At 48.1% G+C, this 144,179-nt stretch overlaps 3 protein-coding genes across 3 annotated transcripts in view; 1 reads left to right on the forward strand and 2 right to left on the reverse strand.

Annotated features, from left to right (window-relative positions):
- Positions 1-685, reverse strand: part of HS1BP3 (HCLS1 binding protein 3) — a 13,826-nt gene extending 13,141 nt beyond the window's left edge. The window contains exons 1-2 of the mRNA XM_090280722.1: positions 642-685; positions 171-336 (exon numbers count right to left, since the gene is read on the reverse strand). Coding sequence (XP_090136848.1) covers positions 171-336; positions 642-685 — 210 coding nt within the window. The remainder of the gene's footprint in view (positions 1-170; positions 337-641) is intronic.
- A 13,277-nt stretch (positions 686-13,962) lies between these two features.
- GDF7 (growth differentiation factor 7) lies at positions 13,963-18,360 on the forward strand. Its single transcript, XM_090280174.1, has 2 exons — positions 13,963-14,353; positions 17,052-18,360. The coding sequence occupies exons 1-2, from the start codon at positions 13,963-13,965 to the stop codon at positions 18,011-18,013; spliced, it is 1,353 nt and encodes a 450-aa protein (XP_090136300.1). The 3' UTR covers positions 18,014-18,360.
- A 12,224-nt stretch (positions 18,361-30,584) lies between these two features.
- LDAH (lipid droplet associated hydrolase) lies at positions 30,585-108,561 on the reverse strand. The gene is made up of 7 exons (XM_090280948.1): positions 108,482-108,561; positions 101,112-101,267; positions 94,906-95,049; positions 86,862-87,031; positions 58,461-58,695; positions 46,382-46,464; positions 30,585-33,496 (listed from the first exon to the last, which is right to left on the reverse strand). Exons 2-7 carry the CDS (start codon positions 101,263-101,265, stop codon positions 33,296-33,298), a joined length of 987 nt encoding a protein of 328 aa, XP_090137074.1. The 5' UTR covers positions 101,266-101,267; positions 108,482-108,561; the 3' UTR covers positions 30,585-33,295.
- Positions 108,562-144,179: the final 35,618 nt, after the last annotated feature.

Below are 144,179 nucleotides of genomic sequence, written 5' to 3' on the forward strand. Positions count from 1 at the left end.
ATGGGATTCACTCAGTCCCATCCCAGCATGCTCTGGCCCTAAGTGAGTGTTGGCTACAGAAGTGCCTGCTCCCTGATGCTACTTGTAACCTGGTGACAGGTGTGTCTGCCCACCTGGACCCCCAGACTCTGGGCACCCTTGGGAGCATCCTGGCAAAGTCCCCAGCTCACCAAGAACTGGACAACATCCTCGGGCCTGTGCTTGGCCGACTTGAACGCAGCCAGCCGGGTGACCACCAGGATCTGGTACTCCACGTGACCTGACATCATCTTGCCCCGCACCTCCTGGTGCTGGGGCACGGTCAGGTCGAGGCCTGTGTGGACGTTCTGAACTCGCCTGCCAAAGGGAAAGAAGGCAAAGGAAGCTCAGGATCACGTCACCAGGGTTCTCAGCGACACGCAGGTATGACCTCGGGGGGGCTCGGCAGGCCTGGGTGCGAGGCTGCTCCCCTGGCCGTCCTCAGGGGTCACAGCTCCAGGGCCCCAGCTCTGTCCCATGCCGGGCCCTCATAAAGTGTGGCTTCCCAGGCTTGAGCCCTGTCTTTGGGTCCTTCAGGGACAAAGCGCTGTTCCCAGTAGGGAAACAGGGGAGAGCAGAGGAAGCGGGGCTCATGGAAAGTCACGGACGCCTAAGCATCTCACACAAGCTCGGCGCTCAGGCTCCGGCAGAGCGGGGGTAATGGCATCCCTGAGGGAAGTGCCCGGGTCTGTGCGCACGTGCAGGAGTGACACCTGGCCAGGAATCTGGAGGGAGCCACATCTCCTCAGCTGCCCAGAGAAACCTGCCCAGTGTGGGGAGACGGAGCGGGCACTGGGTACTGGGCCCTCACTAGTCCTGGGCCCCCGAGAGGCGCCTGGAAGGTCACTTGTCAGCAAAACACTGCAGCTCCTGGAAAACTTGTAAATGCTACGCAAACATACTGACTCGGCTGCAGGGCAAAGAACTTCTGAAGTTAGAAAAAAGCTAAATGGGTCCTCATCCTGTGTAAGGGTAACGAAGACCCAAGCACACAACAATACGTCACACAAGCACCTATGACAGGATGTGCGGGAACGTCACCATCATGGTGGAGACCTACTGTGTGCTGGGCCAGACTTTCAGAACCCAGGACAGGGGAAGCCCTGAGGGGGAGCGGGGTTAAAACTGCCAGGCCCCTTCCTCTCTGGAACTATATCCGAATCCAGCAAGGGACACTGTGCCCCGCAGCACTTCTTCCACACAGACTCCTCCCATGTCTGCATTAGGCATGTGACAGTCACCGGCGTGATGCTGTTTGTCACCAACTGGGGAGGACAACTGCCATATGCCTACGTCTGAAGTGTGTTTACGCATTCACGGACCACATAAACCCCTTATGTGTGCGAATATCTCGTGGGTGGGTATAAAGCCCCCTACAATAAATACGAGTCACTTAGGAAGGACCTGGTGATCCTGCCTTCAGTCGGCTGTTCAGTAAGCGCCCATGGATGTGTGCGAGAGGGGAAAACACACCAAGCAAATCCGTCCTGTTTTCCTTTGGCCAGTAACCACACAGCGCTCCTGTCCTTACACTGAGTAGAGGCCCGGCTGCTCCCAGTGGTGCCCACGGGTGTTACTGTTAGGGGTGCGGAGAGCAAGCCAGGACTAAGGGTGAAAGGTATGATCGGGCCTGGCACTACTGCAGCCTCCCACAGCCATACACAAAGGCACGGCTACTTAGACCCATTTAAAGAACCAGGCACAAAAACGGCTGCAGGCTCCTGGCCTCAGCAGGTCAGAGACAGAGCCAGGGTTCTCCTGGACGGTCCCTATCCCCATCTCCCCAGTGGCTGGCACCTCCTATTGGTACCAGGCAGAGGGGGCCCTTGATAAAGATCTGCTGGACAAATGGAGCGGCGAGTGCAGGTGGTGATGGTGGTGGGAGGCTGGGCCTTGATCCTGCACTTACCCTGCAGGCAGCTCTCCCCCACCCCCACTGGGGTTTGCTGGCCCCTGACAGCAAGAAGCAATGGGCACCACAAACCTGGCCTTCCCCACCAGCACCCGTCTGGGAACGAGCCCTGTGCAGGGGGGGCTGTGAGGACAGCCCTTCCACAGCCCCTTCCCAAGCACCCAGCGTCGAAGTCACATTGGCTGAGAGGGGTGCTTGCTGCCAGCCCTGCTCCTGCTTGCCAAGCTCAAACCCTGTTCCTGCCGGAAAGGAAACTGAGGCTCAACAAGAGGAGACTTATGTGGCACCAGGGAAATCTCTTCTGCCGGTGGAGCCGTGACCGGCAGCCTCACTGCATTACTCAGAAGAGACCCAGCAGGGTTTACTTTTAAAGAATCCTGCTTTTCTAGACCTGGAGTCACAGGGAAGTTCGGTGACAGCTGGAAAAACAACAGTTGCGCTGGATAACACATTCATTTATGTAATAAAACTGGAACCTTTGCCCAAGATCTTGTGTAGGGGCAAAAAAGGGTAGAGTCTATGAAAATACTTGAAGTGAGTCACTTTACAGATGTTGAAAGGAGGGGAAGCACAGTAAAAAGGTGTCTAGACCAGCCTTTTCAGGTCCCCCTCGCACTGGGTCCTCCAGGCCTGGACTAGGGTGGGCGCACCCTGCATCCTCCGCTTTCAGGGTCCCTCCAAGTCCTTTGCTATAACTTGCGCTTCTCCTGAGCCACCTCCTTGAGCAGCTGCCCGCTCTTCTAACCCCTTCACTGGGAATGTCCGCTCACTCTTCCTGCGGGATGTGGCCTCATTCACCCCCTCCCAGAAGCCTGGGTACGCTCCTGCGCTGCGTTCCCATGAGAACCTGGACTTACTACCTTCCAGGCAACTGTAGGTTCGAGTTCATCTCTTTCTTTCCCCTTGCAAGGCGGGGCTTTGCCTTATTCAGCCCTGTCCCCAGTACTGAGCACCTGGCCTGCCACAGGGTGAGCACTGAAGGGATGCAGGGCAGATTTTTGTGCCAAAAAGAAATGAATGCACGGCGGCAGGGGACGAGCCCAGGAGAGCCCTCTTCCACTGGGTCTTGGGTGAGCTCGTTACCCTCTAGGGCCTTCAGTTTTTCCATCTGTAGAACCGGGACTCTCGATGCCGCCCACCTCTCCAGCAGGGAGGTGGAGGGGCCAAGCCCAGATAAACGGCCAGAGCGCCGTAGAGACCGCGGATGGCGGCGGATTCCCCCAGGGGCCGCCGCCTTCGCCTGCTGCTGAGCCCGGGCGCCTGGAGCCGCGGCTCACGCGCACCGAGACTCCACGGTGTGCAAGACGTGGCATCGGGGCGCCGGGGTCTGGCTCACCTGGACGTGACGAGCACTGGTGGGCACTGCATGACCTCAGCGGCTTGGGGCGGGGCGCGCTGTCACGGGACCCACAGGCGCCGGCGTCGCCGAGTCCCCGCCCCGCGCGCACAGCTTGGCTCTGGCACTAGCCCGCCCTCTGGTGTCCATTGCGCTGGCCCCGAGGCGGACGTTCATTTCGACGCCTTGCTAATACTCCCTCTAGGTGCCCTTGTGCTGGGACCCAGTGTCCAGAGACAACAGAGTGGCCATAGGTGCGCAAGGAAAGGGATCCTGTCGGTTACCCAAAGTCTTGATTTGCATCTGTTCTGGCGTTACTCTTAATGTTACGGGAACAGAAAGAGTTCCTACACCCAGCGCTAGCAGAACCAAACACTAAACACGGAGAATGTCAGGGAAGAAAGATTGGCTATTTTATTATGAATGGCACCACCCAGGAGAATGGGAAACTAATACTCAAAAGCCCAGCTCCCTATGGTGTGTAGTTTAGAGATTATATAGGGCAAAATCACGAGACACCATGGGTTAGGGGCTTCAAGGTGGTACTAAGGGCTAAGTGCTCAGGGGTGAAGTGAGGGTAATAAATCACTTCTTTAGGGATTGAGGACAGTTTTGAGTCAGTCTCAGCGTCCCTCCTGGTTTAATGGAAAAGCAGCTGGTGGCAGGGGGCGGAGGCGGGGGTTGGGGGTTGGTGGTGGCCTTTCCACCTTAGGGCTCCAGAGCTGAAACATAAATATAAGGATGTTATCTTTAGCTTACCAGAGGTTCAGGCCTGTGACCGTTAGGTCTGGCTGCTGTCTTCAGCTGCCTTGTGGGTTGCTGATTATTCAGATATAATCACACACACACACACACACACACACACACACACACACACACACACACACAGAGAGGGGGGGGGAGCTACGATTTCTAGAGCTAGGGTTTAAAGCTAAATTTAATCACTCATAAGGATGCTTGATTTGCCGGTTCCACTCTTAGGATGCCCAGAGTCTCCTTGTTCAAAGGATAAATTATTTGGTCTCCCTGGCTTGGAGAGAATATTGGGGAAACATTGCAACCAGTTCTCATGGCCCTAGGGACGCCCTGAGAGATGTTAAGAGGGTGAAATGAGGTAACATATAACTCAGCAACAATATAAACCAGACCCCTTTGTGGGGGGTCAGTTACAGAAACAATAGTCTGACCCAGAGACCTCCCGGTGGCTTTCCTGAAAGAGGCTAACAGGTACATTCCTAAGAAAAGCTCTGAAAACTGTATCTTTCCCCTCCTCTGCTTAAAAAGCAATTTTATTTTTTAAAATATATTTTATTGATTATGTCATTACAGTATCACAATTTTCCTCCCCTTTGCTCCTCTCTGCCCAGTACCCCCCTTCCCTCCAGCAATCCCACCCCCCTTAGTTCCTGTTCATGAGTTGTGCATATAAGTTCTTAGGCTTCACCCTTTCCTATATTATACATGACTCCCCCCTGTCTGTTTTGTACCAACCAATTATGCTTCTTAGTCCCTGCACCATTTCCCCATTTCCCCCCCTTCCCCCTCCCAGCTGATAACCCTCCAAATGATCCCCACACCTATGATTCTGTTCCTATTCTGGTTTGCTTAGTTGGATTTTGTTCTTATTTTTTAGATTCAGTTGGTGATAGTTGTGAGTTTGTTGTCATTTTAATGTTCATAATTTTGATCTTTTTCTTAAGCAAGTCCCTTTGACATTTCATATAATAATAGCTTGGTGATGATGAACTCCTTAAGCTTTACCTTGTCTGGGAAGCACTTTATCTGCCCTTCCATTCCAAATGATAGCTTTGCTGGATAGAGTAGTATTGGTTGTAGGTTCTTGCTTTTCATCACCTTGAATACTTGTTGCCAGTCCCTTCTTGCTGGCAAAATTTCTTTTGAGAAATCAGCTGAAAGTCTTATAGGCACCCCTTTGTAGGGAACTCTCTGCTTTTCTCTTGCTGCTTTTAAGATTCTCTCTTTATCTTTAAACTTTGGCATTTTAATAATGATGTGTCTTGGTGTGGTCCTCTTTGGGTCTAGCTTGTTTGGGACTCTCTGTGTTTCCTGTACTTGTATGTCTATTTCCTCTGCCAGATTTGGGGAATTTTCCTTCATTATTTTCTCACATAAGTTTTTAATTTCTTGCTCTTCTTCTTCTCCTTTTGGTACCCCTATGGTTTGGATGTTGGCACATTTAAAGTTGTCCAAGAGGTTCCTAAGCCTCTCTTCATTTTTTTCAATTCTTGTTTCCTCATTCTTTACTGATTGACTGTTTTTTTCTTCCTTATGTTCCAAATCATTGATTTGAACCCTGGTTTCCTTCCCTTCAGCACTGGTTTTGTGTGATTTTTCTTTTGTTTTATTTAGCATAGCTTTCATTTCTTCCTTATACGTTTGCCATACTTAAGGATATCTGTCAAATCTGGGCATCTTTATCACCAGTGTTTTGAACTCTGTGTCTGTTAGGCTGGCTATCTCCTCATTTGTTAGGTTGGCTATCTCCTCGTCGCTTAGTTCTCCTTGATCCGTTCCACCTTTTGGGCCATACTTCTCTGTCTCCTCAACTTGACAGGCTCCTGTGTTTGTTTGCCTCTCTGTCTTAGGTAGAGCTGTTGCACCCGTTACATTATAAGGGGTGGAGCCTTAGGTTTTCTTGTCAGTACAGGGCGACCTGTTTCACCACGTTGTGGTGCTCTACGTGGGGGAGGGGTTTGAGAGAGAACAGTGCTGCTTGCTTGGCACTTGCCCCTTTTCCAGAAACTTTTCCCACTTCTGTTTGGGACTGGCGCCTCTCTAGCTGTTGCTCTGGCTGTCGTTCCCAGGGTGGGTGGGTCTGTGGACATTCTAGGACTGTGGAGGTCCTTTAAACAAGCAGACTCTGCTGAGAGACTGGCAGTTTCTTCCTCCACCCCGACCCCCACAGGTTTGCACAGTCAGAAGAAATGAGGCTCTATTTTCCCTGGCGCTGGGACCGTGAGCTATGCAGTCCGGTCTGGTGCGGGGAGTGCTCCCCATGTGTTCCTCCTGACTTTTAAAAATGTGTGACTGTGCTTTCCGCTGGCCTATCACTGCCGCTGCTCCTGCCACCACCACACTGTGTCCTCTCCACCCTGGCTCTGCCCCTCCTACCTGTCTGGTTGAGTATTTCTTCTTTATATCTTTGTTTGTTGGACTTCCATGCAGCTCGATTTTCTGGAACTTCTGGTTGTCTCTAGTTTTCAGGTAGCTGTGTTCCTTCTTAGTTGTGGAGGGAGATGCAGCATGTCTGTCTAGGCCTCCATCTTGCCGGAAGTCTGATACATTTGTATTGTTGGTTAATTTGTTTCCAATGTGTTGGTAGAGAAGATGATCAATACTGAATAGAAGAATGAGTGAGTGAATAAAAGTTCTGCAGGAGAACCAAACTGCTGCCTCCTCTGCCTGCCCACCAGCCGTACTAACTGTCAGCAGGGCTAGGTTCATGGTAGCAAATGGTCCCAAGTCTTGCTGACATTGACGTGCCCCACTTCCAAGGAAGGCAGAAAGAGTGTGTCCTCAGCACTCCAGGAGTCTGGCTCAGTGCACCTCCTGGGAAGGGCCATCGGTGGAGCAGTGACCCTTGCACACTCACTTCTGTAACACACAGAACATGCTGGCCACTAAGAACACACACTGAATCAGGCACAGTGGCTGCTGTCAGCGAGCTTCTTTGCCCTGGTGCTTGCGGTGGGGTGGGGGTCGGAGAAGGCTTCCTGAAGGAGCCCAAGTCCAAGGTAAATCTGAAGAAATAAGAAGGAATAGGACAGAGTAGAAGCAACATCATGCATGAAGCGTGGAGACCAGAAGGAACCTAGAAATCAGGGAACAAGGGAAAGGGACAGGCAAGAGGCGGGGCATGGAGAGGCATGTGCGCCAGGCTGACGGCTTCCAATTGACCCTGACGCCAACTTGAGGCCGGGGCAGGATTGTAGACCTAGGAGTGGCCCGACCAGCGACGCGGTGGGCAGTGGTTTGGAACATGGGATGCTGGAGGTAAGAAGGTGGGCAGAACCTAAGAACGACCCAGACTGGAGAGAATGGGGTCATGAGCTAGGGTGAGGGTCGCCCACGTTGAGGTGAGGGCACAGGTGAGAGGGGCACATAGGATGGAATTGACCAAGACCTGGAATCAAGTGAGTGTGGGCGGGCCTTAAGACGCCGCTACTAAAACGTTTGGCCCCTGCAGCGGCTGGAGGGCGGTACCATGCTCTGGGGGCAGGACACCTGGAGGAAGGACACAGTTTTGGTGGGGTGTTGACTTCCGTTTTGGACAGGTGGTGTATGAGGAGAGTGGATCTGTGACTCTTGTTACCAGAAGGCAGGCCTGGAATAGAGATCATGATGTGCCACTCCCCCTACCCCAACCCTGCGTCCTGTCAGAGTCTGTGGGGAAGACAGACCAGGAGGGCTAAGAAAGCACTTGTGTTCTAGGGGCAGCACATGTGGGGTGGGCTGCAAAGAAGGGGACCCCCCATCGTGGTTGGAGTCACCAACACCTTGCAGGCCAACGAGCCTCCCCCGACCCCGGGGTTCCCAAGCACGCACCACAGGGAACTTGACACACTGGTGCCTGCCAAGAATGCCCGGGTTCCCCTGGAAATGACCCGTCCCCAGGAGCAGTCCCATCTCTGCCTCTGCGGGCCCCGCATGCTCCTGTGTGACTCCAGTGGATAATTGCATGCAATGCATGGAATGTGGGATCTAAATCTGATATTTTTGGCCTCCTGCCTGATTCAGGGAGCCCCTTCTGAGGCTGAAGCTGCCGTAACACAAACCACATTGCGGAGGATCTTGGGAGGAATGCCGGGCCTCAGTCTCCCCGGGGACGTCGCTGGGCCTCAGGGGCAGTGCAGCCAGTTAGAGACAGCGCAGCAGGCATGGCGGCGGATCTGAGCTCTGGCCGTGCTGGGCACAGACATTGCTCTTGCTTTGCCTCTGTCCTCTTAGGTCCTTCTAACAGTCCCCAGGCTTTCTCCTCTTCCATGACAATGACATCTTTGTGGAGCCCATGCCTGTTGTTCAGGCCACTCCTCAGTTGGGATTTGTCTAATTATTCCTCATTTGATGCAGGTTAATATTTGGCAGGGGATCTACATTGGGGGTTGCATGAGAGGGCACGTAATGTCAATGTCCCCCGTGATGAGCAAGGTGAAGTTGGATCATTTGGTCAAGGTCAATTCTGTTTTTATAGTTTTTAAAAAATGTATTTATTCAGTTTCCACTTTTTTAAAAGTAAAGATTTTATTTATTTATTTATTTATTTATTTTCAGAGAGACGGGAAGGGAAGGAGAGAGAGAGAGAAACATCAATGTGTGGTTGCCTCTCGCATGCCCCCAGCTGGGGACCTGGCCTGCAACCCAGGCATGTGCCTTGACTGGGAATCCAACCTGCGACCCTTTGGATCGCAGGCTGGAGCTCAATCTGCTGAGCCACAGCAGCCAGGGCTGTTTTTTGTTTTTTTTTTTTTACGTGAGTGTTTTAAGATTTGTATGTCGTTCCAACCATGGGCATTTATTTCTCTTGGCGGCTTTTACAATGAGAGTATTCTTAGAAAAGCATTCTTTACCCCAGACTAAATATTTACATATTTCCTCCAAATATATTTTTTACAATCAATTATTTGATTTACTGGGGATTGTGGTTTATGTCATAGGGTCATCTTCCGGTCCCTAAATACTCAGTCAAGTGTCCACTGCCATTCACTGGTCAGTGTATGGAACAACTCATCCTTCCTTCCACTAGAATTGTCACCATTATTAAACTCTACCTATTTCCAAACATTGCTACTGGCTTCTGGACTTGCTCTTCTGTTGTCTTCATCTGTCAATTCTACTTGAGTGCCACCCAAGAATTCGTGTATGTTGATACCTGATAATGAAGCTCTCCAAGGTGATTTATTACAATGTAAAAAAGTGAATCTGTTTTTAGCAAAAGCAGGAATAAGAAAGAGGGATCCCTGAGGAGGTAAGAGGGCTGCAATACAGAGCGTGGGTGGAAAGACAATGACAGACACACAGGCACAGTGACAGTTGGACCCACACCCACCTGAGAGGCTTGGCCTTTGGTATGAATGGCTGAACCTGCCTCTTCCCCTCCTGTCTTTCAGTACCACATATTTTGGGCATCTTTCTGTGCCATGCACCAAGTCTAATTTGACATTTTACTTGGGGAAAAGCAACCCACACGAGGGTGTATCATAATTTGTTTTGTCATTACCCTATAAATGTCACTTTGATAATTTCCAGTTGTCACAATTACATCAATTTTTATATCCTTGTATATTTATCTTCACTGTATGAGTATACCAATAACAAATTAAATGTCTATAAATGAAAATGCCTAGTCAAAGGAGTTCCTTCTTTAAACTCTTGATGCCATCACATTGCTCTTGGAAAACCTCTAGAACCGGGCTTCTGTCTGACCAAGATTCCATATCATTGCACATTCTAAGAATTATTAGTTTTTATTCCAAAAGAAGGTTCTAAAAAAGTCTTATGAGTCAACAAAGATCTCCAAGAAAGTGGCACGGAGACATAATTCTGAACATTCAGACTACTGATACTCATGACGCATACATCAGCTGAGACGGCATGCCTCAAAGACAATGGCCCTGCAGAGGAGACTGGATGGGCAGGTTATATTAACTAGCCATCCAACTGCTTAAACTGACACTTATCCCCCAAAACAATAAAAGCCACCACTCGTTGAGCCAGGCACCGTGGTAAGGATTTGATCTATTTCGAAGTCTCTTCTGCACCCCCTGACAGGCAGGAATTTAAAGATGGGATCTTTAAATCCCCATGGGGTTTTTGTAAGTCCCAGCAGGCTGGAATTCAGCCACATTGTGATACAACTGTACAACCAGTGACCAGCAGATGGCAGTGTCCGCCAGCCAGCTGCATCTGTCCCAGTGGAAGGGCTCTGGAGAGGTCCCCTGTGGAACTTCTGGGAAAGAACCCACCCTGCTCCCTTTCCTGTCTCCTCCCCTCCCTAATGCAAAAGCCCAGAGCCCAGTGACAGGTCGTCCCAGTGGCCTGGAGCCAGGCTGCTGCCTACTGGGTGTGGATGCCAGAGCTGTTGCCCAGGGTAACCTGGGACAGGGCAGCCCTGGGTTGAACATGGGAAATTCCTCGGAGCCCAAGGAAGCCCAGCCTGAGCATCAGACAGGAAGTCAAGCCAGAGCGCTGCTGGAATTTTCCCACACCTGTGCCCCAGGCAGCCCATGCAGGCCTTTCTAGGGGAGATGTCTGCAGCACTTTTCTGGCTGCATGGAGATCAGCACCTCCAGATGTGGTAAGGCCAGCGGGCAGCTGTCTCTGCAGATGTCATCACCATTTTCCCTCTTCTGACCTCCCAGGGACACCATCCTCAGGACAGAACCCCAGGCTAACCCTCTCTCCAGCTATGAGTCACAAAGGCCAGGGCCCACAGTAGGACCAGACAGAAGGTAGCCTCCTGGCTGGGTCCCTTGCAGTGGCCCCATGACCACATGTCCTCCACCTCTCACAGGTGAACCTCAGTGGACATTTGTGCATCTGGAGATCTAAAGCCAGGAAGAGCCGAGGGACTTGCAGACCAAGGTCAGAGGCAGGATTTGAATTCTGGTCTCTTGACTCTCAGGAGCATCAATACGTCATAGCCAGGGGGCTTCTGTTCTATCTTCCAAAATAGCATTTTTCTGCAGCGACCCAGAACCCCTGAGTCACAAAGGCCAGGGCAGAACCCCTGACGGTGGACAGGGCAGAGGCTGAGCCCTCATCATGCCTCACCTACAGGGTGTCCAGGGGAGAGTTGTGGTGAGACCTTCTGGAGATCAAGGGCACAGGACCACTGAGGGGACCCATTATCCCAGATGACTGTGATGCAAAGTAATAGAGCACTGGTCACTTCCCTTCCTTGGGTACTTGGCTTCCTCATATGGACACATGCAGGCCATCTTTAAGGGACCTCCTTGTGCTCATGTCATTAGGCATGAAGGGCTCCTGTCTGGTTGTGGCAGGAGATACTTGCCTGAGAAGCTGAGTAGGCTCCCCCTTCAGCTGGTGCCTGAAGGTCACTGTAGCTGGCAGAATTCAAGACTAACTTCCTAAGTGGCATTGATGCAATGTGCCAGACTCATGTTCCCAGGGGGCGTGTAAACTCACACCGCAAAGTTGCCTTGGAGAGATGCTGGAGCATTCATGGTTCTGGTATAAGGAATCATCACCATCAGAGCAATATATTAGAAAGCTTCCTGGGGTAGGGAGCTCCCTGTCTCTGCAAGTATGCAAGCACTACCTGGAAAGCAACTTGCTCTATAGTTCAGGTATGGCATGGAAAATTGGCCTTGATAACCCAAAAGGTTCTTTCAAATCCTGGAATTCTGTGACCTGAATCAGAGACCTTGAAGAAAGCAGACAGCTTCTGGAGGGGATGGATGAACATGAAAGTGTTCTCCATGGTAAGGATCTGGGCTGAGAATGTGGGGACCACACTTACCCACCCCAGTCAAGAAACACCTGGCTTCAGGCTGCTTTTCCTCTCCTCTCTTTTGGAGCCAAACTCACCTCCTTTCTCTGGGACAGTGGGAGTCTGGAATTCTGGACATTGGGGGTGGTCGTCAGACTGACGCAGAGCAAAGTGAGAACTGAGTTTTCTCCCAGCCTGCTCTGAACTTACTGCACCTGCCTCTGGGCCTCATCAACAGCTGGGACAACACAGAGGCCAGAGGAATTTCCCTTCAGAACGCGCTTAGCAGCCTGCAGAGCAGAGCTTCCAGGTCTCCCTCCTACCTGGCCCACAGACCAAAGGCTCCCCGCAGCCCCTAAGAGGAAGACCCACACTGAGCCTTGATGAGCCTCACCAGTGGTTGGTGACTTTGTACTGGCTGAAGCCGGTCCCAAAGACAGGAAGGACCCTGGCCATTCCAGTCCCACACCACCCTTGCTGCCCAGACCTTCCCAAGCTAATCTCCGGTCTTTCTTCTCTGCCCACCTGATCGGTCTGAAGGCCTTTCCTCTTGTTCCCACCCCCGCCCCCCATGCGTCCCTGTCCCTCAGTGGCCCTGCGGGCCACAGCAGAGAATATGGTGAGGAGTTCGGTTGGGAGGAAACAGCCAGTGCAGGGAAACTCGGGAGCCTGAGCCAGAGTTGCCCGAGAGCTTCCGGGCCGGGTGTCCTCCGTGAGTCAGAGCGCGGCGCGCACCACAGTAGCAGTCGCAACTCCCGTGGCTTTGGATCCTGTGACGTCACGTTGATGCTGATCACCCACTCAAAGTGACCGTGACTCACCGCCCCCGTCTAGATTTTGAGTTCGGTAGCAAAAGCAGTTTCAAAGAGAAAGGACACGCATGCCCTGCTTCGGGGGTCTGCTTGGCTCAGCCCCTCCGTCGGCCTAACAGCGGCTTGCCATTCTGCTGGACGTTCCCGCACTCGGGGGATATCCCTGCTGCCGGTGGAGCTGAGCCAGCACCCGCCTACGAGCACCCTTCCCTGCTCCTGCCCCTGAGACGTGGCCTCGGGAACCAGCCCCCGCCGGCTCCGGACACAGGTGCGCGGCCGCCCGAGAGGGTGCGCTCCGGGGCGCCCCCTCTACGGATCCCCCGGCCCCGCGCGATAACCGATAACTGCGGCTGGGGAAAGAAGTACAGAGCTCCCACCCGGCCCCCGGCTCTTCGCCGCCCGCCCTCCCGGCTTCTGGCTGTACCGCAATACACCAGGCTGCCCGTTTCCGTTAGCCTGACCCCTAGAAGGCCGGCAGAAGGTCATCACTGTCATCAGATGAACTCGGTGCGCCACTCCGCTCGGGAGTCTTCTCATCACCCCAGCGCACCCTTAGCAGTTCCCGTGCTCTTTTAAGATCTGGGCTTCCGCTTAAGCGAACGTTCCGCGCCCAGACCTTTGCTCTCCGAGTGTCGGTCGGTCCATGTCCATCCGTCTGGCCTGCCCTTCCAGTCGCTCCCTCTCTTCCCTACGAGTCCCCTTCCCTGCTCCAGCAGCCCGATCCTATCTTTGGGGGGCTCTGGCAGGGTGGGGAACAGCCAACCTGGATATCAAAACGTGTCTTTGTGGCAACTCTGCTCGCCCTTGTGATCTCCGTGAGCCCCTGTGGCCTCTCGCTGCGCTTTGGCCACCAGTTCACGGCACCGACGGGCGGGGCCGAGCCATTCCACCGCCCCACCTCTGGCGTCTCGGGCACTCTGGGAACAGGAGCGGGTGCTTCTCTGCAGGAGTAGGGAAGAAGCTGGTTGGGTGGCGACTACGAGAGATTCCCCGGAGTCTCTAAATCCGAGGGCGCATTTGGCTCGGGCACACCGTGGGCGGGAGGGTAGGGGAGGGAGGGGGCGCAGGGCCGTGGGGAAGAGGGGCGGGGCCTCGTTTGTGCGGGAGCCTCCGGCGGGTATCACTCGCTTGTCCAGAGTAGGCGCAGTGGTCGCCTGCGGGGTTGGGGGAAACTCCTGCCCTAGACTTCGCGTCAGGCGGGTGTAGGGGGCGCGGCGCCGCCACCAAAGTGTTCAGCAGGGGGCGCTGCTCTGGGCGTTGGGCGGGGGTGGGGTGGAGTGGGGTGGGAGAGGAGGGGGGGCCGCTGCTTGCTGCACACACTTCCCCCATTATTAAACACTATGTTCAAAAGGCGCCGGGGGACTTCCCGGAGCCACGGAGCCCGCGCCGCCCGCCCGCCCGGCCCACGGAGCCCATGGACCTGAGCGCGGCCGCCGCGCTGTGCCTGTGTCTGCTGAGCGCCTGCCGCCCCCGCGACGGGCTCGAAGCAGCCGCGGTGCTGCGGGCAGCCGGGGCAGGGCCGGCCGGGAGTCCGGGGGGCCGCGGCGGCGGCGCGAGGACGCTCGCCGCGGCGGCGGGTGCCTCTGCTGTCCCGGCCGCCGCGGCTCTCGGGGTCCGCGCTTCGCGCCGCGCCACCGGCTCTGGCTTCAGGAACGGATCGGTGGTGCCGCACCAGTTCATGATGTCGCTTTACCGAAGCCTGGCCGGGAGGGCTCCGGCTGGGGCAGCCGCCGCCTCCACCTCGGGCTCTGGCCGCCACGGCCGTGCGGACACCATCACCGGCTTCGCAGACCAGGCGACCCAAGGTACTCACGCCTCTACTGCGCCCGTCCATCCTGTACAGTCCTAGGCGGAGACCACCGCCAGAGCGGTGCCCCTGCTCCATCCATGCGGGGTGCGGCCCCTGTCTCCCTTCGCCGAGGCCCACGCACCCTAAACTAGTGTGCCTGGACTGTGGTGAGAGCTCTGGCAGCTCGCGGGGCCGGGCCATAGAGGGCTGAGTCGGTCCCTCCGTGGGGCTGCCCTGGCCCTGCCGCCGGCGGGTCCCCTCGAGGAGGCAGGCTGTGTCTGAAATCCGGAGAAGCAAGAGGAGCGGGGTCTGGCCGAGAGAGACTGCGTAGTGGTAGTGGCGGAGGCTGCTTCGCTGCAGCAATGTCGGCAGCTCCCAGTCTCCTGGGGGCTGTACAAATTGGAGGTAACTCGGGGGCACGCGAGACAGAGGCAGGCAGCAAGCTAAAGCAAGTGGCCGCAGAGAGGCTGGTAGCATCACCACCTACGAAGAGGGCCCTTCTCAGCAGGCTGCGCCAGGGTGCAGGTGTGTCGCTATGGGTGCCTGTGCCCGGCCCCTGGGCCAGCAGAGGTCAGGGACTCGGGTTGTGTGGGGAGGAGAGGAGAGCCACTGACCGTGCACGAGTGCAGGCCTCCTGCACCAAGCGCTCCCCGTCACTCCGGGCCAGACCCTCCAAAGGTAGGACGAGGGTGAGGCCCTGGTGATTGCTGTGTCATCTGGATTTTATTAATCTCTATTGATGTCATTAAAGCAGACAGATAGGGGAGATTTAAGTAATTCTGCCCTTAATTCTAAACAGCCAGAGACCCAGCATGGAAGGCAGGAGAGAAAGGAAGCCAAAGGGAGCTGGAAAGTAAGTGTTGCTGCAGATGGGCCCGGTCCGGGAGCAGAGACCAAGTCGCCCACTCCCTCCAACACCCACACAGTGTCCACTCACAGCCTGCTTTACTCTGGGTGCAGGGACATTCTGGGACCAATGGCCTTACAGTCCGGTGGGAACTTACAAGCATCCTTGTAAGGCTTGGCGTGCTCCCCAGACTGGATGGATGCTCATAGGAAGCCGGAGTCCTGGCGTACAGGCCCGGGAAGCCCCAGCCCTCAAGTTGCCGCGTGGCTGCTGGGTTGTGGGAGAGCTGGGGTGTGCAGGGTCAGGCAGGCGGAGGCACCAGACGCTCTTTCTTTGGTTGAGTTGGGCCTGCCGAAGCCTCAGCCTCAGCCAAATCCTTTCTTTGGGCACTAGCTTGGCTGGCGAGGCTGGCTGGTAAGGCCACCTCTCCTTCTTCCTTCTGGAGGGAGAGGATGCAGTAGCAGCACCTTGAAGCAGGGAGGCTGCCGGGCCAGCTCAGAGAATGTGCCCCAGCAAGCGAGCCCTGGGGAAAAGCAGTGTGGTCTGTGCCTGGCGAGGAGGCGCGTTTGCCCGTTGCCTATCCTGCCTTCCTCTCCATCCTGAGCTTCAACCTGGAGCAGGGCTGCTTCAGGTCCCCTGAGGCCACCCACAGTGCCCAGACTTGGGACATCAAGAGTCCAGGGCCTGGTGTCCCTAGTTGGTGAGCAAATCTCCACTGGTGGGGGGAGTCTGCACAGTCTCTGTGTTTGGGGCAAAACGAAACCATATGACCTTCTTCAAAGAGAGCTCCTTATCTGCTGTTTGGTGGAATTTCAACTCTTTTTATTTTCCTGGGCCCCAAAAGAAAAAAAAGCTCCTACGACCAGAAATAAAATGCGAAAGCCGGAGATAAGTTATAGCGGAGGGAAAGAATAAGCCAGCGAAGGGTCCGGCGAGTCCTGGAGGCCAGATCTAATCTGACCCAACGCCTTCACCGCAGCAAGGCAGCCATGCTGCCCCCAGTCCTTCGGAGAAGGTCCCTTGCACTCCTTTGCCGCCTTTCCCCCTCTATCGGAGGTCCGGGAAACACTTGGAGAAGCTGAATATGGAGTTCCTGATGGCGACCGTCAGCGCTCCTCGCTCTGACACTTTGGGCCGAGCCAGGCCCCTACCTGCATCTCAATTCCCTTTGGGCAAAGCGAGGAAGCTGGGCTCACTAGAGGGTCTCTGGAGCCCTGCTGAGGTGTCCGCTTCTGGACGAATCGAATCGTAGGGCCCAGCCTGCATGGGATGTTCAGGCTGGGCTGGGGGAGTGAGGGGGCATAGTTTTGGGGGACAAGAACGTTCCTTTTTTGTACATCTGGAACTCCGCGGCTCCCCTGGGGGCTCGGCAGGGCAATATTGAGCAGTCTGCGTATGGCGCGGGGCCCGGACAAATTGTCGGCCTGGACTTTGGGCCTTGGAAAGGGCACACGACTCCCGATGCGCCCATAGGCCTCCTGGTCTGCTACCAGCCGAAAGCCTGGCCTCCGACACAGTCCCAGCACATCCGTGGCTCCAGGGCAGGCAGCGGAACTGTAGGGGCCTTAAGTCCCAGATGGTTGCAGGGGTGAGCTGCTGCTCCCGCAGCTCAGCAACAAGTCTATGTGCGTGGGTTGTAGCGGTGAAGGGGCCTTTGCCTCGATGAACCAAAGCCCGGTCACCATGTCAGGGCGAAGGCTTCCTTCCATCTGGTCCGGGCTGGCAGCTGTCCGGCTGGGGCCGAGACGTGGGGCGGGCGCCGGCTCCAGCGCCCGGTTGGGACGTTTGCAGTTAGGAGGTCCCGCGGCCAGGACTGCCGACTTCGTTTTCATTTGGCTCTTTCTCTGTCTCTTCTCGCCCTCTGTAGACGAATCGGCCGCGGAGACCGGCCAGAGCTTCCTATTCGACGTGTCCAGCCTTTCCGACGCCGATGAGGTGGTAGACGCGGAGCTGCGCGTGCTGCGCCGCGAGTCTCCGGAGCCCGGACCTGGCGGCACGAGTCCTCCCCCGCTGCTGCTGTTGTCCACCTGCCCGGGTGCCGCCCGCGCGCAGAGCCTGCTGCACTCTCGGTCCGCAGAGCCTCTGAACGGGGCGCGCTGGGAGGTGTTCGACGTGGCGGACGCCGTCCGGCGCCACCGACTGGAGCCGCGCGCCGCCCGCATGTTCTGCCTGTTGTTGCGCGCAGTGGCGGGTCCGGCGCGGGGACCGCTGGCGCTGAGATGGCTGGGCTTCGGCTCTCGGGGCGGAGGCAGCGCGGCGGCGGAGGATCGCGCGCTGCTGGTAGTCTCCTCCCGAACGCAGAGGAAAGAGAGCCTGTTCCGGGAGATTCGCGCCCAGGCCCGAGCGCTCGGGGCCGCGCTGGCCGTGGAGCAGCCGCCGGACCCAGGACCTGACAGCGGGTCACCGAGCGCTGTCCTCAGCGGTCGCAGAAGGCGGCGGACCGCGCTGGCCGGGGCTCGGGCTGCACAGGGCAGCGGCGGCGGCGCGGGCCGGGGCCACGGGCGCAGGGCCCGGAGCCGCTGCAGCCGCAAGCCGCTGCACGTGGACTTTAAGGAGCTGGGCTGGGATGACTGGATCATCGCTCCGCTGGACTACCAGGCGTACCACTGCGAGGGCGTTTGTGACTTCCCTCTGCGCTCACACCTTGAGCCCACCAACCACGCCATCATTCAGACGCTGCTCAACTCCATGGCGCCCGAGGCGGCGCCGGCCTCCTGCTGCGTGCCCGCGCGCCTCAGCCCCATCAGCATCCTCTACATCGACGCTGCCAACAACGTGGTCTACAAGCAGTACGAAGACATGGTGGTGGAGGCGTGCGGCTGCAGGTAGCATGCGTGCGGGGCCAGGGAGGGGCTGCCGCGCCGCACAGAGGACCCCCTGCCGAAGGGCAGCTGCGGGCCGGGCCTGTCCCAGAGCGTGGGTGCAGGTCGGACTCTGGCCCCGTGTCCGAATGCAGGAGAGAGAGCGCACCCACCCCCTCGTTCACTCATGCACACCATTTACCGGGACAGCACCCAAAGCCCTGGAGTGTCACAGCCGCGTGTACTCTGCAAACAGACACCGTTGCATCCGCTGCCTCCTTTGGGGAGAGGATAGTGTTTGTGTTAATGTTAAAATAACAGACACGGAACCCCGTAGGAACAAGTTAGGGAATTGCGGGCTCCAGAATGGGTGAACCAAAGGGGTACTTACTTAAGTTTTATGTCACCCCGTTCTATTTCTGAGAGTGGGGCACGGTGGGGGCTGGGGACTGAGTTCTGGGTGTTGCACCCTAGGACGGGCGGACGGGTCTTTTCGGAAAGGTTGCGTCCCACGGAGGCCCTTCATTCCGGGAAGGAGCCGCTGCAAAGGCTCTTACCTATTTTCTTTGACTTTTAAAATGGACGTGTCTCCTCAGTTTTGGAAGGGAGCACTTGTCTGAAATAGCACATTGTGGCGTTTAAAATTTTTTAAAAAAATCAGTTCTTATTGGGAATGATCTAGAAAGCTGAAAAAATTTTTCCTCTGGGAGGGGGATTGACAGAGGGAAGAGGCTTTAAACTGCAAATCTGATCTGACATGAAGCTGGGGTGGGGTGCATCTGCTGGGTCGTGCCAAGCTCCTCCGCTGGGCAGCCAGGGCTGGTGGCAGTGCCTTGGGACGCTCAGGGGAGAGCTAGTGCCCTGTCTGGAGGGGGGAAGCTGTGGCTTTTCCTAGAGACCTGCCAGGAAGTTTTCCTAGGGAGCTGCCAAAGAGGCTCTTACGACTTGGAAGAGACCTGAGGGGTCCTGGTCCTGGGTGGCTGGCTCCTGCAGAGGACGCGGGCTCTCTGCTATAGGCACAGCCCCTCCCATTGCACGCACTCAGAGTGCGCCCACATGTGCTCATGCTTAGCTAGCAAGTCCGTGTCGGGTCTTACACACTGTCACTGCGCTGTTGCTGTAGTTTTTGGCAGTGCGACAGTAGCGGGAAGGGAAGCGGCACAGAAGTGCTTTTGTGAGCTTTCAGCTCCTCGAACCCCAGTGGTTCAGAGGAGGAAGGTTCACCCCTCCTGTCCTTGCCCTGTCCAAGGGGCATGGGCTGGGTGGCTGCTGTGCCCCTTTGGAAGGTTCAGGCCTTGATGTTGGGGAACAGAGGTGGAAGTCTATCCTTCAGACCCTGTACTTTGTCCCCGAAGAGTCTTGTTGATGGTAGGATTGTCCACGTAAATGTGAGCTTGAACCACAATGGCCTTCATGGTTTTATTTGGTTCATTTCTGCCCGGGAGTCCTTTGTGGCCTGTGTACATGGTTGGGCTAGGGAAGGGAATTAAGTTGGGGGCCACGTGTGTGGGGCTCAGAGGGCACCTTTGAAAGCCCCTACAGCCCTCCTGAGTGTTCCTGCTTAAGGCTGTACTGGGTGCTCTCCTTTAGGGTCCCCAAGAGGCAGTCAGTCATTCTGCCCTTCTTGTCTTGGATGCTGAGGTCCAGGATCAGTTATACACATTTTAAGTTTCCGTGATTACATTCTTAGAGAGAGAGAGATGGAGAGATGAAAGATTTAGATACAGCTAATTTATTTAAGGGCCCCACCTGAGTCTTTTTTATCCTGTAAAATTCCCCCAAAGGAAAATAAAACACATTTATAATGTGAATTTATAAGCTGTGGCTATGTGGGTAGCTATAAATAACCAGAAACTGCAACAGCCTCTTCAGGTTAAAACCAAAAACCTCCCAAAGTGGCTGCTATACTACACTTCCATCCAGTTTCATCAACGGGGCTAAGATGGTCCTGTCACATTTGTGGATTTTGCCACAGAGGGCTTACTCTTTTCTTAAACGATGATTTTAATAACGATTGCTTGGTGATTGCTCTGATACCTATCACAATGAAGAACATAAGTGGTAGTATTGGAAGTTTTAGAAAGGGAGGTAATGAAAAACTACAGCTAAATATTATTTGGAAGAAATCCTAGGATATTTAATATCTTTGGACTAAAGCAAACATTTTTAATACTTTTTTAGGGACTAGGAAAAAATCAGGGGCAGGGAAAGAAATGTTGTGATTTAGCCTGAACTTTTTATGGCAGGGGAAAGAAAAAAATCTCCATTTTCTTCATTTCCTCCTGATGACCTCCTTCTACCAAGATGTAAATGATACAGGAATGGGTGTCTTCCTGCACCTTGAGTCCAGGCTGCACCCGGGGTGGTGTGAGTCCTTGGCCATGACAATTCCTTCCATGGCCCTGATGCCTTCAGTGTGTCCTTTGCTGACCAAGCAAAAGGAACGCCCCCTGGATTTCCTCTGGAGCTGCCTGGAACCACTGGGGACATCCGTGTCCTGTTCCAACTCTGCTCAGCCCTCCGACATCTCTGAGTTCAAAAGTCGGTGAAGGGAGAGGATGTGTTTCACTTTGTAGAAATGAGAGCAGAAGGACCGCCCTGGGTGGAGGTGGATCAGTTTTGGCTGCGGAGACGCAGTTAGGATAGATTAGCTTTGACAAGGAAGGTGTGGAGAAGGGATTCCATCAGCACAGCCGGCAGTGCCCTGGGCTGTCTGTCTGTCTGTCTTCTAGGCAGCGGGGAGTGGGGCTGGATCGCCCAGCTGGGAGCTCCAGGCCCACCGATGGGACAGCTGGCTGCTGGCAAGCAGAGTAAAAAGTGTCAGGACTGCGAGTGAAGGCAGCCCCCCCCCCCCCACCAACCCGGCCCCCAAACCCCATCAGCAAAGTATTCCTCCTCAAGTAAATCAACATTTTTCATGTTGCTGGGAGAATTGCACACTGCTCTTGAGATCATTTGAACCATCCTTCCTGCTGGAGAGGAAGGCCAGGCATCCCATCTCGAGGAGCACAGGGCAGGCCAGCTGGGGGTTCGAGGGGGCTGGTGCTGCATCAGACAAACACCAAGACAATCTGGTCACTGCTGCTGGAAGTCAGACCCCGATATTAAGGGAGACCCCCCTCCCCTACTGGTAGGCAACCATATCCACTGATGCCCAAAGGCTTTCCTGGTTGAATTCTGGCTTTCCAAACAGTGGGCTGGATCCTCTGAGAGGGTGGCGGGCTTGGTCCCCTTGAGCTGTGCCCCTTCATTATGCACACGCTGCCCTTCCCTCCACTGTCCTGGCATTTTATTGCTAATGTGGCGTGGGAAAGAGGAGAGGCATGGTGTGTGTGATGGTGGAGTCATGCCCACTAAACAGAGTGCCATGGCTTCTCACAGGACAGCCTCGTGGAGGTGTCAGCGGAAGCGGGAAGCTTGCTGTCAGTGCCCGAGAGTCCTGACTGCCCTGTGGGTGTAGTTGGAGATCATTCAGGTCCTATCAATCATTTATCCTGTTCGCAGCCAAATTCACACTCAGCCAAAGATAAGTCGGGATTGTAGTCTGTCTGATTTTCTTCTTAAAGCAGGGAGGAAATGGTATTCTTTCTAAGAGCAGAGAAAGTCATACTTTCCCCGTGCTTGAATCTGGTCTCCAGAAGATGAGGTGAGGGGGACGGAGCACGAAAGTGGTTCCCTTTCAGCGGGGTGCCAGGGGGGCTGGTGGACCGAGGCTCTCTGTTGGAGGGGGGAAGGGCCTGCAGCATCTTCTCAGAAAGTGTCTGGATTGGGAAGGAAGGAGAGTCAGTGGGCAAGTGAACCAGCAGTTAGAACACGTCGGGAGTGGGTGGGAAGTAACCAGGTCCCTCTGCAGGGTGTCTGAGTGGCTCTCTGGTCCCAGCCCACTGTGGGCTTCTGTATGTCCAGGAGGGACCTGCCCCACACAGCCACCTGCCCGCCTCCAGGCTCCACGAGGTGCCTCCCAAGAGGTCGCCTCTCTCCCTGGAACTTCAGCCTGGTCCGAAGGCTCATTCACAGAGTTCAGAGGCAGAGCAACTGTGACTGCTCCTGGGAGAGGTGCCCCTCCTGATCCCAGCCCCAGAGCCACTTCGCACAGGTGCCACAGGTCCTGCCTGTGTGTGTCCATTATCCTCTCGGCCTCGGCCTCGGTTGGTGCTTCGTGGATGCTGCTTTGATTCCCACCTGGGCCAAGGCAGGGGTGGGGGAGGCCAGGACCTCGGGGGTGGGGCTCAGCTCACAGATGCCAGGACCTTTGCTGTGTCTCCACTGAGGGGCGCTGTCAACCCAGCTCGGGCTCCCCTGTGCTCCCACAGTGATGGCTAGAGCCATACTCGGGCTGGGACTGTCCTGAGACCAAGTCCTGGGAAGGCTCCCACCTGCAGCTGGTGCCTTTGTGTGGGCAGCAGAGGAAAGAATAGTCTGTGCCTTCTTGGCAGCCCAGACAGGGACCTGGGGCTGTCCCAGTCTGTCGAGGGGTGCACTGTTCCACCAGGTCCCCAGCAGGTCTCCACCCCCTGCTCAGTACAGCTCACTGGGGGATTGAACCAGGGGCAGGTATCAGAAGAGTGCTTCTGTCTTTTCTTTCTTACGGCCTGGAAATGGGGGCAGAGGTTAACACCAAGAAACACGAGAAAGGGGAAGTGAAAGGGATGCTATTTCTAATTTCTCAGAGAGCTGGGCCTTTTGTACCTGGAGCCTTCTGGCCATTTAGGCCAGACTTTCACCTGTGCCCAGAGCGTGGAACCATACAGACTCGTCACTCACAAGGAGGCTGCCGGTGAGAGAAGCCTGTTTCCAGTAGAGCCACACTTCCTGTCTGCAGAGTCACCTACGTGGATGTGGCTGCAGGGAGAGGGTTGGGAGCTGGCCTCCATCGCCTGTGGGGGTGACTGAGGGCTTGACATCTGCCACGTGGGCTCCATTCATTCAGGGTCCAGGGATGTTTCTGTTCCCAGTATTCCTACACCAGCTTCACCATAACCGCAAGGGCAGGTGCCGAGCCTGCAGCAGGCCTGGCACTTGGCCATGGAATCTTCTGGCAGGGAAAAGGTATGGGCTGGCGCTCCATGGCAGCAGTAGTGGCTACAGCTGAGCAACCTAGGACGGTGCAGTCGAAGAGCGTGAGGTCACGGAAAATGAGTTCGCGTTTCAGGTCACGCTTATGTGTGAAAGGGCACAGTCTGTGGGTGATGGCTGGATCCCTGCTGCCGCGCAGACCTCCCGGGGCAGCCCGGCCGGTCCCGTCCTGCCTTTGTGCTGCAGAAGGAAGCACTGCTTTTTCTTACATGCACCCCGTCCAGGGGCAAGAGGGTCACAGGGTCGGTGGCCGCTCCCTGAGGCAGGTGCTTCTGCGGTCAGGTGAGTGTGTCAGCAGGACGGCATAGTGTGCTGGTGTCTGAAGCCCAGTGTGCACTTCTTTCTTTTCTTTTCTCTGCCTCATGAACTTTCTTCTGCAGAAACTTTTTATTCTTTCTTTCTAATGGGATGTGAAATAAATTGTCTAGAAAAGCAAGGAAGAGCTTCTGACAGTCGAACCCCCAGCTGCTCTAGGCCTTCGAGGGGATGGCCAGCTGTTCGCACTTGCATTTCTGTTCTCAGCCATTGTTGGAGCGATAGGCAGACAGGAGTGTGACGAGGCAGTGGCGGGAGAGGCGGCCAGGCCGGGGACGGGCCAGGGGCTGTCTTCTTTGCTGAATCATCTCTCTGCTGCTCCATCTGACCAGCATTGGCAAGAACCGCACCCCACTGCTCCATCTAGCAATGGGGGAGAGGTGCCTTGACCCCACTCAGACCCCACTCAGACACTTGATGACCAGGATCTAGAACCTCTGCAGAAACTTCCAGGGCCGAGGTAAGCACACTGACCCAGGGTGCACAGACAGGCTCCCTTTCCGTGTGGAAGATTCCAGGACCATGCCCTGGTGCAGCATGTAGGCCAGCGAGCTGGGGGTTTGGGGAAACTGCACACAATTGGTACCTGTCGTCCATACGGTCTTACCTTCGAGCCTGGCTCCTCTGACCTCACACACATGGGCAGCCCCAGCCTGGACTTTTCGGTGGGGTGAGTGAGTCTGAAAAGCAGTGGCAGGATGTGTTGAAGGACTTCCCTCAGCTGCATGTTAATCTCTGAGGGACAGAAGCCTGCCAAGGGCAGAACAAGACCCAGGTGTCCGAGTTTCCTCTATGGCTCGGGATGCAACAACTTGGCTTGTAGGCAGCAGACTGCTTGAGGAAGGGGTGTGCCCATGAGCAGGGCTTATACCTTTACAACTTAAATATATTTCTGGGTCAGGACCTGTCAGAGTCAGGGCACAGTCAGCAGTTCAGCACTCTGTTTAGAAAATGAGAATCCGGTTTATGAAGAAGGCAAGCTCGGGTTCAAACGTTTTCTGGCTGGGAAATACTCACGTCTCCCAAGCTAGGAACAGAGACTCCGGAAAGGGGAATTTCTCTGGCATCCCCCACCTCGGACATATCACAGATTGAACACCAGCATCCTTAGGGTCATTTTTTTATTTTTATTTTTATACTGTGGTGCAAATAAATTTTACATTTTCTGTGACAAACAACCACACTTGTGCCACTTTAGGTCTTTTGACTGGAAGGATTTCACCCCAAATGAAAAGTTAATGCATTTTTTACAAGGATTAAGATGCTAACCGTCACTTGCCCTTCAGCAGATGACAACAGGGGATTCTGAAGCTTTTTCCTAAAAAAGTGTATAAAGATGAAGCTCTTCTCGCTGGGAAGGTCTGTTTGCGTAGGTCCTGGGTGGACAGCGGTATCTCACAGGACGGGAGTTCTATCCCCTTAGCATAAGCGCACACGCTCCAACTCCAAAATGGTGACTTTAAGGAAACGGGCAAAACCTGAAGTGATGGCAGCGAAGGTGTCCCAGCTCACTAATTCCCTTAGCTGCTAATGACAGAATTGACTCTTTGGGGGTGGTTAGATGTCCCCTTCATTTTGCAATGACATGCGCTGTTTTTCAGCTTGGCTCAGGAGCAAGGAGGGGAAAGGGAGTGGTTTTTAAACCCTCATTTAACGCGAGCCGAACTCTCCTTTGGGGGCAGTCTTCCCGAGCCCAGCCGGTTTGGAGAGAGCAGAACGCCAAGGCTTGGGGCTGGAGAAGAGGCTGTCTCCCTGCCCCCCAGCCTGGCCCTCTGGGAGGCGGGAGCTGACATTGTGAACACACACGGCTGGCGGCACCAAGGTCAGCAGGCAGGGGTCTCTTCAAGGGCAGGTACAAACCCACTGTGTATATGTATTCTCGAGTTTAAATAGGTTGTACATATTGAAATGTAAATGAACTGTAAAACAGCGATCTCTATTTTTCTTGACAATTATATAGCCGTATATATTTGTTACACATGCTTGTATACTCTTCATTAACCATTTTGATATTGTGTACAGATAAGGTGATTAAATATTTTATTGATAAAGCTGCTCCTGATTGGTCTTTGGAGAACGACTTTTGACCTGTTATTCTGTGTTAGACTGCTCACCCTTCTCAACACCGTGAACAGTCATCCACCGTGCACGGGTGTTAGGAATGACGGCACTGAAGCGGAGTACCTGGGACCCCCGGGCCCGTTAATTAGTCTTCACGCTGTCACTCCTCCTTGAAACGCTTCACGCTCTGATGCAGAGACGTCCCCCAGGATGGGGGCCTCAGGCACAGGGCTTGCTCCCTGGTCTCGTGACTTGTGTGGCACCGATAGGCCCTTGTGCACAGCCGCACACGGCATGCTGCCGCCGCTGCGTGGGAAGGTGGATGAGTCTGCTTGGGCTCCGGGGAGGAGAGGCCAAATGGCAGTGGAAAGCATATTCTCTCTGGAGAGCGAGCACCGTCACCGGCACTGAGTGAGCGGCCACCGCTGGCAGCTGGAGTGGAACTCGTTCCTGTTTTCACGAATCGCCTGTGCAGTGGGATCAGTCTCAGCGTGGAGGGCAAGCACGTCTGCCCACGGCACGGACTGCCCAGTCAGGCCTCGGAACCCCCAGCAGAGGGCCCAGCAGTGGCCACCTCCTCTGCGGGGCTGATGGTGTAGTTTAGGGAAACCAACAAGGCCCCAGACAGGCTCCACCCACAGGGCCCTTTCGCTCAGCACTCCTAGAGAGGAGCACAGAGGTCTCTGCGTGCAGGGACGTGAACTCGGATCCTTCCTGACCTCCCCCAGACTGGGTAGAGGACCCACTACTCAGCTTCCTATGCTATGCAGCCCCCAACTCCTTGTTACCAGGATTAGCTCCTGCGGGACATGGGTCGGGCCAGTGCGACCCAGCATTTGGCAGAGTGGTGGCACCGTGCTCCAGTGTTCCCGAGGGTGTTAATGCCTGCCCCTGCGGCCCCGCTACCAGTCTTTCTCTGGAGAAAAGCTCAACAAAGTCTGCTCCCTTTCTGTTCCTTAATTTCGTCACTACTAATTAAAAGCAGTCTCTCTTGAAAGTAAAGTTTAAGTTCACCTTTAAGCAGCTCATTCGGTAGGGACAATAAATGTGTAAGCTTTATGATCTTGCCGTCAAAAAGTGCAGTCTTGCCCTGCCTTGGTTATAATAATCCTCAGTCAGTTCTTCACTTTCTTATTTTTCAGTCTCTCCTTGACCTACCCCAGGAGTCTGTGGTCAGAGGATTACACACTCAGCAGAGAAGGGAGAGAGGAAAGTCAGGGGTGGCATTTAAGATTTATCCTATTTCCCAAACATGGAGACAGCACCTCTAAAAGGCCCTGCAATGCCTGATGCTATAGGAGGTGGAGGCGGAGACGAGCACCGTTGGGGGCCGGGCTGCTTGACCTGGTTATGGGTGTGTGGTGCTCCTGTGCCCCGGGAATGCTATACGCTCTTCTGCTCAGGAGGAGCCGTGATCGCTGCAACGTGTCACCGGCGTGGGGCTGCGGGCGTTTTCGGAGTCCTGATCACAGGCAGGTCGGTGCGTGGCCCTTCAGCCGTGGCCAGTAGAGAAGGAAGCCTGAGCAGGATGGATTTGCAGAGGCGGATTCCTAGCACCCCTGGGAGGGAGAGGGAAGGCCCTGCAGGTGCACCCGCACCCCGGCTGTGATGGACACGCAGTCACAGGGTCACGTTCCCCTCCCAGGGAGGAGGAATTTCCCCATAGACTTACCCAGCAAGGAAGTCTGTCCCGACGTGGGGAGGTCAGTGCGGCCCCCCGCCCCCCCCCCCCTTGCCAGAACGTCTGAGGAATGCGTAGACAATGAAGACGCTGTGCTGCCCCAGAGCAGTCTCGTGTTGTCCCCGGAACTCCGCAGGCAACAGTAGCCGCGTATTTGGCAGCCGCTAACACCCAAGCTCCAGAGGGTTTCTCATCGTAGGAGAATGGAGGGAATGGTTGCAGCCGGAGGGGACAAGAAGAATGGGCCATGCAGTGTAGTGGCCTTGCGTCCTGTCATTCCCCCAGTGACAGAAAGCGAACTGTTTGTGTCCTGGAAGCTCCCTGCACAGCTGGGCTGGGGAAACCCTGAAGGTAACACTGGCATTTCCATAGTCAGTTACGAGGGACCCAGAGCCCCCGGGATATGATTCCCTGACAGTCTGACCGACGGACGGAGGGAATCGTGGTTTTTGTGAGCTTGCCTATCAGGTGTGGCAGAAACTTTTACTAACTTAGGTAACGAAATGCATTGACCTGTGCATGCGGCAGGCCTGTCCTACAAGCCCTGAGGATACAGAAATGACTGAGACACCAGTCCCTCTCCCAGGTGACCCCTTTTAAGGGCAGGAAGGAGTGTTGATAGCAAGGAGGTGCAGGCTGGTGAAAATGTAGTTCCTGCAATAATGATAAACACTGCGGTAGAGACGGGGCCCGGGGCCGCCAGGGCTCTGAGGGAGGGGAGAGGGAGGGCTCTGGGAGGCAGGAGCAGTTGGCACTTTGGGCCAAGCCTCCAGGGGGTGGGGGAGAGGCACAGTCACCCTGAAAGCCGGAGCAGCTGACTGCAGAGGGTTCAGAGCTCAGTGCACCTTCAGAGAAGCTGACAGCAGCCAGTGCATCCTGAGCACGGGGCTGTGGCAGGGCGGCACCCGCGGTGCATCCTGTCCTCGGGCCTGGTGCGCAGGCTGGCTTTCTCCAAATGCCCTGCCTGTGCACTTCCCCCGCTCTGAACGCTGGTCTGTTATATCTTTTGTTCTTTTAAAACTACTTGTTTCCCACCCTCTACTCTGCACTTCCCTGCCAACCTGGCCCTCACGGGCCCCTCCCCTGACCCCCACCCCTTCTGCCTGCCGGGCTGCCCACTGTGGTCCCCAGGAGGCAGCATGGGGCTGAGGAAGGGAGGGGATGAAGGCTGCCCCGGAGTAGGGGCCTGCATTTGAATCCCAGCGGTCACTCAGTGGCTGTGAGATCATGAGCCAGTCACTCCCCTTTGCACCTCCACGGCCGTCTGTGAAGTGAATACAACCCTAACCTCACAGGACTGTGAGGCCTCAAGGAGGCGCCATGATGTGGGGTGAGCTGCGGGTTCTTCCTCTGTCTGGCCTCTTGCTTCCTTCCCCAGACCCAGCCAAGTTCCACCGGTCCCTCTGGCTCTAGGAGCAGCTTCCTCCCTCCTTCTCTCTCCAGGAGCTGGCTTTACAGAGCCGTGGCATCACCAGTCTTGCCCTGGATGCCTCAGGTCCGGTGGGAGAGGACAGAGCCACGTCCCACATTTGCACCCCTCTCCCCAACGCCTGGACCAGTGTGATCACTCACCTACACCTCTTCAGGACACAGGCAGGAATCCTGGTCCCCTTGAAAGTGGACAGCTTCACTGCCCTCTGCACTGCTGCAGGGCAGCTTCGGCCTAAGGCCTCAGAGATGCATTTGTTCACAGAGCTCACTTAGTTTCACAGGTAGTTCCAGCCACTGATGGCTCCTGAAACCCCACCCCCCATGGGAAGGAGGAGCCAAGTATATCCTCTCTTGCAAGAGAAGGCTGGGAACAAAGGTGGTGTCTGGTGTCATTTAAGAATGGCTTGGCTTCCTGCATCTTTTCTAAATGGACCATAAGCCCTTCCAGGTGATGTTGGAGCCCCTGGGGCTGTCTGTGTGTGTGTGTGTGTGTGTGTGAGAGAGAGAGAGAGAGAGTCCTGCATGGCCTGGGGCCAGAAAGCTGAGCCAGGTGAGCAAGTGTCCCCCTCTTGCATCCACACTCACCCCCCAATATAAACCAGAAACGCTAAGACTGCAAGGATCAAGTTTCAGGCTGGGGGACACAATGCATAAACCAAGTATCATGGGGTCCTCCACTGCACCAAAGAGAAAGTAAAAGAAAAATAGGTTTGCTATCATTTTCCTTTAGGTACCGTTTCACAGAGCATTGCCATAAGCCGGACGGGATGCTTAATATCATATGCATAACCTTACTTGCCCCCATTTATTTTTTAAGTATATTTTATTGATTATGCTATTATAGTAGTCCTGGTGGTGGTTCCCAGAGTGGGTGGGTTTTCGTACATTCTAGGACTGTGGGGGCCCTTTAACCTTTAACTGGGCTTTTCTGAGAGACCAGCAGTTTCTTCCACCACCCCAACCCTGACTGGTCTTTACAGCTAGAAGTGAGGAGCTTTATTCTCCCAACATTGGAACCCTGGGCTGTGTGGTCTGGCTTGGGGCTGGGATTGCTGGCACCTCAGGTGTCCCTCCCGGTTTTTATCCACCACTCGTGAATGTGGGACTCCCCTTCCAACGGTCACCTTGCCGCGGCCACACTGTGTCCTCTCTGCCTCGGCTCCGTCTCTGCCCCTCCTGCCTGGGTGAATGTGGCTTGTTTAAATCCTTGTGTTGTTGGACTTCCATATAGTTCAATTTTTTGGCAGTTCTGCGTGTTTTTTGTTTTGAGGTTAGTTGTGCAAGGAGGCGAAGTGTGTCTACCTACGCCTCCATCTTGACCGTAAGTCTATCATTTGCCCCCATTTAAAACAAAGAAAACCACTCCCCAAATCCCAAATCCAACAACTGAAGTACTTTCATAGATGAAGAGACAGGGGTGGGGGTGGGGGATCGTGTAGGCCTGGGGTGAGGTTCAGGGATGTTAAGTCTATGTAACATCATAAACCTATTAAATGACAGGTCTAGGATTTGAACCCTGATCTCCATTTACTGCTTAGAAGAAACTCACTTTCTGGAAAAGAAGCAATGAAAGGCAGACACAAAAGGAGAAAGCATTTTTAAAAAATCATTATATTTAAAAAATTTCAAAATCATCTCAAATTTACAAAAGAGTTGCAAGTAAAATACAAAGGATATTTTTTCCTCTGAACTATGTGAGTAAATTGACAGGCTGTTCCCTCGCCCCCCAGACGCTTCAGTGTGTCTTCTGTACAAACAAGGACGGTCTCCTCCTCTACATTGGGACCACTGAAATCAGAAAGCTAACATCTCTTCTTCTCAGCTCATCTTCAGACCCCTTTCAAGTGTTGCAAATGGTCCCAACAATGCTTTTTGTAATAAGAACCTTGAATCCAGAATCAGGTATTGCATTATATTGTCCTGTTCTTTTAATCTGGAATTAAATTTAATTTGGATACAGTGTAGGGTGAAGAAAAATCAAGCCTTTGGAGGTCCCCGACTGTCCAAGGGTTGAGTGAAGACGACGCTGAGAGGGCCCTGGCTGTCTTGGACATCAGCCGCAAGAACCGCGGGGCTGTCTGCCCTGGAGAGCCAGACCCAGGGTCCGAGCAGAGTGAGAACCGTGGGCGTGGGCCATCCTTCAGTTCAGGCTTTTCACTCACACTGGATAACCATGTATGAAGTTACATCTTTGACAAGGGCCATTTATGCGGCTATCTAGGACATACAGGCAAAAATGCTTCTGGCAAAACAGATTTCCTCCATCGCTTGTCAATCTCAGCCTTTTATTTTTAGTATTATAATAGTTAATAATAATAATAAGCATTGTTATAGCCAATCTTTATTAAGATGCTGTTGGCCAGGCATGATGCTAAATGCTTTAATTTTATCATCTTCGTTAATTCTTCCGATGGTATGAGGTACGCTTTATTATTAATCCTATTCTACAAATGAGGACAGCGAGGCATGGAGAAATTAGATGAAGTTGCCTACAAATTGCAGATTGTAAGGCCTCAAGAGTTCCCGTACCTTATCACCTCGTACATATGCACAGAGACATTTATAAAGTCTTTTGTTTAATTCCTAATGAAATAAAATGAACTTCAATCTCCTGAAATCTGATTCTTCCTTCTCTAAAAGAAACACTGAGAAAAGTGACTTTTCAGTTTCACGGAGACTCTGACCTGAGCCTCACTCAGGAGGACTGTTTGGATTATATCCCTCCTCCCCCAGCACATGGAGACCCGGCCAGGCAAGCTCGTAAGTGCTGGAAAAGCATTTATTTCAAAACTTTACTTGGTGCTTAGATGATAAACAGGAAATGAGATCCAGTAATATTTTACTTTATCATTTTACAAGCTCTGAAAAACAAAATGAGATACAGTTTCATACACGTGGACTCTTGAAACATGGAGTAATGTAAAATAACACCAAAAGAAAGCTGGGGATGCTAGTCTTTATTTCAGTAGGTAGGATTCACCCGGTACTTGCTCCAGTGCTCAAGTTAGTACTACTGAGCACCTTTCGAACGCAAGGCACGTCTGAGCCAGGAGTCCTAGCTGCTGACATCAGATCTGTAGAAGGCCTTCCCACGCAGGTGCCAACAGGGAATTTGTGTGTGACCCTATGTACTGGCTCCGCTCTGGAGCCAAGAATATTCCTTGCCTGGGGCTTGGGTCTGCACGTCTGAAAAGTCATTTGCTCTGATGCAGGAGCCCTGCCTGCTAGTAACTGGTTCAACCCTCACCACAGGGCTGGCATTATATCGGGGCTGAATGTTTCATCGGGGGGCTTTAGGTTTTAAGAGGAAGGCCAACCTCCCATTGTCCTTGAGCCCGAGGGATTCCTCTAGGAGAAAACCAATGTTTCTGATCTATGGTCACTCATCACTGCACTCAGGGCGATTTGTTGGCTCCCAAGGTCCCAGGATTGAGTCACTGTGGGGAAGGCGGCAATATTGTTAGTCCACTCTAGGCCAGAGAACAAGCATCTTCGCTACTGGATCTCAAGGTGCGTACAGAGGAGAATTTACATAACTGAATGACTTGTTCTGATTCATTATTAAAACAATTCCTTTACAACTGATATGCTAATGCAGAAATGGAACACTCATTTACAGTAGTGGTAGTCCTCTACTCAGCAATTTAAAGATTCCCTTTTGAGAATTACTTGGTAGAAGGTTGTCAGAAGAAAAGAGTCATAATATAGTTAAGACTCTATCTTCAATGGAATTCTCCGAAAAGAAAGCACAGAAGGGGCAACTGCATGTGGTAGGTACAGGCTGATCCGGGACGGTCCAGGGCCTCCCCATCCTGGCTCTGGAGAAATGGAGGCCGCAGGGAGCTCACAACCCAGCATGCTAAGGTTTAGCACGCAGCCTGCTGGCTGTCTCGTGGCGGGGAGACATAGTCAGGATCCTTCAACAACTCTTGTCTGCTTAGTTGAGCAGAGGAATGTCTTGCAAACTTGATTCTCTGCCTAATGCAAGTAGACCAGGAAGTCACACTCCTTGGGGAAGCTTCTCAGAGGGGGGCACAGGCTTTGCCTCTCCTGAGGTTGTCTGTGCTTGGTTGGGCATCTGCCAGTGGTGGCCGGACAAAAGGTCTGTCTGCAGGCAGTCCTGGGACCCAGCCTGATCCTGATGATCTCAGCCAAGACCTCTGCAAAGATAGTTCGGGCTGATCTTTGGCTTCTGTCTTTAAGGGAGACTCTGGTCCACTGCCAAGACCCACTGCTCATTACTTCGGGCTGCTGGAATGTGAGTGTAACCTTCTCATGATCTTCACACACCTGACCATGTACTTAACGTTCGCTGATCTCTTTTAAAACATTTTCTAGTAGCAATTTCATAATCTCCTCTAGGAGAGCCTTTTCTATAATGTAACTCAATTAAAATCAACTAAATTTAGACTTTCTTTTGTCTGCAAGGACTCTGCCTTGCAGACAAAATAAACTGCATGATGCCCTGGGCATCTCTTGCAAACATCAGAGACCTGTGTGGATCACTACGTTCCCGAGTCTTGGGAAACATGTGGTTAAACCTGTGGAATGTTTTATTAACTGTGTTTACTTCAGCCTGTACCACGGGAAGCTGGGAGCTGGTGGTTTTTAATCCAAGAGGTTCTTACTTTTTTTCACTTCTGCATCAAACATTGAAATTAAGCATTTACCTACAGAGCCCACTACTTCCTGCTAAGAGTCAGTACACCTACTGCCTCTCTGTCCCAGATGTCAGTCCTTGTTTCCTTATGCGGTTTCTATTTTGGACAGGTCATCCTTTAGCCAGTCAGCTACCATGTCAGCCATTTCCTGGTAAGAATCGAGGATGAAAGCATGAGGCAAGTTTTTTTCACAGAGCCGAATATCGCCTTCTGGAAAATCCTTCTTTATGTCTTCATAGTATTCTTTTGGACACCAACGATCTGTAGTTCCATAGTAAAATGTAAGCTAAAAGACAAGACAAAAACACTTTATTAGACAACACTTTCGCTTCCAATTCAGCTATGACACCAGCACCCTGCTTTGAAAACAGCTCCTGCGCCAGGCCCTGCGTGCCGATCCCCAGGCTCCCTCCAGAGGGGGGCTCTTCCAAGGCAGCAAGCCCTCACGGTTTGTGGGAGTGAACTCAGAGGCCTCTGATGGAAAGAAGCCCAGGGAGGGAGGGCCTCATGTGACAGGCCACCCACGATTCACCAGAAGGACTCGCCAGCAAAGCTGTGTGTGCTGGGGCTGGGAAGGACTCTGGGGAGATGACAAATGAGAACAGAAAGAGTTACTGAGACAAAATCACTGCTGAGTGACTACTGACCGTTCATTACATACTTAATAGTTTTCACCCAGCCAGATGGTAGGCGTACGGTACATGGTTGTTGAATGCACGCAAAGATGAATCAGGTAGACTCAGGCTTCTCGATGAAATGTGAGCAGAACCTTGAGAGTGTCTATGACATTTCTACAAATAGGCTCACGCGGCAGGAGAGTATATTGATTCTGTGGGGATGTGTTATAATCAATCATACTTCAGGTGACAGCAAGCAGGCTGGAGACAGAACCTTCAGTGAGGCATTACTAAGTCTGATCTATACCTGCCCATCATACACACACACACACACGAATATATGTATATGTATACATGTATATATGTATGTGTTCTTAATACATACATGTATATATGGGTACATATTTATGCACACATACATTTATAATTAAGTACCTATATATGTGTCTAGCTTAGGCTGCTCCCTACTCAAAACTAGATTTTAGTTCTTTTGTATTTCTAAAACAAAGAGGCAACAAAAATGAGATCTTATTCAGAGTGGTACACAGCGGTAATTTCTATAAATAAAAAAAGAACTAAGTTTTAAGGACCCTATGACAGCTGTTATCCCTGAAAAGAAGAGCTACGCCTGGCTCCAGCCCTTAAGTGGCCAGTTACACTCTGGTAGTTTCCATAATACACCAAATTCGCTCACTCACTCAAATCCTTCTCCATTAATCTGTTCAGCAAATACTTAATGAGCATGTACTCTGTGTGAGGAACCTGGAAAATAGATAACAAGACACAGTTTCTGGTGGGGGAAGCCTGGAGGCACCATGTACACAAGACAACCCAGAGCCCAGACGAGGGACAGCTGGAAGCAACCAGCGGGCAGGAAAAGGTTCCCCAGAAAGCTGATGCCCACGTTGAGTCTTCAGGTTGGGGGAGCACACTGTGGCGAGCAGGCCAAGCAACGTAAAAAGTCTGAAGGAGAAAGATGTGCTTGGGAACTGGAAGTGACTCCGTAAGGCCGGAGTGTGGCATGGTGGGAGGTAAGACTGGCAAGGCGGACAGACATCGCATCGTGAAACTCTGTGCCACACCAAGGAGGTCATGCGTTACTCTGAAGTCCACAGGAGCTAGCGAGTGACGTCACACGACGACGTGACGTGATCAGGCCTGTCAGGAGGAAACTTCCTTTGGCTACACTGGTTAAGTGACTGGAGGGGATCAAGTGGTGGGGGAGGGGTATGTGGGGCACACGCGTGATTGCCCGCCGGATGATTGTGCTCTATCGATCATTAAAGTCATTACCTGAATATGAACAGGTAAAACTGCCCTTAGAAAAACACTTTGACTTAACCAATATTTAAAGAGCTGGTTAGTTAAATAATACTTCAAAGAGGAAAATATTTAATGTAGTACTCCAGAGGGTCGATTACTAACAACTAAACATTGGGTTGCACACCTATCCTGAATCACTTCATCGAGATTTTTCTGGTTGTTACCGGGGGTTTTAGTTTTGAATGATGCAAAGTGACCTACGGCTCATAGATTTCTAATTTATTCTCCCCACTCCCTTATTTTTCCTCACCACAACCATTTCTGGGCACTCCAAAGCCCCAGAAAACAACATTGGTTTTGCCATGACTCTTAGCGCAGTGTGAAGTTCTTTTTGCTCCCTGGCGGGCCAGCAGTTGCCTGGTTCTTCCCTCCCCGTGCCAGTTTCTCTAGAGCTCTGAAATGCTCGATCTTACACCCAGCTTTGGCCAGCTGTAGAAAAACACGCTTCCCAAAATCTCTCAGCAACCACTCTGCTACAGCTTCCCCTTGGAATACTGCTGGGAGGACAAGCATCAGTGATAACATGGATTACAGGGTGGGATACCTCCTGGTTTCAAGAGGCATGTCCAAGTAGTTACGGGGCACACACTACCCCTGGCAGGTACAAGGAACCTCAACGCAAAGTGACATCAGTGTGCAAGCCTGTGTGTCACTGAGGAGTCTAGATTCCCATACGTTCATCTGATTTTACTTCTCAATCCTTCTTAACCAGTAACCATTTAGAGTTGGCTGCATTTGGTTACATATGTAAGTTCTAGTGGAGTAATGTCTTTTTTTTTTTTTTTCCAAGTTCTTCTTCAAGCTGTGTTCACTGAAGGGCTCGCTATGAAAATCTTGGCTTACAAGTAAGACACGTGGTTATTCCTAAGGCCTTTACATACACTGGTTCAAGGTATTCCTGTTCCCTATAGATTATTAGTCACAGGCCATAGATCTGAACAGAGGACTCTGCATCTGTAATCTTAAACAGGAAACTAAAAAGTATGGGGTGTGTGGAGGTAGTGGGGGGTGGGGAGGTCAGGCGAAGTGGAAGGAGAGAGGCATGGACCCCAAAGCACAGTGGTTAGGAATGTTTGCTATTGTTATGCCGATATGTAGAAATGAGTAACAACAAATAATAATGAACTGATGAAAGCCGAGAGTAATGTGCCAAACTGTGCTAAACTGTGCTGAGTCCTTATGATCATATCTGGGGAAGGTATTTTACATAAAAGGAAACTGAGGCTTAGAGAGACTCATTTGCTTACATTAAAACAATTAGTGAGTTGTAAAGCTGAGTTATAAATCCAGAGACAACATTCCTAATCAATACCTTTTACTACTATTTACAGTTAATAGTGAACTGACCGATGTCTTTAAAACACAAAACCTGAGGACTGGGAGGTCTTAAATGGGATTTGATAATGGAGCAGGGTAATCATGACAGGCGCACACTCAACCACCTTGACCTCAAGTCTCCTTCCTTCTGGCGCACCTGCCCTGGGGCGGGGGTGGGGTGGGGTGAGAGCTGCTGTGAAAACCCTGGGGCCTCACCGGAAGAATCTCAGGCTCTCAGCAGCACGCCTAAGTGCAAAGGCTTATTTTCCGTAGGTTATTTCTCCTTGGCACTTGCTTTGATACGCATGAGCATTGATAAAAAGCACACGTTATTGAGATGGAAATTATTCTGGACTCCCAAACTGTTGTCATGTTAAATCATCCATTTCTCTGTTAAACACAAAATTTAATTTCCTCAGTTCCAGGGTTTGATTTCCCAGGACTGTGCTTTCCTTTTCGTGTGTTTTCTGCAGTTCGGTGGAATTAGGGTTCCTACAGTCCCTGTGCGCACAGACGTTCTTGTCCTTTAACTCCTGAGGACGTCCCCGAGGAGACATGTCCCTGCAAACCGCCATGGCCTGCTGCCACACAGCATGTTCTATTTCCTTTTTTCTTTTCACTGTTTGCTGCTGAAACTGACAGAGTCACCGAAAACTACTCTAGACTTATCTCCTGTCCGGTACTGGTTAAGTGGTTGGAATTCAAAGGAAGACAGGCTGGCCCTGGGGAAGCCCCCAGCGTAGGGAAAAACATAAGCATGTACAAACTGGCCCTTAAACGCAGCAGGCAGAGAGAGGTATGAACAAAGCCTAGGAGCCCAAAGCAGGAAAACCTGTATTCTGACCTGAGAGTCAGCAAAGCTTTGCTTTTATACATTTTGAGTTGCTGCCTTTTATGCATTAACAACAGAGTTTATTGTAGGAACAAAAGAAATATTGGAAACCATCTTGTGACCCAAGTTTATGAATTTGATTTTGCTAATAACTAAGAAAAATCACTCAACGATATATCAACATCTTAAAATATTAACCATGAAAAAGCCATATACCAAAGTCTTTATCTGATGACACATATATATTATTAAGCCATTTGCGACAACATGGATGGCTCTTGAGGGCATTACGTAAGTGAATAAGTCAGAAAGAGAAAGACAAATACTCTGTGATCTTACTCTTATGTGGAATCTAAAGAAAAACAAACTCATAGAGACAGAGAACAGGTCTGTGGTTGCCAGAGGCAGGGAGTGGGAGTGGGGATTGGGTGAAGGGGTCCAAAGGTACAAACTTCCAGTTACAAGGTTAGTAAGTCCCGGGAATGTAATATACCGCACGGGGACTATAGTTTACAATACGGGATTGGGTATTGGAAAGTTGTTAAGAGAGTAGATCTTCCATCGGCCTGCGAGCCAAGTGTCGCTGGTTCGGTTCCCAGTCAGGGCACATGACGAGGTTGCACGTCAGGTCCCCAGTTGGGGGCGCGAGTGAGAGGCAACCACACAGTGATGTTTCTCTCCCTCTCTTTCTCCTTTCCCCTCTCTCTAAAAATAAAATAAATAAATAATTTAAAAAAAAAAGAGAGTAGATCTTCAAAGTTCTCATCACAGGAAAGAAAAAGTGTAACTATGTGCGGTGACAGAATGTTAACTAACTTTATTGTGGTCATCATTTCACACCATACACCTGTATCAAATCATTATGTTGTATGTTGTACTCCTTAAACTAATACAATATTATTTGTCAATTATGTCTCAATAAAATGAGAAAAAAAAACCATCTCTTCGCTGAATGACCTCTCTATTCAGCAGTGCAGCAGGACAGTAGGCGTCGTTATGAGTTGTAGGTCTAATGAAAGAAAGTTTTTCATTGTCTTAGATTTTATTTATTTATTTGCTGTTTCTTTTGTTAACTTGATGGATAAACTGAATTTTAGACACTCCTTAGAATATAATTCACCATGTAGCCACGTTTGGTATAAGCTAGGTCTTCTCAGAGCTTACGCAAACGGAGCTGGACTCCTGCCGGCGGTGGCTGGGTGACCTGCGCCCTGGTTCCGCGCACCCCAGGGGCTGCCGGGCTCTAGGCCGGAGGGCTTCACACGGCAGGTACACTCCGCGGGGAGGGGCGCCCTCACTTGTGAGGCTGCTCACGCTCGCCATGCAGTTCCAGGGAGCGAGCGTGGGGCCGTGGGTGCACGGGGAAGAGCCCGGGCCCTGAGCCAGGGCCTCCCTGACTGGAGTCTCATTCTCGAAACTATGAGCATTGTTACCTTCGACCAGTTACTGAGCCTCTCTGTGCCAACTTCCTCCCCCACCGAGTGGGGCTAGAAACAGCTCCCTGGTGGGTGGGAGGCGAGCAGATGGGAACACAGCGGACCAGCTCCCTGACACCTTGTAAGCTCTCTTAAAGAGTAGGTGCTATTATGATGGTGATGAGGACGCAGACCAAGGGGCCTGTAGACCCAGACTGTACTGTGGACAGGTAGGGGCCACACTGGTCTAGATTCTTCTCCACGGTGGCAGTTGTGCCTAGGTCAGAGGAAAAAACGGCCACAGGACCTTAAACTAGCTTTTGAGAAAAAATCTTTTCTTCTGATAATATATTTTCTCCTGACATATCTTTTGATAGGTCGGGCTCAAAATATGAAAGTATTAAACATTTTTAAAGCCTAAAACAAAGCGCTTTATTACGTACATGATTCATTCCCCCTCCCCCAATGCTGAGTTCCCCTGAAATGACAGCAGAGAAGGACAGCGGGGGTGGGGGAGGGGAAGAGAAGTCATCAGCCAATAAACAAAACCCCAACCTCGGGTGTGGCTCGCACAGCCCACTCCATGGGTCCTCACCAAGCTTTCCTCGGAAATGAGACCCGCAGTCCGAGCTGCAGTGCCGTTCGGGTCTCCCTGGTCGCACATCTCCCGACATGAAGGAGGGCACCAGCACTCCAGGGCTGGGGCTGCCCTTCCTGAGCCCCTGGGTTCTTGAAGCAGCTGAGATAAGGCCCCCGCTTTCCCGGGCGGTGGGAGGCTTCCTCTGTTAACATTTCATAAAGAGCCATAGCACCCTGGGTGCTAAAGCAACAGGCTTGCCAGCTAAGGTTACGCACCTAGCTCTGTCCCCTGCGTGAGAGCGGGAGAGCCAGCCAGCACCGAGGCAGGAACCCAAGAGCAAGGATGCAGATGCTCAGGGAGGAGGTACACTTTCTCTGCGTTACTCTGAGAACTCAAGGACAACGATGGCATGCCTGCTTTCTCCACTTTTTCTTTCTTTCTTTGAAAGACACCCACCTGATCAGGTTTTTTTTTTTTTTTTTTTTTTTTTTTTTTTTACGCCAAGAAGCAAAAGGTCAGCTATAAAGCAGCAAGTTACTTAGCAAGGGGTTAAATTAGTGCTCATGCATCTAGGCCTCCCTGTTCCCAGCTAGACTTCCAGTCCTGCCTTCAGTTCCGTTTTCATCCCCTCCCAGATTTCCCAGGCTCAGGGCACAAGATGTTGGGTCCTCCAGCGCACTCGTCCGTGGGGAGAGCCCAGAAAGTGCGGGACCCCAGGAAGTGCGGGACCCCAGGAAGTGCGGGACCCCAGCGACGGCCTTCTGCCTCTCTCCTCCCCCGAGTCAGACACTTAAGCCTGGGCCCTGCAACCTTAAAGGAAACCTCTCCGGTAACATAAGCAGCGCCTTCCAGTTATTTAAAAATCGTATCTTCCGGGGAACAGGGGAATAGCAGCCACAAGGCTTTAAAGCTTCCCTGCAGTCTTTCTGAACAACCATTTTTAGGAGCTTGAAGAATGGCTAAGGAAAGGGAAACAGTTTCGGAAATTCATTTTCCGATTTACTTTGTTTCCCGTCTTCCTTTTATCCCAGACTGGCTCAATGACCATTCTTGAGAAAATGAGAATTGAAATCCCCTAAGATTAAACAAAGTGGCTGAGGATGGAGGTGGAAACCCAATCCTTTGTGACCACGGAGCCCAGCTTCCCCTGCACGGCAGCAGTGGGGCAGCGGGAATCGGCACCCCAGGGGAGGCGGCGCGGGCCCACGCGGCTGGCTGCACGGGACCGTTTTCCGTGGTTGGAACAGCCATGCATCAGCAGACCTGCAGAGTGGGGCTCTCTTTTTCTGCGTGACTCCAGCGTAAAGGGCCAGGGACACCTCAGTGTAAAGCCCCTGGCTTTGTCTCTTGCTTACCTGGGAGTGGGGTGAGAAGCTTGCCCCAAGGGTCCACTTTCCTCTGGGGAGGCAGCGGAGTGTAAGGCATCGGGAGCAAGTTTATCCTCCTGGGTCTCTGGTCCTCCCTGGTATCTGTCTCAGGAGAGTGGGAGGTGGGCCAGAAGGTCTTGCTTAGCCAGGTCAGAGCAATGGCCAAGTGCGACTTGTCTGCTCTCTGCACCAGGGTCCTGGGCCCACATGCTGGTAAAGGCGAGGTGCACTGTGCTTCCCCTCACCGCTGATCCTGCCCAGGGGCTCCCTTAGGCTTCCCCCAGGAGCCGTGGCTGCGATCTGCCACGGCACTGCGGCACTGCTGGGTCTCCTGGCTACATATTCAACATCATCAAAATCCTTGTGGGGGAGGAAAAGTTAGCCAAATAATGTTTCTCAGCGACTCAGAGGCACACCTATGATTTAATTAATAATAATAATCTTTTATTGAGTGCTTAGTGCATGCCACTCTTATACAGTATTTATATGAATTAGAGCATTATATTTTTGGAGCAACTGAATGAGAATAGATACCATTATGAAACCATTTTATTGATGAAGATAGGCGGCACAGTGAGGTCAAGTAATTTAACCAAGGTCATATAAGTAAGCAAGCAGCAGGGATGGAAACTCTGAAGACTGCTCCCCAATATACAGCCCTCTTCCACCCCAACCATGCTCCACTAGAGAACACAAGTGCCTACAGGGAAGCTTTCCAGGTCAAAATAACAGAGATAAAAACAAACCTATCTATTTCCAGGATGACTATGACATTTGGAGCAGGTTTCACATTAAACAGGCAGAACTAACACAATCAGCCTCAGACTGAGGCTTGGCAGAAAGGCAGCCCTGGCGAGCGGGTCCAGGGAGCGCTTCTTATGCTCGGCTAAGCGGGACCTGTGCATGTCTGAAGGATTTGCATGCCCAGATCTGCAAACACGGCAGGCACGAGGTTTGTTCCCAAAGACAACATGCACCCCTGGGCTCAGGTGGGCTACACAGAATGGGAAGACAGGCGCGGCAGAGGCATTTCTGTTCCTGGGGACACTGCCCTGTTCCCAAACCACACTGTCACCCCGGCCTGGCCCTCCAGGGGCGGGAGCAGCGCCTCTCTGCAGCAGCCCTTCCAGCGCTGCCTACCATCGTCAGAAAGCTGCGTCTCCTGTGTTCTGCCTGAGAACAATTTCAGAGCCCCGTGCACAGACGGCGATGCTCAGATTCAGTCTGGCAGTAGCACACACCAGCTGTTTCCATCAGCCTAGGCCAAAGACGGTCACGGCAGTTTAGAATTTCCCTCCTAAGTCAGTTTTAAATGAAAACTTCAAGTTTCTAAATCAAACAGTAATTCACTTTCCTACGAATGAGACACACATCCCCTTACAGTTCAGAACGACGACAGAGCACGGAGCGCTGACCTCCTGCTTGCCTCCGACACGCCAGGTGCGTCATAAAGTGGAGCTTACCCCAGTGGCTCCCAGGAGGATTGGGACGGGGTGGCGAAAACGCGCAGTTGACTCTCGTACTCTGGTTTATTCCGTCCTGGTTCTCATTCCCGTCCCTCCCCCTCCATTTCCTTCTTACTCGTAGCTCCTCGCCTTCCTCCCAGCCTTCGAGCTGTGTTCCCCCAAACCAGTCTCCAGGCTCTTCTCCCCTGGTACTGCTTCTCACGGAGGTCACTATTACCCCTGCTCAGGGCACCAGCTCTACGCCCGTCACTGCCAACTCCAATCCAGCCCAGACCACTCTTCCGAGCATCTTACCCCCACCCCCAGCTACCTGCCAGACGTGTGTCCACCTGGATGGCCCACAGGTATCAGGGACAAAAGTGCCCAAACGGCCACTTTCCCAGCCATCTCCCACAACCCGCGTCTCCTTCCATGTTCCCTGTATTGTCACCAAATCTCACACAAAGGAACACCCATAGACTCATCTGTCACCATTCGCACATCCTGTCTGGACCAAGTGCCTCTGACTCCAAGGACCCGCAGGTCCCTGCCAGTCAATGGCTAGAAGTGGCGGTGGTGTGTATGTAATACCTACATCAATACCTACATTTTGTCACCTATAAAATTATGGAAATTTTCAAATGACAGTAAACTTGTTATAGATAACAAAAAATAACTTATGCTCATCACTACAAGTTTACAGTAGTAATTCTGACTGCCATTACATCTCAATATTTAATGTGTTAATAAAAATGTACATATAATATATATCATAAATTTGTTTTTAAGATATTTTGATAACTACGATATAATTTGCTTGTCACTGCATACATTTATTTTATGCACTTAAAAATATTAATCAGAGCAGGAGCCCACACACGAGAGAGCCAAAGAGATCGCTGGCACAATGAAGGCTTAGAATCTACCCTCTCACGACTTCCCTGCCCACCGACCTGGGAGACAGGCACCGACTGCTCACTAGGGGCCACGCACTGTGCTAGGCCCTGGGGATATTGAGACAAGAAAAACACAGCTCCTGACCTCAAGGTGGGTGAGAGGGGGAAGCTGACCAGTTAAGTACCGTGTGGTGAGTGCAATATTCTAAACTGACGTAGAAAGCCATGGGAACCAGGAGGAGGGACATCTAAGCAAAACCAGAGACTGGGGAAGGCCTCTTGGAGCTGACGATGGGGCGGAGTTTAAATGACAGGTAGGATTCAGTGAGGCGAAGAAAGAACACAACCCAATACCACAGGCTGTAAGCACACTCTTCTGGGAACAACTATGAGCTGGAAATAATTGCTCCAGGAGAGGGAAATAACCACGCAGTGCTGAGGCACTGCCAATAAACACATTTTGATATTGTATATTAAGTCTCCAGACCCAGGAAGAAGGCAGGAAGGCAGGAAGGCAGGAAGGAAGGAAGGGAGGGAGGAAGGCAGGCAGACAATCAGCCCAGGAGAGTTTTCGTAGTTAAAAAGGCCACTTTTCCTCAAGAGGATAAAGTTGTCTTCATGTGGACAATGAAAATCCAGGGGCAGAAATCCGAATTTAGAACCAAAGCCTACCGATGATGGTCTGATAGTGTTGTAGAGGGGGTGGGGGATTTAAAAGCCATCCACATGATGCAGCAGAGAGACTGTTTTTAGACTAACTTTCCTGTCGTTCCCTGACTGAATGGCACAGAGATACATTTTTCAGAATTATGTGGAACATTAAATAACTGAGGTATATATTGAGTGATTTTTGCAACAAAATGTGGGGCTCGAAGAGTCTTCACACCAGGCAGTCCTGGATAGGCATGAAGTTTCTGAAATGGGACAGAGTATCCTTGACTGGACCATCTAAAACAGGAATATGTCTCATCTTGGGACGTGGTTTTCAAGTCTGACTCGTGACCAAGGTGATTTGGAAGGTGGCAGGCAATGCCCAGTACCCTGTAGAATTACATGCCCTTGCGGGTTTCCGTATTTTCTCAGGCAGATGGGGACATGTGTTGATTCAACTTTCCCCAATATTAAATTACAGCATGTCTCCTCTCTTCTTCATCACAGAAACAAAGAAGTTCCTGTCTCTGTAACCTTGCTTCCCTTAGAAACCGGAACTGCGTTATCCTAGTGAGGAGCTCAATCTTCGCTGGTACACAGGATAACCAATTAATTGTAAGGTAGTTTTGCCCCATTAAACTAAGCACTGCCCTGCTTCCCCAAAGTGCGCCAGTACACCTAATGCTACCTCAGAAACTGAAAACAAAGTCATTCCCTGGAGCTGGAAAAGTTTGTTTCTCTGATTGTTCCTATGAGCCTGACATGCCTGCCATCTACCATTCTATCCCCATGCTTCTCCCATAAAAGCTTCAGTAAACTTAAAGTCCTGACACGCAGTCACCACGAGCAGGCCTCTCTCTGGGAGTGATGACATCTGCACATGGATCTGACTTAGGGCAGGAACGAGTTAGTGCCTTCCTCTGACCTCCTTCTGAGCACGACACGCACACAGAGTCCAGGAACGAGGAGTGTTTCACAGCAGCCGGCCGGTTCCCGCAGGTGGCAGGACGGGCCTGGACACACGAGGGGCCTAGCCAGTCGGCAAGTGTGAGTCCTGGAAGCGAGCATCTGCCAGCCCGATTATTAACTGGGAGTTGAGCTGTTTTTATGGACTTCCAGCCTTGAGCACTTGTGAACGCATTTTTGAAACAAATTCACTTCTCATTTAACTGAAAAATAAAATACTGTTTTTCTAGTATTTTCACATCCTTCAATGACTGGAAAAAGGTTGAAAGTCCTTCGGAGATCCCCATCTGCCCCACTCAGATCTTGGGTCTTCCCTCCTGAATCCCAAATTTCCATCTCTAGCCAATTGCTATCTGAGAAATATGATGACCACTATGGCCACAGACACACACAAACTGGCATTTTCAAAAGTCCTCTCTGAGTGATGCTACTACGTACAGATCAATATTCTGAAAACATTTTTTAAAGAACATATACACTTCTTGCTTTAAGGTAATCGTATTGGGAGGTAAAAGACATGGGAATTAACACTGTAGGCCAGTTTAAGTCAAGTGTCTCAAAGTTTATGAAGACAGTACATTCTACTTGCAACTGCAGGCCCCTGGGCGCTCAGCAGGGCTGACGTCACTGCTCCCAGCCGATGTCACAGGTCAGCACTAACCATGACACTCTCAATGAGTACAGCCCAAAGGGAGAAAATGGCAGATGTATAATTTAAAATTTCTACTAGCTACACTAAAAAAAGTATAAAGGAATGGATGAAATTACTACGTTTAACTTAATCCAATACGTCTTAAAAAAAAAATCTCACCTGAGGATGTTTTATTGATTGGGGGGAGGGGGAGAGAAACATCGAGGTCTTGTGTGCACCCCAAATGGGGATCAAACTTGCAAGTTAGGTATATGCCTTGACTGGGAATTGAACCTGCAACCTTTTGGTGTACAGATGACACTCAAACCAACTCTGCCACCTAGACAGGGCGAGACCCAGTATATCTTAAAATATTATCATTTCAACATATAATCAATATTCAGAAAGTATTTTACGTTTTTTGGTACTAAGTTTCTGAAATCCAATGTGTATTGAGCATTTACAGTACATTGCAATTTAGACGAGCCACAAACAACCTATTCAGGATGGACAGACAGACGAATGACGCCATGGGAGTACCAGAGCCACCTAAATGCTAGGGTGCTGCAGCACGTTCTAAACCACGGTCCCTTCACAGTTTCAGAGGTTGGTGCTTTCCCACGTGTTTGTGTAAGATCCTAGCATTTGCAGCAGAAACTGACAAATGCTAAATATCTCAGTCTTTGCCTTTCTGCACTGGCTTGTATAGGAAACTGGTTTTGGTGTCAGCTGGACATTTCTGCTCCGGAGAATAAGAAAGACAGGCTCACCGAGTCACCGGGTTGTAGCAATGTTAGTTCTTTCCCAATGTCTTACTTATATTTTAACATAACTTATTTAGTTTATGAGAATTATTGAGAATCTTCTCAGTACAGAGCTCGAGAGAGAAGTACGGATTCTAACAATAAACCCAACCAAAATCGATGAAATAAAATATATTTAATTATGCAATCAGCTTTACTTATTTTCTGTGCAACATTCAAGGAGAGCATTAATTTTAACTAGAAGTAGAACTCTCTATGAAATCTACAAACCCTTGAGGTCTTAGAGAGTCAAACCAATCCCAGCCTTTCACGTTCAGTAAACGTTTTCCCCCGCCCACTTACATCCCTGCAGCACTGAAGGGATTACCTTAGGTAAGTGCTCCTTTATGGTTTCATTGTCTCTCTTCACCACCTGCATCATTTCTTGGCCCCCAAGGTAGGCAACGTTAGCTGAATTAAAAAAAAAAAAAAGAAAAAGAAAAAAGGCAAGCACTTAGAATAGACAGGACAAACACATTGTCAAATTAATTGCGGTAAATCTGGGCAAGTGCTATCTGACGTCAGGCAAGGTGCGATGTCCTGGAAATAAGAGCAGGCCCTGCAAAGGAAGCCCCGCTCCCTCTCACCTGGCTGGCTCAGTGGCAGCGTGTCGCAGTGTGGGGGCCTGATGCCAGATGCCACAGCAGACAACATGGGCGACTGTACCTGATCAACATGCTTTTATGATTTAAGGATCAGAAGCACAACCTTTCGCAGGTAAATCATTAGACACACACATTTTCACGGATCGTTGATAAAGGTAGCATTTCGGAGGAGCAGAAAACAGGGGTATGCGGTGGGCAGAATTCCAAACAACGCAAACACTCCTTGCCCTTCTATCGGCCCCTCCCTCTGAGCGTGGGTAGAACCCATGACTGTGATAACTTACTACTCCCGGACCAAGCCGTGCTATGCAGCGAAGATGATTTGAGGGAGACTACCCTGCCAGGCCCGACCTCATCACAGAAGCCCTCCAAAGTCCGAGCTGGCAGAGGGGGAAGCCAGAGACTCCCAGCACTACAAGATGAAATGCACCACAGCCAGTTTGAAGATGAAATGCATGCAGAAAGGACCCGTGAGGGAGAGCCAGTAAGAAAATGGGAACCTCAGTCATAAAGCCCCACTAACTGGACTCTGCCAACAACCTGAATGAGCTCAGAAGTGGATTTTTCAGATGTGCCGGGGGCAGAAGGGAGGCCTCTGAGGCCCAGGCAACGGTGATTCCTGAGCTGGGCAGGAGTTATGTGGGAGTCTTGCTTTGTGCTCCTTCATGGAGGTAAACATCTGTGTTTTAAGCACTTTTCTGCAGCATCATTGTTGAATTAGAAGAAGTTTAAAAGTTCAAATAACTTGTAAGGAATCACCTTTTTAAAAGTAAAGTTTTCATCAAGGAATGTATCTTACCCCACTTTTATTCCTACTCATGTCCCTTGATAATTTCTCATCTAGGTATATTTAAAAATTAAAAAATAAAAAATTTTATTTATTTACTTTTAGAAGAGAGGGGAAGGAAGAAAGAAAGAGAAGGAGAGAAACGTGCGAGAGATACATCGCACACCCTCAACTGGGTACATGGCCTGCATCCCAGGCATGTGCCCTGACTGGGAATTGAACCAGTGACCTTTCAGGTCGCAGGCCAGCACTCAATCCACTGAGCCACACCAGCCAGGGCTCATCTAAGTATACTTTTTAAAAATAAAAGACAGCAGGATACCAGATGGCCTTTCCAGTGGCTGCCTCAGAGAAGTCATCTTTTTTCCTCCAAAATGCTCATACCAAAACACAGTGATCAAAATAAATAATACCAAACAGAAGTGTAATTTCCTACGGGGAAAACACAGTTCTCTTGGCAATGACTCTCAGGAGCATTCCTGGAAACCAGCAGAATCCAGAGTTTCAAGCACCACAGTGAAGGAAATATCTAGTAGCAGGAGTAATGGAAACAAAAACATGAAAGAAAAAAGAATGATTCAGAAGAATCGTAATTGTTTATTTTTGTTGCGTTACAGATCTAAACATCGGCACTGAAACAACGCACTGGAGTCTAACGTCCTGTTTTACTCCCTGCCACTGTCTCTGCCATCTGCACCATGTTCACATATTACTGCAGGACTTGAGCGCATAGCAGAATGGCTCGTGGTTCGAAACAGCTGAGTGGGGGTGACCCCGCTGGAGAGCGACAGGACACTCTCCTCCAGGTCAGAGGGCGTCACTGAGTTCTCCCAGTGCACAGAATCTACAAAAGAAGGCGGCCTTCTGGGTAGCTCAGCTACCTTGATGTCATTTTGTCTGAGAAAAATCTTAACTCATCTTTCAGTCCAGTTTCATTTATCCTCTGCTCCCTTACCTAGGTAGAACGAACCTCTCCTTTCTCGGTACCACGCGTGCCCTGTATCTGGGTTCATCACAGCCCTTACTGTCGCACATTAAAATTCTCCACCTTTGTCACCCCTACCGTGCGGGGAGTAGCTTCAGGGCTGGGGCTATCTTTCATGTATCATTCTCTGCAGTGCTCTTCTAAGTGCTCGGTTCGTGGCAGGTGTCAGTCAAGGTTGTTCAATGACACACATGAGGAGGGACTCAGAGGAGGTAGCTGGGCTGGTTGGTGTTTTTTTGGGGGGTGGGGTGGGGAGGAGTCTGGAGGAAAAGCCTGCTGTCTTCTTTCAAGTGATGTTAGAGCTGCTATCCCAATGGAGGCCAGAACTGGAGGCTGAAGCACGCTGACATCGGTAGGCCAAGGTGGCAGGGACCGGCTTGCCATGGGGACAAATCATTGCCGCCAGGAGGGAGAGCCCAGGAGCTCCTGTGAAGACTCAGCCACATAACCCACTGCTCAGCGCGGCAAGAGAAAACACCCAGGGAAGTAAAACCACAGTTGATGACAGAACAGGAGGTTTTGGGGGAGATGTATAAACAGCTTTCTGAAGGGGCCGGAAAGCCAAGTTTCCTGCTGTTTTGGTGGCATGTTGATTCTGGAATGGCCCATCGCTTGGCTTTGCCACTATGTTGGGGACACAGAGCTGTTGGTGCTGAAGCGAAGGGAAGGGTGGGAGGCAGGCAGGTGAACCGCGTGAAGTTTGAAGGTGGGAGATGGACCACATGTGGGTGTGCACCCTCCAGCGGGAAATGTGACTGTTATTCTGACCAACACACGACTTCTAGTCACTTTGACTTCTTTTAAATGGCTGCCGGGTTCTATATGTCCAAAGTAAATACCACGAGTATATACAGAGAAAAACCAACCTCTTTCAAAAATGCGCATTATGAGATTTGTTGGGTTAGAAAGAGTTTGGTTTATTCTCCTCCATGACAGCAGGGTGGCTGGGGAGAGTAGCCACTGGTAGTAAGCACACACATCAGGGTGAAACAGCAACAGGTTTTATCTGAAATTCTCTTTAAAATGAAAAGTGTGCTAACAATCACCCTGGGAACAGAGGTGGGCTCTGCTGGGGCTGGATGTACGCAGACATGCTCCGAAGGGGGGGCCTGCCTTCGGTACACGGCACCCCCGGGCTGAGGTTGTCTTGCAAGGCGTACGAAGGCCATACACGTCCAGGAGGGATGTGGCGGGTTTTAGTTATGGGGACGGGGGGCGGGTTGGGGGGGAGAAGATGGAGTTCACTGCCTCGGTCACTGGTTCTCTCGCATGGATGGAGCTAGCTCCTAGGGGTTGGATGGGTGCGGTATGCTATAATTAGTCCACGGGAGATGAGTCCCAGGACCATCCTGGGGTGGGGCTGTAGTGGATACGACGTACCTACCGAAAATACCACTGAAAAAACAACCCTTCTTTTCTCTGTTAGAGACACGGGAAAGTTAAAACACACGACTTCACACCCCTTACAGCTAGGGATGTGGCATGGTTCTGGCCAATAATCTATTGGCAGAAGTTCCTGTGGGAAGACTTCTCTTTCTAAGTAAGCCAAAGCCCCATCAGGAATAAGCCCTCCGCTTTCTTCCCCCTTTCCCTTCAGCTGGTTGAACGTGAGGCATGAGGCCTAGAAGGGCAGAAGTCGTCATGTGATCATGGATGACAGCATGGAAATGAAGGTCTATGTGCAAAGCACAAAAGAGTGAAAATCTAGAAAGAACCCACAAACCTGATGGCACCATTCTGATGTTATCTCTGAACTAGATACCTCTAGGTTTCCTGGTGCATGAGAAGAATATGGTCCTGTTTAGGCCACTGTCAGAGTTTTCTGTTATGTGTAGCTACACTCAGTCCTAGCTGATTAAAGCAAGTCAGGATGGGGCCTTTGAGCTTCCTGGGTGTTTTTTGGTCCCAACCCAGGGGCTGGTGCCGTCCCTAATCCCCTATCAGATTCTGGTACTTGGCTGGGGAGAAGGGTGGCATCATGCCGTATCTACACATACTAGGGCTTCCCTGAGAGGGGGCAGAGGTGCGAGCAGACCGAAAAAGAGCCTTTCCAGGGACAGCCCCTCCTCGCACATTTTCTGACTGGTCATGAGGTTGGCAAGAGGTTGCTGAACCTCCTGGAGGGGAATGAGGCAGGTGCCAGCCAGGTAGGAGTGCATGGTAGCCAGAGCCAGATTCTTGGCGTTGAGGACAGACTGTGCGTGAAACTGGATGGCCCGGAGACATGAGTATCACGTGACGTCTTCTTACAAGGGGAGCTCTTTGGTGTTCTTTATTTTATCCAGGTTGTTTTCAGCCTTTTCCTAATGGTGCCAAATGTGGCTTTTAACAACGTGAACACCAAACTTTAAAATATAATTCTTCCATTCTAAAGTTTCTGCAAAACTTAGAGGAATGTTTATTATTCACATAAGGTAATACGCATTTCTCCATAAGCCAAGAATGTGGTCATTATAACCACCCATTTAGTTTGCAAACATATAATCTTAGCTATATGATAATAAGTTCACTAAAGTGAAAAACACAACTCAAAGTGTATGATTTAAAAAAAAGAATACATTTTTTAGAGTGGTGGATAATTTAAATATATGTAAATATAAAATTTTCTTCAGGAAAATATAGTAAAACCTCAAGTCATTTAATTCTAAAACAGAGATGATATTCTAGTACCATATATAATCACCTTTTGCCCTGAATCTTAATACTAACCACAAACACACACACACACAAATCTTTTCTTTCATTGCTGAATTTCAGGCGAAACTTCCATGAATCGTTAAAGTTGCAGTTGGCTTTCACAAATGCATTTTCCTAAGCTACACACATACACGACAGAAGAGGTAACATGGGAGTCTAGTTTTGTCTTGTTCAAAAAATTATTCTGGGATTGAGTTAAAGACATACTCTGAGAAGAAATCTGTGCTTCTTTAGTGAAGCTCACTGAATAGTTCAGTTCTTTTCATATCACTATACATGTTTTCAAAAGTTATTTTCATATTGATTAAGGAAAGATTATGAAAGTTTCTTTCACAAGCCTCTGTGCAACAGAGTAATGTAACCTCCCAGGAATGCCCTTTGTCTCTGCACTGTTTTCCTAGTTAGGTAACTGAAAGGAATTAAAACATCACATCAATGTGGCCTAACTAACGGAAAGACCCTAGAATATTTTTTGAAGTTAATTATCTTGACCTGTGATACTGCTAAGCTAAAATATATTTGCTTTTAGCTTTGATCAGAAAATTCAATTTAGCTGTCTCAGTGAAAAGTCTTTCTCATGAAACAGAACATCTATTCTAAAGAAAATATGTAGGAGCATACATTCCAGAATTAAAATTTAAAAAGCCTATATATTTTCTTTAAAAAAGAACATTGAAAGCAATCCAGTTACATAAGCCGAATGGATGAACACTGTGGTGAAGTTTCTAAAGTATGCTAATTGAATGAGGGCTGCTCTTCTCTGAATGCCGGATGGGAAACGAGGTTTCGCTACGCAGCCTGGTGAAGAAGGCGAAGGCGCAGAAACTTGGCCTGGAGGAAGGGGCAACGGTGTTGGAAATACTTGAATATTTTGGTTCCTTGAATTTTCCAGACCTTACAGCAACAACAACAAAACCTGTGTATAAACTAAAGGATACAGAAACTCAGTATCTAGATAGGGCAGGATTTATTATCCACTACTTGGACTGGCAAACTTCCTCCGTTTGTTTCCGTAAGATTGCTACTGAAGCACAGACGTTACATAATGTGCAAACGTCGCAAGACCTAAGAGTCAGGCTGGCACGTTAAAGGTCATTGTCTGGATGACAGTCGAGACACAGAGAAGCAGGTCTGCAGGGGAAATGTCCAGGAGGCACGGCAAGAATGACCACTGAGAATGAACTTGGACCCGGCCTTCCTTTCTCTTGATAACCCCTCTCTGTGTGTGACCTGAAAACCATGCCACCCACTCAAGTGGCTGGTTTGAATATTGATTAACCTCACCATGCATGGGATAGAAGCTCAGGAAGAGTCTGCTAATCATCAGCAAGGGCCAGTGTCCTATAAGTATTGCTTTCTCTCAGCAGGGACCTTCTTCTGTTTACAGTAAGCGAGGCAAGAGAGATCACTTAAGGGCTGGCCAGGGCAAGCCTGGGCAGAAGTTGCTTTTTTTAAGGGTGCAGGTAGGAAGAGGCTGGCTAGGATTAAAAAAGATGCTTGGTTAAGGATCATACAAAAGTCACTACTAGGAGACTGAATCAAGAACCCGAAAAGAAAGAAGACAGGTATTCTTGCCTCCTCTCCCTTTACCCACGGTCATCCAGACTAGGTGGGTAATGGGGAAGGACACCCCCCAAACCGGAGACCACTGAAGTACTGGTTACTTGGACATCAGAAAGCTAGATCTAGAATGAAGAGAAGAAAAATCAGAGAAGGAAGGAACCTCAAAAATAGCAGGGCTATGCTCCACACATTTGTTTACAAGTTGGTTGTTTGGAGCAGAGATGAAGCAAGCTGGCTCGGTGTCTGGTTTGCTTATGGAGCCAATTATGCACATAGTTTATCTTTACTTTGGTTGTGTGGGAAAGGAATCCCAGGGTTTTCCAAGCAAACGATGTGCATGGTGGTTGCCCTGAGTCATGGAGAGGAATGTATCTTGTGTCCAAACTCTTGCTCCTGGATACCTGCACTTGGTGCTGCTGGAAGAGGCAGTAGGAGGTCAGCCACTGCTGCTGAAAGGAAGATCCCTTCCTCTCAAGTGCAGCTTATGACGACTACTTCTTTAAGAGGGTGTTTATAACTCTGATATAGAAAAAGGAGAACACCTTTAATGATTACCTGTTTTAATTAAAAACATTAAGCGCTTGATTATTTGTCATATGTAATGGATTATGTTCAGCCCTCTGTATTCACGGGTTTCGCATCTGTGGATTCAGCTAGGCTTGAATCAAAAATATTTTTAAAAAATCACAAAAAGTTCCAAAAAACGAAGCTTGAATTTGCCATGTGCTGAAAGTATGCTGAATCCACTCAAATGAAGTGAGTGTAAGCATACCCTGCTGTAGCCTATATGCAAACAGAGGTAATATGCAAGTACTACACCGTATTCTTTTTTCTTCATTAAATCTCTTGGGGTGATACTGCTTAATAAGATTATATAGGCTTCAACTGTAGATTTCTGTGATACATGAACTGTATGTTGCATTGTGTGCCCACCATTTTATACAAGGGACTACAGCATCGGAAATTGTGGTGTCCCTGTGGGGGAGGGGTCCTGGAACCATCTCTCATACTGAGAGATGACTGTACATAGGTCATTAAATACACATAGGAAAACAAATAAAACTTCCTTATATTCCTTGTCCTGATTTGGGTTTAGTAAATATTTCCAAGGAGGCACAGGACAGTACAGGTAGTTGCCTATCTAATGCCTATCAGAAACCCAGATTTTTGGGTAAAGTGTTTTATAGATGTGTATTATATCCTGTCGGTTGATAATGTTGTTGAATTCTTCTATATCCTTGTTAATTTTCTGCCTTGTTTTATCAATTGCTGAGAGAGGAATGTTTAAGCATCCAACTATATTTATAGATGCGTCCATCAGTCCTTTCAGTTCTGTCAGTTTTGGCTTCATATATTCTGTAGCAGTCTTACTTGGTGTACAGGCATTTAGGGCTGCTCTATTTTCCTGGTAGATTGACCCTTCTGTTACTATTGCGGAATGTCCCTCTGTCTCTGACAGTTTTCTTTGTTCTGAAGCCTACTATCTGACACCAGCTCCCCCCTGCTATCCCAAAGTAGAGCGTTCCTATGAAACCTTTCCTAAGCCAGATGGCATAAAGCGAAGGGCGTCTCCCACTTTTCAAAGTTCATATTATGCCCCTCGGCTTTTATGAAAGACCAACATTAGTATGGTCATTTTTTTTTAAGTGAAATTCCTCTTTGGATTTCTTTTGGTTCATGAAAACAGGTAGCAAGTAAGTATTTTTTAAAAGCAAAGTGATGTAATGCAAACTTTCAGAAAGCAGGGGATACCTCTATTACTATCGTCATTCCTGATTCCTCTGAATCAGTGTTTGCATGATATATATTTTCTCATTCTTTTACTTTCAATCTACAGATATAATTTTATTTGAATTGAGTTCTCGGAAGACAATATATAGTTATGCTTTTTAATCCATCTGCCAATCTTTGTCTTTTAATTGGTGTATTTAGACCTTGTTCATTTAATGTAACTATTGGTATGTTAGAGCTTGTATGCCATTTTATTATTTGCTTTCTGTTTTTTCTGTGTTCTTTCTTTTGTCTTTCTACCTGTTACTATGTTTTGTAATTCCATTTTTATTTACGTGTGGTGTTTTTGAGTATCTCTTTGTATACATTTTAAAGCGGTTATTCTAGGTATTACATTTTATATAGATAAAAATCTATCGGTATTGACGTCTTACCATTTCAAGCAAAACGTAGAAACCTTACTTCCCTTTTTGTTCTTTTACCCTCCCCTATTGATAATATAATTGTCTGAAATACTTCTGTGTACTTTTAGAACCATATCAGTGTTACAATTTTTGCTTCAACTGTTGAACGTAACTTAGAAATCTCAAGAAGAGAAGAAAAATGTACTTCCTCTCTTTTTTTCTTTCTATTTTTCCTCTCTTAATGTTTCAAGATTCCTTCTTGTATCATATCCTTTATGTTTAGAGAGCTTCTTACAGTGATTCTTTTATGATACATCTGATGATTACAGATTCCTTTAGTTTTCCTTTACTGGAGAATATCTTAATTTCCTCTTCTTTCCCAGAAGAGTGTTTCCACTGGATATATAACTCTGTATCGACAGTTCTTCTTTTTGCACTTGAAATATATGTGTCATTTCTTTTGGCCTTTATAGATTCTGATAAGAAACCAGCTGTCACTCAAATAAGATTTTCCTCTGTAATTAATGTATCATTTTTCTCTGGCTGCTTTCAAGACATTTTCTTGTTTTAGCTTTCAAAAGTTTAATTATGATGTGTTGTGTGGTTTTCTTTGAGTTTTTCCCTGTTTGGAATTCACCCAGCTCCTTAAATCTGTGGGTTTATGTCTTTTGCCAAATTTGGAAAATTTCTATTTATATTGTTCTATCCTCGTTTACCAATTCTTTTCCTCTGTCCCTTCCACTTTACTGTTGAGCCTATCCATTTTTATTTTAAAATTATTCATTTCTAATTTGTTATTGCATTTTTCAGTTCTAAAACTTCCATTCAGTTTTTCTTCACATCTTTTTCCTGACATTTTCTATTTTTTATTAGTTTCAAACATATTTATTAATTGCTCATGAAAGCATTTTTATACTGGCTGCTTTAAAATTTTGGTCAGATAATTCTATTATCTCTGTCATTTTGGTGTTGGCATCTATTGTCTTTCTCAATTCAAGACAAAATTTTCTGGGTTCTTGGTATGACAAGAATTTTAACTAAAACATGGACATTTTGGATATTATGTTATGATACTCCAGATCTTATTCAAACTTTCTGTTTTAGCTTTTTTTCTTTTCTGATACTTCTGCAGCCAGGAAAGTGGGAAGAGGGGACTTCCCCTCATATTTTCAGAGGGGGCGGAAATCTCAGTTCTCCGCTTCATCTGTTGACACCCAAGGGTTGTGAAAAGGCCCCCCATTATTGCTCGGCAGGGGCAGGAGTTCTGACCCTTCACTAGTCTTCCACTGCTACCATTCTGGCTGGGAGGGGTAGGAGTGCCTTCTCACATGACCCCTACTGGTATCACAGGGGTGGTGGTGGCCCCATTACTGCTAGGCCATGGTGAAAGTTCTCATACTCCACTCAGTCCCTTCCCAGACACCACCCAAGTGGGGAAAGAACTGGATGCCTCATTACCGCTCGGTGTGGGGTGTAGTCCAGGCTTCCCACGTGGCCTTCGTTGCCATGGGCCGCAGTTTTCACTATGGGGCTTGGTTACATTAGAGCAGTTATCTAAAAGTTTCTTTTAGAAAAGTTGCCATTTTTATGGTCCTTTGGCAATTGTTGGGGCTTTTTTGGGTCTGTACCTATACCCATTGGTGTTTCTGGGTTCTGGCTCCAAATATAGACTAGATGTGATAAAAAGAAAACCCAGAGAATGCGCCATTGTGTTACTCCTTGGTTCCAGGGTCCCTACTGTCTGTTTTCTTCTCTAGAGACTTCTATTGCTTGTTTTACATGTCATATACAGGGTTTTTATTCTTAGCAGGAGAAACAGAGAAAGTACATCTATCCCACGTTCTTGGAAGCAGACAGAAGCCCTTGTAAAAAACGAAGCCCTTAACTGGCGAATGCTTTTTAAAAGCCTTTCTCTAGAGTAAAAAGAAAAATATCAAAAAAGAAAAAAGAAAGTAAGAGGAAATAAGATGAGTTACTGAAGTGCAGGTAGAGTAATTTCTTACACGTTTGCCAGAATGTCAAGTGATTTCTGTTTGTTCTCAAGTAATTTCAACGGTGGATTGGCCCTGAGAGATCATAGAGTCTATCCTTGATCTGACCAAGAACCAGGAAGGGGAAAGGGCTGAACTGAGGCCGCTGAGGGAGTCTGGGGCAAAACCAAATGAGAGCTGAGGGTTTCTTACCGGCAGTTAGTGCCATTTTCACGTACTGGGTCATCTCTTTTTTAACTATTATACGAGGGAAAAATGCAGTGCTGGACCAGAAGGTCTTTAAGGGACACCTCCACCTTCAGTCTGTGGTGACTTTTATGACTGTCCTGAACCTTGCACCCCTTCTTGCTACCTCATCTTCTTCCACTGCTCTAAGCTAAGGCCGGAATAAAGACGAGGGGTTGGGTAGAATGTGGAAGGGAAGAAAAGCCCACAAATACAGAAAATGCCCTGAATTTCTATTTGTGATGACTGCTTCTTGCGACATATTTGGAGAAACACCTGTCCTACAACATGTAGCCTGTACAAGAGCAAAGGCAGGGCTGGGACTTGTTTCTGGATTCACTACGCACATGGTCTTATGGCACTCAGTGCAGGCGAGCATGATACACGTATTCAGGAGTCCTGTCTTTATGCTTAATTGGGGCCAAAAGACAATGGAGCAGCTATGGTAAAAGGACGCTTACTGCGCAGAGTAGCTGATGGCCTGAGTTTGGACACTACTCACTAGCTGTGTGACTCTGGGAAAATATCTGCTCTTCTATTATGTACAGACCTATCTTTTTTGTACCTCAGTATCTCCACCTGTGAAATGGGAACAGTAACAAAAACTAAACCTCATTAATTGTGAGAAATACAGGTAAAATCTTAGCATGGTATCCTTAGCTGCTACTATAACTGTTGTTATATCATTCAGTGAAGGCCTCATAAATAAAATACTAAATAGACAATTTTCATATATTATATTTAATCCTAGAATAATCTCTTGAAGTGTGGGATATTACTATCTTCATCTTACAGATTAAGAAAGTAGGATTATTTTATGAAAATCATTTATAAATACAGTATAAATGAATATTAACTAAAAAGATAGGTTACATGAAAAACATTTGAAAAGGAAAGTAACAAAAACATACCCTGGCACATTTAGAAAATATAATTGGCAAAGCAGTTATATTACCAGAGTTATATTACCACGACTATTGCTTATTACTTTTTAAATTTAACCCCTTCCAGAACCATTTGAGGAGGAAAATAAAAGCAGAGCCCGTTCGCTCTATGGGAATATCGGCCTAGTTTGCTCGGGCTGGTTCGGCACAGTTCTTGCACTGGCCTATCAGGGCACACCCTGGATTCCCACAAGGAATCCATGTATACCACGTACAGAAGAATCCCTCTCACTTTTCTGCAGCTAGTGTGCAGAAGTAGCAAGATAAGGTTTAAAAGTAAAGCTTGAAGAGCTTTTTCTATGTCAAACACAACTCTCCCCACTCTACTGTCATTTTATTTTTTGTTTTAAACTTTTGGAAGAAAAAAGTCCAACAAACAATTCCTTGGTTGCTATTCATCCAATATCTAAGGTTATTCTCCTAATGCTTTCTGATATAAGAATAAACCCATACATGTTTAAAGGTGCTTACTTACCGAGGCAGAATGGCTCCAACAAACTCAGGAGCGAAAACTCACTCTGAAAGTTCATCCTTTGAAGGCCCATTCTGATCAACCAGGACTTGACTATCTTCGGACATGGTTTAAGGAATAAGTAGCTGGACGCATAGAGAGCGTATCGAAGCCAGCACAGAATTGGAGTGGCGATCCTGCCATTGGGTGTCTCAGACATTCGCTCAATCGTTGGGAAGAGCAGAAAGGAACGAATTATCTGCAAGAGAAAGCATATTTTGATGAGAGTTTCTTAAGGGATAACCTATTGCTTTATTGTTTCTTTTATATAATATTGACAAGTGACTGGGTTTTGGAATATATCTAAAGATCTGTTCAGACTAAGAATCACCATCCACTGCTGTACCAGCCCACAACCAATCTGGGAAGGATATAAGGATGTCCCTTGAATTGTTGGGGTTAATTTTCAGGGTGAGAAAGAAATCACATTCCTAGGTAACTTCTTGATTGTGACAATCCTTTTGAGGGACTCATGAAAGTAGAAATTAATATACCATCTTAGTAGTTATAACAACTTGATTTCACTAATGATATCAGAAATACAGCCACATAAAAACTCTATTTCTAGTCAGCATTTCTTTTATTGATTATATTTGGAGAGAGTCCACTTCAGAAAAGCTCCTCTGTTCCTTAATCTTACCAGCCAAAGACAATCTTTAAAAGGCCAGGGACAAATGAAATCTCTACCTCGTGGGAAAATGTTTAAGGACAAAATATAATTTCAACTAAATTCCTCAGAATATCAGGAAATGTGTTTTAATAATACTCCAGAAGAAAAAAGAGCATTGCTAAACATTTAAAATTTACCATTTAGCATGTTAATATTAAAAAAAATATAAAAATAATTGTTATGGGGAATTAGAAGTCAATGACAGAGTAACAAAAATGGAATAGATTATCAATGTTAACATTGCAGAAAGGGAAATGAGAATGAACTCAATGGTTTTGTTTTCTGAAAATAAAAACTTAAATTGTTAAGTATCACATACTAAAAAGCATACAAAATGTAAATGTGACATTTAACACATAGTTTATAAAATGAATAGCTACGTGAGTCAAGAAACAAAACACTGCCAGCATGGCATCCTCCAATCCCAACTCCGTCCAGACTTCCTCACTTTGCTTTGTACCAATGCTTATTATCCCTTAATATTATAATCACTCCCTTGTTTTGCTTTACATTAGTACTTCTCATCCTGCCACAGAATGAATTGTCTCCCCCAAATCTATATGCTGAAGCCCTAACTTCCAATGTGACTGTATCTACAAGTACTTTTTAAATCATTTATGTTTTTGATTTTTTTTTTCCTTTTTGAGAGGAAAGGAGGGAGGTGGGGGCGGGGGGAGAGAGAAACATGGATTTGTTGTTCCACTTGTTTATGCATTCATTGGTTGCTTCTTGTATGTGCCCTGACTGGGGATCAAACCTGCTACCTTGGTGCATCTGGACGACGTTCTAACCAACGGAGCTACCTGGCCAGGACTCCAATGTGGCTGTATGCAGAGATAGGTAATTAAGGTTAAATGAGGTCAGAAGGGTGGGGCTGACGGGTTAAGTTATCCCTATAAACAGAGACCCCAGAGAGCTCAGTCTCTCTTCCAGAGCACACACAAAGAAGAGGTCTGGTGGTCCGGTGAACACCCAGGGGGAAGGCGGCCATCTCCAAGCCAGGAAGAAGTCGCACCAGAAACCAACCCTGCTGGCATGCTGGTCTTGGACTTCAGCCCCCAGAAAGAATAAATGTGGTTGCTTAAGCCACACAGTCTATGGCATTTTGTTATGGCAGTTCCAGCAGACCAGTACATATCCCATAATACTACAGTGAACTTCTTTCTGTTAATAAACTTTTTATAAACGTAATCATGCAGTGTGTTTTCAGTTTTTACTTCCTTGACTCACCACTTCCTATTAAGATTCCACCATGTTGATATATGTAGCAATAGGTTACCTTTGCTCTGTAGTTTTCCATTGTGAGAACATACTTCAACTTATTTATTTTGCTGAGAGATATTTGGGTTGTTTCCAGTCCAGAGATACTGTAAGGATGCTGCTCTGCACATTCTTGTACATGCTTCTGGGTGCACACGTGCATGTATTTCTGTTGGCTGTATCAGCTCAAAGTAGAGAAACGGTGCCCACATGTTCAGCCTTAGCAGATGCCCAAAAAGCTTTCCAAAGTAGTTGTGCCGATTTACCCCCCTAACAGCAGACATGAGCATCCATATTTTTACTTATCTTCACCACATTTGGCACTGGAAACTCTGTAATTATGACTAACCTGGTGTACAGTGGTATTTCACTGTGGCCTTAATTTGTTGAATACTTTTTATATGTTTATTGGACATTTTCTATATCTCCTTATTCAAGTCTCTTACACGTTTTCTGTTAGGCTTTTTTTTTTTTTAAATTTATTCACAGGAGTTTTTATTCTGCATACCAGTCCTTTATCTCGTGGCAGTCCTTGGCTTGTCTATTCAACTCTTATTAGTCTTTTTCTTTTTTTTTCATAATGGAGATAAGTTCTTAAGTTTGATGCAGTTGAGCTGAACAATTTTTCCTTTCTTCATAGTTATTTGTCTTTGTGCCTGGTTCAAGAAATTCTTCTTTCACCTCAAATCATGAAGATATTATTTTTTCATTCAAAATGTTTTAGAAATCAGATAGTGCTACCTCTTACCTATTCTATAATGTGGGTTTAAACTTCCGATTGTGCTTAACTTCAGTGCGAGCCTGTTCCTGTGATTTGAGGTATCGGTGATTTGCCATTTACCTGATGTATTTACATTCCTCCTGGCTGGATGAGCTGAATGCACTTTTCCCATCAGGACCGGAGAGTAAAGGTGGGTTTTTGTAGACTTGTCTCTTGTAATCTTCTAGTCCTTTTTCATTGTAACCTGTTTCAGGGTGTTGCTCAAATATTAAAATTGATCAGGGAGCACACCTGTAATTCTGCCTTCATGTCGCACTTATTAATGGGAAAAAGGGATTTGAGGGTAAAACTGTGGAGGACTTTTTTCTTTCTAGCCTTATCTTCTTGTTTTTCCTTGGTCATTATCTGTCAGCTAAACGCTCAGTCATTTCCTGCAGACTTTTCCTTTGCTCTCAGCAACGACAGATATTTTAGTTGTTTTGTGGTCACAATAATTCAACCTCTACTAGATCTCCTCTGTTACATAAGAATGTCCTGTCCCCTGAACACCTCTATGGCCTCCATGGGGAATAGAAGACCTTCTTCAGGAGCAGGGGGCCACAGCCTTTTCAGATGATTTTTAAAATGCTGGCTGGGCGATAAGATTGCAAAATGCTCACAATGTGCTTTCTGAATGAATGCAGGGTTTCGGCTGGAATGCAGGAGTTTCCGACATTTTGGCGTCTTCTCAAGTACAAAGCAGAGATGCTGGATGGAGAGGGTGCTCAGTGAGGCCTTTTGAAGCCTTCACGGGCACCTGTAATGAGGTCACTGTCAGCTCCCGAATGTCGGGGATGATCCAGGTTCCTCCAGTCGGAGCTGGCTGCCTGGGCTGCAGTGGGTTTATACAAAGGTCATACACAGCCGACTCCTGAGCAATGTGGGCCTTTGGGGTGCTCACCCCCATTCAGTCAAAAGTCTGTGAATAATGATGGACTCCCCTCAGACTCAGTCCATTCCTTGTTATCCACAGGGGATTGGTTCCAGAATCCCTATGGACACCGAAATTGGCAGATCCTCAAGTCCTTTCTATAAAATGGTGTAGAGCAATGTCTCAGAGATGTGGAACTATGCTCTTCAGAGTGGCAAAGATTAAGAAGTCTAACCATACCAAGTATTACGATGTGGATCAAAAGGAACTCTTAAACATGGCGTTAGTCGTTCCACGATCCTCCTCTGTGTCTGAAAGTACAACCACTTTAGTGGGTGTCTGGAGCTCACAGAGAGAGTAAATTGTTATTGTATGGTCTGATGGTAGCAGTTTAGTTCAGTGAGCTGGCATGCCACTTGGATGGCAAGCAGCGTGCTGTAAGAATCTGCGAGACAGAAATGATAAAACAATTTTCAGCATCTGGAGTGGTGCTACGATTAAGCATGGATTCTGCACCCTCAGATTCAGAACTCTTCCGTTATTTTTTGGGTAGTTGTAATGTCACGTGTCCTTTTATTCCCATAAGCGGTACTGGGCTTAACAAAACCTGAGACTTAAAACAGGGGTAGATTCATAAAAAGCAATCTTTGGTGTTGCGAGAGGTGGGGCTCCTCACTGCCCTGCAGAGGCCTCCCCGCAGAAGGGCTAGGAAGGAGCTACCTTCTTCCCTAGCCCACAGGGAGCGTTCTCCCTCAAGAACAGGTTTCTTGATGGCAGCTGCAGCGGCAGCAGAGATAACGATGAAAAAGCGGACTTCTCAGCTTCGGCCAAGCCTCAGTCGCACCTGGATCTACGTCTGTGGTAAGGAGGCCAGGTCAGTCACAGTTAAGTCCCCGCAGGCTCTTGGGCAGCCAGTATTCTTCAATAACACCGCTCAAAGCTCTGTGGTCTGGTCGTTCACAGTGAGGTTTGCAATCTACCTGAAATGAATTTTTACGTGTGGTGCGAAATGTGGGCCCAATGCAATTGCTTTTGTTTCCATATGGAAACCCCATCATCCCAGCACTATCAAGTGCAAAGGCTGCCCCTCCCCTGCTTTTCTGCAGAGACACTTGTGTTGGAAATCCCGTGTGTATGGGAACGGGTCCCTTTCAGGGCTCTCTAATCTGTTCTCCTGTCTACTTTTCTAACTCCCCGAAGAGCACAATGTCTTATTTACTAAAGATTTATAATATACTTTGATATCTAGTAGAATAAGTTAAATCCCATCTTGTTCTTCAAAAATGTCTTGAGTCTTTTTGGCTCTCTGCATTTCCATAAGCATTTTGGAATTGGCTATTCAAGTTCCTCAAATATCTTCCTGAGATTCTGATGGGGATTGTACTAAATTTATAAACTGATTCGAAGAGAGGTAATATCTTTACAATATTGGGTTTCCCAAGCCATGAACATGGCATAGTTCTCCTTTTATTATAAATCTTTAGTGTCTCTAAAAACATTTTATACCTTTTACAGGTACTAATCATGTACAACTTTTGTCAGATAATTAGGTACTTACTATTTTTAAGCTTTTGTAAGTGGAATGTTTAAAAAATACCATTTTCTAGATGGTTGTTGCTTATATGACATAAAAGATATTTGCTTGTTGATTCTGTGTCCAGTAAACTTACCAAAGTCCTTTGTTAGTTCTAATAACTTGTCTGTAGATTCTTTTGGATTTTCTAAGTACATACTTGTATCATCCACAGATAGTTGTTTCTTCCATTCGAATCCCTGTATCTTTTATTTTTTTCTTCTTTTATTGAGTTAGCCAAAGCCTTAATATAATGCTCAATAGAAATAACTCTTGCTCCTGAACTCAGAAATAATTTCAATATAATCATCATAAAGCATGATGTGTGATGAAGGTTTTCTAGAGATGCTCTGTAAGATCAAAAAATTTCCTCTATTTGTAGTTTGCTAATTGTTTTTTAAAATCATAAATGGATGCTGAATTTTATTAAATATCTTTTCTATACCTATTGAGAAGGATTATATGATTTTTTTCCTTTTATTTATTAATGTGGTAAACTACCAACTGATTTTCTAATGTGAAACTACCTTTCCATTCTTGGGATAAGCCCACCATCCTTTGTACGTTACTGTATTCGGTTTCCTAATATTTCGTACAGGGCTTTTTCATGTTGACAAGTGAGCCTGGCTGGTAACTTTCTTATATTACTTTTTTTTCCAGGTTTGGATATAAATAAAGTTTTTGCTACTTTGAGAAAACTGAGTTTGAGAGTATGTTCTCCCTGTCCATTATCTAGAGGATTTTATAAAATAATAGAATGATTTATTTTCTGAATATTTGATAGAACTCACCAGTGAAGCTTGGAGCTTTATTTGAAGAACGTTTTGACTACTGATTGATTCATTTTCTTTCATGGCTTCGTACCATTCATTCCAGCTTTCCGCTGCTCCTTGAATCTGCTTTGATGTTATATTTCTCTAGGGATTTGTCCACTTCATTTAAACTTCCCAATTTATTGGCATAAAGTTCATGTATATATCCCACTATTACACTTCGATCTCTGGTGGGCCTTTTATAACTATGAAGGAACGCTCTTCATCTCTAGTAACGCTCCTCCTTTAGTGCTTATTTTGTTCAAAATTAACATAGCTTCCAGCTTGCTTTCAGTTAGAATTTGCAAGATACAACTTTTCCTCCTTTTACTTCCTGCCTTTCTGTAACCTTATATTTAGAAGATATAGTTAGACTTTTTATATAATCTGACAATCTCTGTCTTTTAACTAAAATGACTAATACATTTACTACATTTTCATTTAAGTAACTGCTAATATTTTAGAGCTAAAACTGTGTAAATTTAAAATCTTATTCTGTGCTTGCTATTTTTTGTATCCCCTCACCTCACTTTTCTTTTTTCTTAACATCTTTTGCTTGACAGTGATATAAATAATAACACGTAATTGACAGTAAATACTAAATAAATGAGTGACTGATGTGAGAGTAAAACGTGTATGTAAATAGCCATAACTGACTGATAATTCTAAAGAATGATATGACAATTGAAGGAACACATAACAACGGATAATAAGCTAAGAACCGAGTAAAAGACGCAGAATGCCAGGAAGCCCCAAGTCCCACGGGCGGGGGGTGGGGTGGGCAGGAGGGCATGAAATAATGGCAGAACGCTGGGAGCTGTGGGTGGCGGGGGCACGGCTTTAAGGAGGGGTCGGGGAGGGGGGCCTCCGTGAACGGCTGCACCTGTGCAGCATGGCGTGAGCTGGAAGAGCCTGGGGAAAGGGCTTTTCTGGGAGAGGGAGAAGCAAGTGCAAAGGCCTGACACAAAAACCGATTTGATGTGTTTAAGTAAAGGCGAGGAACGGTGCTGCTGTTTTTCACAGTGCGGGGAAGGGCAGCAGTTCAAGCTGTGGTCGCAGCGGCAGCAGGGGAAGGAGGGCCTTAGTCCGAGCCGCTGAGAACCCCGTGCAGGGCTCTGAGAACAGGAGCGACCGTGCCTGGCCTCCACTTTAACAAGATTCCTCTGGCTGTTGTGTTATTGCTGTCCCAGAAATACTAAACCAATGAAAGCAGACAGCATAAAAAAATGAGTTATAGATGTGGAGAGCAAAATTACCAGTATTCATGGCTCATTTTTAAGAAGTTCGTGTATAAAAATAAAGGTTAAATACAAATATAAAAAGTAATGTACAGCACTTACCTAAACAAAAACTTTAAAACCCAAAGAAGAATTTCTTTATTCTTCTATTGCAAAAGAGATACAAATTCTTCCCTTAAATTAATTCATCAATTCAATTCATTCAACCTCAATTAAATTATTAAAAGATGACATCTATTTTGAAATTTAACCAATTATATTAATGATAGTCTGGAAAATGAAATGTACTAAGAACCTAGCAATTCTGAAGAAGAAGAAAAAGAGGGGAGATTAGCTCTACTAAATATTACACACATCAGAAGCTACAATACAGTATTCCCTCACTTATCGTGGGTATTACGTTCCAGACTCCCCGCGAAGTAGGAACCTTACATTTATTCCACACTCTTAAACCTATGTCACTTTAACAACATACGTATACAGTACTGCAAAACCCCGCGATGTAGCGAAAAATCCACAGTAAATAATTAAATATAATGTTTTTAAAAATCCCGTGATACAGTGAGGCCGCGATAAGTGAACCGCGATATAGAGAGGGACTGCTGTGGTTAAAATTGTATGACAGAAAAGGATCGCATAGCTCAATGGAACATCAAAAAGAGCATAGAAACTACAGACCTGAATATATACAGGAATTAAATTTATGTTAAGGTACCACTGGAAAGGAAAGAGTTGTTCAATAAACGCAGCTGAGAAAACGAGAAACAATGATTTGGAGCAGCGAGACTGGAGCTGAGCATTCGTAGCTAGGACTGGGGACCTAAGTTCCCACGCAGCCACACAGGGGGATACTCCCCACAACGGAACATCAGATTTGCATGTGCTGACAATGAAGACGTTCAAATCCTAGTTCTCCTAGACCAGCACGTGGGGTTGTGGTCAAAAGGGAGGTAGCAAGCTTCAAGTGAGACTTTCTAAGCCTTGGGGCTCTTGTGTCCTTTGGGCTTTTTTATTCTGAAAGTGCAAAGATAATCTTGCTTATTTTCAGGTTCCTCAACTATGTCCTGTAAGTGATACCTGGAAAATTAGATGCCACTGAATAATGCAATCTACACTAACTGGAATTTAACTAATCAACTCTCAATCTTATTTGTACTTCCAGGCCGCTTTTAACCATATTAGGCAATAACCAACCAACTACTACCAGGAATTTGGTTCAAAAATAATTACAGGGAATGATATGAGGTCAGTACATTTAATCCGAATCTCTTAAATCTTCTGCAGTTATAACAGCACTGCAGATGAAAAGAGAAATTATTCTGACTAGGACTCTCATGTGCTATAAATTCTTCATTAGGAAAGTAAAACTAAATTGTTGTACTCTGTTTATGAAAGCAGAAAAATATGCTAAAACACATTACAAATACTTTAAATGAGAAAGAAATAAACATTTTGTGCCCTACCCACCCCCGGCCCCCCACGGCTAATCATAGTTAACCAGAACAATCAACAACGGAAAATGATATGTTTTCCAAAAAGTCTGGTAGTTTAGTCATTGCCCAACTTAGTCTCAAACTTATTCGCTTCAAAATAAGGCTTTCCTGTGTTTACTAAAATACCCTAAAGATTTAGAGAACATAAACGGTTAATACAGTTACTGTCATACTAATAAATGTACCATACAGATTCCATACTAGTTATGTAACCCACAGTAAATAAGGAACTTCAGACTGATCAAATCAGCTGGCAGAAAGAGGAAGCAATCCATTACTTTGTATAAATGATCCATTACTGTGACCCACGTTAAACAAAACTGCACGCAAGGGGAACTCCAAATACATGAGCAACTACAGGGTTACATTTGGTTGATCTCTATCAATAACAAATTGAGAAGTAAAGTGCGCTCTGAAATCATGGGAATGTTCCGAAACAACAAGGAAGTTATAATATGTACTCTGAATGCATCATTGCTTCTCAAAAACATAAGCAGACCAAATATTGTTCATCACGACTAATGTTTAGCTAATGAGACTGGTTTTCCTCTTTTGTCTTTGGAGAACAACAGTTACTGCCTGTTGGGTGAAACTTATACTTCTCCTAGATCTCATAATAATAATTTCAGTGAAATTTATAGTCTAAATTTGATAGGATAAGTCATAGTAATAAAAATTTCTTGTATTCATATAGCAACCTATTGGCCAAAAAAAAAAAATCACCAAGGTCAAGGAAGTATACCCAATTTTATAACGCAGCTGTGCAGAGAAGGTTTCCAAATCTGTGTACATGACAAAACATTTTCTTATGTTACTGTCTCATTAAAGAAAGAACTTCTAGGCTGGCCAATTCATTCTACTCTAAGGAAACATTTTCTTATATTTCACGTTTTCATCTGAAATCGACCAGGGTCAACTTTTGATAATGAGGCACAACCATGTTTTCTTGAATCGTACACGAAAGTAATTACACACACGGGGACTTTTTATAGAGGGCACTCTTTGGGGGACTAGAGGCAGCACTTTGATGTTTATTTTTTCCTGAATTTATTATTATTAATCAGTTTTCAGAAAGGAAGTTAAGAAACAATTTAAAGAATAGCCATAAGGTAAAGGGTATGATGTTCAGGTGCGGTTTGTGTGCATTCTGTTTTATTAACTAAGCACTAAAAGAAGAGTAAAATCTAAAAAACCATCAATAAACTTCACTAGTCAGATAATTTATTACACATACATCCATTTTTCTGGGTACAGCGATGAAGCCTGTGTTATACTATGATAAATAGTACTTCAACATCTTCAAAAGAACAGGATTACTGCTATTTTCCCTATTTATTGATTAGCTCAGCCCACCTGCTGCAGTAATGGCTGGATGCTTCTCCACTGCACAAGATGAAAACAAGAGAACATAGCACCCAGTTTTTCCTTTTATATGATTGCTAACATTGTTAAGACATGTTAGAGAACATGCACTGTATACCAGACAGCTTTCAAAGATATGGCTGCTTAGTCAAAGCATAGACCTAGAAGTAATCCTAGTTTAGTTTACCTCTTCTCCAATGAGGCCACATTTTTCTCTTGTTAGGATAAGACTCTTCAGCTTATTTAATCATATGTACACAGTTCATAAATTGCAAATACAATTCTATTTTAATGGTCAAGAGGTTGCTTTGGGGGATCTTATATTCTGTCTTAACAATTTCGTCCATCAGCGGGACAGGAAAATGCCCCACAGTAGGGCTGTGCTTTGAATAATGGTAGCAGTGACAGTTTACGATCTTCTCGGAAGTATACTAACACACTTTACATATATTTCTCATTCAATACACAGAACAAGCATACCAGATAGGTTTCTTCAGGCCACAGATGAGAGAACTTAGATTTAGCTACGAAGTAACTAAGTTGAGGTATGGACTCGAGCAGAGTACACCCTCCCAAATACTTTAAATCATCTCTAGATTACTTATGCCTAATACAATGTCAGCGTCATATAAATAGCTGTTATACTGTATTGTTTAGGGATCATCTCACTGGCATATTTTTCTCCGAATATTTTTGACCTGCTGTTGGCTGAACCCATGGATGCGGAACCCACAGACGAGGGCCAAGTGTATGTACATTTGCTCTCCCTGCCTGCCTCGTGGGGGTGGGGGAGAGGCAGAACAAATGAGGTTAAATATTAACCATAGTAAACCTGGGTTAAATGTATATGGTGTCCTATGTACTATTCTTATTCTTGTAACTCTTCTGTAAGTTTGAAATTATTACCAAAAAAATGTTGAAAACTAAAGTACAGCCCACCACTGCCCTCTACGTCCCAGCCACGGCACTTCCAATCCCCGTTCTCTTGCTCCCCCTCTTTTTTCTAGGTGGTATCACCTCTGCACATAGCGACTTACGTGCAGTTTTATGTTTATTACCATCTCCCTTTAGCAGACTGAACTCTGAGCGGGCGGAGCTTCTCCTGTGCCTTTAAGTCCGCAACAGGAGCTCAGGGACAGTGCACCGGCAGTGGCAGACGGAACGAATGAGTCTGGCTGAGGGGCAGTGAGTCCCCCAGCATGCCTGCCTCATGCAGTACCCCCACGTGACTCTTCCTCTCCAACCCCAGCTCAGGCCTGGAGGTTTATTCTGTATAAAAACGGAAGGAGAGACTTTTCTGACCTGGGTGCATCGGGCACAGAGAGGGAGACAGGGGAAAGGGCCGCCGCGAAGAGGGGTGCAGTGAAAGCCCAAACACTGAATGCTGGCACTCCCGTGCAAACCGGAGCCTCTTTTTCTGCCTCTGATGATGCTGCCCTCAGGCAGGAGATCTGAAGATTTTCTTTTTTCTTTTTTAAGAGACAATGGCTCTAGAGAAAAACAGACAGGTACGGGCACTAGGGAACAATCTTCCCCCTACCCCCAGCCAAAAACAAACAAAAACAAACAAACAAACAAAAGTGGGGACACCTGTCCGCTCATCCTGCAGAGGCTGACTAGCCGAAGGGCTCGCTCCCCCACAGAGCCTCCTAGGGTTTTCAGTGCTTCTCTCTTACATATGAATAGATAAAAAGGAATGTCGGATATTCCAGGAAAGCTTCGATTATAGTCAGATCAACATACACAAAACGGAAAAGAGGGATTCGGATGAACAGAGACAACGCAGTGTACAACGAAACTCCAAATATCTGCTGTCCTCAGAGTGTGGGTGCGCCCTGAAATGACAGAAAGTCTTCCACAAAAAGGGGACAAAGAATAAGAAATTATCTCATAAATTATTTGCATGAAGGCGAAAATCCAAAGTTCAATTAGATGAATTCCAAGATAAAGTTGGGAAAATAACCCATACTGTTCATCATATACAACTAAAAAGAAAAACAAAAAACCAGAGATGAACAACAGAAACTAAAACAAATCAAGAGAATCTTTTCTGGAGGTTTGACACCAGAAGAATGATAAAACAAAGAGGAAAAATACAACAGAAGTTTTCAGTACGTTAGGATGCCAGTTTCCAGATTAAAAAGGATAAACAGTCTAAAAAATATCATGGTTAAATATAATAATGCGAGTAAAGATCCTAAAACTACTCAGAGAGAAAACAGGCCCCGCAAAGAATAAACAACTCAGGATGGCACCCTCCTCAACGGCAAAGCTTGAGGGACTTGCAGGGAGGCAACAACAGCTGGGAACCGCTGAGGGGGGCGTGGGGCTGGCGGGCTGGCTGCCTGCAGGGCAATCTTTCCGCCAAGAGCAATTAGAAAAGCAGGAAGAAGTGGTTTTTAAAAGTGCCTTTGAATGCGTCAAAGGCAGAGGTGATCTGAAGGGCCAAAATTCTAGAGAAAAATGAAGCTCAGAGCAGTGTGCTGAAATAGCGCCTCTTCATTCTTTAGCAAATTTCGAGTAGTAGCGAAAAGAGCAAGAAGCCGAACAGAGTTTCTAGAAATTTCCTTTGGCTCCAGTGTCAAAACTTGGGTGTTTGGTGCCTGTTAAAAATAGAGCATCCTAGGCTTCCAGTGAACCTACTAAAGGGCTACACTCTAGAAAGTGACGAACTGGAAACAGACCCATCCTCACAGAGGTCTCTGATGTAGCCAGTTCCTGATGGCACTGAAGTCAATGGCCCTTACTATAACCGCTGGTCAAAAGCAAGTCTTCCCTGGAGGAAAAGAGAAGCCTCGTGTTGTCTTAACAATTTTTTTCCTATATAATGATAGGTATTCAATTAAAACAAAGAGCCTTACCAAGCTATAATGGTTAATTTTCTGTGCCAGTTTGACAGGCCATGGGGTGGTCAGATATTTGGTCAAACATTACAGTGATCTCTCACTTATCACAGGTATTACGTTCTAAAACCCCCTGCGATAGGTGAAAATCTGCGAAGTAGGAACCTTACATTTATTTTAGTAATTATATATATTTTAAGGCTTTATAAACCCTTCCCACACACTTATAAACTGTTACCAATCCCTTATTAACCTTTCCCACACTTTTATAAACACTACTTATGTTCTTAAACATATTCTACACTCTTAAACCTACGTAACTTTAACAACATACGTATACGGTACCGCAAAATCCCGTGATAAAGCGAAAAATCCGCGACTACAGCAGTCCCTCTTTATATCGCGGTTCACTTATCATGGCGTCACTGTATCGCAGGATTTTAAAAAATATTATATTTGATTATTTATCGCGGATTTTTCGCTATATGGCGGGATTTTGGGGTACTGTACAGTAAATACTAAAATAAATGTAAGGTTCCTACTTCGCGGATTTTCACCTATCGCGGGGGGGGGGGGGTGTCTAGAATGTAATACTCGTGATAACTGAGGGATCCCTGTACTGTATTCTGAGTGTGTCTGTGAGGGTGTTTGAACCGGGAGACCAAGCAGAGCAGACTCCCCTTCCCAATGCAGTGGGCCTCATCCAATCAGTGAAGTCCCAAATAAAACAGAAAGGCCAGCTAAGAGAGAATTCCCTTTGCTTACTGCCTTTGATCTGGAACACTGATTTTTCTCCTGCCTTTGCACTCAAAAGAGAAATATCAGCTCTTCCCGAGTCTCGAGCCTGCCTGCTTTTGGACTAGAAGTTACACTGTTAGCTCTCCTGAGTCTCGGGTTTCCTGACTACAGATCTAGGCACTTGTCAGCCTGTATAATTCTGTTAGCCATTTCCTTACAGTTAATTTCTTTCTGTATACATACACACATCCTATTGGTTCTGTTTCACTGGAGAACCCTGAGTAATATAAAACCTTCCTGAAGGACGAAGCGACAGGACCAAAAGCAAGGAAGGAAAAAGCAGGACAAAAAAAAAAAAAAAAATGCAACTACATGAGATTCAGCTACTGGAATTTCACATATAACCTTTATTTTTATTTCAAATATGTCATCTCTGACATTTTTATATTTTAAGAAGAAAAGTAACTGTACTTTAAAAATTGGCACTTCAAAGGAGAATAAAGTCAGACATAAACTTTAAAATAACTGTGATTAATATAATCAAATTAAGAGACATGATGTAGAATTTCAGGAACTGGTCACTATAAAAATAATAAAATGGAAATTCTGTAAGCGAAAAATGGAGTAACTGAAACGGAGGCTGCGACAGATGGGTTTAAGATCAGTTCACACGTAGCTGAAGTGAGAATGAGTGAACTGGAAAATAGATCAGAAAAAAATATCTAGATTGAAACAGGGAGAGAAAAAAAGTTATTGTGTGTAAATCGTACCTCAATTTTAAAAAAGAAAACCTCAAAAATTTAACTGGGAGAATCAAATAAATATGCACTGCCTATAATAAAAGGTGGAATGTATAATAATTATGAGAAAAAGGATGACAAAGGATGGTAAAAATGGGAAGAATCAGGAAAGCGTCGGAGTCTGCCATTGAGATGGCTGATTTGAAACGACAGACAGGCAGCTGTTAGATGGTGGTAGGAAAAAGCAGAAAGAAAGTGGACAGAAGAAAGAGCGGTCGTTAGGAGGCAGCATTCGGTATGTCCAGGACAGGCACAGGGACTCTGTTAGAAGGACACAAGCTGAGGTTGTCTCCCTCAGAGGACCTTGAGAACTCCCCCTGGCACCCAGATAATTGGAATCTGCCCCTAAGTCTTCATGCAATCAGCATACACAGATTCCTGAAGTCCTCAGAGCCTTTCTGCTCTGTAACAGGGCACATGAAGCTCCTAGCATTTTCCTAAGGGTGGCAGGTTATGAAAGAGGAAAAGGCCGAATCTCTTACACTCAATTTGGCTTGCTGCAGAAGATCCCATAAATGTACTGGCGAGGAGATACATTAAAATGGTTGAGAGGGAGCTTCTGAACTTGTCGACGGACTGATACTGGGAAATGGTTGACCGCCTGGTTTCCTAGGGACAGGGTGCCAGAAATGGTGCTGGCTTCAGTCTTCATCCACTCATCAATATACCCCTCTGACACCTGATAACCTGGCTTTTCCCCAACCGGGTACAATCAGCCTGAACTGGCTTGGGATTCAAGATCTCGAAGCATCCACATCTTATTCTTAGGAAGCATCTTTCATTTGGTGCCTGCTTTTCCACTTCAGGGAATTATTTTGTGGCCTACAATGCATATTCTTCAGAGATTCTCCACCTGAGCAAGAAGGGAGCGTAAAACAGTGCCATGCATGCTGGGTAACCATATTAGGGGGCCTTTTCCTTCTTTAAAGACCACATTCATAGCTCTCATCTCTGCAAACTGATAGACCTCGAAAGAATCTTCTTCCTGGAATAAACAGTAGCCACCAAAAAAAGTTTTGTTTTGTTTCCCCACAGAATTTTGTTATTCTGTTTCTACTCTTCTGTATCTCTTCTCTGCTATGCTCTGTCCACTGAGGTTCTAGGAATTGGCTCTTCTGTGAACACCCAGTTCATTAGCATAACAAGGTCTAAATGTAGCAAGGTACAAGCTACGCTTTCAGACCTGTGCCCATCCCACGGCAACACCTCTTGCTTAGCAGGGGCCACCTACGCACACCTCAGAGCCTCTTCACGTCCTCACCATTAGGAACCTCACGGTCTGATGAGAACTGAACACTGTGCCTGTATGTCTGAAGGCCTGCTTCGGTCTAGCGGTTGGATGGAAGATGATGCTAAGCCCAACCTCTGATTTGGTTATCACATTCGAGCAACAATCATGAGGCAGGCCATCAAAAGGCACGTCTACCAACGCCACGCATTATTTAGGGAAGGGAGCAGTGTTAATTTTTAAAAAGTCACAAATTGAGTGGGACGGGAAGAGTGGGTAGGATAGGGGAAGAGGCTAGCACAGCTGTGACTGCCAAAAACGCAGCTCCGGGCTTGGTGCCACTCCTGGTCTTGAGGGTGGGTTCCTGCAGAGATACCATGAAGTTGATGTGACCCTTTAATTTCCCCTCGTATTTGTTAGCTATTGCTCTCTGACAGATGACAAATATTTCTCTCTCTTGAACCAACTTTCTGCTATGAAGTCATACAGTCAAATTGCTTTCTGAAAATAAAGAACATGCACAACCATTAAATGATTGTAATAGTGAAGAAATAGATGCCATTAAAGGAAGTTTGAAAAATAGAAAATAAATAGGCAAAAACCACCCCCAAACTCACCACCCAAACATAGCTACTGTATTCATTTTGGTAATTTTATTTTCAAACTTTTTAATGTATGTTTTCTTTTGATATCTATTCTCTGTATAGCTTAACATCCTTGTTAGTATCCTACAATTAGCTTTTATGTATTACGATGTCTTTTGAAAACATAATTTTAATACTTCATATTCCATGCTCTACATAACCTTCCCTTTAGAATAAGACATCAGGATATTTTCAATTTTATGTTACAACAAATAGTATTTTTGTATCTGAGTGTTTCTATCTTTGAGATTTTCTTAATATAGATCCCAAAGAATTAGTAGATTCAGAGGGTATGAACATTTTTTATAGGAAGTATTTTCTGACAACACATGATCACTGGACAAAGTAGAAACAATGTAGAGTCTCCACCTCCAGTACACCCTTAGCTCGAACCCCAGAGATCACCATCATTCACCTCCTGGTGTTTACCTGTTCCGACCTTCTAGGCAATACACACACAACACTGAACTTTTCAATATTGCAACAGCGGCCGCTCCTTTTGGTAACTGCTGAGGGACAGCCATGACACATTAGTAAGTGCTGCTACACTCAATAAACAGACACGAGGCACTACCATATGCTAATTAAGTCCACACTGTGTTGCACATTGTGCGACCCACACATTTTTTTGAGAGATTTTATTAGCTAGTTCTTCAGTGAATTCTCTGCTCACACTCTCTGCACCTTTATCAAGGAAGCTGTTATTATAATAAGTTACTGTTTTAGTCTAGTGGCCAAGAACATGGACTTTGGAGTCAAACACACATGGGTTCAAATTCTAGCACCGATACTTAACTAGCTGTCTAACCCTCAGTACTTATTTTTGTCCTTTCTAAATCACAGTTTCCTAATGTATAATATCGGAATAGTAATATCTCCCTCGGAGTGTTGAAAGGATTAAATAAGATCCATAAATTATAATTATAGTAATATAATAAGTAATAATCATAGTAAAATAATCAGTTAAATACCTACAAGAGAATTAGGTATCTTAAATAATTTTTTACATCTTAATAAATAGCAGTGCAAATGCAGCTTAGATTTTCATTTTTTTCTCATTATATAAAAACAAAATCAAGAGGGCGTGCTGCATTATCTCCTCTGGTCTAAGCACAGCTTTTAAATGATTTATATAAAACCACAAACTCTTACACTAGATTTTCCTATAATAAATACCCTTTCTTTAAACAATTTCACATTGTTTTAAGAAGTACTTATTGAGTTATAAAAGCAATTTGTGGTACATTCAGTACGCTAAGTTTCTCTGGATACTACACCAATCTTTAAAGGCATATTTACTTTTACTTTCTTTCTACTTCCCTGAAATTTACAAATATATTACCTTTTATAATTAGAAAAAACTTTTAAAGAAAGATCTTGCAAACCACTGTAGAAATACATTTTGGGAACAAAGAAAACCTAATATGGGCTGTATTAAGTAATATCATAGACTTGCCATTCATTTTGTTAGGTATGATAATGACATGATAGTTATATAAGAAAAGGCCTGTTTTAAAAGGCGCACAATGGTCTATTTCAGGATGAAATATTACGAGGGTGATAATTTACCTGAAAATATTTAAGAAAAAAAAATGAGGTAAAGATAACAAAATATTAGTAGCTATATTAATCTGGATAATGGGTATCTGAAGATTCACTATACAATTATTTTTACTTTTCTGTTTGAAATTTTTCATAATAAAAATTTTAAATGATCCATCTATATTAGCTTAGCTAGCTATATTTATGCTTCACCAAGATGGGTTGCAATTGCTTTAAACTGCTTAAATGCCTCTCCCAGGCTAACCCTAAGTTCCCCAACCTTACAACAAGCTGGGGCACCGGAGATTAGCTAAAGGCCCGCATACAACAGACTGCTGACTTCCATCACAAGAATAGAGTATTCCCTCACTTATCGCAGGTATTACGTTCTAGACCCCCCCGCAATAGGTGAAAATCCACGAAGCAGGAACCTTACATTTATTTTAGTATTTATATATATTTTAAGGCTTTATAAACCCTTCCCACACACTTATAAACCATTCCCAGTCCCTTATTAACCTTTCCCACTGCCTTATTAACCTTTCCCACACTTTTATAAACACTACTTATGTTCTTAAACATATTCTACACTTTTAAACCTACGTAACTTTAACAACATACGTATACGGTACCGCAAAATCCAGCGACATAGCGAAAAATCCGTGACAAATAAATAAATATAACATTTTAAAAAATCCCGCAATACAGTGAGGCCGCGATAAGTGAACCGCGATATAGAGGGACTGCTGTATTCTCCAAATGTGTTCTATGCCACAGATACAACTACTTCGGTGCCTAGGGACACAACACCACAGACCTGGGAGTGTGCCGAGTGCAGAAGGCCACTGCAGAACCTAAGATGGAGAACTTGCCCATGAAAGCTCGGGGCTTCAGGCAGCTCCCACTGGCAGACCTCTGCCACCTTGCCACTTCCATCCTGGAACTTAAGACGGCGAAGGAATGAAAATGAAATATGTGGTCCCATCCAGGTTTGACCCTGGTAACTCAAAGACATGAGAAGATACATCCTGGTAGTTCTGTTTCCCTGAACAAGCGCCATTAGCAGCACCTTTACTCAAGGGGTTGCTGTGCTGGGGTCATAGGTGGAAAGAGCCACAACACGTGGAATATGGAAAAAATCTTTTCTTTAGAGAACTTGATTGATATCCCAAGGGATGATATGAGACGGAGCTGACATGTTATGGCAAGATGGAGGACAGGTTTAATTGTCCATTGAACTCAACACATCCCGTGTTCCAAGCGTTTGGAAAGCTCAGGCTGGTGGTTCTTGAACTTGAGCATCCTCCAGAATCCCCACAGCACTTGTTAAAACACAGACTGGTATTCCCAGCCCTAAAGGTTTGGATGCAATAGATCTGAGTGGGGCCCAGTAATTCGTATTCTTAACGAGTTCCCAAGCGATGCTGATGCTGCTTCGAGAACTCCTGGCTCAGCCAGCTGCCTGGGCGCCTGGTGTCATCGACTGCAGGCTGCGCACAACCCCTCCCGGGCCGGGAAGAGGTGGTGATGGGATGTGTTCAGGCAGGGAGTGCGAGTCTCTCCTGGCCGGCGGCCACTTCACTTCATCGGCTCTACCTGTCCCTTTAAACACATCTCACGAACTCGCAATATACTGGACCTTGGAGAGGATGAGGAGAATTTTCCATATCTGACAGTATTGTGGACACAAAAATATTAAAATGGTTCAATATTTAAATCTGAAAAGTGTTCAGAAATTCTCAGATGAAATGCATTAGATAAAGTACTAAGTATTAACATGCATGAAGAATGTTCTATTATAAACCCCTGTTTTCACTTTCTTGAAGCTTTCCAAAAAAATTAGCCCTTTGTGGTGAAATTTTCCATGCTTGGTTTCAGCCCAAAGGTAATTTTTTTTTTTTTTGCAAACTTTGAGAAAAATATATTAAATCGTTTTCTGAGTTATGAAAAGATGAAAAAAGCCCACACAATTTTTCCACTTTGAAAGCAATTTCAGGATTTTAAAAAATATGCAGATAACTAAAAATGGCTGAAGTTGAAAAGTTGAAACTTTCCATGTGTCTGGTTTTCAGCAAGGTAGTCTCCTGGGTAGTTCAGAAAAGATAACGTGTGTGCACACTCATAAACATGACTATAGATTTAAGTAAGTTCATAAGAGAGTGAAGAACATTTTATTATGCTCGATATGCCGCAGAGCAGGGAATTTATTGTTTTCTGAAACTGAGTCTTTCACAAGCCAGAGTCTGTACGGAGGTGCTGACTGCCTTACCCCCCGCGATTTTCACACACGACGGGGCCACGTGCACACAGCTGTGGAACTACTATGCACTGTTCTGCAGAACACCCCACTTCCCTTCACTCGATTTCCCTGTCTGCCCCCAGCTCAGTTCTAGGATTCTGAGCACTGTCTTCTGAGTTCAATTTCTGCCCTTGGGCCTGGGCCTCCACACCAACTCCCTTCACCTTCTCTGTTCCAGATCACACACATGTTCACATTTCTCCCAATTCTTTCTGAAATCTCCTGAAAGCATTACCCTGCTTCCTGCTACCCTGTCCCCCTCACCCGCCATGTATTTGAAGGACTCAAATATTAAAGAAACAACAGTAGAAATCTTATGTGTAGATCAAACAGCTTTTGGTGGTTTGTCAAGGTAACTGCTTCAAGGCATCTATAACCGTAACTTCCTAACTACTACTCCACCTAAAAGCAGAGAATGGGGAAGTTGGATACAGAATAGAGTTCTAGTTCTGCCATTTACTAGCTAACTGACGTATGGGTTAGACACATAACTCCTTGGAACTTCAGTCTCCTTATCTGTAAAGAGGGAAAAATTAGGTTGTTAAATGACCTTGTTACATGTGAACACGTTTTGTAAACTTCAAATGAATGTTGGGTATAACTGTTAGAAAGAACCATACATCAATTTCAAAAAAGTGTTTCAGGTGTCTAGACTCAAATAAAGAACCAAGATGAGGCACAAAAACATTTTGTGAGATGCAGAGGTTAAGAAAAATTCCTAAAAAATGAACAGAAGGAAACCCGCTCCAACAAATGCTCTCACATCTCTGTCGGCATGGACTGTTTGCCTCAGCATATGTTAAATGATTTCCCACTTACAGGACAGAAACGTTCTCTTGACTGGCTTCTTCCTTATCATTTTGTCTTCTCCCCTTCACTGGCCAAGTCCTGGATAACTACGCATTGATCACCTGCAACCTCCTCCCATTATTTCACTAAAAATGTCCTCTTCCGATTACTAATATCAGAAGCCTTAAGTTCCCTTTCCCTTTCGCCTTTGCTACGCTCCTCTCTGCAACCCTTACCTCCTGCTACATAACTCAGCATCCCCCGATGTCTGGTTTAAAACCACAATGATCAGTCTTTCCGATTTTGTGGGGTCCAGAACTCAGACAGGGCTCAGCGGGACTTCTGCTCCATATGGGTCCCTCCCCTGATTGTATGTAGTAGCAGATGGGATGGGCTTGAAGGTCCAAGGTTCCACGCACATCTGGTGCGTCATGATCCACTGGACTTCTTACACGGCAGCTGGTTTCCAAGAGGGAGGAAACAGAAGCTCCCAGTACCCTTAAGGCCTGGGCTGGGAAGCACCAGAACATCATTTCCACTGTATCCCATTGGGGAAACCTAGTTACATGTCCAGCCCAAGTTCAAAGTAGAAGAAAAAGAGACTTCACCTCTTGAGAGAGGAATGGCAAAAGAATTGGTGGCCATCTTTACTGCCTATCCATAACTTTCTTGACATGTTCTTTCTCTTGTTTTAGTTTCTGTGATATATTCTAGTCTATTTGATTTATTTTTACTTTGACCCCACAGAAAGATAAACACTCTACATTGTAATCTAGGACATCAACACACACTCATAAAAAGTGAAACAGAAATTTCACAATACCTATCTTTAATAAAATTCAATACATTCAAGTATTTTCTGTCTTTATTTACTCTATTATATGTGTGTGTGTATATATCTATATTTATCTATCTATCTATCTATCTATCTATCTATCTATCTATTTTTAAATGCTGCTTTTTTATTGTTCCCTTCTCTGTAGAGGATTATACCTCACAGCTTCACTGATGGCAGACTTGGTCATGTAAGTTGCTCCATCCAATGCAGTGTGAGGAGTGACAGTCACTTCCAAATAGATGTTTTAAAATACAGCGTGTGGTTCACAATTTCTTTTCATCCTCTGCCACGAGATCAGAATATTCCAGATAGAAGTTACTTCACCAGTCTGGACTCTGGAATAAGAGTGCGTGGAGAGAACTACACGGGGGCAGCCTACCCTCAGAAGACTTGCACCAGGAGCCAGAAGCAAGTCTTGGTTGTTAAAAGCCACTGACACTGTGCAGCTGTGGGGTAGTCTTCCCTGTCCTGACTGACTCCCCTGGTTGCCACCCACTGATGTGATTTCAGGACTGACTTAACGACTGCAGCCAACAGTCTGGAAAATGATGATACCTTCTGCCTTTTCCTCTGCTTTAGCCTCCTGTCCACCAAATAAAGCCATTCCCCTAACATGCATCTACGACCTGTTTCTTTTGTCTCCTAACAACTTCCCTTGGCAAATCCCCATATACGGTCTTCATCACTTCTCATCCGGACTAGTAAACTTGCCTGTCACTGGGTCGTTTACTTGGTATTCTACACTCTCTCCTCCTTTCATTCTTCTTCTCAGTAGAGATTACCTTACCCAGTGCAGGACCATTACCATCCCAGGCCCTTCAGTGGCTCCTTGCCGTCCAGAAAACAAGAGTCCAAAGCCCGTGGTCAAATTTTCTTGTGTCTGCACTTCCAACAGCCTAGGTTCTCACCCCCCACCTCCCCCACATCCTTCAGGAACACTAGGCTGTATCCACATCAGACCACTCACTGCTCTCTTCACGTGCCCAGTGAGAAAAGCCACTCCTCCTCTGTTCATACTGTTTCCACTGCTTACAGTGCACGGCAGCCCCCTATCACCAAAACATCAAATTCTCTACTTCGACCCCGACTCACCCTTCTCCTGTTCAAATACCGGCTCCTTCATCTAGCTTTCTCTGATATTCTCAGTTAGGAGCCACCCCTCTTGAAAATACTTAAGATTACGGTACCTCTCATTTGCCTTCCATTTCTCATCACTTAACCCAGGGATAGGACTGACAACAGCAATTTTGACAAATTATTTCTTATTCTTCTCCCGCCCTCCAGATTATCTTTAGTGTGGAAGACAACTTAGTGATGCTCTCGGGACGTTCTCACAAGCACGCCTAGCCTTGTAGACATGAAGGCTCATCAGAATGGTGGACGTGCACCCCAGTCTCACTAATCTCATTGTTTGCAGAACAGCTGAACTTATATTTTTCCCTAAAGTAGATGAGATGGACTCTGGAATCAACATCTGCATGATCTAACATGCTCTTCCGACCCTTTCAGGAAAGGTTTTCAAGCTTCTCACTGGATTTGTGGTATACTTGAAGTTTCTAGAATGTTAGGCTCTGAACAATAATACATCCCTGTGCTCAGTTTTGTCTCTTATGTATTCATGTTACTCTCATGTCTTCATTTAAGACTCTGTTTGCTCCTGAGACAAAATTATAACATAGTTATATTTCCTTTACCCACAGCAAATTAGTAGCAACAGATTATAAGTAGGAAACAGAAGAGGCACCTCATAACAAGGGAGAAGACAGAAAAACTGTAAACAGACACTAGAAATATTTTTTTAAAGAAGCACCATTAGCTAACACATTTCATGACCTAGGCAAAATCCTTTTAGTTGTATTTTACTGCAGTATAATAACACTATCAAAATGATGTCCTTGAATCACTAATTCTTCCATAATTAATTTGCATTGCTGAAGAAGGTTGATCGGTGAATAATATATTTTAGACAAATTTTTATACAGCTGGATAAAACAGTCTGATGCTTCAACGAGTGAGTTAAAGTAATCTGGAAATTTCATTTAGGGAGAAGACATTTTTGCCAACCAGACAGACAAAATAAGCTCTATGTTATTGTGCATTTTCCCCGAAGGAAGGCCAAATAATATAAAAAGTTAAATTTCGAGGGATCTGATACCCCCTGGAAGGAGAGGAAGTATTATCATTAAATATTATATAAATTCTTAAGAGGAAAATAAAAGTTAAATTACTTGAAGGTCACCTCATGACTCGGGGAAGAGCCCAGTTAAGAATCAAGGGCTTTCAACTCCCAACCTTGAACTTTATGCAAACAATTTATTGGAAAAATCAGATGGTACATTTTGAATATATGAAGGATTGATGTTGAGAGAAAGAAGGTTCTAGATAGAGGGATAAGACTGCTACTTCTTTGTTCCCACGTTACCCCCTGCCCCGCCTTACCCTTAATTGCTAGAGCAATATTCATGGGGTCCCTTACTCCTTGAGCTGAAACGGAATGAGTCACATGGGTACACTCCAGAAACATCTGTAGGCTCTGCTATATCCAGAGGTTGAGAGAGCTATCGAATATCGTCTCATACCCACAGCTAATATAACTGTGCCCCACCCCGTGAGGCAGATGGAGCCAAGGCTGAATCCTGGCAAGGCACTTTTCTTGCAGTTCCCATCTATAAAATGGAAGACGGGACTCGGCTGTCTCAGTTCTAAGATCCTATGAGTCTAAAATTGCGTTTATTGTAAGTCACAACAGCTAATATTTAACAGTCGTCTAATTAACTGTTTTCTCAGTCTCTTTTTAAATTCTTTATTTTGGACTTTACGGTCAAAACTTATGAAGAATTTCTATAATTCTATGTACCAAATTTGCTTAAAGAAAAAAATACTTTAATACCAGATTTTGAAAAGAGCCAATTTTTAGTGTATTAAAATACAGGTCAGACAATATGTTCAAAATATGCAGTAAGTCTCTTACAATGATATAGGTCAGACAACATGCTCAAAATATCCAGTATGTCTCTCACAATGATTTTAAGACCAAAGTTTCCTATAATTAGCTACAAAAATATGGTAAAGAACTGAAACAATATAAGAACCAAATAAACCAGCTACTAAGCTACACATATGTCCTTAAAATCTTATGGGAGTCAAATATTCCAGTAAAAATAACAGAAGAGATGGAAACACAAGTTTCTTATTATCACACTTCATATGTTATAAAACATAACAGCTAACTTATTTTTGGCAAAATGATTAGGGATTGCAACACTCTGGCTTACACAAACTTATTTGATTGTCAAATGCATCTTAAATGGAGCGTGTCATGCTAACTTCAGGCATGCAGGCACTGTGCCGTCTTAGAGTAGCCTAGAGACACTGAAATTTCAACACTTCAGCAGGGATCATACCACCAAAATTAACCGGGCCAGGTGTTTAAAGAGGGGTAGGGGGACTTCAACAATGTAGTTAATTGAAACCAGATAAAGCTTTTGAATAGTAAAAAAATCATACAGATGTTCACCCTCCTCCCTGGGTGACCTTTATGGACAATTGATTGCACACGTTATTTTGTAAAATACACCCTTTTAAAGAAAACACAGTTTCACATGTCTCTCTGAAAACTCTGTAATCACAGTATGAGTTATGTGGCCACAAACAGACTTGGTTAAGCTCATGTTTTATCTTCCTTTTCCCTTTTCCCCACTGTTCCTACGAGGGCAAGAGCACCTGAAACTGGAGCAATAATTAGGAAGCTCTAAAGCTGAAGAAGTTACAAGAAGCTACATCAACGGTAAGCGGCATTGTACTTCTTTTCCAACCGACATTGGGAAGTCAGGCCAGAAAAGAGATGAGTTTGAAACAAATGTGTGGAATGCCACTTTTCATGGATGCTTTAGGGAAACGATACACTACAGGCAGGATGGACGCCGAGCAAACAAACACAAACCCCAAGGACAGATCTGAAGGGCACAAAGACAAATATTTTCTTCCCCGTGTTTATACAACAGTGTATTCATCAGGGTTCTCCAGAGCAGCGGAAGCAATAGGGGATGTCTGGGGGTTTTGTATATGGAGACTTAGCATAGGGATTGGCTCATGCAATTTTGGAGGGCAGGAAGTCAGTCCCACAATGTGCCATCTGCAAGCTGGGAAGTAGGAAAGCCAGTGGTATAATTCAGTCTGAGGCCAAAGGCTTCCGAACTTGGGGTGCCACTGGTGTAAGTCTTGGGAGTCTGAAAACTTGGGAATCCAGAGACCCAACATCCTAGGGCAGGAGAAGTGGGGGTCCCGGCTCAAGCAGCAAGAGAGAAAGGGTTCACCCTTCCTTGGTGTTTGTGTTCTGTTGGGGCCCTCGAAGGATTGGGTGATGCCAGACGGCAATGGTGAGGACAGATCTGTTTTTTCTCTGTCTGCTGATTCACATTTAATCTCTTCTGGAAATATCCTCACAGACAAACTCAGAAGTAATGTTTTACCAGCTATCTGGGTGTTCCTTACCCGAGTCAAGTTGATACATAAAATAAGCCATCACAAACAGTAATGCTATTATTATTTCAAATATGCAAGTACTCTTTAAAAAAAATGTTTTTAAGCTTTTAAAATACCTGGAACAACTAATATCAAAATTATATTTCACAGCAGTTTGTTACATTTTATTTGACAGGACCAAGTCACTTCCCACATGGGGAAATAAAGTGTGTGTGTGTGTGTGTGTGTGTGTGTGTGTGTATCTACATGCTTGACTGTACACCACACAAATGAAATCCTAACTGTAGGCGTGGTGGGACAGGCAGGCAGCTTTTGACATGGCCCCCAGGGATGCTCACCTTCTAATATTCATGCTGGAGTGTAATCTACTCCTCTTCAGTGGGGGCTGGACCTAGTGATTTGCTTCTAACAGGCTACTGTGAAATAAAGTAAGGGGATTATCATTTCTGTGATCAGGTTCCAGCTGTGGCTCCCATCTTGCCAGCAGACTTTTTCTGGCTCTTCTCCCTCACTTGCTCTCACGAAGCAAGTTAGAAGGCCCACATGTTAGGGAACAGACGGTGGCCTCCACCCAACTGCCAGCGATGAACCAAGACCCTCAGTGCAACAACCTCTGAGGAACTGAGTTGTGCCAATGACCCCGTGAATGAGCTTGCAAGCAGATCCTTCTCAATTCAAATGTTCAGAAGGACCTTTTGATGAAAGTCTTAGGAAAGATGCTGAAGCAGAGGACCCAGTTAGGTCATGGCCAGATCCCAGACACACAGAAACTGAGAGAGAATAAAGGTGTGTTGGTTTACGCCGCTAAGTCCTGGAGTCGTTAGTTACACAGCCGCAGATAACTGACACAGAAGTTAACCTAATGACTGCAGGAACGATTCCACTGTCGTTTCCATAGTAACAGTCACTAACATCTATAGCCAAACTTCACGTTCTAGGCACCATTTCTAATTCTTTATATAATTCCTCAAAAAGCCCTTTGAAGATCATATTATTATCCCCATGTTACAAATGAGGAAACGAAGGTACAGCGAGACCCAATTAACTTGCCAAAGTCACACTGATAAAATACGACAGCAAGTACTTGAACTTAGGTGTCGTGCCTCTAGAGCCAGGGCTCACGGCTACTGTGCAAACAGAAGCACCAAGTCGCAGGGCGTGTAAGGATGGTAACCTCCTAACACAGCGCTAGAGGAGCTAGAAGGTGCAGGAGACGAGAGGCCGTACAAAAGAAGGGAGTCACTTCCTGTCGCGCATTCAGATGACAAGTTCAATGGCACGCCTTCATGCCTCCACACACCCTGTAGTTACATAGTGAGTAGTTATCATACCCATGGCTTAGTCTGTCCCCTCCATTGGCCTTCAGACTCTTACCTCAAAGACTGTCTTATTCATTGGGATGTCTTCCAAAACACAGCACAGGGCCTGACATAGAGCAACTATTTAATATGTTTGTTGAATGAAGAAATAATTTACGTTGTGAATAGCCTATATTCATGGGTCATTTCAGTGGTATATGTCAGTGAAGTCTCCTGTGGTTCATAACCTTTCCTGGGCACTTTCTATAGGTTTTTATGTCTCCAGTGTCTCTGGCACACAGTGGCACCTAATACGTATTATTTAAAGAATGAGTGAATAAATCAACGAGTGTCTCAAAAAGCCTGCCAAGCTGTAGAACTGATGAGACAGCTGTTTGCCTATCAATGATGATGACACATTTTCTTACTTTTAAAAGGAGGCATGAACATTTATAAAATACTCTCCCAGTAAAGACAGATTCTTGTCTAGGTCTTAGCCAGTGACTGACCTTAAATATTCTTTTATAAAGGACAACAAGTTACCTATAACTTAAGAATTCCAGGTAACTCTAGATTAGAAGACATTCAGTTGGAAAATTCCCACCTCCTTCAGCACTATTTTTTGAAACATCGTGGAAACTGCATGAACACATACTTACACAGGCCCAGTCATACGGGGAAAAGGATAAAGGCCGCTGCCACGCATCCTCTCTCTGTTCTACTTATCAATTGAACAAGAGACACCAGAACAAAGGGCAGCTGAGGCGGATCTGAGCACGTGCACAGCCGGACACCTCTGGTCCGCTCCTGAGGCATACTTACTGGGAGCTCAGGGGCAAACTTCAAGATCTGAAGGGCAATATAGCAGCCTATTGAATGGCCAATGACCACCAGTTTGGTTTCCTTTGGCACATGCGTTCTCAGAAAAGCTATCTTGTGTTCTATTTGACCACGGAGTCCGTAGATGTCCTTAATTTCTTGAGCACTTGGATCTGAAACCAAAAATATGTGCATGTTTTTATTCAATAAGTAAAAGTAATAAATTCACTGGGAAAAATATTTTAAAGAGTCGTAGTCGGCAGCCGTCCGTCTCGAGAGACGATGGTGTAGCTTCTTAAGAGTCTATCTGCACCACCGAGAATGGCTGTGCAGTCCGACTCGGGAGTGACACGGTATCTGTCTCCTCCCGTGTTGAATCGACATCTTGCGATGACGCTGGAGTGTCCTCTCCAGTGAAGCTGAAGCTACAGAGCCTGGGCAGGGTGATATGGAGAACATTGATTTACACCGTGTCTCACAGGGCACAGAAGTGTCCCTCTCTCTGCCCCTTCGCCCACTCTGGATATTATTAATGGTCTTAAACAGCAAAAGGATTGTTTTAAGCACTAGCGGAGAATAGCCAGGCATCCTCAAAGCTAAGTGTGGCAGTTTCTTCTTGGCAGTTGAATCCTGGGATTTGATGAAACCCTTCTGGAGCCTGATTTTGTCTCCTCTCCCTGATCCCCCCTCTCCTTATGGAGTCCTCAGACGGCCAGGGTGGGTGAGGGAACTTGGAGAACAGACAGCGGCTCCCCCCACCCCACTACTACCCATGGTTCTCCCCATCTGATTGGAAATGCTCCTCGGTCTCCCTTTCACTATGCTCCTGATTTTTAAGGACTCAGGAGTGTGCACCCATCAGGGCAGTCTCTACCTATGGCCTTGACCTGAAGCCCCCTGCTCTTTATGCTCTAATTGGGGCGTCCTCTGCTTCTAGCGAGGACTAACCTATAAGAGCTCATGGACTAACCTATAATAGCTCGGTTTCACATTTAGCGTGCGTGGGTTTTCTTTTGTTTGGGGTTTATATTATTCCTCCAAACAACCCCCCAAAACAGTTACGATTCATCTCCCTGCTTTTCACAATGCAGCAGCTGAGGCTCAGAAAGAGAAAATGATTGGCCCACATCCCATTTTAAAGAGTAACAGTAATAATACTACTACTTCCCATTTGTGTAAGGCCTCTAACGTGCTAGCTACAGTGTAAGGCACTATATACAGTAAATTATATCAACCGATCCTCACAATAACCCTGGAAGGGAAGTATTACTACCTTTATTTTATAGAAGCTCACGGACAGTAGGAGATAGAATGACAGTCACATACCTGTTAAGTAAGAGGGGGAGAGTCAAACCCAGGTCTCTCTGTCCTCACAGCCCATAAACTTTCAAATATTTCATGAACTACTACTCTAAGCTTGTGCCAATGGTTCTCAAAATCGAACATGCATCAGAACCCTCTGGGGGGTTTCTTATAATAACCTGATTGCTGGGCCCCATCACCTGAGCCCCTGATTCAATGGGTCTGGGTTGGAGCCTGAGAATCTGCATTCTAAGTTTCCAGATGTTAATGTCGCTCGTTCTAGGACCCACATTGAGAACCACGGGTTAGGCTGAGTTATATTATTAATAAACAACTACAAAATTCATGACACTGCTTCATTATTTTAGATAACCTTTGTTTGAAGAACTCAAACAGAAAACTTAAGTAGAAACGTTGTAAGCTGTTTCTTTTAAAAAAAGAAATTTATTTATTTGTTTGTTTATTTTTAGAGAGGGGAAAGGAGAAAGAGAGGGAGAGAAACATCACTGTGTGGTTGCCTCTCACTCGTGTCCCCAACTTGGGACCTGATGTGCAACTTAGTCATGTGCCCTGACTGGGAATCGAACCAGCGACACTTGGCTCGCAGGCTGACACTCAATCCACTGAGCCACAGCAGCCAGGGCTGTAAGCTGTTTCTGTTAACCAGCATGGTCCTAACCTGAAATATCCCACCTTCCTTTCACAAATGAACTGTCTTTTACATTCTTCAAGACTAATTAAAACTTGACCTAGCTAATCTTCAAGAAAAATAAATGTGCTTCCCTTTGTGTTTAACCAGCTCCCCACTTTCACTACAGCCCTTGATCACACTTGCACGACTGTCTGTTTATTTCCTCTCTTAGGCTGTGAGCGCCTGGAAGGCAGGGTCCACCTTTTCATCTGTGTGGCCTCCGTAACTAGCACACAGCAGATACTATTGCCGAGTGAAAACACGAACCAACTGGACGAGCGCTGAGGATGCTGCCAGCTCTGATATTACATAAACGCAGAAAACTTCAAAGGTTTTCCCTGTGAACATATATACGACCCCAAGGACAGAGTGTAATATTTCAAAATATCACAAAGTAGTCAATTGCTCCCCACAATTGGAATCACTGGAATACTAAATTTCTCGCCTCCATGACTCCTGCAAGGTCCTGATGGAAACGATAATGAGCCACAATGTGATTTATTCAAAAGGTGCCCAAAACTCGTTAGGAAACACCTGCTGTTTTCATTGCCCTCAGTGCTCGGCCCTCCTTGTTCGCCTGGATAACTCCTCATCCTTCAAACTCTGGACAAGTGTCATTTCCTCTGGGAAGCCACGGTATTTAAGTAGCCTTCCCTTCAGCTTCCGCAACATCCCACGCTTACCTGACTACATTACTCTCCTGGCTCCTACTGCATGATTCAGTCTTGCTTATCCCTCTTCCCCGATGCCTGACACACAAGGCATCAGAGGCTGTTTTTCTATTGAATGAAAGAGGATTAGTTCCCTATTTCTGTGGTGCTACTCATCTCCCAGATAAGACGTACTCTGCCCTGACCCTTCTTCCTGGGTCAGTCTAGAATTCATTCTCCATTTAACAAGGAAGTTCAACATAAAACAAAACTGAGAAGAGATATAAATAGAATCTGGAAATCTGATTTTGGTAGGACCCCTGATGACTCCAAGTCTGAATGTTTATTTAATATTTTTTAAAAAGTTTGAGTAGCTTGTATTCCCTTACTCTCCGTGTACCCTCTCTGACTACTTCACCCGCAAGTGATCACATTGTTCCTGATACCCCAAACCCAACAGCTATAGTATCTGCAACCCAAGTGCCTTGTTATTTTTCACCATACACAACATTTAAAAGTGTCAGTCTTCCTTTCATCGGGATGGTATGGTATAGTACAAAGATCATGAGCATTGGAAACAAGATAAATGTGGGTCTATTTCCAAGCTGGGCGTCTTACTGGGTGACTTGGGCAAATCTTTCACCCTGGCTTCAGTCTCCCCATATATATAACAGAAATAATAATGTTAGCTTCCTAGGCATGTGGTTTGCATAACTTTAAAAGCACACAGTACAAAGTGTCTGCTATAAACTGTTTGAGAAATGAATGTTATGCGCCTATCATTTCAATTCCTGTCGTTTAAATCCTCCCTCAAATACACACTAAGAACATTAACATGGTTAGAGCAAAGAGAAGGAAAATGAGCTATATGCAATAAACATTTTAAACTTCACTGAAACCAGAAGGTTCTGAAATATTTCAGATGAAATTTAATGAACATTATAATTTGAACAATAACTCAAGGAATATTTCAGAGATAAATCTGGCTTTACCTCTAGGAACTGCTCAGATTTCCAAGACAAACATACCACTTGTTAGTGTTTGCTGAAGTAACGATGTTAATTGGGAAAGTACTTTCTATAAATAAATAATCAATAAAAGGAAGTTTAAATGTACTATCTGGACATTATTTTACTAGCAAAAACTACAGGTTAAAAGACTATCTATATACCTGACTATATATTTCAATGCCTATTATAATTTTAATATACTCTGAAAAACTTAGGAGTAGTCAACTTACTCTCCATAAAATGCAATAAAAAACGACAATCAATTGTATCAAAATTAGAATAATAATAATATGGAAATGATGTATACCATTCTTTCTGTAGGGAAGATGTATTCCAAATTGTGATCCACTCAGTACATGTGGGACTTAATCTGTGTCAAAGCTGAGAACCGCTTGAATTGGTAGATGTGAATCCAGTTCCCCACACCTTTCTCAGCATACAGTCCTGAATGTAATAGTGACAATTCCCTTTTAGACCCTGACCCAATTTCTTAGACCCATCTCCATGAAATTCACTTTACAGCTCACTTACTGATTCTGGAGTGCATTTCAAAAGCACACCTAATCTGTTCCTAAGTAGTTCATAGAGAAATCAAGTAATATCAGTACTTCACATTTACTTTTCACAGAGCTGTTCAAATTGGTGGATCCAGTTACTAAAATTTTGTCAATTTGGGATAGAAACATTATGCATCCCTTACAGCTTCAGGACATAGGGTAAATCTGATAACCATTATTTCTTCCATTTCATGTGAACTAAATTGGCTAGTCTGACGGAAAACAGTGACTAATTGGCCAATGGTACTATTGAAAGCATAGACATAAAGAGAATATACTCTCCTTGTCTTCAAGGAGTGCACAGTCTAATAAGAGATGCAGAAAAAAATAAAAACACCATTATAATACACTGAAGTATGAAAATCTTAACCATTTCCTTGAGAAAAGAACAGGGTTTTGGGGATCATAAAAAGTACTGTGCTTTTCTCCATGTTACCCAAGATAAATCCATGCAATGACTATAAATGTGTAACTTTGATACAGAGAGATCCCTGGAGGAGCAGGGAGCGGAGGAAGGAGGAGGCTGCCCGAGGCACCGGTAAGCAGTCTAGGATGGGGCTGGCTGAGAAGGTGAAGGCTTCTGGAGCGCATGGACTTGGGGGCCAGGAGATGGAAAGTAAAAGGAGGGCTGAGACTGGCTCCCCGGCTCTCTTCTTCCTCGAGGACAAGGACGCCTGAATGACAGTGCGGCCGCTGCCTGCCCTCCCTTCTTCCCCGCCTCTTCCCTGAGACTATCAATTGGCTTGATTTTAACTTCTTTCCTTGCTCTGCCCTTTGCTTTTCTGACTCTTCCCACCTGCTTTAGAGACCTCCTCGTTTATTTCTCGTGATTGTGAGTCCTGAGACTTGACTGTCTGATTGTCCCTGCCTTGGGCTCATTCCATTTTACCTCCTCCTTCTTCTGCCAGTCACAGTCCTGGCAGGAGAGAAGATCTAGTGGGTTTTCTCTCTCTTTCAGTTTTGGGTCCTGGGATGGAGGTGGGTTTGTGTTTCTTTGGATAAACATGACCCAAATTCGTCATTAGTTGAAATACTGTGTTACTTTTTCAGATACTGTTTTATCAGCTGAAATGAAAGCACTATGATTTCCAGCTTTTATGTTATACTTTTGAACAAATGACTTAAAATAGTTGATAATGAATCTGCCATCAAGGAAGCTCACTCTACAGTAAATCAAAGCCAGAGAGAGTTATACTTCTAATTCCTCAAATTTTCTTTTCACACTTTTTTTTGAATCACCCCTTCTGACATTGGTGAACATCTGTTCTCTCAATTATACTCAATTTATGACTGATAATGTGGTGCAACGAGAATATTACTTCCAACTGTTCATAATTTTAACATGTGCTAATATGAAGCAAAACATACTTCTAACATTTGATGTGTGGTTATAGCTTATGTCCTTTCTCTCAATGATGATATATTTTTCACACCATATTTTTTGCATGTCAGAAAACCTGTACTGGAGAATAAGAATCTTGGATGATGAATAACATATCTGTCCCGCCTATCCAAAGCAATCTACTGGAGCATGCATTTCCAAGCATAACCTCCAATATGTAAAACAGATGAAAGGAGAACTGTTCTGGGCGAAGGGGGAAGCTAGGGAAGCCCAGACCCCTCATGCCCTTCCCAGAGCTTTTCGGCTACTCAGGACGCAGATGGAAAGTCAATTACCCAGAAGGCAGCATTTCTGTTTCCTTGTAGACCTCTGCAGCCCTCCCCGCAATAACCTAGTAGGTTATCAATAAATCTTTGGTGATGATGAATTGCCCTTTCACCTGACCCTCTGGAAACCACAGCCTCCTCTGGCCCTGTGCTGGCCCTTTGGGCTAATGCCTCTAGATGGCACCCTTCTCATTAGGTAGCAAAGCACCCAGGCTCTAATTAGTAAGTTATTAACTCAATAGTACACAAGCAGCCTAGCAATGAGCATACTTGAGATCAAGTTATAAATAACAAGATGTCAATTTAAACCAAGAAGTAGACATTTCCCAGAAGTCCAGGCACACAACAGGCACTTTCCACTGGTTTTCCTCACCAGTGTTTACTGGTGGAGATCCAGGGCACTGGTTCTGAAAATGTGGTTCCAGGAAAACTTGTTAGAAATGCAAATTCTCAGGTCCTACCCTCACATCACCAGAATCAGCGCCTCAGGGGGCAGTGCCCAGTTATGAGTGTTTTAATAAATCACCTCCAAGGGATGCTGCCCCATGCCCAGCTCAGAGAACCCCTGATCTAGGGTTACCCTTCAAGAGTCCATTTTCAGCTTTCAGAGTTGCTACTCACATTCTGCTCAAATGTTTGCTTTATTTATGGTTGTTGAAATAGATGCTTTTAATCAAGGCGATAAATGAATATTCAGTTTCATATCACTACTGCTCTTAAAATTGTTCATTGGTAGGTAATCAATATTTACTTACTTTTCAAATATACCCTACTCTTTAAGCAAAGTATAAAAGTCTCTTAAGGAAGTTGCATTCATACAGGAACACACACACACACACACACACACACACACACAGAGAAAAGGATACCAGGGAAGAGGTACTCTGAGGTACTTATGCAAGCATTTGTGATGAGCTGCATTGTTTCATCTGCCCTCCATCTACCCTGTCCCTCTTACGAATCACAGCAGAAAAAGGGTCACAGACTAGGTTATAACCTGCGACCATGGAAGGTCTAATCTAAGAATTAGCTCGCAGAGTTCCTAACCCTGGAAACCTGGTCTCATTAGCACTCTGCCCTGGCCAACTGAGATGACCTACCGGCAGCCCTGGAGCGCTCACTGAACTAAGTATTAAAGCTGGCTTCTTGTCGGGGTTCTGCCACACTCACTAGCAGAAGAGCACACAGCCCTGTGGGGCCTGATTTTCCTTCCTAGAAAAATAAGGGTTCAAGATGGGATTTGAGGTAGCCACTTTTAGGTCTAAGTTCTATAATTCTTTTTTCTTTAAAACTTTTTTTTTCAATAGTGGAAACTTTCCAACATACAAAAAAGCACAAAGACTAGCATAACAACCCCCTGCGTACCCACTGTCCACTTACTACAATTCTTTTTTCTTTTGTTTTCTAGCTACATGGAAGTATGACTGACAAATAAAAACTGCATATATGTAGGTTGAACGTGTGATTGTTTTTAAAGGTGTACAATGTAACGACTTGATAAACATATACATTGGGAAATGATGACCACAACTAAGTTGATAAATGCATCCATCACCTCACACAGAGTAGTGTGAGTGGCTGACATTAAGCTTGTGACTAAGGAGGCACCCATTTCTGAAGACATTCTTCTTGAATAAACATACAGCCAGCTGTGTGCGCAGCTACTAGCAAATGACAAGATAAAGAACGTGGCCACCCCCGCCCATGAAGGTCCCTGCTCTACAAAGTCTTTTGAAACCGACATGTGCTCTCGCCTTCGTTTATGCCTTCAGTACCTGCAAGATCAGCAGGCCTGTCCGTCACTTAATCACTCTCTAAAAGCGAGAGTGAGAGCTTCTTTAGAGGAAGAACCATGGCTAATTCTTCTTCACCATTCCTTTTAGCACAACCCCGGAAATGCAGTGCCTGATCAATAAATACAGTTGATTACTAGTTGGTAAACAGGGAAGTCCTAGACAGTTTAATCTGCCCAAAATTTTACAGAAAATTACCTGCAGAAGAATGAAAATGACTCTAAAAATCCTAAAATTACCAAAATGTGGTGTCATGGGCTCAGTGCCGCAAGCAGAGGTTTCCGCCTGAGGAGGTAACTTTTAACCTTGGCGGGCTTTCTAGACACATGAGCGCTCACTCCATATAAAGGAAAGCAGATGTTTTATAAAGACGTACCATCCCGGGTTTTAAGAACCTTCTTGTCGTTGGGGGCCAGAACTTGCCCAGCATGACTGACAATCCAGACTGGAAAGCGTCTGTTGATTGAAGAGTATAAAGCCTTCACAAACGGCATATAAAAGGCAGAGAAACCTGGGTTACCTAAGAAAAGAAGCACAGACCTTAGATTACCAAAGCAATAAACTCATTTAAGATGATACACAGACAGGAAAAAAGATTTATTTCTCCTTAACAAATCTAGTAACATTTACACATACACCTCAATTTCAATATCCTTTATATCTTAAATCTGGGAATGATCACTTAGAAACTCTTTGCTCCTCCTTTGTTCTCCAACTATTTCAAATAAATTCTTCCTCCTTGTTCCTCAACTTAATAAATGGAGCCACCAATCATAAACCAAATACTAAAATCCTAACACCAGGAATCATTCTTGGTTTCTCCTTATTTTTCACATCTAGTTCACCAATAAGTCCTGTCAACTATGCACCCAAAATGCATTTCAACTTTGTCCGCTTCTCTCCGTTCTTACTATCACTTCCCACTGGCTTTCCTGAGCAGCCTTCGAAGGAGGTCTTCATCTTGGCCCTTTGAAATATCTTCAAGCCTCAAATCAAACTGGAGCAGTACCCTACTTAACCACCTCCCAGTGGCTTCCCACGGTCATCCAGGTGGTCTAAAGTCACTCGTAAGTCCCTTCAAGACTGGACCATGCACAGTTGCCAAGCTTCATGAAAACAAACGAGTGCAAGAATCATTCACAAAGAGAACTTTAAGGAGGCTACTAAGTGTTTTCTTCTCATTTATCACAAGTATTTATACTGTAAACAGTTGTATAGTTCGATTGTTTGGGGAAAAGATCACCAAGGATTACAAATGGAATTTTCTTGTGTATATACAGAAGGTATTTTTGACATGGGTTTGCTATAGAGAAAGAATGGGTAAATAATCTTTTTATTTAGTTGTATTATTTTTTTAATCCTCACCTGAGGATATGTTCATTGATTTGTGAGAGAGAAACATCTATGTGAGAGAGAAACATTGATCAGTTGCCTTGCATGAACGCAGACTGGGGATCGAACCCAACAACCTAGGTACATTCCCTGACCAGGGATTGAACCTGCACCCTTCTGGTACATGGGATGATGCTCCAAACAAATGAGCCACCTGGCCAGGGCTATAAATAATCTTTTTAAAAGAGTGAATCTGATATATCTTTAGGGGGAAAAGACAGTGAAATGGGGTTTTCATCTCAGGATCATCATTTGTATGTCTTCATAGATACTATTTCATTTCCATCAATATCTATTTCTTCAATCAATTTATCTGTTCTTCATCCTATTAGGTTTTCTCCTCTTTGCACTTATAGGACGTGGTTTTGCTGTACCAACTTCTTCTTCATTGTCCGTATCTTTTAGTTTCTTAGATACATAATGTAGCAAAGTGGATTAGGGCACAGATTCTGGAGCCAAAGTGCCTGGGTTGCATCCTGGCTTTGCCACTTAATGTTTTGACCTTTGTCAGGTTGCTTAACCTCCCTGGGCTTTGGTTCCCTTGTCCATAAAATGAGGATAATGATCATACTACCTCATGTGAGAACTAGGCAAATTAATGTATGTGAGGTACCTAAACACTGCTCAACATATAAGCACTGTATAACTGTTAGCTATTCATGCTTGTTATCACTGTCCAGCCATGACAGTGATATGTGGTTGCCTTATCAGCCATATTGTTATTCTGCTTCTGTTGCATTCTGACCTAATGACCCTAGTTCCAAATACTGTTTGGGGATGGCGCTGGTGTCATCTGTGTTAAATAGGGTGAAAACTTCCTCAGATGCAATAATATGCTCTTTGCTCAGCTGCATGGCCACAGTGCAGCTACAGGAGAAAGAAGGGAGCAGGGTGTCTTGGGATGGGGGATGGGGGCTGTTCAATCGATGATGGATGTGGACGACATTGTGTCGCATTTTACATTTAATCTTTAGTAAATGTGAAATATTTTTGCGTGTAAATTACAAAGTAGCAATCCAGCTTCTTTTCAAGCAATCAGCCATGTGTCCCAAGCCCATCTATTATGTAACCCATTCTTTCTGCGTTGATTTGAAATGTCCTTTGATGCAATACTGAATTCTTACATTAGCTTGCTAATTCTGATTCCAAATAATTCCACTTATTTTTTTTTTTCTGCTTTTCTCCTCTGCCAGCAACACACTGTCTTAATTACTACACTGTGTTTTTAACTGGTAGGGCAAATCCCTTCTCTTTATTTTTTTTCCTAAATAGTCTAGGCTGGTCTCATAACCTTTGGAATTATTTTCACCAGTTTCAATTTTTAAAAATCTCTTTGGAATTCAGATTGAAATCTCATCTTATTTTATATTAATTTAGAAAGACTTGGTATTTTTTTACATTATTGAGTATAACCTCAGACCGTGTTATACCTCATATTTAAATGTTTTATGTTTCTCAGAAAAGTATTATAGTTTTCTTCATATGGCTGGAAAATAATAACAGTCAACATTTTTAAGTGCTGTATCTTATTACATACCGGGCAGTATGTAAGTGTTTTACATACATTAACTCTTTGTTTTCACACGAGTTAGTACTATTATTAGTTCCATTTTATGGATGAAGAAAGATACTGAAGTATAGAGAAGTTAAGTAACTTGCCCAAGGTCATGCAGATAATATGTGCTCAATAAACATTTGATTACTGAAAGAATACCTAAAAGAAAATATTAATACTGAATTTTAAAAAGAACATAAATCACCTGGTCCAGAATCTTCTGCATACCCTGTTTTAGTTAATTTTTATAATATATAAAGCAGCTGGTATTGTCATTAGGTATAATAAATGGATCGCTGCTTGCGCAATACTGGGCACATAGTAGGTGCTGAATAAATGGTAGCTATTATTACTATAATTATTGTATTTAAAAATGTTTTATTGGATACCTTTGACATGTAATATGCTGTAAGTTTAATGCATACAACATGTTAAAAGTGGTCTAACATTAAGGGGAACCCAAAGATAACAACTACGTACTTTAGATGCAATGGTTACAATGACAGGATATATGAAACCAATGAGTACTAGATAATGGATCTGCTATAAAACATTTTTTTCTCCTTATATCTGGATAAAAAAGAAAGAAAATTTTACCCTTTGCGACAGTATGGAAGGATCTGGAGAACACTGCGCTAAGTGAAATAAGCCAGACAGAGAAAGACAAATACCATATGATTTCATTCACATGTGGTGTCTAATAAACAAACTGAACTAACAAGGGAAATGGGGACAGACTCATGGATGGAGAGCAGGCTGACAGCTAAGGGTGCGGGGGAGGTTACAGGGTAGAAGGACTGAGCAAAAAAGGAAAAAGGACTCACGGACATGAACAACAGTGTGGTGATTGCTATGGGTAGGGAGGTACAAGGGGACTATATAGTAAAGGGAAAAATATAGTAAAGATTAAATTTCTTAAAAAGTCTGAGTTCTTTCCCTTAATAACTGTAAGATCTTAAGCAAACCCTTTAAACTTTCTGATTCACTACTTTATTATCATCAAGCAAATGATAATGCCAACTACTCCATGCTGATTTATTCTAGTCAGTACTATAGCTTCTTTTGCATCTTCTTTTAGTTAGCAATTATTTATTGACCACTTCCTATGTGGACGTCACTGTGTTATGCATAAGCTAGAGAAGGGCCTCTTTGTAATTTATATTCTAGTGGTAGAATAAATGCACATAACTAAATAAGATAATTCAAGAATGTAATAACTTCCATGAATAACATCTGCTACTTAATTACAGTGCTGCTCAAAATCTATCCGCTCAGGTTTTTTTTTTGGTTGATAATTCCTTTCATCAACTGCATATCTGCTATTCTCAACACTGACCATGTTCCCCAAAGCCCCAATCCACCCTCTGCCATCCTTAATATCAGCAGATCACCTCAACTCTTAACGGAGAAAACAGAGGACAGGAGGCAGGAACTACTTCGAAGACTCCCTTCACCCTTTTGCACATCAGTAAACAACGTCACCTCCGTCATTCTAGTCTCGGGAGGAGATCCCTTCTCCAGTCCAGGTTAATGTTTCTCAATCCTATATTTGGCCACGGTCTCCAAATCTCTGCTCCATCAAATAGCACTTGTCATGTCTATAATTTCAAACTTTCCCTCACTATTGGCAGAGCCCATGTATTTTTTTTTTTCCAGTACATACTAACAGACTGCTCTCCAAAAAGACTATTACATCGTGGCAGAAGACTGGAAGTTTATCTCCAGAAGAGGTTAAACTGAGGAGAGATTTGGGATCATGGGACCCAGATTCTTAGCCCAGCGGAGAACAGAAGCACCAGACTGCGAAGACATTCGATTAAATGTTACTAAACACCACACCCAGACTCTCAACCTCCTTCCCTGTTCAGCACAGACATCGGCATACAGGCTTCCTCCACTCCTCAAACAGGATCCTGGAAGATTTCTTCCTGCGAAAATGGAACAATCCAAGAAACAGCTACAGATACTGAAAGCTGGAAACTCTCCAATGAAACGCTGAGCCCCGGCCCGATCACCCCAGGCTGAGGATTACCTGGGGTGAGCAACCATCCTGTTTTCCCCAGGACTGTTGTGGTTTTAGTACCAAAAGTCACACGCCTGGAAAACCCCTCGGACCAGGGTGGGCAGGTCACCTGGCACACCTGCTACAAGCCTCATCTGTAACCACAGAGCTCCTTTTCATTATTTTGTGTCTTGTTCTTAAAAATGAAAGGGTAGTCAAGGATTACCAAACCTCTGAAGAAGAACACTAATGTAAACAAGCAGAAAAAATTCCAACAAATGAAAGAAGCCCCCCCAAAATGAGAATGCACCCACAGAATAGGAGACTAGAGAAAGAGAACAGACCTCTTAGAATTAAAATACGTGAGTTTCTGGTTTAAAGGGTCCACTAAAACCCAATACAATGTATGAAAAACGTTTGTATCAAGGTCTTTCCATGAAAAATTTCAGAATCTTAGAACAAAGAAAAGATGTAAAAAGTTTTTGGAGGTGGGGGAGTTTCACATACAAAAGCTCAAAAATCAGAAAGATATCAAGACTTCTCAAAAGCAGCTCTGAAGCCTGGAAAACAATAAAAATGCCCTCCGAATGTTAAGGAAACATCACCAACCTAGAAGTTAAGACATTTTCTGACATGCTAGACCTTTAAAAGGTTACTTCCCACGCGCGTCTTCTCAGGAAGCTACTGGAAGATGTGCTCCACCCAAAATGAGGGAATAAATCAAGACGGAAAGTGTGGGATCCAGGACAGGGAATCCGACCCAGAGAGAAGTGGAAGACGTCCCCAGCGGCCTGTGCTGCGGCCTGGGAGCGCCACCGTCCGGTCGGGGCCAGGGAACAGAGTCCTGGGAGGGAGAGCGCCAAGGAAAACCCAAACCAGGAGAGCATGTGTTTTTCACTTCCGGAGAATAATTTTAGGATAAATTAATGATTAAAACACAGACAACTAAGCAAATGAAAGAGACAATCATTAAGCCAGAGAAAACAAAAATGTACAAGAATGTCATCATAATAGCCTACAGACTTAGCTATATAATATGATTGATACAAAATAATATAATACAGCATAATAGAATATGCTATAATACATATTTACAATTTCACTTTTAATCCTAAGGCTGATATATATATATTCAATTTACTTACAATTCAGAAAGTGCTTTGAATACCCACAATCAAGCATCTACCTCTGATATTCTATTGACAATGATCCAGCAAGTCACAAATGACCCAGCTGCCGAATCCCAGAAGAAGTAAATATTCTTAGAATCATCTTGAAATGAGACAAAAAAGTTTAGAAAACTTCAAAAAAATATTTGACAAAGTTCTAATTATTCTAAAAATAGAAAAATTTTAAAAAAGATTACAAAATTATATATGTCATACTTACAACTGATACACATGCAGACACACACACACACACACTACACACACACATATATATTAAACATAATATATAAAATGCACGGAAGAAAGAAAAGCCCAACCACCCCACTACTAAGGGTGGTTGTTATCAATAGTTTGAGTGATTTAATTTGCTTCCATAAGGCTTTTCCTATTTACCAAATTCTCTTTGAAATCAGAAATAGTTATACGTATCTAAATAATCTCCTCATGCAGACTTCTACACTTACCAGTAACAATGAAGATAAGCAGCTTAGGCCTCTCGGCACTTGGATCATTAAAGAGGTCAGTCCAGGGCCCACATTTTAGAACCTGGGTTTCAACTCCACAACATAAAATGAATTCCTCACGCACAGGAATTTCTTCTTTGGTTTCTGAGTCCATTTCTAAATAAGGGGAGACAAACAGTATCAAGAGTCACTAAAATGTAAAACCTCGAGGCAAAGACAATATTCAAGAATGAAAACGGCAAATTTCCACATAGTTAGAAGGAAGGCCACAAGGAGGAATGGGAGACAGAGACCCGCTCAGCTGTCATGGATCGTGGGATTGCAGAGCAACAGCAACAACGGAAATAAGCCACAGACTGGGAGGAAAGACGGAGACAAGTCCTCGGTGAAATCAGACTGCAGAGGGGTGGGGATCCACACAGGAGTGAAATCAGATGGTATCTGTCTTTCTCTGACTGGCTTATTTCACGTTGCATAACGTTCTCCAGGTCCATCCATGCTGTTGCAAAGGGTAAGAGGTCCTTTTATTATTATTTTTTATGGCCGCATAGTATTCCTTTGTGTAAATGCACCACAGCTTTTTTATCCGCTCATCTACTGATGGACTTGGGCTGTTTCCAAATCTTGGCTGTTGTATTAAATAAAGAGAGCTGCTATGAACACAGGGGTGCACATATTCTTTCAAGACAGTGTTGTGGGTTTCTTCACATAAATTCCCAGAAGTAGAACTGCTGGGTCAGAAGACAGGCCCATTTTAAAAAAATTAGCCAGGCCCCTTGCAGTCTGGCCAGAGGCTGATGCCCACCTCCGGGGCCCATCAGCCTTTCCCTGGCTCCCACCGAGGGCCTCCATGTCTGTGGTCTCTTCCCAAATGGCCATCCTGTCCTGGGAGCCCACCCGGAATGAGACTCTGAACATGCTGAAGTGGGGCTGGCTGGACGGCCTGTGGGGGTCCCAGTCCCACGGGCCCGCTGACTCGGGGCATTGACCTGCAGCTTGGCCGGACCTGGGGCCTGCTCCTTCTTCTTTTGGCTTTGCAATCCATTCTGCTTCTTGAAAATAATATTCTTCTAGCTCAATCCCTGAAGCTCCACTTTTGAGGAACTGGGATTTACCAGCAACAAAATAATGAAAACCAACATTCATCCAGAGCTAATGTTTTGCCAAGAACTATGCTAAACGTTTTGGACATATTTAATCCTCACTACAATTTTATGTTGTTGGTACTTCTATTATCCTCACTTTTCAGATGGAAGACCTGAGACTGAAGAGTCCACGCCACTTGTGCTAGGTGATTCTGACTCATATTGTTAGTTTTTCACATCCAATACTAACCATAAAATCTCTACTTTAACGTTCTTTTCCTCCTCTGAAACCTAAGACCTTCTGGGAAGCCCCTACCACCCTGCTTAGTACACAGGCAGGTACCTCCCAATGTGGAGGCTGTTAGGGCCCCCAGGGGCAACTCCAACGAATCGAGGCTGGAATACAGTGCATAAACGTTTATTCCCCATCCGTAAGCTGGACAGTTCTGGAAGGCCGCATCGAACGTCTAGCCTTTCAAGTGTCCCAGAGCAATCAAGCCACAGTTGCTTCAGCAATAACCTTGATCATACACCCCAAAGAAGGCAGAAAAAAGGAAGTGAGGAAAACAGCACCACCAAGAAATGATAGACCATTTATGAAACACTTATGGATCATGTTATTCTTAACGACAAAATATTGAATGACCTCCCTATACACTTGGGGAAAAGGCAGGCAGTCCACCTTCACCCCTTCTAGTCAGCATTATACTAGAAGTTCTAGGTATTGAAATGAGGCAGTCACAAGTAATAAAAATCATACAGATGAAGTAGGAAGAAATATAACTGCTTCCATCTGTAGGTAAATGTTCATGCAGAAAATTCTAAGAAATCTACAGAACATATACTATAACTAATTTAGTAAGACTGTGGGGTAAAAAGTTAATACAAACAATTTTATATTTATATAATAGCAGCAAACAATGGGAAGATTAAAAGAGAAAAGTACATTTATAATATACCAAAACCCATACATATTTAGGAATAAATTTATCAAAAGATATATAATACTTCTTCACTAAAAAGTATAGAATATTGATGAGAGAAATAAAAAAGACACGAATAAGTGGAGTGAGATACACCATGTTTATGGACTGGAAGAATCAATTATCATTAAGGGGATGATCATCTAAAAATTGATCTATAGATTCAATGCAACAGCAAGGGAAAAAAAGTCTGGAAGGACTTCTTATATGACTAAAGAAGCTGATCATATGTGGAGATGAAAATTAGCCAGAATAGTGAAAGTAATTTTTAAAAACAAAAAATTCGGCAGATCAGCACTACATGACTTCAAGATTTACCACAAACCAAAGTAACCATGACAGTATGGTACTGGTGAAATGGCAAACATACAGATCAAAGAAAGAGAAAAGACAGTGCAAAAACAGACCTACATATGTATTGGATATATACATATACACACACACACATACATATATATGCCAATTTATTTTGGACCAATGTTAAATGCAATTCAAAAGTTTTCAGCATATATTACTTGAAAAATTTCATACTATAAGAAAATAATGACCAATAACCCTTACTTCATACCATATAAAAAAATCAATCCCAATCTATCACAGGTATGAATGCAGAAGATAAAACTATAACATTTTTTTACACCTAAGTATGTGAGGGAGTATCTGTAACTTTAGATCAGGCAAAAGGTTTTTAGGTAGGACAGAGACTCACAAAAATAACAAACAAAAATGACATTGAAAAGATTTGCTCTTCAAACAAACAGAACATCTAGGACACTGAAAAGGTGAACATGTTACATCAGAAAATACATATTCATAACAAAAGGCTGTATATAGAATATATAAAGAATTCTTAGAACTAAATAAAAAAAGGCAGCCTAATTTTTTAAATGGGAGAAAGCTCTGAATAGGTACTTGAAAAGGGAGATATACAAGTTACTAATAGACAGCTGAGAAGATGCTTAACACCATGAGTCACCAGGGAAATACAAATAAAAATAACAAAAAAATACCATTATAAAATCAGTAGAATTGCTAAAGTTAAAAAACAATGCCAAGAGACACAAGTGAGGGACCCAAGACAGTGGCGGAGTGGGTGGATGTTACACTCACCTCCTCCCAGGACCAAAATGGAATTACAACTAATAAACAGAACAATCAACCTGAATAACCAATGAAGATTGACTGAACAGAAATCTCACAACCATGGATTTACAGAAGAAGCTACATCAAGACTGGTAGGAAGGACAGAGACATCAAAAGGGCTGGCCCTGCTCCTATGGGTGGTGGCTGAGATTCTGGAAAAATTATCTCAGCTCAATTCTGGTAGAGATACCAATGGTGTATTTCAGACAACTAGAAAAAATATTCCAAAAATTTATATGGAACCACAAAGATACTGAATAGCCACAGAGATCCTGCTATTCTAGTTGCCAATTTGAGTTCATTAGTGTGAAAGCAAGGGCATCGTTGTGGAGAACACAATTTTGTGTAACGGCCTGTCACAGTCACAGCAAGGTCTGACGCCAACATTGAATCACATGAATCAGGACGAAACATTCAACAGATCAGTAGCCAGGATTCAAACACAGCAGAACCAGTGGTTCACGAAACAGCAAAATCTGCATTCAGTTAATGCATTTATTTCAACAAACCATTTATGCTGCTGTGTTGCAGGAACTATGTGAAAACAGGTGCACGGAAAGAGAGGAAAGACGTTGTAGCTGTCCCTATGAGGCTTCATGCAGACAAATACTCCATGTTCAATGACAAGTGCACTGAGGGAGTATTCTGAAGGAAACACACAGGGTTCTACAGAGGGTACTGCTGCCCTTACTCTGGTCAGGAACCCCAAGAAGACTTTCCAGAGGATAGAAAACAGCATTTAGGTTAGTATCTATAGCATCATTGTGTATTACACCGGTGAGGAGAAAAAGGCATTTCAGGCAGAGCTTCTGCATATGAGGTGGCCCTGATGACAGGTCTCAGGGGAGGGGCTGGAGGGGGCACTGGAAGAGATTAGCCAAAGAGCATATGTGCATATGGGCACAGACAACAATGTGGTGAAGGCCAGTGGGGAAGGGAGGGGCTGGACGGAGGGGCGCAAGCGGGTAGGGGGTAGTGGGGGACATCTGTAGTAGTGCCAACAAATAAAAAATAAAAATAATAAAAGAAAAGAAAATCAAATGATTAAAAAAAGTTAGCCTTGTAGCAAACATCAACATGCTGATGACCTCTGCATATTGAATGTTTATTATATAAGAGAGGTGAGTCTGGGAGTTGTTTTAAATTAGAGGGTTTTTGGTTGTTTAAAATGTATATACGTTAAAATTAAGTTTAATCCTCCTTTAACAGGTCTACCTTGTTTCTAAACAACCTTCTATTGAGAACAATTTGAAAAGCCAGAGAAAATATTGAAAATAATCTGTTAAAAAAAAAAATCAGTAACCAATAGAATTGTACCAGAATATGTAATAACAAGTTGATAAAAAAAAGAAATAGCAAATGTAATTAATTCGTGGACACAGGCACCAGTGTGGTGGTTGCCAAAGGGAAGGGGGTGAGGAGGGGTTCAGGGGGGGAGGGGCCCTAATATATGGTGATAGAAGATGGTTTGACTGTAGGAGGTGGGCACACAGTGCAGTATACAGACCCAGTATCATAGACGTGTATACTTGAAACTTACATGACCTTATGAACCAATGTCACCCCAATAAACTTAATTAAATAAAATTTTAAAGAATATATAATTAATATACAATTAGAAGAAAGCAGAAAAGTAACACTGACAGGAATAAAAAACAAAGAGTAAAATAGTACATTTACACCCAACTATATTGGTATTAATTTAAACATGAATAGACTAGTTATGCTAATTATATATAAAGGTAAAGATGGTCAGATTAGGTAAAAATAAAACAACTATATGCTACTTATAAAAAAGAAATACACATTAAGAATTAGGACACACAAGGAAATAAAGTGAAAGGATATAAAATAATATACTAATCAAAGAAAGGATGGCGTAGCCATACTGAAATCAGATTTAAAAAGTAAACTTTTAAGTAAGAAGTACATGAAAAGGTAAGCAGAGGCATTGCATAATAACAAAAAGTCACTCATCAGGAGACCATGACAATTCTAAATGAGCATGCACCTAATATTTTAGCCTCCAAAGACACAAATTAAAAATTGACAAGCAAAAGGAGACATAAATAAAACTATAATCTATAGTGGATGATTTAATACTTCTTGGTATCTGACAGGATGAACAAAGAAAGAAATATCAATAAAAATAGAGAAAATTTGAAGAACAAATCAAAATCATCTTGTTTCAAAAAACAACCCTACCAACCACAGAGCCTGACTTCTCTGTGGCCATACAGAGCACCGTTTGGTCTTCCAGTCGCCTGCCTCAAAAGCTCTTTGACAGCTCTTGCTGTATTTCAGGGAAACACTCATACACAAGAAAAAAACAGCCGCCAGCCAAAGACTGAAAAGGAACATTTAGAAAGGCGCATGAACTAAGATATATAAAGTCAGGTAAGCCAGAAGAGAATGTTTCAAGAAAGTTAGGGGTTGCTAATGAAAAAATTTTAACATATAAATGTCAAAGAGCAAGAGAACTGAGGCAATAATAAGAACTCACATTTTAGAGGACTTTCTGTAATGCAGGCAGTGTGCGAAACACACTGTAAACAGTGTATCATTTAACCCTGGCAAGAACCCTATGGCATGGGTACTGTTATCTCTATTCCAACAAAACATGTGAGGAGAAACTGGATTGAAAGGCACTGCCTAGTGTCACACAATTACTAAGTTGGAATGTGGTAGGGCCAACATTTGAACCCAGGTGTCTGAATGAGCTCAAGGTCTTAGTTTTAAAAAACTTCATTTAGATGGATAAATGAGAAAGAATATGCTAGAGTTTTGAATGGTTATTTTTAATCTTTTGTGTGCATCATATCCTGTTTCTCCTCACCTCCACACATATCATTTCTAAACCCATGTTATTAAGTCAGTATAAAGTCTTCCATATTTTTCTATAATTACACATACACACAAGCACTTATATACATCTTAATAAATATGAATTGTCAGTGTTTAAGAAATAGGAGCATATTATACACACTTCTATGCATTTGTTTTGATACTCAATAATACATGAAAATCCTGCCAAGTCAAATATTATAACTCTAAGTCACTATTTTTAATGGTTGTATAATGTGGATACACCATAATTCATACGGCCATCTCCCTGTTTGTTGACAGGTACTCAGTTCCTAGCGTACTCTTAAATCCCCATGTTCTTACATATATCCATATAAATCACCTTGTTTGTTTCTAATGGCCATATTCCCAGGTGTGGAATTACTGGGATGAATTTTAGTAGGCATTGCCAGATCGCATTCCATAAACAATGTAAGAACCACAGTTTCTCTAACAATCTAGCAAGCGAGGTATCTTTCCCTACAGTCCTATCATCAATAAGTAGTAGCAGTATTTTAAATCCTTGCAGTGTTAAGGTATAAACTCTCATTCTTTAATTTGCATTTCTTGGACTACCAGTGTATTTGAACACCTTTTAATATTTGCAGGCCTTCTGGACTTTCTTTTCTGTGAATTATCTATTCACATCCTCTGTCTGGGTTCCCAGTGGGTTATTCATATATTTCTTATTGGTTTGCAAGAGAACTTTGTATATTGCTTATAATAACCATATTCTGGACTCCTATACTTTATTTACTTATTTTTATTTAATTTATTGAGGTGACACTGTTTAATAAAATTATACAGGTTTCAAGTGTACAATTCTGTAATACACCACTTGTATATTGTATTGTATGGCCAACACCCAAAGTCAAGTTTCTTTCCATCACCATGATCCCCCTTTGCCCTCTCCTACCTCCCCGACCCCTCTTCCTTCTGGTCCTCACCATACTCTTGTTTGTGTCTGAGTTTTGCTTCTGTTTTTTCTTAATCCCTTCCCTCTCTCAGCTGTCAGTCGGTTCTCTCTGAGTCTGTTCCTATTCTGTTTCTTCGTTTATTCTGTTAATTAGATTCGCATATCCGTGAAATCATCTGGTCTTTGTCTTTCCCTAGAGGAGCGATCGCCAGGCCAGTAGCCAAAGGGCGTCTTGGCCAAGGTGGCTCCGAACTCCCGGGCGGTGGCGGACTGTTATTCTGTCACTTACGCCTCTGCGGCCGTCTGCCCGCGACGGAGCGGGCTCCGCAGGGAGCCCGAGAAAGGAAGGGCTCCCGCTCCCGCACGCCCGCCCGGCCGTCATGCCCTTGGCGAACTCACCCCGAGAGCGGCCCGCAGAACCTCACCTGTTCGGCTATAGAAGGCAGCGGGCTCTACCGCGACGGTCCTGGCAAGGCGTCACCGGGTCCGGAAGTGCGGGCGCTCTGACGTCACAGCGCTGCGACGCGCGCCCCCACCCGGGGACGCGCGGCTCGCGGGGCGCTGGGAGGTCCTTAGCCCCGGGTTGGGGCGTCTGGTTCTCACGCAGCGAGATCCGTGGGAGGGTGTGGCGTTGTTGCAACTTTCTGTTCCCTTTCGTTTGAATGTCATCCCCTTCTTATTTCAGCCGTCCACGATATGCTTCCGGCTTCCCTGCCCGGGCCTCCATTTCTTCCTCTTTCTTTCTTCTTCTGCCCATTTTTCCCTTCCTCCTTTCCTGCTTGCATCTCTTCCCTCACGCACATACGCAGGAGAGTTGATTCTCAGTTGGCTGTTAGCGTTAGTGTAGCCAGCCTGCGCTACTCCACTCTTGAGTAAAAGGCCCAAGATGTGTTTTCACAGAGGTACCTCGAACTTGCCTTCCCAGACTCCATGAAGACAAGGGTCCTCCTCCTCTTGTGAACTGTTACATCTGCGGTACCTGGCACATACCAAGTGGTTGGAATACATCTGTACAAAAATGCAGTGGTGAATATGACGTAGTTTTATAGCTCGGGGGGAAATAGACAAGTAGGCAGGCAAGTCGGCAATGAGTCTCCTGCACGTGGAAAGGAAGCCTTGTTCCTGTTTTAATCAGCGCCATAGCGATATGAACCCCATCCAACCAGTTTCTGGATGTAGACTGGTCTTCACGACCTCTCCCCCTTTTCAGTTTTACTTTCTAAATATAATAGACAATGTAGTGAGTTTAGGAAAAGCTATTCACAGTCCTAAGAGCTTTTCATGAATTAACTCAGTTTTAGTCTTCACAGCGACCTATTGATGTCGAAATTAATATGTGACCATAGAGTCAGGAAATATAGACAAATCAACAAAATAAATAAGTGGTTACATTACGTGATATAGTCAAGGTGCTGTCCCTCATTACTAATGCACACAGTTCAGTGTTCAAAAATTCCAGTGAGCGTGGTTCACAAATGTAGCATTTCTTTCAATCCTCGCACATGCTTTTGTAATGCGTTGTCTCAAGTGATTTATGTCTCTGATTTCTGTACATAAGCCTGCGCCAGATAAAGTAACCAAAGAAGTTCAATGTCAGGGAGTTCAGCCTTGCTGGGAGAAGGTAGCTTATAGTCTTCCACGGCTGCAGATTAGATCCTAAAGTTCCACTGAGGCTGGAGAACCCAGTGCTAAGCTCAATCAAGTAATTGTTGTCCAGCCCTGTTTCTCACCGGCTGTTGGTCAGAGGGTGACCTATTTCTGAGGCATCTGGGGACTCATCATAAAAGCATTCAGGGGCTGACTGCATTTCATCGACCTGGCAATGTTCACAGAAAGATGCAATGTGGGTTTTCTGAGTAATTAACTTCATGATTAGGTGGCAAGAAATAATGTATGGAAAGAAAGATTCAAAATATAAGTTGAGGCTTGTGTAGAATAGGCTAATTATGGAACTCTAAGGAAATGTAAATGGCCAGAAGGAGAGTTTTGTCAAGTAACAGTAACAGGTAATATTTATCTACATTTACTATGTGCCAAGTTTTGTGCTAAATGTTTAACAGGCCGAGAAGAGGAAGAGAAGGTTGAGGACAGAGTTTAGTTCATATGATCCATGTCTTGAGTCCTAAGGAAGCAAGAAGGAGTCATTTTCCCATAAATCTATGAGAGATTTTGGGGTGCCAAGGCAGGGCTCCTTAGGAACCACTGCGACAGAGTGCAGTATGAAGGAAATCTGCCTCTTATTGATCAGAGAAGCCTCATGCAGAGTGCTGTAGATGTGAGATGATTTCAGGGCCCTTCACATGTAGCGTGTATAGGGAAGAACTTTCTGTGTAGGTGGTGTCAGAGCCTTCTACCATTTCATGGGCAACACCATTGAAGAGGAAGAGAAGAAAACCTGCTTGCATGTCTGATATGGCCCAGATAATTCTCCAGGGACTCTTGAAGACAATTCTTAGAAACTGCCATGATTGTTGGGGACCATTTAATGGAAGTAAAAGAGCAGCTGGGGCCACTTTGTGGAAGAGATGGAAGGCCCACAGTAGCAATGAGAGTGAGACAGAGAAATGGGTAAAGCTTAGAGTTTTATGATAGGAAAGAACATTTCTGGTGGATGTTATGAGAATGTTAGAAGGACCCGTGCTTATTAGTAAAATATGCTCCCATCTTCCGTACCATTCCATTACAGAAAATCCAAATTATTATTTTAGACACCCTTTGAACTAGATTATGTAAATTGAAGAGTATGTAAAAAGGAACAAGAGAAAAAAAGAACAAAGAAATAAGAAAAAAATATTTTTATTTTAAGACTTTCAAGGTCATTCACCATATATAATGTAACTGCATTTCCAAATGTTTTGTTTTAATCTATCAATATAATCCATTTGTCCCCCTCAGTGAAATCATACCATAAAAGCTTTTTTTGTGGCAGGGCAGGGTACAGATAAGAAAAATATGTGAGATGTTGTTCAACTGTCTCTATAAATTAAAAACAAAGTAGATATTGGGACTAGGTACAGATGAATATTCCTTTAGAGGACAGTATGTTCCCATTTTATTGGATTTCTCAGAAATTAACTGCTCCGTTCAACAAGGTTTTTATGAGCTATTTATACTGCTACAGGATTTTTACAAATCATTCTTTCTTATTTTTTAGTGCAGTCTTTATATTCTCCAGTGAAATAAGAATGGAATTTTTCATGAATCAAAATATCTTTCCATATCCCTCACCTACTCAACTCTTGTGGACTGAATAATAGCCTCCCATGTCTGAATCCCTGGAACCTGTGAAGATGCTACATTACATGACAAAAAGGACTTTGCAGATGTGAAGATGTGCTAAAGATCTTGAGATGGGAAGATTATCCTGGACTATTCAGTGGGCCCAATGTAATCACAAGGGTCCATATAAGAGGAAAGCAGGAGGCCAGAGTAAGAGACCATAATGTTACAATGGAAGCAGAGGGAGAGAAAAAGATACAATGGTGGAAGCAACGGTCATAGTGGAGGGGGGAGGGGGGAGGAGGGGGAGGGGAGAGGAGGGGGAGGGGGAAGGGAGGGAGAGAGAGAGAGAGAGGTGCTGTGCTGCTGGTTTGAAGTGGGAAGAAGGGGCCACAAACCAAAGAATACAGGCAGCCAGCCAGCTAATTGCTGGAAAAAGGAAGGCAATGGATTCTTCCCTAGATCTTTCAGAGGGAACACAGGCCTGCCACCATAACTTTAGCACAGTGAAGCTGATTTTGAAGTTCTGACCTTCAGGAATTGAAGAAAATGAATTTGTGTTGTTTTTAAGCCACTAAATGTTTGGTGATTTATTGTAGCTGCAATAGGAAACTAATATACCAACTAAATAAAAGCTTTGAGCATTTCTGTTTTGCAAACAAGTGAAGAATATTAGCTAGAAGTTTAACTTCATTTTATTTTTTTATGCCCTGGAACAATATAAGTAGTATTGGAACTGTCAGTAATTTATATTTTCCTAAAAATCATTCTTTTAACTTAGGTTCTCAAGTTTATTTGCTTTGAGTTGAGTAAAGTAGTTGCCTATGAACCTCTCAGTTTCCTCTGGACCTGTGGTTATTGCATTCTTTCCAACTTTGTACTTCTTGGGAGAGTCTTACTTGTCCCACTTGATCAGATGACCTAAAGGTTTCTGTTTATATATATTAAAGCTTTTTTGGAAGGAGCAGTCCTTGGATTTACATAATAGTTTTACATGTTTTTCTTTTTAAATTCATTATTGAATGTTTTTTAATTTATGATTCTTCCCTTCTTCTTTCCTTGGTATTTTTTTCTCCAACTTGAGTCTTATTTGTAAACAGAAATTTTCCAGCTATGAATTTTTCTCTTTTTCTTTGCTTGTATCTCATGTTTCTGATGTATTGGTGAGTAAAATCATTGGATAATAAGCAAACAATTTGCCCAGTTGAGAGATCTGTTGTCCTGTGGAGGAGATAGTTGAATGATCTATTGTTTGGATAAATATGTTTTCAGGAAGTTCCTCAAGTGATGAAGTGATTTCTCATAATTTTCTTCCCTTCTCACTGAGGGAAAAGAAAATTATTTTGTGCTCTGTTCATATCAAGCTTGATCATGTGGCTTGTTTTTGATAAAGAAATGTTCACAGTTGGTCCACACTGGGATTCTACTACTGTGCAGTCCTGCCATTCCTCTTTTCTCTCTGCCCTAAGAGCAGTCTGTCCCAGGTTGGGGTTATTCCTTTGTTCAGGGTCCCAGAATGGAGATGTGGAATAGAGGTGGAGCCAACCAGTGAAGTACACGTAATGGGAGCAAGAAATAAGTCTTGGTTGTAAACTGCTGAGATTTTTGAGTTGTTTGTTATTGTAGCAAAAGTTAGCAAAATTGATACTGCATGTATTGAATAAATAAATGTATATATATTCTATATATCTTTATATAATATATAATATATCATGTATACCTAAATATGATATAGTAACATCTTTTGAACAAATAATGTATAAGTACATTTTATGGGACTTGAGACGTGATTTTGCTAATTAAATTATGATGGTAATTTGTACTTGTGTGTTTGCTTTGCTTTATGACACATTTCTGGTCATAGCAAAGACTTGTCTGATGCCAGCTCTTTGGTCAAAAATATTCCTCAATTACAATTTTATTTTTGAGAAAACCCCATTGTTCTATACTCATCAGCTTTGGGACATGGTTCTAGAAATTTATGTAGGTATTTGCAGTTTTTTAATTCTGAGATTTTGTTACTCCTTAAAAACAGTGGGCATGACCTGTAATCATAGTGACATAATACATCTTTATAAATGTTTTCTCTTACAGAAGAAAAACTATGATCTACTGTAACCATCAGACATATAAACAGTATGATATGAAGATAGTTTTAAAAATTCTTTTAAATAGAGAAAAGAAAACATTCTATTATTTTTCTTTAAAGCATGATCAGGAAGTCAGGTGGTATTTAGATTCCAAAATATGCTTCTTATTTTTACATCATAGATTAAGAGCTGTGCCTTTGATTTAGCAATTATATCTTATAGAACACTACATATTGGCAGATCTAAGCAAAACATAAGGTGCCAAAAACACTTGAAAAAAGTATGTTTGGTTTAATAACCTCTGCCTTACATTATCATTATTTTATGTGGCAAAACTGGCATAAGTAAAACGTTGGTTAATTGTCTAATTTTGCTCTTACAGACCCCAATTCTCTGTATGTTAGAACAAATCTGAATTTTAGTATGCTAATCTCTGAGTAATCAAATATGCCTAGGAAAAAAAATAATCTGGGGGGAAAACTGCAACTACGGGCCATATGATTTGCATTATTAGTACTTTCCATGTAATAATTCTACACATTGTTATCATTAGCAACACTATTTCAATCATGAATATCACCAAGTTCAGAAGAAGTCATTTCTGAATTGTCTCTATTAGACCATGATCAAGAGGAAAAAAATACAAGACCAAGTTTTCCTTTAGTGTTGTATCTGACATTTTTAAATAGACTCATTTTCTGTGGTTTCATGTAACCTATTACGTTTGTCACTGGATGGAAAGGAGGCCTGTCTCTCATTAGCACTTCCGCTAGTACTTGAGAAAAATATCCTGGAAGAAAAAAAGATTCAATTTTCCTCCCCCGATTTGGAGGCATTTGATTTTCTTTTTTGAGAATTTCAGTGAATATCATCTCTAATTTTAGTTGAATACCCCTTACCATATGATGTTACGAGATATAACTAACATACTATCCGCCTAGAAATATGTTTCTCTTTGATCCTAAAAATGGCTTTTGATTAAAAAATTGGCTCTCCATTATGCTAAGAGTGAGATAGCATTTAAGCGGTGCTGGGGGAGACTGATCTACAAAAGACAGAACAAAAGAATCGATCAGAATTAAATCTGTTAACTTTTGTGTCCATCTCTTAATGTTTTCCCTCCTTTATGTGTATCTGAGCCCCAAGATTCCTGCAAAACATCCACAAATTTGGAATGTGTTTATACTGGGCTTGTGTGTGAGTGTGTGTGTGTGTGTGTGTGTGTGTGTGTGTGTGTGTGTGTGTTGTCTTTGCGAGGAAGTTTTGGAAAGTGTTTCCACCCAGTTATTTGCCTTGCTCTTCCTTCCTGTTTCTCCCATCGCCAGAGATGTCCTGTTAGAGACTCCCTACTGGGGTGAGCCATTTAGGATGAGACTGTGTCCCCCTGCACCACTCACTGATGAACATTTCCTAGTGCAAGTGCCGAAGGACCTTTCAGTTGTGAAAGACTGTGGCACTCTCTTACAACACATGTTGCCCTGTCCAGCACACAAGGTCTTCTTCATAATCAGGCCCCTTTGCCCTCATCTCCCCTCTCTAGGAGTCTAAACTATCTAGAGATTCCCTACAAGGTACATTCTGATCCCTCTGTCTTTACACATCCCATGTGTGGCCTGGGAAGTTCTTCAGCAACTGGGAAGACAAATTAATTCCTTTTGTCCCTTTTCTTTTAGATCAAATGTCCAACCTTTTCAGTGAAGCCTGTCCTGCCTGCCTCAGAGACAAATGCTGTGAGGCTGCCTTAACAGCTTGGACTATGTACCTCTGAACTTCTTTTACTTGAGAGATGGAGGTTTATTTATTGTGTTCAACCTGTCCTCTGAGTTTTTCTTACATGCACCAACTCTGATCTTGAGTGACACATCTACATTATGGCAATATAATATGTACTCTTTAATCTATAATCTATATCTTTCCCATTGTTTTATTTCCCAGTAGGAGAGCAGGGGTTACTTGTATTCTAATATAAGTATCATACTGAGTCCTGCCCGGCATGATACTTGAATTGATGGTGGGGGTGAAGTTAAGAGTATGGTCTTCCCCAGAAGGCTATTCTTGGTGTCTCCCATGTACATAAGAGGCAACCCGGGCCAGAACAACTGTAGGGGTCAATTCATTTGATAAAAGAAATAACTAAATAACTGGGCCTGTCTCACCTTCACTGAGCCTGAACTACGAGGAATCAATGGTTCCATAAGGATACTTTCAGGTAAGGAGTGTTCAAGGCTGCCTTCTTATCCCTGGATGCATTCGGGTGGGACTTAAATGGAATGGGACATTATAGATCACAAAGTGAGAATGAATATGTCATAGCTTATAAGTCAATTTATTGCTTTCTCTGTGTATTTTAAGTATTTCAGCTGCATCTAAGCATTACTCAGGAGAGTGAAGGCAAGAGCCTGCATCTATGCAGAGTCTTTCTGAAGTCAGCATGGGGGTAATACAAGAATCAACCAAGGACCATAAGAATAAGGGAAAATTCAGGAGGAAAGAATGAGTCAGGGGCCAGCCGCCCCTTGTACCAAGAGTGCCTGCTTGGTTGAGAAGGAGGGTTGAATTTTTCTACAATTATGAACATGTATGATGTAGGTTCCAGAAGGGCATCATAGAGGGCATTTAGTCCAACCCTGTCACTTTACAGACAAGGAACTGAGGCCCATAGAGGTTACGTGAACCCACTTCGTCAGTGGCAGAGCTAATGCAGTGTTCTTTCCATTCGGCAATGTCAATACCATATTATGGAACAAATCAATTTTCAGTGAAAAGAAATACATTTAGTGCATGTCATAGAAATGAAATCCACAGTTCTTTTTAAATCAAATTTTCAAGGGCATCCCGAGCTATGGCATAAATAGTAGAATGTTGGGAGAATGACAGTTTTCCTGACAACTTAACCTGCTTTTCCAAGTTTCTGTGAATGAAATTCCAATAAGTCAGTCCCTCTCGCCCACCGACTCTACTCACTGGTTTTCTCCTGAAGGAAAGTAGCTTTTATTCTCACTGAAAACGTCTTCCTTTGCTACGTTGCCTTACTTAGGCATTGATCAGGAAACACCTTTACTACAGTAAGTGTTCAATTCAGAGGCATATGGGTTTTTCATACCTGATTCTACCTGGGTAGAGATGAAAGTGTGTTTTTATCACCACCAATTGCATTGAAGGGCCCAGCAGTCTTCAGTTAGTTCTGAAATATATCTATTCTTCATAGGTGTTTGCCCCGTTCAGGGTGACAATGTGAACTTGAAACCCCGCTCATTCATTATGATTTCTGACCTATGCTGATGCTGAATATTATATTCATTTCCAAAGTAATGTTTTGTTCTTTGCTTATTTGATATATTTTGATATGAGTTCATATGTCTTTATTTTTTAAAAAATCTTTTTATTGTACTTTTTCTATTACCATTTACTCCCCTCATACCCACCACATTCCCGCTCTGTTGTCCATGTCCATGAGTTCTTCCTTTTCACTCAGTCCCTGCACCCCTACTGTCCGCACCATCCCCACCTTAGCTGTCATCCTGCTCCATCTGTGAGTCTGTCTCTCCTTTGTTTGTTAGTTCAGTTTGTTCATTCGTAATCGGCAGCCGTCCGTCTCGAGAGACGATGGCGTAGCTTCCTGAGAGTCTATCTGCACCGCCGAGAATGGCTGTGCAGTCCGACTCGGGAGTGACACGGTATCTGTCTCCTCCCGTGTTGAATCGACATCTTGCGATGACGCTGGAGTGTCCTCTCCAGTGGAGCTGAAGCTACAGAGCCTGGGAAGGGTGATATGGAGGGTCTGCTGTTGCCCATGCAGCAGACCCCCCCTCTCTTCGCAGCTGAAGGGTCCAAGGGAAAGACGGAGTCAATACAGCTTGGCTTCAGGTGCGCCGCAGGAGTTGCCGGTGTTGACTACAACATCAAACCGCCTTAGGGACTCCGGCTCCGGATTTTCTGTCGGGGTTTACTCCCTTAGCCTTTCCCCTGAAGAGGTATGCCGCAAGGCAGCGGAGGTTTTTTGGAGTCAGAGTTTTCCTTCTCTGATGTGCCCTGACTGGAAGATCGAACCAGCGACACTTAGCTCGCAGGCCGACGCTCAATCCACTGAGCCAAACCAGCCAGGAATATATATATATATATATATAATTATACACACACACACACACACACACACACACATCATTTAGCATTCTAAAACTTGAATGATCCCCCATAAAACAAGCTAGGAAAGGAAAAAAGAATTAAAGGATGAAGATTTAATTTTTGGAATAGTCTGAGTTAAGATTAATGGTAATTAGATTTATTAGATCTGGACTTGGATCAGTCCTGAACTTGATATAGACTGAGGCCTTAGATCAAAATATTTCAGGAGTAAATCCAAGGAGGAGAGAAATCATTTCAGGAATAGTGGCTCAGGAGATTCTCTACTGGATTATACCTGGTGATCATTTCATTAAATTAGAAAGGGACTTCCTCCTGCATCAGGAGCTGAAAAAACAATGTAAGTAGCCAAGGAGTGAAGCAGGAGGTATAGATCGGTTGACATTTTAGCCTACTCCGAACAATAGAATAACCATGGGCTATTTTAACTCTAGTCACCTTATGGCAGGCAGAATTCTAAGAAAGACTCCAATGAGCATGTGTTTTATAATCTTCTCTCCTGTCAGTGTGAAGATGAGATATCACTCCTTAAATAGCAAAAGGGAGATTATTTCAGCTGGTTCTACCTAACCACACGAGACCTTTAAGAGCTCATAAATGTTCTCTGGCAAAACGATCTGAGCCCCAGGTAGTATAGCTCACTCAGTCCAAGGTCCACATCATAGTTAAAATGACAAGGCTTAAAGGCAAGAAGCAAATCCTAAAAGCTATGTGCCATAGTTATGTAAAATATAACATTAGGGGACACTGGGTAAAGGGAATATGGAAATTCTCTGTATTCACTTTACATCTCTTGATAAACCTAAAATTATTCCAAGAAAAAAATTTAATCACATTAAAAGGAAAGGAAATGTTTTCTTTCCTTTGGTTCAGAAATCTTTCAAGGAGAAAGTTTCCAATGTTATCAAATCTGGAAGCTTGAGAACCCAAACTTAGGTTTCCTTTTACATTTAGATTTGTACTGTGCTTAAAATGCCTGAAGCACTTTTGTATCCATTTCTTTTGCTCAGCAGCCCCGTTGAATGTGGCAGGTGTCACGATACCCATTTACCACAGAGAAACCAGGGCTCAGAGACCCCAGGCCACTGGCCTGGCAGTGCCCGGCTGAGCTGGGACATCAGCCCAGGCATCCTGGCTCCTCACCCTCGGAACCCCACCCCAGTCACTGAATAACAACTCCAAGCCTGTCACAAACAGGTGCCACGCAGGGCTCCTCAGTCCTTGGCTGCTTATGCATGTCCTCCAGTCTTGTCAGGCGGGACTCAGAAGGGATCCCAGCTCTCCTCTCCCAGGCCTGAGCCCTGCCCTGGGGGCGTAACAGGTATGTCCCCTTCCCTTCCTAAATCTCCCGGCACCCCTCTGCAAGTGTCTGCCTCGGTGACTCCCAGCAGCCAGGGGTCCTGTGAAAGAGGCATCGGATCACATCGCTGTCCTGCTCTGCGCCTTCAGGGGCTCCCCCTCCCACTCAGGGCCACAGCCAGCATCTCCGCGGTGCACGGGGGGCCCCTGCACCTTGGGCTCAGCCTCCTCTCCAGCTCACTCTCGCCTCCCTCAACTGCGCTCCAGCCACACTGAAAACCACAGCGTCCCTGCATCGGGGCAGCTGCTCTTCGCGCAGCCTGGAGGGCTCTTCCCCAGTACCTGTGAGGCTCGCTGCCCCGCTCATTCCAGTCTCTCCCCACAGGGCGCCCCTGCAGCAAAGCCTGGTCCCGTACCCCGTGGAAGGCACAGCTGGCAGCCGTCACTCCTGCTCAAACCCCCTCCCTAGTACTTACCTCTCCTTAGTGCCTATTTATCTTTCGGATCTTGTCTATCACTGCTCACAGGAAGGACAAACTCATGGAGGACAGGGAGTTCCCTGTTTTATCCCCTGTGCTGTGGAGCACCTTGAGTGGTAGGAACTTAGCAGATAGTTCAATGTTGATTAAATAAATAAATAAAATTCTCTTTCAGAGAGGCCATTTCCGTCACCTACTCGCGGCACATAAATTAAATCTACCCCATGCTTGTCTCTCACAGCACCCTGCTGTTTCCTTCACGTGGGTGCCATGACTCCTGTTTAAATGTCAGCTTGTACTTTGTTCCCATCTTCCTCCCTGGCTAGTATAAAAGCTCCCTGAGAGCAGACACCATGTCTGTTATATTCTTGCTCCAAGTACCAAGCACAGCTCTGGACACACCAGAGGTGCTCATCTGTCACTATGCAGCAGACTTGACAGGTTTTGCACATCTTAGTTATAAAATTGGGGGGGGGGGTTGGTATGCGTGTACACACACACACACACACACACACACACACACCAGTGTAGCTGTTCCAGGGCCAGGGGGTGAGATGTGGCCCCTACAAGTGAAAACAGGCGGGAACACATTGGGGGGTGGTGTGGCAGTCTTCCCCTCACTGCTTCTGATGTCAGACCATCGTTCCCTCGGCACGTCCAGCCTCTCACAGTGAATCCAGAACCTCCGAGTCTGGGGCTCCAGGGACCAGATGTCTCCAGGGATCTTCAGCTGCCACATCCAGGAGAAAGAAAAATCCCCTACCTCCCTTTCTGAGTCTGGTTTTTAAAGACTATTTGTTTCAAAGGCTCACCACTCAAATACCAGGGTTGAGATCCAGGAGAGTGGACACGAGGGAGTCAGGGAGGGAAGAAGAGAACCCCTGCTCTCCCTGGGGTAACAGGCAGCTGCTGGGGACGGAGAGCCTGCGCCCACAGCCACATGCATGCACACTCACACACATGCAGCCATGTACAAGCATGCTGAATATGGCAAGGACACGAGACTCTGCAGTTTGGCCCCAGTGGGCTGATCTCTGGGCTGAGCACAGCCCCGTGTGGTCTTCCACTTGTGAAAGCTGACCTTCTACCACAGGCTGTTCAGGCTCCTGGTGGGAAAACTCTGTGCCTGGTACCAGGATTTGCACCCCTCAGAGACCATGAAATGAGCAGTTGGGTCCTTCCTTCACTGACTGCCTGAGAACACCCAGGGCCTCTCCTGGCCCAGGCCAAATCACAGGCAAGCGAGAGAGACAGAGACCAGAGACGAGAGACGAGAGACAGAGAGAGAGAGAGAGAGAGAGAGAGAGAGGGAAAGGAAGGAAGGAAAAGAATAAAGAAGGAGGAGAGAAAAAAGAAGGAAGGAAGGAAAGAAAGAAAGAAAGAAAGAAAGAAAGAAAGAAAGAAAGAAAGAAAGAAAGAAAGAAAAGAAAAGAAAGAAAGAAAAAAAGAAAGAAAGAAAGAAAGAAAGAAAGAAAGAAAGAAAGAAAGAAAGAAAGAAAGAAAGAAAGAAAGAAAGAAAGAAAGAAGAAAGAAAGAAAAGGAGGAAAGGAAGAAAAGCCAAGAACAGGGCAATGAAAACGAAAGCTCCGAGCCAGAGTCAGGAGGAAATAAATACCACACCATATGAGACGTGACTGCTCTCCGCTTCACATGTTACACTTGCGGCCCAGGTGAAGGACTTTGATTTCAGCTCTTGAATATGAGCTCTTCTTTCCACGGTAGCTTCTCCTCTGTAAGCAAGACTCCTCCACGAGGACCGGGTTTATTTCAACAAGGATGCTGCAGCGCTGCAGATGGAACCCAACCCTGAAAACACTCTGGCCACTCCTACAGTTCCAGCACATGTTAAACTCTCTGGGTTGGGGGGGCTCAACCCAAACCTGCCCTGCCTCCAGAAGGCCACTGCCCTATCCCCACCTTTCCACATTCAAAATGTAACCCATCTTGACTGCCTAGTGACATCTCACCTCCTGCCCCTCACTCATATCCCAAAGTTCCCCTCTGATGCAGCAAAACTCAGATCCAAGGTCCCCAACTACTCTGGGGGAGGGATGCAAATCCTAGAGGGCCCGCAAAGGCCCTGGGCTCAGTTTAGAGACTCCCACATGGTACGAACTCAGTAAATGTGGGCTCCCCTTGATGCCAGTGGGACAGGATGATGCTCCTGTGGGTAGCTCCACTCAACCACACGCCAACGCGAAAGTGACCACGCGGCCCCACTCATCAAGACACCACCGCGGACCTGACAGCGCAGACACACTCACCCACAAGGCAGCGCAGACGTGATTCACCAGACCCGCTGACCCAGACTACGGCGTGGACGTGACCACGCACCCTCTGAACTCCTCTCCAGAGCAGAAGTGACCGCGCAGGCCCACTCAAGCACACGCCAGTCCTGAAGTGACCGCGCGACACAGCTTACCCACAGGCAAGCGCGAACTTGACCGGGCAGCCCCGCTCACCCTGGCGCCAGCACGGATGTGAAAGCGGGGCCCCGCTCACCCACACGCCAGCGCGGACATGACCGTGAGGCCCCGCTCATGCGGACGCGAGCGCGGACGTGAGCGCGCGGCCAGACCCGCTCACGACGACGCCAGCGCGGATGTGGCCGCGCGGGCTTGCTAACGGTCATGCCACCGCGGACGTGATTCCCCAGACCCGCTCACACACATGCCAGCGCGGACGTGACAGCGGGTCCCCAATCACCCAAATGCCAGCACAAACGTGACCGCAACGACCCGCTCACTCTGGCGCCAGCGCTGATATGACAGCGGGGCCCTGCTCACACACAAGCCAGCGCAGACGTGACCGCACAGCCCCACTCACCCAGGCGCCAGCGCGGATGTAATTCCCCAGACCCGCTGACAGAGACGCCAGCGCGGAAGTGACTGAGCAGCCCCGATCACACACACGCCGGCGCACCGTGAACGCGCAGCCCCTGATCTCCTCTACAGAGCAGAAGTGACCGCGCAGCCCCACTCACCCACACGACAGCACAGAGGTGACCAGGCAGCCCCGCTCACACAGGCGCCAGCGCGGATAGAAGAGCGGGGACCGGCTCACTCACATGCCAGCGCGGATGTGACCGCGCAACCCCGCTTACCCACAGGCAAGCGCGAACTTGACCGGGCAGCCCCGCTCACCCAGGCGCCAGCGTGGATGTGACAGCGGGGCCCGGCTAACCCACACGCCAGCGCGGACGTGACCGCGCAACCCCGCTTACCCACAGGCAAGCGCGAACTTGACCGGTCAGCCCCGCTCACCCAGGCGCCAGCGCGGACGTGATTCCCCGGCACCGCTGCCCCACTCGCCAGCGCTGACATGACCGGGTAGCCCTGCTCACCCAGGCGCCAGCGCGGATGTGACAGCGGGGCCCCGCTACCCCACACGCCAGCGCGGACGTGACTGCGGGTCCCCGCTCACCCAAATGCCAGCACAAACGTGACCGCACCGCCCCGCTCACTCTGGTGCCAGTGCTGATATGACAGCGGGGCCCCACTCACCCACACCGCAGCGAAAACGGGACCGCGCAACCCCGCTTACCCACAAGCAAGCGCGAACTTGACCGGGCAGCCCCGCTCACCCAGGCGCCAGTGCGGATGTGACAGCGGGGCCCCACTAACCCACACGCCAGCGCGGACGTGACCGCGCAACCCCACTTACCCGCACGCCAGTGCAGATGGGACTGGGCAGCCCGGTTCACCCACAGGCAAGCGCGGATCTGACAGAGCAGCCCCGCTCACCCACACGCCAGCGCGGACATGACCGTGAGGCCCCGCTCATGCGGACGCGAGCGCGGACGTGAGCGCGCGGCCAGACCCGCTCACGACGACGCCAGCGCGGATGTGGCCGCGCGGGCTTGCTAACGGTCATGCCACCGCGGACGTGATTCCCCAGACCCGCTCACACACATGCCAGCGCGGACGTGACAGCGGGTCCCCAATCACCCAAATGCCAGCACAAACGTGACCGCAACGACCCGCTCACTCTGGCGCCAGCGCTGATATGACAGCGGGGCCCTGCTCACACACAAGCCAGCGCAGACGTGACCGCACAGCCCCACTCACCCAGGCGCCAGCGCGGGTGTAATTCCCCAGACCCGCTGACAGAGACGCCAGCGCGGAAGTGACTGAGCAGCCCCGATCACACACACGCCGGCGCACCGTGAACGCGCAGCCCCTGATCTCCTCTACAGAGCAGAAGTGACCGCGCAGCCCCACTCACCCACACGACAGCACAGAGGTGACCAGGCAGCCCCGCTCACACAGGCGCCAGCGCGGATAGAAGAGCGGGGACCGGCTCACTCACATGCCAGCGCGGACGTGACCGCGCAACCCCGCTTACCCACAGGCAAGCGCGAACTTGACCGGTCAGCCCCGCTCACCCAGGCGCCAGCGCGGACGTGATTCCCCGGCACCGCTGCCCCACTCGCCAGCGCTGACATGACCGGGTAGCCCTGCTCACCCAGGCGCCAGCGCGGATGTGACAGCGGGGCCCCGCTATCGCACACGCCAGCGCGGACGTGACTGCGGGTCCCCGCTCACCCAAATGCCAGCACAAACGTGACCGCACCGCCCCGCTCACTCTGGTGCCAGTGCTGATATGACAGCGGGGCCCCACTCACCCACACCGCAGCGAAAACGGGACCGCGCAACCCCGCTTACCCACAAGCAAGCGCGAACTTGACCGGGCAGCCCCGCTCACCCAGGCGCCAGTGCGGATGTGACAGCGGGGCCCCACTAACCCACACGCCAGCGCGGACGTGACGGCGCAACCCCACTTACACGCACGCCAGTGCAGATGGGACTGTGCAGCCCGGTTCACCCACAGGCAAGCGCGGATCTGACAGAGCAGCCCCGCTCACCCACACGCCAGCACAGAGGTGACCAGGCAGCCCCGCTCACACAGGCGCCAGCGCGGATAGAAGAGCGGGGACCGGCTCACTCACATGCCAGCGCGGACGTGACCGCGCAACCCCGCTTACCCACAGGCAAGCGCGAACTTGACCGGGCAGCCCCGCTCACCCAGGCGCCAGTGCGGATGTGACAGCGGGGCCCCACTAACCCACACGCCAGCGCGGACGTGACCGCGCAACCCCACTTACCCGCACGCCATTGCAGATGGGACTGGGCAGCCCGGTTCACCCACAGGCAAGCGCGGATCTGACAGAGCAGCCCCGCTCACCCACACGCCAGCGCGGACATGACCGTGAGGCCCCGCTCATGCGGACGCGAGCGCGGACGTGAGCGCGCGGCCAGACCCGCTCACGACGACGCCAGCGCGGATGTGGCCGCGCGGGCTTGCTAACGGTCATGCCACCGCGGACGTGATTCCCCAGACCCGCTCACACACATGCCAGCGCGGACGTGACAGCGGGTCCCCAATCACCCAAATGCCAGCACAAACGTGACCGCAACGACCCGCTCACTCTGGCGCCAGCGCTGATATGACAGTGGGGCCCGGCTAACCCACACGCCAGCGCGGACGTGACCGCGCAACCCCGCTTACCCACAGGCAAGCGCGAACTTGACCGGGCAGCCCCGCTCACCCAGGCGCCAGCGCGGACGTGATTCCCCGGCACCGCTGCCCCACTCGCCAGCGCTGACATGACCGGGTAGCCCTGCTCACCCAGGCGCCAGCGCGGATGTGACAGCGGGGCCCCGCTACCCCACACGCCAGCGCGGACGTGACTGCGGGTCCCCGCTCACCCAAATGCCAGCACAAACGTGATCGCACCGCCCCGCTCACTCTGGTGCCAGTGCTGATATGACAGCGGGGCCCCACTCACCCACACCCCAGCGAAAACGTGACCGCGCAACCCCGCTTACCCACAAGCAAGCGCGAACTTAACCGGGCAGCCCCGCTCACCCACAGGCCAGCGCGGACATGACTGTGAGGCCCCGCTCATGCGGACGCGAGCGCGGACGTGAGCGCGCGGCCAGACCCGCTCACGACGACGCCAGCGCGGATGTGGCCGCGCGGCCTTGCTAACGGTCATGCCACCGCGGACGTGATTCCCGAGACCCGTTCACCCTGACGCCGGCACACCGTGACCGCGCAGCCCCTGATGTCCTCTACAGAACAGAAGTGACCGCGCAGCCCCACTCACCTACACGCCAGCGCGGACGTAACCGAGCAGCCCCGCTCACCCAGGCGACAGCGCAGATGTGACAACGGGGCCCCGCTCACCCACACGCCAGCGCGGACGTGACAGCGGGTTCCTGCTCACCCAAACGCCAGCTCTGAGGTGACCGCACAGCCCCGCTCACCCAGGCTCCAGCGCGGACGTGATTCCGCAGACCCGCTGACACAGACGCCAGCGCGGAAGTGACTGAGCCGCCCCGCTCACGCACAGGTCGGCTCACCGTGACCGCGCAGCCCCTGATCTCCTCTGTAGAGCAGAAGTGACCGCGCAGCCCCACTCACCCACACGCCAGCACAGAGGTGACCGGGCAGCCCCGATCACACAGGCTCCAGCGCGGACGTGATTCCCCGGCACCGCTGCCCCACACGCCAGCGCTGACATGACCGGGTAGCCCTGCTCACCCAGTCGCCAGCGCGGATGTGACAGCGGGGCCCCACTCACCCACACGCCAGCGCAGACGTGACCGCACAGCACCGCTCACCCAGGCGCCAGCGCGGACGTGATTCCCCGGCACCGCTGCCCCACACGCCAGCGCTGACATGACCGGGTAGCCCTGCTCACCCAGGCGCCAGCGCGGATGTGACAGCGTGGCCCCGCTAACCCACACGCCAGCGCGGACGTGACCGCGCAACCCCATTTACCCACAAGCAAGTGCGAACTTAACCGGGCAGCCCCGCTCACCCAGGCGCCAGCGCGGATATGACAGCGGGGCCCTGCTAACCCACACGACAACGCGGACGTGACCGCGCAACCCCACTTACCCACTGCCTGTGCGGACGTGACCGTCAGGTCCCATTTACCCACACCCCAGTGCGGACGTGACTGGGCAGCCCGGTTCACCCACAGGCAAGCGCGGATCTGACAGAGCTGCCCCGCTAACCCACACGCCAGCGCGAACGTGACCGTGAGGCCCTGCTCATGCGGACACGAGCGCGGACGTGAGCGCGCGGCCAGACCCGCTCACGACGACGCCAGCGCGGATGTGGCCGCGCGGGCTTGCTAACGGTCATGCCACCGCGGACGTGATTCCCCAGACCCGCTCACACACATGCCAGCGCGGACGTGACAGCGGGTCCCCAATCACCCAAATGCCAGCACAAACGTGACCGCAACGACCCGCTCACTCTGGCGCCAGCGCTGATATGACAGCGGGGCCCTGCTCACACACAAGCCAGCGCAGACGTGACCGCACAGCCCCACTCACCCAGGCGCCAGCGCGGGTGTAATTCCCCAGACCCGCTGACAGAGACGCCAGCGCGGAAGTGACTGAGCAGCCCCGATCACACACACGCCGGCGCACCGTGAACGCGCAGCCCCTGATCTCCTCTACAGAGCAGAAGTGACCGCGCAGCCCCACTCACCCACACGACAGCACAGAGGTGACCAGGCAGCCCCGCTCACACAGGCGCCAGCGCGGATAGAAGAGCGGGGACCGGCTCACTCACATGCCAGCGCGGACGTGACCGCGCAACCCCGCTTACCCACAGGCAAGCGCGAACTTGACCGGTCAGCCCCGCTCACCCAGGCGCCAGCGCGGACGTGATTCCCCGGCACCGCTGCCCCACTCGCCAGCGCTGACATGACCGGGTAGCCCTGCTCACCCAGGCGCCAGCGCGGATGTGACAGCGGGGCCCCGCTATCGCACACGCCAGCGCGGACGTGACTGCGGGTCCCCGCTCACCCAAATGCCAGCACAAACGTGACCGCACCGCGCCGCTCACTCTGGTGCCAGTGCTGATATGACAGTGGGGCCCCACTCACCCACACCGCAGCGAAAACGTGACCGCGCAACCCCGCTTACCCACAAGCAAGCGCGAACTTGACCGGGCAGCCCCGCTCACCCAGGCGCCAGTGCGGATGTGACAGCGGGGCCCCACTAACCCACACGCCAGCGCGGACGTGACGGCGCAACCCCACTTACACGCACGCCAGTGCAGATGGGACTGTGCAGCCCGGTTCACCCACAGGCAAGCGCGGATCTGACAGAGCAGCCCCGCTCACCCACACGCCAGCACAGAGGTGACCAGGCAGCCCCGCTCACACAGGCGCCAGCGCGGATAGAAGAGCGGGGACCGGCTCACTCACATGCCAGCGCGGACGTGACCGCGCAACCCCGCTTACCCACAGGCAAGCGCGAACTTGACCGGGCAGCCCCGCTCACCCAGGCGCCAGTGCGGATGTGACAGCGGGGCCCCACTAACCCACACGCCAGCGCGGACGTGACCGCGCAACCCCACTTACCCGCACGCCATTGCAGATGGGACTGGGCAGCCCGGTTCACCCACAGGCAAGCGCGGATCTGACAGAGCAGCCCCGCTCACCCACACGCCAGCGCGGACATGACCGTGAGGCCCCGCTCATGCGGACGCGAGCGCGGACGTGAGCGCGCGGCCAGACCCGCTCAGGACGACGCCAGCGCGGATGTGGCCGCGCGGGCTTGCTAACGGTCATGCCACCGCGGACGTGATTCCCCAGACCCGCTCACACACATGCCAGCGCGGACGTGACAGCGGGTCCCCAATCACCCAAATGCCAGCACAAACGTGACCGCAACGACCCGCTCACTCTGGCGCCAGCGCTGATATGACAGTGGGGCCCGGCTAACCCACACGCCAGCGCGGACGTGACCGCGCAACCCCGCTTACCCACAGGCAAGCGCGAACTTGACCGGGCAGCCCCGCTCACCCAGGCGCCAGCGCGGACGTGATTCCCCGGCACCGCTGCCCCACTCGCCAGCGCTGACATGACCGGGTAGCCCTGCTCACCCAGGCGCCAGCGCGGATGTGACAGCGGGGCCCCGCTATCGCACACGCCAGCGCGGACGTGACTGCGGGTCCCCGCTCACCCAAATGCCAGCACAAACGTGACCGCACCGCCCCGCTCACTCTGGTGCCAGTGCTGATATGACAGCGGGGCCCCACTCACCCACACCGCAGCGAAAACGGGACCGCGCAACCCCGCTTACCCACAAGCAAGCGCGAACTTGACCGGGCAGCCCCGCTCACCCAGGCGCCAGTGCGGATGTGACAGCGGGGCCCCACTAACCCACACGCCAGCGCGGACGTGACGGCGCAACCCCACTTACACGCACGCCAGTGCAGATGGGACTGTGCAGCCCGGTTCACCCACAGGCAAGCGCGGATCTGACAGAGCAGCCCCGCTCACCCACACGCCAGCACAGAGGTGACCAGGCAGCCCCGCTCACACAGGCGCCAGCGCGGATAGAAGAGCGGGGACCGGCTCACTCACATGCCAGCGCGGACGTGACCGCGCAACCCCGCTTACCCACAAGCAAGCGCGAACTTAACCGGGCAGCCCCGCTCACCCACAGGCCAGCGCGGACATGACTGTGAGGCCCCACTCATGCGGACGCGAGCGCGGACGTGAGCGCGCGGCCAGACCCGCTCACGACGACGCCAGCGCGGATGTGGCCGCGCGGCCTTGCTAACGGTCATGCCACCGCGGACGTGATTCCCGAGACCCGTTCACCCTGACGCCGGCACACCGTGACCGCGCAGCCCCTGATGTCCTCTACAGAACAGAAGTGACCGCGCAGCCCCACTCACCTACACGCCAGCGCGGACGTAACCGAGCAGCCCCGCTCACCCAGGCGACAGCGCAGATGTGACAACGGGGCCCCGCTCACCCACACGCCAGCGCGGACGTGACAGCGGGTTCCTGCTCACCCAAACGCCAGCTCTGAGGTGACCGCACAGCCCCGCTCACCCAGGCTCCAGCGCGGACGTGATTCCGCAGACCCGCTGACACAGACGCCAGCGCGGAAGTGACTGAGCCGCCCCGCTCACGCACAGGTCGGCTCACCGTGACCGCGCAGCCCCTGATCTCCTCTGTAGAGCAGAAGTGACCGCGCAGCCCCACTCACCCACACGCCAGCACAGAGGTGACCGGGCAGCCCCAATCACACAGGTGCCAGCGCGGACGTGATTCCCCGGCACCGCTGCCCCACACGCCAGCGCTGACATGACCGGGTAGCCCTGCTCACCCAGTCGCCAGCGCGGATGTGACAGCGGGGCCCCACTCACCCACACGCCAGCGCAGACGTGACCGCACAGCACCGCTCACCCAGGCGCCAGCGCGGACGTGATTCCCCGGCACCGCTGCCCCACACGCCAGCGCTGACATGACCGGGTAGCCCTGCTCACCCAGGCGCCAGCGCGGATGTGACAGCGTGGCCCCGCTAACCCACACGCCAGCGCGGACGTGACCGCGCAACCCCATTTACCCACAAGCAAGTGCGAACTTAACCGGGCAGCCCCGCTCACCCAGGCGCCAGCGCGGATATGACAGCGGGGCCCTGCTAACCCACACGACAACGCGGACGTGACCGCGCAACCCCACTTACCCACTGCCTGTGCGGACGTGACCGTCAGGTCCCATTTACCCACACCCCAGTGCGGACGTGACTGGGCAGCCCGGTTCACCCACAGGCAAGCGCGGATCTGACAGAGCTGCCCCGCTAACCCACACGCCAGCGCGAACGTGACCGTGAGGCCCTGCTCATGCGGACACGAGCGCGGACGTGAGCGCGCGGCCAGACCCGCTCACGACGACGCCAGCGCGGATGTGGCCGCGCGGGCTTGCTAACGGTCATGCCACCGCGGACGTGATTCCCCAGACCCGCTCACACACATGCCAGCGCGGACGTGACAGCGGGTCCCCAATCACCCAAATGCCAGCACAAACGTGACCGCAACGACCCGCTCACTCTGGCGCCAGCGCTGATATGACAGCGGGGCCCTGCTCACACACAAGCCAGCGCAGACGTGACCGCACAGCCCCACTCACCCAGGCGCCAGCGCGGGTGTAATTCCCCAGACCCGCTGACAGAGACGCCAGCGCGGAAGTGACTGAGCAGCCCCGATCACACACACGCCGGCGCACCGTGAACGCGCAGCCCCTGATCTCCTCTACAGAGCAGAAGTGACCGCGCAGCCCCACTCACCCACACGACAGCACAGAGGTGACCAGGCAGCCCCGCTCACACAGGCGCCAGCGCGGATAGAAGAGCGGGGACCGGCTCACTCACATGCCAGCGCGGACGTGACCGCGCAACCCCGCTTACCCACAGGCAAGCGCGAACTTGACCGGTCAGCCCCGCTCACCCAGGCGCCAGCGCGGACGTGATTCCCCGGCACCGCTGCCCCACTCGCCAGCGCTGACATGACCGGGTAGCCCTGCTCACCCAGGCGCCAGCGCGGATGTGACAGCGGGGCCCCGCTATCGCACACGCCAGCGCGGACGTGACTGCGGGTCCCCGCTCACCCAAATGCCAGCACAAACGTGACCGCACCGCCCCGCTCACTCTGGTGCCAGTGCTGATATGACAGCGGGGCCCCACTCACCCACACCGCAGCGAAAACGGGACCGCGCAACCCCGCTTACCCACAAGCAAGCGCGAACTTGACCGGGCAGCCCCGCTCACCCAGGCGCCAGTGCGGATGTGACAGCGGGGCCCCACTAACCCACACGCCAGCGCGGACGTGACGGCGCAACCCCACTTACACGCACGCCAGTGCAGATGGGACTGTGCAGCCCGGTTCACCCACAGGCAAGCGCGGATCTGACAGAGCAGCCCCGCTCACCCACACGCCAGCACAGAGGTGACCAGGCAGCCCCGCTCACACAGGCGCCAGCGCGGATAGAAGAGCGGGGACCGGCTCACTCACATGCCAGCGCGGACGTGACCGCGCAACCCCGCTTACCCACAGGCAAGCGCGAACTTGACCGGGCAGCCCCGCTCACCCAGGCGCCAGTGCGGATGTGACAGCGGGGCCCCACTAACCCACACGCCAGCGCGGACGTGACCGCGCAACCCCACTTACCCGCACGCCATTGCAGATGGGACTGGGCAGCCCGGTTCACCCACAGGCAAGCGCGGATCTGACAGAGCAGCCCCGCTCACCCACACGCCAGCGCGGACATGACCGTGAGGCCCCGCTCATGCGGACGCGAGCGCGGACGTGAGCGCGCGGCCAGACCCGCTCACGACGACGCCAGCGCGGATGTGGCCGCGCGGGCTTGCTAACGGTCATGCCACCGCGGACGTGATTCCCCAGACCCGCTCACACACATGCCAGCGCGGACGTGACAGCGGGTCCCCAATCACCCAAATGCCAGCACAAACGTGACCGCAACGACCCGCTCACTCTGGCGCCAGCGCTGATATGACAGTGGGGCCCGGCTAACCCACACGCCAGCGCGGACGTGACCGCGCAACCCCGCTTACCCACAGGCAAGCGCGAACTTGACCGGGCAGCCCCGCTCACCCAGGCGCCAGCGCGGACGTGATTCCCCGGCACCGCTGCCCCACTCGCCAGCGCTGACATGACCGGGTAGCCCTGCTCACCCAGGCGCCAGCGCGGATGTGACAGCGGGGCCCCGCTACCCCACACGCCAGCGCGGACGTGACTGCGGGTCCCCGCTCACCCAAATGCCAGCACAAACGTGATCGCACCGCCCCGCTCACTCTGGTGCCAGTGCTGATATGACAGCGGGGCCCCACTCACCCACACCCCAGCGAAAACGTGACCGCGCAACCCCGCTTACCCACAAGCAAGCGCGAACTTAACCGGGCAGCCCCGCTCACCCACAGGCCAGCGCGGACATGACTGTGAGGCCCCGCTCATGCGGACGCGAGCGCGGACGTGAGCGCGCGGCCAGACCCGCTCACGACGACGCCAGCGCGGATGTGGCCGCGCGGCCTTGCTAACGGTCATGCCACCGCGGACGTGATTCCCGAGACCCGTTCACCCTGACGCCGGCACACCGTGACCGCGCAGCCCCTGATGTCCTCTACAGAACAGAAGTGACCGCGCAGCCCCACTCACCTACACGCCAGCGCGGACGTAACCGAGCAGCCCCGCTCACCCAGGCGACAGCGCAGATGTGACAACGGGGCCCCGCTCACCCACACGCCAGCGCGGACGTGACAGCGGGTTCCTGCTCACCCAAACGCCAGCTCTGAGGTGACCGCACAGCCCCGCTCACCCAGGCTCCAGCGCGGACGTGATTCCGCAGACCCGCTGACACAGACGCCAGCGCGGAAGTGACTGAGCCGCCCCGCTCACGCACAGGTCGGCTCACCGTGACCGCGCAGCCCCTGATCTCCTCTGTAGAGCAGAAGTGACCGCGCAGCCCCACTCACCCACACGCCAGCACAGAGGTGACCGGGCAGCCCCGATCACACAGGCTCCAGCGCGGACGTGATTCCCCGGCACCGCTGCCCCACACGCCAGCGCTGACATGACCGGGTAGCCCTGCTCACCCAGTCGCCAGCGCGGATGTGACAGCGGGGCCCCACTCACCCACACGCCAGCGCAGACGTGACCGCACAGCACCGCTCACCCAGGCGCCAGCGCGGACGTGATTCCCCGGCACCGCTGCCCCACACGCCAGCGCTGACATGACCGGGTAGCCCTGCTCACCCAGGCGCCAGCGCGGATGTGACAGCGTGGCCCCGCTAACCCACACGCCAGCGCGGACGTGACCGCGCAACCCCATTTACCCACAAGCAAGTGCGAACTTAACCGGGCAGCCCCGCTCACCCAGGCGCCAGCGCGGATATGACAGCGGGGCCCTGCTAACCCACACGACAACGCGGACGTGACCGCGCAACCCCACTTACCCACTGCCTGTGCGGACGTGACCGTCAGGTCCCATTTACCCACACCCCAGTGCGGACGTGACTGGGCAGCCCGGTTCACCCACAGGCAAGCGCGGATCTGACAGAGCTGCCCCGCTAACCCACACGCCAGCGCGAACGTGACCGTGAGGCCCTGCTCATGCGGACACGAGCGCGGACGTGAGCGCGCGGCCAGACCCGCTCACGACGACGCCAGCGCGGATGTGGCCGCGCGGGCTTGCTAACGGTCATGCCACCGCGGACGTGATTCCCCAGACCCGCTCACACACATGCCAGCGCGGACGTGACAGCGGGTCCCCAATCACCCAAATGCCAGCACAAACGTGACCGCAACGACCCGCTCACTCTGGCGCCAGCGCTGATATGACAGCGGGGCCCTGCTCACACACAAGCCAGCGCAGACGTGACCGCACAGCCCCACTCACCCAGGCGCCAGCGCGGGTGTAATTCCCCAGACCCGCTGACAGAGACGCCAGCGCGGAAGTGACTGAGCAGCCCCGATCACACACACGCCGGCGCACCGTGAACGCGCAGCCCCTGATCTCCTCTACAGAGCAGAAGTGACCGCGCAGCCCCACTCACCCACACGACAGCACAGAGGTGACCAGGCAGCCCCGCTCACACAGGCGCCAGCGCGGATAGAAGAGCGGGGACCGGCTCACTCACATGCCAGCGCGGACGTGACCGCGCAACCCCGCTTACCCACAGGCAAGCGCGAACTTGACCGGTCAGCCCCGCTCACCCAGGCGCCAGCGCGGACGTGATTCCCCGGCACCGCTGCCCCACTCGCCAGCGCTGACATGACCGGGTAGCCCTGCTCACCCAGGCGCCAGCGCGGATGTGACAGCGGGGCCCCGCTATCGCACACGCCAGCGCGGACGTGACTGCGGGTCCCCGCTCACCCAAATGCCAGCACAAACGTGACCGCACCGCGCCGCTCACTCTGGTGCCAGTGCTGATATGACAGTGGGGCCCCACTCACCCACACCGCAGCGAAAACGTGACCGCGCAACCCCGCTTACCCACAAGCAAGCGCGAACTTGACCGGGCAGCCCCGCTCACCCAGGCGCCAGTGCGGATGTGACAGCGGGGCCCCACTAACCCACACGCCAGCGCGGACGTGACGGCGCAACCCCACTTACACGCACGCCAGTGCAGATGGGACTGTGCAGCCCGGTTCACCCACAGGCAAGCGCGGATCTGACAGAGCAGCCCCGCTCACCCACACGCCAGCACAGAGGTGACCAGGCAGCCCCGCTCACACAGGCGCCAGCGCGGATAGAAGAGCGGGGACCGGCTCACTCACATGCCAGCGCGGACGTGACCGCGCAACCCCGCTTACCCACAGGCAAGCGCGAACTTGACCGGGCAGCCCCGCTCACCCAGGCGCCAGTGCGGATGTGACAGCGGGGCCCCACTAACCCACACGCCAGCGCGGACGTGACCGCGCAACCCCACTTACCCGCACGCCATTGCAGATGGGACTGGGCAGCCCGGTTCACCCACAGGCAAGCGCGGATCTGACAGAGCAGCCCCGCTCACCCACACGCCAGCGCGGACATGACCGTGAGGCCCCGCTCATGCGGACGCGAGCGCGGACGTGAGCGCGCGGCCAGACCCGCTCAGGACGACGCCAGCGCGGATGTGGCCGCGCGGGCTTGCTAACGGTCATGCCACCGCGGACGTGATTCCCCAGACCCGCTCACACACATGCCAGCGCGGACGTGACAGCGGGTCCCCAATCACCCAAATGCCAGCACAAACGTGACCGCAACGACCCGCTCACTCTGGCGCCAGCGCTGATATGACAGTGGGGCCCGGCTAACCCACACGCCAGCGCGGACGTGACCGCGCAACCCCGCTTACCCACAGGCAAGCGCGAACTTGACCGGGCAGCCCCGCTCACCCAGGCGCCAGCGCGGACGTGATTCCCCGGCACCGCTGCCCCACTCGCCAGCGCTGACATGACCGGGTAGCCCTGCTCACCCAGGCGCCAGCGCGGATGTGACAGCGGGGCCCCGCTATCGCACACGCCAGCGCGGACGTGACTGCGGGTCCCCGCTCACCCAAATGCCAGCACAAACGTGACCGCACCGCCCCGCTCACTCTGGTGCCAGTGCTGATATGACAGCGGGGCCCCACTCACCCACACCGCAGCGAAAACGGGACCGCGCAACCCCGCTTACCCACAAGCAAGCGCGAACTTGACCGGGCAGCCCCGCTCACCCAGGCGCCAGTGCGGATGTGACAGCGGGGCCCCACTAACCCACACGCCAGCGCGGACGTGACGGCGCAACCCCACTTACACGCACGCCAGTGCAGATGGGACTGTGCAGCCCGGTTCACCCACAGGCAAGCGCGGATCTGACAGAGCAGCCCCGCTCACCCACACGCCAGCACAGAGGTGACCAGGCAGCCCCGCTCACACAGGCGCCAGCGCGGATAGAAGAGCGGGGACCGGCTCACTCACATGCCAGCGCGGACGTGACCGCGCAACCCCGCTTACCCACAAGCAAGCGCGAACTTAACCGGGCAGCCCCGCTCACCCACAGGCCAGCGCGGACATGACTGTGAGGCCCCACTCATGCGGACGCGAGCGCGGACGTGAGCGCGCGGCCAGACCCGCTCACGACGACGCCAGCGCGGATGTGGCCGCGCGGCCTTGCTAACGGTCATGCCACCGCGGACGTGATTCCCGAGACCCGTTCACCCTGACGCCGGCACACCGTGACCGCGCAGCCCCTGATGTCCTCTACAGAACAGAAGTGACCGCGCAGCCCCACTCACCTACACGCCAGCGCGGACGTAACCGAGCAGCCCCGCTCACCCAGGCGACAGCGCAGATGTGACAACGGGGCCCCGCTCACCCACACGCCAGCGCGGACGTGACAGCGGGTTCCTGCTCACCCAAACGCCAGCTCTGAGGTGACCGCACAGCCCCGCTCACCCAGGCTCCAGCGCGGACGTGATTCCGCAGACCCGCTGACACAGACGCCAGCGCGGAAGTGACTGAGCCGCCCCGCTCACGCACAGGTCGGCTCACCGTGACCGCGCAGCCCCTGATCTCCTCTGTAGAGCAGAAGTGACCGCGCAGCCCCACTCACCCACACGCCAGCACAGAGGTGACCGGGCAGCCCCAATCACACAGGTGCCAGCGCGGACGTGATTCCCCGGCACCGCTGCCCCACACGCCAGCGCTGACATGACCGGGTAGCCCTGCTCACCCAGTCGCCAGCGCGGATGTGACAGCGGGGCCCCACTCACCCACACGCCAGCGCAGACGTGACCGCACAGCACCGCTCACCCAGGCGCCAGCGCGGACGTGATTCCCCGGCACCGCTGCCCCACACGCCAGCGCTGACATGACCGGGTAGCCCTGCTCACCCAGGCGCCAGCGCGGATGTGACAGCGTGGCCCCGCTAACCCACACGCCAGCGCGGACGTGACCGCGCAACCCCATTTACCCACAAGCAAGTGCGAACTTAACCGGGCAGCCCCGCTCACCCAGGCGCCAGCGCGGATATGACAGCGGGGCCCTGCTAACCCACACGACAACGCGGACGTGACCGCGCAACCCCACTTACCCACTGCCTGTGCGGACGTGACCGTCAGGTCCCATTTACCCACACCCCAGTGCGGACGTGACTGGGCAGCCCGGTTCACCCACAGGCAAGCGCGGATCTGACAGAGCTGCCCCGCTAACCCACACGCCAGCGCGAACGTGACCGTGAGGCCCTGCTCATGCGGACACGAGCGCGGACGTGAGCGCGCGGCCAGACCCGCTCACGACGACGCCAGCGCGGATGTGGCCGCGCGGGCTTGCTAACGGTCATGCCACCGCGGACGTGATTCCCCAGACCCGCTCACACACATGCCAGCGCGGACGTGACAGCGGGTCCCCAATCACCCAAATGCCAGCACAAACGTGACCGCAACGACCCGCTCACTCTGGCGCCAGCGCTGATATGACAGCGGGGCCCTGCTCACACACAAGCCAGCGCAGACGTGACCGCACAGCCCCACTCACCCAGGCGCCAGCGCGGGTGTAATTCCCCAGACCCGCTGACAGAGACGCCAGCGCGGAAGTGACTGAGCAGCCCCGATCACACACACGCCGGCGCACCGTGAACGCGCAGCCCCTGATCTCCTCTACAGAGCAGAAGTGACCGCGCAGCCCCACTCACCCACACGACAGCACAGAGGTGACCAGGCAGCCCCGCTCACACAGGCGCCAGCGCGGATAGAAGAGCGGGGACCGGCTCACTCACATGCCAGCGCGGACGTGACCGCGCAACCCCGCTTACCCACAGGCAAGCGCGAACTTGACCGGTCAGCCCCGCTCACCCAGGCGCCAGCGCGGACGTGATTCCCCGGCACCGCTGCCCCACTCGCCAGCGCTGACATGACCGGGTAGCCCTGCTCACCCAGGCGCCAGCGCGGATGTGACAGCGGGGCCCCGCTATCGCACACGCCAGCGCGGACGTGACTGCGGGTCCCCGCTCACCCAAATGCCAGCACAAACGTGACCGCACCGCCCCGCTCACTCTGGTGCCAGTGCTGATATGACAGCGGGGCCCCACTCACCCACACCGCAGCGAAAACGGGACCGCGCAACCCCGCTTACCCACAAGCAAGCGCGAACTTGACCGGGCAGCCCCGCTCACCCAGGCGCCAGTGCGGATGTGACAGCGGGGCCCCACTAACCCACACGCCAGCGCGGACGTGACGGCGCAACCCCACTTACACGCACGCCAGTGCAGATGGGACTGTGCAGCCCGGTTCACCCACAGGCAAGCGCGGATCTGACAGAGCAGCCCCGCTCACCCACACGCCAGCACAGAGGTGACCAGGCAGCCCCGCTCACACAGGCGCCAGCGCGGATAGAAGAGCGGGGACCGGCTCACTCACATGCCAGCGCGGACGTGACCGCGCAACCCCGCTTACCCACAGGCAAGCGCGAACTTGACCGGGCAGCCCCGCTCACCCAGGCGCCAGTGCGGATGTGACAGCGGGGCCCCACTAACCCACACGCCAGCGCGGACGTGACCGCGCAACCCCACTTACCCGCACGCCATTGCAGATGGGACTGGGCAGCCCGGTTCACCCACAGGCAAGCGCGGATCTGACAGAGCAGCCCCGCTCACCCACACGCCAGCGCGGACATGACCGTGAGGCCCCGCTCATGCGGACGCGAGCGCGGACGTGAGCGCGCGGCCAGACCCGCTCACGACGACGCCAGCGCGGATGTGGCCGCGCGGGCTTGCTAACGGTCATGCCACCGCGGACGTGATTCCCCAGACCCGCTCACACACATGCCAGCGCGGACGTGACAGCGGGTCCCCAATCACCCAAATGCCAGCACAAACGTGACCGCAACGACCCGCTCACTCTGGCGCCAGCGCTGATATGACAGTGGGGCCCGGCTAACCCACACGCCAGCGCGGACGTGACCGCGCAACCCCGCTTACCCACAGGCAAGCGCGAACTTGACCGGGCAGCCCCGCTCACCCAGGCGCCAGCGCGGACGTGATTCCCCGGCACCGCTGCCCCACTCGCCAGCGCTGACATGACCGGGTAGCCCTGCTCACCCAGGCGCCAGCGCGGATGTGACAGCGGGGCCCCGCTACCCCACACGCCAGCGCGGACGTGACTGCGGGTCCCCGCTCACCCAAATGCCAGCACAAACGTGATCGCACCGCCCCGCTCACTCTGGTGCCAGTGCTGATATGACAGCGGGGCCCCACTCACCCACACCCCAGCGAAAACGTGACCGCGCAACCCCGCTTACCCACAAGCAAGCGCGAACTTAACCGGGCAGCCCCGCTCACCCACAGGCCAGCGCGGACATGACTGTGAGGCCCCGCTCATGCGGACGCGAGCGCGGACGTGAGCGCGCGGCCAGACCCGCTCACGACGACGCCAGCGCGGATGTGGCCGCGCGGCCTTGCTAACGGTCATGCCACCGCGGACGTGATTCCCGAGACCCGTTCACCCTGACGCCGGCACACCGTGACCGCGCAGCCCCTGATGTCCTCTACAGAACAGAAGTGACCGCGCAGCCCCACTCACCTACACGCCAGCGCGGACGTAACCGAGCAGCCCCGCTCACCCAGGCGACAGCGCAGATGTGACAACGGGGCCCCGCTCACCCACACGCCAGCGCGGACGTGACAGCGGGTTCCTGCTCACCCAAACGCCAGCTCTGAGGTGACCGCACAGCCCCGCTCACCCAGGCTCCAGCGCGGACGTGATTCCGCAGACCCGCTGACACAGACGCCAGCGCGGAAGTGACTGAGCCGCCCCGCTCACGCACAGGTCGGCTCACCGTGACCGCGCAGCCCCTGATCTCCTCTGTAGAGCAGAAGTGACCGCGCAGCCCCACTCACCCACACGCCAGCACAGAGGTGACCGGGCAGCCCCGATCACACAGGCTCCAGCGCGGACGTGATTCCCCGGCACCGCTGCCCCACACGCCAGCGCTGACATGACCGGGTAGCCCTGCTCACCCAGTCGCCAGCGCGGATGTGACAGCGGGGCCCCACTCACCCACACGCCAGCGCAGACGTGACCGCACAGCACCGCTCACCCAGGCGCCAGCGCGGACGTGATTCCCCGGCACCGCTGCCCCACACGCCAGCGCTGACATGACCGGGTAGCCCTGCTCACCCAGGCGCCAGCGCGGATGTGACAGCGTGGCCCCGCTAACCCACACGCCAGCGCGGACGTGACCGCGCAACCCCATTTACCCACAAGCAAGTGCGAACTTAACCGGGCAGCCCCGCTCACCCAGGCGCCAGCGCGGATATGACAGCGGGGCCCTGCTAACCCACACGACAACGCGGACGTGACCGCGCAACCCCACTTACCCACTGCCTGTGCGGACGTGACCGTCAGGTCCCATTTACCCACACCCCAGTGCGGACGTGACTGGGCAGCCCGGTTCACCCACAGGCAAGCGCGGATCTGACAGAGCTGCCCCGCTAACCCACACGCCAGCGCGAACGTGACCGTGAGGCCCTGCTCATGCGGACACGAGCGCGGACGTGAGCGCGCGGCCAGACCCGCTCACGACGACGCCAGCGCGGATGTGGCCGCGCGGCCTTAGTTTGTTCATTAGATTCCACATATGAGTGAAATGATATGGTATCTGTCTTTCTCTGACTGGCTTATTCCACTTAGCATAATGCTCTTCAGGTCATGCATGCTGTTGCAGAGGATAAAATTTTCTTCCTTTTTTATGCTGAATAGTATTCCATTGTGTAAACGTCCCACAGTTGTTCTATCCGCTCATCTGCTATGGACACTTGGGCTGCTTCCATATCCTGAAGATTGTAAATAATGCTGCAATGAACATAGGGGTGCTTATGCTCTTTTGAATTAGTGTTTTGGGTTTGCTCAGATATATGCCCTTTTAATGTTTCCGCCCTTCCTACTAATCTCAATGTGGCTTCGGCAAATCCTTGGTTATAAGACTTCCCTTCAGCTAGTCGTCAGTTGGTTATATAGGTTGACTCTCCTATATTTTAGTTGTAATTATAGTTTGGTCCTGTGAGGGAGCGAGTTTAAAAGCCACTTACTCCACCACTATCTTAGATACGGGGAAAGGCTAAGGGAGTAAACCCCGACAGAAAATCCGGAGCCGGAGTCCCTAAGGCGGTTCGACGTTGTAGTCAACACCGGCAACTCCTGCGGCGCACCTGAAGCCAAGCTGTATTGACTCCGTCTTTCCTTTGGACCCTTCAGCTGCGAAGAGAGGGGGGGTCTGCTGCATGGGCAACAGCAGACCCTCCATATCACCCTGCCCAGGCTCTGTAGCTTCAGCTTCACTGGAGAGGACACTCCAGCGCCATCGCAAGATGTCGATTCAACACGGGAGGAGACAGATACCGTTTCACTCCCGAGTCGGACTGCACAGCCATTCTCGGCGGTGCAGATAGACTCTTAAGAAGCTACACCATCGTCTCTCGAGACGGACGGCTGCCGACATCTTAGATACCTGGAAATTTTATTTTGTTAACTACTTTGAGTAAAGGAAGCATGATGCATAAAACATCAGATAGAAAAGACAGGATCAGCTCACAGTCTCCCATATCCTGGACCACGGTAAAACACAACTCAATTGTCTGACTGTTTCTGCAGGTTTGTAGGGAGTTGCAATAGGAGCCTGGGTTGTGGTTTGCAAGGTCTTAGTGACAGTAAGAAAGGTCCTAGAAGCAAGGGTTGTATTTGATTAAAGTACAATAAAATATAGATTACTTAGCTGAATCCATATTTTTAAAGGAAAGGCCTAAAACAAAAGCAAGCTTAATTTGAAAATATAGTGCTTGTATTTTATACATGATTAGCAATATTAAGACAGTTCGAAATGTCCTCAAGATATAAACCCGAACAAAAGCATAATATTCAGGATTAGAAATATTTGTTTAACAGAGAAGTGAAATCCAGATGATATTGATAAGTTAGAAGTAATTAAATTGTCTTATGAATGCACAGATGTATTCATTAGGAGATCATTAACTATTAGACCTATACTACCTGTGCTGTGATCTAGAATGAACGAGACTTAGCCTATATTCACTGTATATTTATTGTATACATGGCTGTTTTATAGCAAAAAAAATAAAATAAAAAATCCTGGTTTCACTTAGTAGCATTTCCATTTATTAACAATAGTATAGAAGAAAACAAAACTGAGATATTCAGAAAACCCCTCTTTCTATCCCCTGGCACTTGAAGATTTTGAATTCAACTCCACAGACGTTGCTCTGAGCAGTTCTATACACACGTGCAAAAGATTTCACACAGGCTCCACCCAAGAAAAGCTTAGTTTCCTATCGGCTGATTTGCGGGCTCCTACCTTCCCAACTTCATCTTAAGTTCTCTTATGTTCTGGATTAGGTGAAAGGTTTTAGATGAGCTGTTGGTTAAAAGAGAAAGCTGCTAGGATTTTGACCAGATTTAATTCCCTCTGCCAAAGAGACATTTTGAAAATCCTCATAATTTTTAATGATGAAGTGTGGAAATCTGAAAAGAAATTTTGCTTAAAAAAAAAAAAAAAAAAGGAAGAGTTTTCCCATAACATCCTCCCAAAATTCACAACCTAGTTAAAGGGTGCGCCTCCCTAACTTGCTCCTCTCTTCCTAGTTCCCAGAAGCTGCGTGTTCTCTGCAGCTCGCAAGGTGCAGTGTGTGCTACCTCAGCAGAAGTGGGCCGCAGGAGTGATCCGATGGTAATGGACGGGACACGAGGACATGCTGGTAGGCTTAGGTCTGTCTGATCTTATATCGTTTAAATCCATTTTGATATGGAATTATAACCGTGAGAGCCTTTCATTCCCAAGTGAGAGAACTGTTGTCTTTAATCTTCATAGTTGGCTCTAAATATAGTGAGAAGCACAAGCAGCAGTCAGATTCTTATTGAATTAATTCTAAGAATGTGAGCTATTTGAGGGCCAAAGTTATGGACGCGATCAAAGGAAGCTAAGTACACCGCAACTATATGATGTTTGGTGTGAAATGTCTGTGGAAAAATTGAAGCTCCTTTTCCAACTTTGGCTTTTGGTGGGTTTTTGATTGCTTTCACAGATGTGGTTCCTGTCTGAAGCTCCCAACAGCCTCGTGGGGCAAGTGGCTCAGAAATGTGCCCTTTGAGGGGTGAGGAAGCGTTGGCTGACGTAAGGTTTCCAACATCATTGGCAGGGCCCAGAACGAAAGAGACCTCTGGTCTCTTTACCTGGTACTCTTTCCTGTGATAGCATCGGAAGGAAATAAAACTTAAAGCATAGGAAGAAAGAGAAAGGAAAACAAGTTTAATTTCATAGTTTGTTACAAACGATAGGTTTATATTAAAACTTTTCCAATGTAATAAATTTGGTGAACATTAAAATAGACTTTCTGGGGAGAAATAAATTTTTTAAAGTGTCTTTTATTGATTATGTTGTTACAGTTGTCCCAATTTCTTTTACCTTTTCTCCCCTCTTCCCAGTATTCCCTTCCCTCCAGTAATCCCCCCACCCCTAGTTCATGTCCATGGTTGTGCATATAAGTCCTTTGGCTTCACCCTTTACTGTATTATTCTTAACTTCCCCCTGTCTATTTTGTACCAACCAATTATGTTTCTTAATCCATGCACCATTTCCCCATTTCTCCCCCTTCCCCCTCTCAGCTGATAACCCTTCAAATGATCCCCATACCTATTATTCTGTTCCTATTCTGGTTGTTTGCTTAGTTGGATTTTGTTTCTATTTTTTAGGTTCAGTTGTTGATAGTTGTGAGTTTATTGTCATTTTAGTGTTCATAGTTTTGATCTTTTTCTTAAATAAGTCCCTTTAACATTTATGGCTTGGTGATGATGAACCCTTTTAACTTTACCTTCTCTGGGAAGCACTTCATCTGCCCTTCCATTCTAAATGATAGCTTTGCTGGATAGAGTAGTCTTGGTTGTAGGTCCTTACTTTTCATCACATTGAATACTTCTTGTCAGTCCCTTCTTGCCTGTAGAGTTTCTTTTGAGAAATTGTTACAGAACCCCTGGGCTGCTCCAATTGAAAACAAACCCACGGGCTCTTTAATTAGGGATTGCCCGCCGCTAAAATTACAACTCTGAATATTATATTTGAGTGAAAAGAAAAATTGTTTATTTAACAGTTACACATATCCTTGTCTCCCCTCTACCAAACCTAACCAGTTTTGGGGGGGGTCAGAAACACTGTTTCCCTACTTCCTAGGCACATTTCAGCTTTACCAGCAGCTGCCAATCACTTAATCTGATTGGCGAGGTCCTTTCTGTGCTGTGGTGCCCTCCAGCTCTCAATGCAGGACCACCTGGATTTTCAGCCTCCTTGCGAACTGTCTTCTTTCTGTAAACCGCGCGGATCTCCTCTCCTTCTCCAGAGCACCTCTGCGAACACCAGTGAGGGAGACAGCCCTAGAGCGCGCCCCTGAGCGTGCCCCCCCCCTAAAGTGTTCGCAGCTGCCTATATATCCCTGACTGCATCCTCTGACGCAGTGGGTGTTGCCAATAGTTCTGACCATTGGCAGAACCCCACGTGGGCTCTGTG

Source organism: Furipterus horrens, unplaced genomic scaffold, assembly GCF_987537825.1.
Source record: "Furipterus horrens unplaced genomic scaffold, mFurHor1.1.pri manual_scaffold_6, whole genome shotgun sequence".
NCBI lineage: Eukaryota > Metazoa > Chordata > Mammalia > Chiroptera > Furipteridae > Furipterus > Furipterus horrens.

Excerpts from the sequence above, each read along its gene's own strand:
- GDF7 (XM_090280174.1), top strand. The coding sequence starts at position 13,963 with ATGGACCTGAGCGCGGCCGCCGCGCTGTGCCTGTGTCTGCTGAGCGCC. Across the intron at positions 14,354-17,051 it reads CGCAGACCAGGCGACCCAAG|ACGAATCGGCCGCGGAGACC; the intron begins GTACTCACGCCT and ends CGCCCTCTGTAG.
- LDAH (XM_090280948.1), bottom strand. The coding sequence starts at position 101,265 with ATGGACTCAGAAACCAAAGAAGAAATTCCTGTGCGTGAGGAATTCATT. Across the intron at positions 95,050-101,111 it reads GCTTATCTTCATTGTTACTG|GTAACCCAGGTTTCTCTGCC; the intron begins GTAAGTGTAGAA and ends TTCTTTTCTTAG. Across the intron at positions 33,497-46,381 it reads TAAAGGAGCACTTACCTAAG|CTTACATTTTACTATGGAAC; the intron begins GTAATCCCTTCA and ends CTTGTCTTTTAG.